The following is a 132,971-nucleotide window of genomic DNA, read 5'->3' as shown; positions in this document are numbered from 1 at the left end:
GTGTCATTTATGGAGACTGAGATATCGTTATCATTTTGTATTTTGGGGAGGGGATGGGACTGGCGACAGTAGATATTTACTTTGGCGCGAGAATTCTGTTTTTTCTGTCTCCACTTGTTTGAAAGTACTCGATTTGCGGCGAGCTTGGGTGGAATATTGCTACACGGCGCAAGCCGCATATCTCTGATTCATCTCAGAAGCCAATGCGTGAAATAAGCAACAATCTCAATTGATAAAAGTGTGCTGTGTTCATAAACACAAATCTGTTTAAACACACGTACATGCACTTCGTGATAAGATCCAATCAGGGCAAGATGTCTTTATCCTTGAGCAAATACATGACGTACAATGTTTATGCATACCTTGCGTTTATCAATTAGAAGGGGATATGAAAATTCAAAGATCAATATTCTGATATTACTGGTGCATCAGCAAATGGTCAGTGTAGTTTTGATGTTGCTGTGATGATTGATATTATACTAAAATACGTAGACTGCATCCCTCTCTCTTATCACTCCGTGGTTGTCCGTTTGATGTAACGCTAATTGCCGCACTATGTGACTACTTCGCAGAAATTCCAACTCGACTCTAACGCTCTGAAAGGTTAAACGAAATTGAACTATTGCACAAGAAGGATAACATCCTGCAATGGAAATGTCGATAGTTAAATGAACGTCATTAAGGTTAACTTTTTAGGACGAATCCTGCCGCAGTGTTGATGAGAATCCCGTGTAACTACGCGGAAAAAGTAAAAAGCCCCTCCCATGGCTGAGGCATGTATTTCGTTGGGTGGAATGGATCAGGCAATTGAAATTGAACCGTGGTTTGAACGGAAACATGTTTTCAATTTTAGGCTTATTTAGGCTCTTCTTTCTCGTGAAGACCACGCCTTTCCATTCTTACGTCATCTGTTAGCGGTAGCAGCGTGAAGATGAGAGACGCAGGTTCGCTTCCAAGTGTTCATAGGCTGACGTCACAAAAGCACGCTTTATGCCACCATCAATATCAGAAACACCAAAAGCAACACTGCATGTGTAAACACACCCCGGCACCTTTCATTAGACTTGTTTTTGACCTGGCGGTTGAGAGGCAGTTCAAAGAGCTTTGTTGTCAAGCTATTACTATCCCCTCGCTTGAACCTCCAATGAGTCGTCAATGAATAGCTGGCAATTCCCAGCCACAAGCCACGTATGAGAACTTGTAATATAATAATGCGGTAGGATCGTACAAAAAAAATGACGTGCGGAAACATGTGACGTTCTGTTTCAAGCTAGGCTGCAATGTAAAAATCTGAAAACGAGTCGCTCAGTGATTATAGAAACATGTAGTCTTAAGGAGAAGGGCAAAGGGTGCAATACATCTCTCTGAAAGAAGACACTTATTTTTTCTATTATGTCATGAATTGCGAGGATGTTATCAACGGTGATAAGCTTAATGGGTTTTCACTTAACTTCTCGGCAAACATTAAACTTGCAGCAGCCTGAAAGAATATTAAATATCAAGTTCCAAGAAGACACACTCTTCCTTTGATATCCTGCTAATCACTGCACCATTGCAGTAATTTCTTGCGACAACGTATCGTCATCATCCACTTGATGACTTAAACTGGTTTATCTCGTCTCGATGCAGAGGTTCATTGAGGTGCGTAATGGGCGAAGCTCTTCACGGCGCGCGCCTTACTCCATTCAGTAATAAAATCCAAGACCGAAATTCGCTTCTACCACGGTCATTGCTGAATTAACCCACGTCCCTATCAAGAAGAAAGCCGGCCGACTCGTTAATGCCCTTGTCACAAGCTATACGTCTTTCCTCCAGTCTGGCACTACGAGCACATTATGCCTCAAGGGACAATTTAGTCGGTAACCAAATTCATTTGACGGCTTACTTCAATACACCTATGGGAAAAAAATCCCAATATCTCCTCTTGTGGAACGTCACACACACTCTCCATGACACGGTGGCTATTTTATGAAAACTATTCGTGTCTTCCGAACACACACACTTTGAATGCCTTGGGCCGTTAGTCGTACACCCTACCTTTCTCTCACAGCTCTCTTCCATTCAGCAATATCAGCGACTGTGATAGGTCGGTACACTGATTACAGATGTCGGGGCGAGAAGAAGAAGAAAAAAAGCAGCAACAAGGTATGTAGTTTCCGGCGAGGCGCTAAAGGAATCGCGGCGCAGAGTTCGTCGGTCATTGGCTGGAGAGCAGATGCCCCCTTGCTGCTGACATTTGCCAGCTCAGGAATTATATATAAGAATAAAGAGAGCAGAGTTATTCACGTAATAGTCACACCAAGGGGACAGATACCAAAGCATCGTTGCGCCTCAGTGAATTTTACTGTCGATTCTTATGCAAGTTGATATTCCAACAAATACTGGCATAGAAAATATTATAATTTTTCAAAAGTGTCTGGTTAATTATCCACTTGTCAATTTAATTTCATAAAGAAAAAGTTTCATGAATAAGAGTCAGAAAGATAACTCTTTTTGAAATGAAAGCAAATTTATAGGTAATTCAAAAGGGAGAAAGAGAAGGGGGAGAAGAGTGATTTGACTAAGTCGAAATAATGTCTCAGATATTCTCTTATAACTCTTTAGACTTAACAATTAATGCAAATCCAACATCAAAATTTTTGAAATTTTAATTTTTCACAAACCTGTAGCCAAAAAATGTTCATGTATAAGCACACGTATATACAGTACATAAACACATTCTTGTATGTGTGTACAGTGTGGGATGAGATCATTATTCTGAAGTAGTCCTCATAACGCATTCTTGTGGTACTGTGTTTGGTGGTTATACTCGCTGTTGTCATTAATTTCGTGCATGACTTGGGCGTACAATCATCTCGTGTCAGGTTCAATTGAGTCTTTCTTTTTTCTTCCACGGAGAGTAACTTACTGCTACTCCCACATCAAGACGTGGTCGTATGACGTCAATTTTTACGTATATCTTCCAGCTCATGTGGTATAATGGTCCATCTTCATGGTAAATTAAACATCAGCCAACCCTATACGAAACATCACCATTAACGATACTGTTTGAAAGGCAGAAGATCGACGTTGAAACTTACCCAACAGCAATACCCAAAGGTAGTCAGGAATGCCATTAGCAGCCAGAGTAAGCAAATACGACCGGCAGTGATGAAACAATCACTATTTGTAATCCGATGCGCACTACCGGTAGTTTCATCTCGGGAACACATTTGCCCATCACATTGTACGTCTTACGTTACAATACCTCATAATAACCTTCGTGATTGTTTCTTTGCTAGCAATTATGATGATTGGTCTCCGTTATTTACAAGTCTGTTGCCTGTGATATTCCTTCTTCTCATCTCGTGGGTAATAGTTGTCCCAAGAGCTGAAAGTGCTGTACAATCGAAGCCCATGTTGTATTGTTCATTTTACACAGTTTTCACGCGGCCTGTTATTACCAAGCGAAATGGAACCGGCGAGAATGCCAAAGTTCCATGTAGAAAAAAAGCACATTGTAGGGAGAGGGGGGGGGGGTGGAGGGAGGGAGAGTGTTAGATGCAGAGAGAAGCGGAAGGAAGCGAGGAGAGAAAAAAGGAGGAAATTGAGAGTTAGACAGTGGGAGGCGTAGTGCATCTGTTGAGGGAATGGGAATAGACAGGTCTAGCATCGAACGATTTGGTAGAAGCACTCATTTCAAACAAACATCTCATGGCTAGGGATATGACCAGCCCTTTGGGAAATCATTGGCCACGCGTTTCACTTGTCCGCATGAAAGTTCACAATTTTCATGCCTTGCATGACGCCGTAGAGTTCATCACACTCTCCCTCAATAAACCAAACTCACTTTGTACTATATGTACAGATATAAGTTCTCTCGAAACTGCCATTTTCAAGTAGATAATATTCCTTACTATTTTCATGATATGTTTTTCTATTGAAGGAAGGCTATTACACTGTAAAAAATCGGTGTTAAATTTAACACCATGGGTGTTAAATCTAACACCGATCAAACTTCAATAGAGGACCACACCCACAGGTGTAGAAAATGTTAATTTGACACTGTGGCTGGTGATATTTTTGACACTGCGCTAGAGTTAATTCAATAATGACACCGCATGGTGTTGATTTGATATTGGTGGTGTTAATTTCAATGGTATAACACCCATCCAGCTTCAATAGGGGACCACACCAACTGGTGTTACTGTGGTGTAAATGTATTTACAGATTTTTTCAAAAATCAAGTACTTTATCGGAAATTCTTTATCGTCTTGTTGAAGTTCAAAATCAACAAGAAGTGCAATAACTAAGAAACTATTCAAAAAACAAGTTTAAATTTTTTTAAATGACACCGGGAGGTGTTAATCTAACACCATGAATGAGCACCGGAAATTTAACACCAGCTCGGTGTTTCATATTTAACACCGGACTTTTTGCAGTGTATGATACACTTATTGGAAATGACACGTCTGATTAAAAATACTGAAATGTAAAAGATAATGTTTGATGACTAAAGTTTATGTGAGGACAGTTCAACTGTCTCCTCATCAACGCGATAAATTTCTGTCACGTTTTGAGAGTCCAGCCAGTTGAATAAAAACTTTTATGTCTACCTCACAGCTGACCATTCACACAGAATTAAATGGAAAAAAAAAGAGCTTCATCGCAAATAATTTCTGCAGCATATTTAAAAACTTCTATGTGAGATACTTGTTACAGTATAGGTCTCCATCTACGAAAATGTATTCGTCATTTTCAAGTCTTATATAGCAGTGGAATGTTGAGCAGAATTTGACATTCGTTCTTGTCCCAATACTCACTCCAGCACAGACACACTGACAAGCGTGACACACACACACACACACACACACACACACACACACACACACACACATTTTTTGGGTTATTTTCTCAATATAATACATACACATACACGCACACACGCACATCCACACACACTCTTGTATATACAATTACATTGTATATACATGTATATTCAACAGCAAGAAAAAATGTTCCAAGGAATTTCCATACAAATCAACTTATGTACCTTAAATCGATTTTAAATGCAACATTTAGGGTACTTATGGGAATAACATGCGTTGTTGGAGGGTATGATTGGGCTCCATAGGATATTACGTGATCCTTAGGATGACATATTCCTTTATGTTCTATCCTAATGTGATAATGCATATAAAAAAAGGTAAGAATAGCCAGATCTATTTTTATAGTTGTTTTTTTTTTTTCAACCTGATTGCGATTTTTGGCGGAATCCATTTATTTATGACTGCTGAAAGGATTTGTTGAATTTCCTAAAGAAGAATCCAAATGTTTTGTTTTATCCCACACGAGTGTGTCGTAACTAATTGTGGTTGGTAATATTCAAGAATGCGATTTCTCCTTCTCTATAAACTGTATGACTGTATACACCTCATTAATATACTTCAACATCTCATCTATTTTTCTCACCATTCTCTGACGGCTCCACCTCATCCATTTCTTTAAACAGACATCAGCCACACTTCCACCTTACCAAACCCCTTTCCTTGTTTTCTTAATCTGTCTTGTTTAAATTGGTCAATATTCATACTTTCTGTTACTTTCTGATACTATCTGATAGACAAGACAACAAAAAGAAAAAGAAAGAAAGATGTTATGGGCGTAGTCCGTTGGTTATCATCTCGAGACTCGATAACAATGCGTATAATTGGTATTTATAACTCTGCCTGCTCAAACAAAATACATATATACACACAACATTAAACACACACACACACACACACATACACACACACACACACGTTGACAGAAAAGAGTGTAAAAATGTCAAGTCCTTTTTTGTCACGTTGCAGGAAAATGAGACTTAATTACGTAATAACCCTTCAGCATTAGAAAAAAACAAAACAGAAAATAGCTTTGGTTCTTCGAAACGAGGCAGAATTGAACTGAAGGAAACGATACAATAGACTAATGACTGAACGATGAAGAAAGGGAAAACGGAGATTTGTCGTGTGGGGAGTGAAATAACATCCTCTCGAAAAGGCTCACGTACTGAAGTAACCTTTCCGTAATTCGCAGTTTGTGGCTTTTCAGAGCCAATACTGGGTAAACTCTTCAAGACTTGATTAAAATAGTGATTTTGCAATGAGATGATAAATATTAATCTTTCCATATATAAACTAATCAGGAAACCGAGCAATCAATTTAGTCACGTCACGTGGACAGAAAGAGGAAGTAAGTTTGCAAAACAAGATAAAGAATCATTCTTTCCTTGAAAATATCTCGCAAGCGCAAATTAGTGTTACAATGTAGAGTATATATCGTCTGTTATGAGTAGTATCTCAGAGTCTGCAGTGCCATTTTCGAATGTCCTGCCATCAAAAGACACACTGATACGTGTATTTATTTGATCATCAGAGAGGAAGGAGCAAACAGTAGAGTTTTCGTGACTCACTACTTCCTCGGACACAATGCTTACTACAGTGGAAAGACAGGATGTAGATAATATGAATGGCTGCAGTGAAACAACCAAACGATTGGGAATATGAGTTAGGGGTGAACTGGTGACTTAACGACGTGTTGAAAAGCGCACATTATATACCATGACCCTATAGACTAAAGCACAAATGCGAATAAAGCAATGTCATTTCCCTTAATTACAACGATCTACAGGGTCACCTCAGTGGGAACACGCTTCTTTAAATGAAATGAAATGAAATGAAATGAAGTGAAATGAATTTAAATGTAATTTAATCATACCCCACATTGCAGACATTGTAAACAAACTACATATCGAGACATTCTTGCATAAAATAAACGCCTGAATAATGATTTAATGGTAATGATGGTGATGATAACAGTAGGAGTAGCAGTAGTAGTAATAGTAGTAGTAGTAATAATAATAATAATAATAACAATAACAATGATAATAGTTCATTTATAATGATTTATTAGTAATGACTATAATAATTGAGAATGGATGATTATTCCATCAATTGCTATGAAAATAATCATTTATGATAATTTGCAAATGATATTTGATTTGACAATTTATCTATAATTCAATTTTGACAATAATAATGACAATTATAATCCTGAATCTTCCCGATATGACACTGGGTCAGCATTTCATCATTTCTCTCACAAGACAGTATCTCTAGATGTAAGCATGGGAACGTCCATCTATGTTCAAAATATCCTCAACTACCAGTTTATCGATCCATCTATATAGTAACAGAATGACGATTGAACATTATAATTATATGTCTTTACACATATGCACACATACATACAAACATTCAGGCACACATACACACAACACACACACAAACATACACACTGCTTTCCTTTAGATGGCCGTGGTGACGCTGACATTCCAGCCGGTGAAAGACATGTAATTAGATCAGCCTGTCAAAACGTGCTATGTTCATATCTTATGAAGACGAGAGCAAAGGTGAAAATGTTCCCTAACCAGGAATAATGTAACATAGAAGGAGCTGCTCTACGGGGGCAGTCAGCAGGTGGTGGACCCCATGAGGGGGTGTTATCTCAACACTTAGCTCCATTGGAAAGCATCACTTTACGAACAAGGCAGGTGGACTTTAACAATGGAACCCACCCGTCGTAGTCAGATGTCCCTCGTGCGTTAATTTGTGACTAGGCCCCACGACTAGCCACGTCGAACCCAATAAACTGTTTCAACGTGCTGTACAGCGTGTGTACTCATACCAATGAACAGGGTGGAAGAATTAGGTTAGGGTGATATGCCAAAAAAAAGGTCTACATTGTAATCATGTTTTCTTTTAATACGAGATGAACATTGGGCAGCAATGTTAATTCCCAAGCTGTGTCATATACATTATCATGTTTGACAATATAAGATATCCAGTTTTCACTCAGTCTCTTCAAAACTTACGCACGCATACAAGCACACACACACACACACACACACACACACACAAACACACACACATACACACACACACACACACACACATGCATATATATCTATTCATTTATTTACTTATTCATTTATATATTGATAGACTATAAGGTCATCTTTTTATATATGTGGCTGGTAGAGATAGACATTAGTTTACCATTCACCCCTTCGCCTTACAGTATGATAGTGTCCTTATATGCCACCGATAACGTATTCCTGACACTTAACTGATACAATGTTTCCCGCTTGCATCAACGTTAAAGACACATAATGTTCAAAGAAGTGTTCTGGCTTCCAATTATCTCAACTTTCGTTCCCAGTGACAGATCTTCCCTTCTCCGTTGCAACTTTCAGGGATCGTTTGCTATAATAACTCAGCTTTACGCTACATTTCACACCCCGAGGCTCTAAAGTAACTGACCGCATGATGGCGTGTTTCAAAAAGATGCCAACCCCCGGTGTCTTTTGTTGTTTTCCCGCGGTAAATAAGCGAATGTTTGCATCGCGTTATCACTCGGTTAATTTTGACAGCTGTGATTCGTTGAATCTTGAGAACAAGTTATTATGGCTGTTTACCAAACAATAAAATTGTCTTCTTCTTTTTTTCTCGTCAAAGTATCATGAGATTTTACTCGGATGCAAGCTCTCAATGGGAAACATATTCATCTTGATTTGATGCACGATCCAATTTGTCTAAGCTCATCCATTGTACCAACAGCAGTATTTATGACAGAACTCTGCTCCGTTATGTAATACGTTGCTTACAACACATGATGTCCATGTTTCTTTCTTTTTTGTGGATGACAAAGCAAGAAAGGGGTTTTACGAACATATTCGACCTTGTTGTCATTGTTATTGTTATTGTTACTACTGCTGTTGCTGGTGTTTCTACACTACTACTACTACTACTGCTACTACTACTACTTCTACTACTATCACTACTACTACTACTACTACTACTACTACTACTACTACTACTACTACTACTACTGTACTACTATCACTACTACGAGTATTATTATATTAGCGTTATGAACCTATTTTGCTTGGAGCATCTAGTAATTTTGTCTGCAGAGAATAAGTTACACAGTACAATGTGCCCTATTTTACACCCTGTGCACTGTGAAGAAGCAAATTTGAAGATGTGTATCACGCCTAGAATATCATAAACTACATGTATTTACATATTGTGTCTAATCTTATCTATATGTTCATAGGACGGTTGCATTATTTTCGTCTTAGTTTTCGTCGAGGGAAGATACGCTCAATTAGAAATTCAGGCTACGTACGAGGATGTAGCGAGACGTTGGTAGCATATCAAATATACATGGCTATGAGGTTGAAGTACTCCACTCTAGTAGAGCTTTCCTTCACTGACACTGCGCCATCTAGCGGCAGAAACAAGTGCAGTGGCGTAGCATGAATGCCAACAGTTTATCATTGTTTTTCATACACAAAGCAAACGCAAATACTCACAGCTGTTGTTTGTACTTTAAGTCACATAATGATTTTGAAGTTTAGAGCAATTAACATTTCCTTTTGTGTGGCTTTTTTCTTAATACATTAGGCAAATTAGTCCAATCTTAAATGTAAAACTTACTCTAAGGGAGAGCTGGGAAAAAAAGATACAGGCATTGTGAAAGAACTGTAATCATTTTATGAAGGGCCATATGCCCTACTAGTACTCGCTGAGAGCGTTGGAATATACACCACAATTTTTGCAATAACAAACAGTATACAATGATTCATAATGTATTACTTACATTATAATGAAACTGAAAGAAATAAAATGGAATCCAGTCAACCCATATTCATCTGTTCAGGTTTTAAGAAAAGAAAGACCAATAATCTCTTGACCAGATCGGCGTTGCTTTTAGCTTCAACATGAACCGTCAGTAAGAGAGACTTCGGGTATCGTACTCTCTTACCTTCCTACCAAGAGATATCAGAAAATTATAATTTATATTTTTTGTCTTTCTTCGTACTTGTCCACCACTCCAATCGCTCGCCCAGTAGCTCAAGTTGGAATCGTTCAATTATCAATCACGCATGATGTCCCCTGAGATTATATTCAACACGCTAAAAGGAAATTCGATGAGATTGCACTTTCGACGTCTCTTATTTTCCCATGGTTCTCCATTTGCAGCAAGTTTTTATCTCCTTCTCATTTCCGTTTCTCTCCTCCCCCTTTCTTCGTATTGGTTTCTCTACATGTGGCCCTCCCCCAATCTACCCCTTACTCCATCGAGCTCCTTTGTAGAGAAGTCTCCTTCAAGGCAAAGTGCAGCTATAAGAGAATCCCTGCTAGCTGTCGGGGGAAGGGTCTCACAGCCTTCACCTAGTATCGATCTCCGCTAAACGCATACTCCTTGCCGCCGTGTCCCTTTTTATTCGCCGCCGCTGACCGCAAACAATCAATTGATTCGTTTTAAGAGCCTCTCATTTCAATCCGGTATCCATCTCTCTCCATCTCTGGTCGGTTATTCGGGTCATTTCTTCCTGACCTTGCCTAACAAAGCTGTATCGGTAAACTAGGACGCAGATTCATCGAGATGATATCAAAATAGTATCGTGAGCTCTTTATCTCGAGTAACGCAAGTTTTATAACCGGCTTAAATATGTTATGCAACATCAACAAATTGCAGAGATGCTTGGTTGAAAAAAAAAAAAAAAAAAAAAACATTATTCGGTACATGACATACTAACAAAATTAATACCGATTAGGAGAGAGACTATTCTAACAGTGGCATGGATCACAAAATCATCACAAACTAAAAAAAGCAATCCCTGGTTACTGACAGGTTTCTATTGCAACCGATTGACAAATTACTTTTTATCGACGTAAATAAACACCGATTACTCAATGTTTGAGTAATAGCCATAATAAAAATTCATGGGTGGATATACACGTCCGCATATGTATGCCCATATTTTTCTCATTCTTCATAGCTATTACTAAAACATTGTAATAATTGGTGTTTATTCACGTCGATGAAGGGTAATTTGTCAATCATTTGCAATAAAAACAACACAACGCAAGAATCATTAATTGAACTGACATGTTCATATTACGACCATGTTGACACGACTAGTATTCCTTCCTTCCATAAACCATAAAGGGGCGATAAGTTTACGGAGAGTGACAAGAATTAGTGAGGTGTACAGGTGTTATGTGACCTTCTATGTCCTCTAACGGAAATATATATATTTTTAAATCTCCTGTTAACTGCTCTTAAACAGGCATTATCACCACAGTGATGCTGTCATTACTGGTAGTTGTTATCTTCCCGATTCAAGAGCCTCTCTCACCCTCTAGACATTAATCCACGTCGGCCACCTGCCATGCCTGCCATTCGAACATTGTTGAGGCATTTGACTAACTTGATCGCAGGTCTCCGATATTTTTTTATCCATTTTATGTGCTAAATTCGAAGGTGAGAGAAAAAAAAAACAGGGAAAAAAGGATCGAGATTGAGGGAGGAAGAGGAACTTTTACAGAAGGAGAAATAGAGATGGGATAGATAGATAGATAGATAGATAGATAGATAAATAGATAAATAGATAGATAGATAGATAGATAAATAGATAGATAAGATAGATAGATAGAAAGATAGAAAGATAGATAGATAGATAGATAGATAGACAGATAGATAGATAGATAGATAGATAGATAGATAAATAGATAGATAAGATAGATAGATAGACATATAGATAGATAGATAGATAGATAGATAGATAGATAGATAAATAGATAGATAAGATAGATAGATAGACATATAGATAGATAGATAGATAATGAGATGAATATACAGATAGAGACATAAAGATAAAAAGCGAGAGATAATAGGAACACGGATGAATAGAGTATACAGAAGAATGAATTGATGGAGAAAAATAGAAATAGAGGAAGAGGGAGGGAGGGAGAGAGGGAGTTGCAGAGAGAGAGAGAGAGAGAGAGATGGAGAGAGTATCAAATAAAGTAGGTTGAGTTGTAGGTCTTTTCCTCTCTGTTTTGCTAACGTCTCAGTGGATGTTAACACATCGCAGCTGCGAACACTTGCAACGCGTTGACAGCGTGGTACAGCCAGGACTGTAGAATTGATGACGATTTCCCTCCAAGACGCCAGCATGGTAGAGGTGATGATGGCATAGGACTGGGAATCAATGATCCCTTATGCCTCATTTGACATCCTCTTTTATATTCACAAATTTTCCGATCATTTAAAGCACAGGGGATAAAGTGTAAGCATGTCTGAGTCAAAATTGTCACAAGATAAATGAAAGCATACCGTAATCATCTCTCGGAATGTTTTGCATTATTCACCCAAATATTCTCCCTCTCCACCCCCCTCTCTCTGCCATCAAAATTTCATCCCGCGATTGTCGCATGAGTTTATCAATGGTTACCGTATCACATGTTTGTTTTGCATGATTACAGTCTTTTCAATTGGGAAAGCCTTCAATCTATCAATCAGAAAATCTCCTGCTCATTTCTGCCTTCCAGCTGGAAACCTCATTATCTCATTTAATCATCGTCATTCAGCTCTTGTTATATATATATCCGAATCCAATGTGGTAACTCTGTTCAGAAATCTCTCTACAATACAATGATCTTCAGCAATCCAATGATTACCCTTCCCTGAATCTACCACCATATCCCATTACCTCAATCATCTAAATAAGAGAACACGTATTTGCGCTCCAAATGACAATGGGTAGTACCTTGATAACAAATTCTCAGGGAAACCATTGCAAATAGGTACAGCTGCAAATTGTGAGCATTCATCCCGAGCGATTGTGATATACATTGCAATGCTTGGAAATAATAATAATAAGAAGAAGGCATTTGAGAATTTCTGTCTTTATTGGTGTTGGGTGATGGTGGTGGTTTTGTTTTTACTTCAATATCAAGCTCAGAAACGAAACGGCTGTAGTGTTAAAACTAAAGGGAGACAAAGAAAAACGAGAAACGATTTATCACAATTTATGACGGCCAAGGATGAATCACGAGTTGAAATTTCATCTCGGGATCGAAAGCGTCGTTTTGAAATGGATACACAAAATGGTTTGGCAATTCCGGAAATGCCTACGCCGTCTATCAGAACTTTTCTTCTTCATCTCCTTTTCTTATATGTCTCTCTCTCTCTCTCCCCTTTCTAATTCTCTCCCTCTCTCTCTCCCTTTCTCTCTCTCTGCCTCTCTCCATTCTCTCTCTGTTTGTGTGAATATGTGAGTCCTGCTCTTAGTGTTTGTTTGTCTGTCTTTCTCTGTAATTATGTATGACTTTCTGTCTGTCCGTGTGTATGTGTGTGCCCATCTATCTCTTCCTCCATCTATCTCCATGCCGTAACCCGTGACTGCTCGCTGCATTATGTGATTGTCTCTAGGAAGCAGGGAGAGGAGCGGGGATGTCTTTATTGGTCGTTGGGCGATCGGTTTTCGTCTGATTTACGTGAGTTGAGGGGGCAGATCCTAATCTGTTTAACAAGGTGGAAGACGATGATGCCGACGTCTACGATGAGGAGTAAAGCCGCCGCGAGTGACGGGGCGACAAGACGAGAGGGATGCTAAAATTACAGCCAAGATAATTCTCTTGTACCGGTGTTCTGATTACTAGAGAGGGGTGGGGTGGGGTGTGGGGATCGGGGACAGGGGTCATTTGTCACTGAATTTTGATGCCACTGTTGTAAGGAGAATATATTATTCCCCTTCCAACACGTATAGGGGAGCGTTTTTATAGGTATTGCTATAAATCACTAATTTAATATTCTAATGAGTGACAGAGATGGATCTAGGGTAAAGTGTATGTTGCAACGGTGATGATATTCCCTTTATGAATTAATCATGTACATGTAAATATAACTAGCATCGACCCATTTCAAATAATGCTTTAAACTATGCTTCTCTATAAGTCTGCTGAATGTTTACGTCTTTAACTTCAAATTTAAAAAGTACAGTACTTGCTTCGTTTAGATTACATACCTCTATATCATCGGCATTTCTACCAGCTCCGCAATGCAGTGAATGAGACAAAGGTAATGACAGCGGAAACGAATATGCGACTCTTTATCAGGTCATCAGCGGTCACGAAACCGGCCGCGGCATTACAACAAATCAGAACTGATTAGGATCGATTCCTAAGGCCATCAAACATGACCACCAGTCTGCTCCACCTGTCGATGGACACCAGACGACTCTGTCCCACATCGATATGTTTGCTTGCATGACGGTGAAGATATCCTCGCCGTGTAGGAAGAACTTACCATTCACATCCACTTCTATATCAATCATATCTAAACAGAAATAAAAATACTGGGCACCTTGGAGTTTGTTAAGACAAACTATAATCATCTCGTATCGATTTGCTACTTCTCTGCAGACTTCAATGTCGGCGAATTAACAGCAGGTTATCTATATTTTCACTTTGTCTTAGAACGAAACGAATAGTTAATATATCCTATATCATGAGACAAAGGGAGAGAAGAAGGGGGAGGGGAAGCAAAAGAGTAAAGATGAATAAGATAACAATCAAACAGGCTCATTATCATTTCCCTGCCTTCACAACAATCAGACCAAACAATCTTTACATACTGATAGCGTTCTTCTGTAAATACCGCGCGGGAAAGCAAATTCTTCCTACATGAAATATGCTCACTGTTATGGCCAATAAGACTCTCCCACAAGATATAATCCTCAATATTTCATCCCGCGATGAGAAATATTGACAGTGCCCAAATCAATTGACTTGGCACACAGCGAATTGATTTCCGTTCAGTTTTCTTTCCACCATGACTTTTCCCCTGTTCCAGTTTTGATCTTTCCCTACTGGAAATTCCTCCGTTACCAATTCGCTGCCACCAATCTATTTCCCTATGACCCAGGCCTGATAACCAGTGAAAGTCACGCTCGGTGCTGTATGACCGTGGTGCTGATCTGCATCACGGCAATGAAACCAGAACCCTCCCCGGGCTGAGACGGGATGAAAACACTATTGATATTGGTCACGGATGAATTTGTATAATATGAGATCTGGGGAAATATAAACCGATGAATTATAATTTTAAGCAGGAACGAAAATGTGAAAATTCTCTGAAACAGGGGCAGGTATCTGGCTCTCACGTTTTAACAAGGTCGATTGGGATTGACGTAGACAATGCATTTTCCCATAACCCATGGCCCTTTGGAGAGAACTCTTACTCTTTCAGGAACGGACATCAAACCTTGCTCACTTGTGTTCTTTAAAAAAATAAGTATAAGGTAATATCATTTTGATTCCAAAATCATTTCAGCATTTGATATTTACTCCCTTTGCGCTGATATCGTTACAACCTATAGGGAGTTAAAGAAAGTCGAATAGCTGATCAATATGCCTATTGTTTGCTATCAATGTTTGTGGCTGATACACATAAGCCAATTCAATTCACATGGTATCATCACATTTAAATTCTTTTTGAAACCTGTAAGGTAGTCCAAACTTGGAATCAAGATAATCCAAAGCCTGATTCATCCAAAGTAAATTGCAATAAATGCAACAATTACTATTAAAACCGACTTCGGTCATTTCCTGACTCCGATCATCGTACAATTACTTCAGCTTTTAACAATTGAAAACCTCTTTATAAAATAGGCCCCTGATGCATTAAGTCCAACTGGATCCCTGAAGTGCACTGCTGGGCCTAGTCTCACTTTGATGTGTAGACTAAGAGACGTCTGACATCAGTTTTGTTAGTTGTTTTTTTTTTTTGAATCGATGTAGTTTGCAGACATTATTTTGATTGCAAGGACTGTCCCGTAGGAACCCTGCTTTATTGACTTACAACATAATTCACTCTCGACAACAAGCCCGTGACGAAATTGCAATACATTCTCGCCTTGCATAATTAGTTTACTGACATTAGCGCGGACAAGGATTTAACGTCTAATGCATCTCGTCAATGAAGTGGATTCATATCATTCTATGGACACAAGTTCATCGATAAACTGCAATCTATCAACACAGCAGTCACCACTAATTGCTTTCATCAGCAGTAAGAAGGACATGGAAAGCCTCGTTCGCAACCTGCCGGAATAGCGACCTTCTGTGATGTCCCTGGAAGAATAGTAATTAGTTATGAAATGTAATGCTCAGAGACGGCTATGTATAATGAATTACCCCTTACGTCACTGGGAAAACCTTTATCGCGTGTAACACTGATGTCAATAATATTAAATTTACAGTCATTTTGACAAATTTATTCAGATTTTTGTGAAATATTTATAATTCTGGATTGGAAAAAAGAGTTTGTTTGAGAATCAACCTGTTAGGAAAATTTCTTCCTAGGCAATACGGCTACACTTCGATACAGATCAATCAATGTGCACGAAAGAGATAATATAGAAATAGCGTGCCCAAGCCTTGAATTATTCAATAGAAAGACTTCAGGACGATATAATACTATTAAAACATTCCACTCTGCTCCTCGGACAAATTTCATACAAATTAAAGTGACTCGAAACCATTGCAATACTATGATATACCACGATCATAAGTTCTACCGCAAAATTTAAGGCACAAGTGATAAGTTATATCAGATGAATATTTCTCAGCAAATTTAGAGGAAATTTTCTTGATTTTATTCTCGACAAAACACCCCTCACTTGTGGATCGATACACAATGACATCAGTAACCCCACCTGAAAGCTTGACTATAGGAATAAATAGTTTGTTTTATTTTTCCATCTGACAAGATGGCTGAATAGCCCATAATTGTTCAGATGCACTTGTTGGTCATCCATAGCGTCCAGTTTTGTGTACTTGGCACCTGCTTGGGGCTGACCACTTTACCGGTTTATGCACCCTGCTCTTTTTGATAAATGAATGAAGAGGGACCATTTAGGTGGGTGGTTTGTCACTTTCTCACACAAGGGACCTCCATTTCCTATCAGAGAGACGCAGGGGAATAAACACAAAAGGAATAGATTGTAAAGACGACAAGGTAATTATGATGTTCTAATTGGCCGGTCCTCTTAGGCTGCACTCTTTCGCTTCAATGAAATTTTAAAATTTGTCTCCCCCCCCCTCTCTCCTGCATGAAGCAGTCTTTTACTAATTTACCGTCATAATAGTAGGCCCCACATGATATGAATGCGATGACAATGACTCAAGTGATTTGTGTGTGTGTGTGTGTGTGTGTGTGCGTGTGGGGTGTGTGTGTGTGTGTGTGTGTGTGTGTGTAAGGTGTTATAGTGTTGTATCAACTGAAATTCTGTCATACTGAAGGGTAGAAATTCTTATGAGCGCATTTGCGACTATGATATTACATCAATGTATTTGGTAATTAAAGCATTACTATAACGAGGAGGGGTATTAAAAGTGAACAACTTTCAGTACAGGGTTTGCTCTGGTGTCCTTGTGTTATGTCTGCCATCTTTCTATGCCGGACGATATCAACCTGATGACCTCTAAAGAGGAAACATCAAACTTGACAATGTGACGGACAGATCTTTGTATCTCGTCATGTTTCCGACCATCACTCATCTTTCAAAATGACATCACTGCTTCTCCCACCGACATCCTGTATCCAAACCGTTGTCATAACACTTCTCATGCAAATTACGTATCTCCGTGTCGTGTTTGGCCTCCGGTAGGAAACGGTTCACTGTACCTCACTCGCCTCCAGGGAAATCGAAATGATACAGGTAAAGGTCATGACGATAATGAAAGTATTGACGTGTATGAAAATTATAACAGCAGAATTGTGATTGTGACAATGATTATTTATTCACAAGGATAATATGAATATTCACAAACAAATGATGATTGTGACAACGATCATTATACCGCTACCACCATGTGTGACGAATTAAAAACAACGAATGACGCTGATTTAATTATGACTGAAATTAATACTGATAATCATAAATACAACACTAATGTTTATCAAAGCAAAAAGAAACAGAGAACGTAAATGCTAGCCAGACCAAAGAGATTATTTTTTATAAGCTTATCATGAGGACACCGTGTAATCAATTAGGACTGAATTTATTGCTGACTCCATCCGATTGGAGGATCCGCATAATCACCAGCATGCAAGCGAACCGGTGCAGTGCTTTCTTGCTGCCATACATGTTCCCGGGAGGTATTCTACGGCTCTATTGGTATAGAGTTGAGGGAACAGACGCCATGTCTGAACTCATGTGTACAGGTGCTTTAGAAGGTGATAAAATACGACCTCAATAGGGTAGACGATCAATACTTCCGTGAAGCGGAAACTGTCGCTAGATTACTTGGACTCTATTAGACGGAGATATTATTGTTGGCGCTGTACAAAGTTTCCCGCGCGATCGAACATCCAGAAATAACCAATGGCCCATACCCCTTTCAAAATAAAATGAGACATAACACTGTTTGCATAAAAGAACTGACTCGTAAGCACGAAGCAAACATGAAAATATAACTATCCAAATCAACTTTTTTTTTCAGTTATGATATTATGTTTCGCCTTGAAGTATAGATTTTTTTTTAATATGTAAGACGACTAATATTGAGCACATCTCCCCTTCTTCTGGTATGGGCGTGGACTATTGTGTCTCTTGACAAAACGTTGTATCAGCATATAGATAGCCTTTGCATATTAAGAATTCAAAATTAAGGGAGCTCGGAATAACTGAAAAAAATAATGCTTTTCATAAGCCGCAGTGGAGGAAACTCGTTTAAAGTAAACTTGGCCAACATTTTGGGAATGAAATAGTAATTCTTTGTCATGGAATAATTATGGGATGTCACGATCAACATCCGTATTCATGCATATTAGTCATCTCAGGGAACGGATTTAAAATTGCAATAACAATTTTCTCTTGAATGATTATGTTCTCTATATTAGACGCGCGATTACCCTTAGCGAGGATTGAAGAGGTGTCAGGGCTAAAATAAATTGCCATGTCGTAGACAGGAATTAAGATGCATCTTGTTGAAGGAAGATTTCCTGATTATGGTTAGTTGGACATATCTGTTCAAACACTACCAGAGCAGTGTTGTCAAGATTGGGAAACCATGAATGATGGAAGATAATCGATCTTTCCGTCTATCAATTTATACATTTTGGTACTCATCTTTTTTTTTTTTTGAGTAATAGTGATGGCATGACAAAATGTCACCTTCTGAAGAAAACTTCATTTTTGAAGAAAACAGCAGCGAGAAACAGACTGATCATATCGAATGTATGTGCATAAACAAACAGATTAGGATAGAAGGTAAACGCCTTTAGCTGTGGAATACTGTCTTATTTCACAGTACGATTTTTTTTTTTTTTAAATTCATGGTTTTGATAGAAACAGTGATGGAATGAAATTGATTACAGAATAAATTTCACTCACCACCTTACGACAACGCCACTGGCACATTCATATCTAACTTAGATCAACGATAATTTTCTCACGCAGAATATATAGAGTGACAAAGTCTAGTTTAAGTTTCTTCAAACAAGCATTTGGGGGGTAATTTCATACATTTTAATGTGTTGTTGTCCAACATTCAGAACAAGATTGTACCAAAAAAGATGAAGAATGATGATCCAATCTCGTTCGAATTGTTTGCCAAATGTTTATTTGCCTAAGACACTAAATTATTCATTCCATTGGTCACGGATCAGCGAAAAGATGATCAATAAATCGGTCTCGAGAGGAATGGTAGGTGTATGATGTGTAGGTCAAACGCACACAGAGCCTAAAACCAGAAGCAATCAATCACTGCACACATCATGGCGTCAGGTAATGGTATTATGGTCAAACCATTCCCTTGTTGACGGCGCCATAAGACGTGTTTTCAGTCATTCACATCTTCTTATGAAAAGATTGCTACACTAAATGAAACTGTTGATCGTTCGTTCGTTGAACCAGTCGAAGAAACACACATAGATTCATTTCCTTTTTCACCTGGACTCCTTAATAACCAATGACGCAATAAATTTTCAAGACTTATCACAAGACATTAGTAGCAATAGATCTTGTCTCGAGTAAATCCCGCCAAAATCCCCGTTCCAAATGATACAGATTGTATCCATTATCAGGGAGCATTTTAATATCACCGGTCTAGCGACGCTTTCAAATGGCAGTACGCTAGTCAATATCACACAACAGAACACAAATACGTCCACCACTTACCACCTCTCGTTCTGTCAATCGGGTGTCACTTGCTGCTGATCGCAACAGATATCCGAAAATTAAGGACAAATAAGGCTGCGAATGAGAGAAAAAAAATCGTGTAACAGCCACACTCAGAGGCGAATAGTAAGACTGATTACCGCCTGCCTTCTGCTTTAACGATGTGCGATGCAATAGGAGAATGAGGGAAAAGACCATTAACAAGCACTCTTTGCGCTCCAGCGCGGCCAAACCACGTGATCACCAACGAGAAGCGGTAGAACTTCTTAGAAAAAAAAAGAACCGTAGAGAGAGAGAGAGAGAGAGAGATGGGGAGAGAGAGGGAGGGAGAGTGGGAGAGAAATGGAGAGGGATAGAGAGGGCTAGGGTGGTACACACACAGTTTTCACATATATTCATACACATCACACATATACGAGACACATACACATATACACACACGTATTGATAGTAAGTTGTACTGTACCAAAACACGCTTTCAAAACCCAACGACCGAGTCGAAAATTCATTTTCTTTATGAGCAAACACTGCAGTTTTGGGGAGAAAAAAAACACAGCTTGCTTGGCTGATCAATATAATCAGTCATTTAGTCGACTAAGTAAGAGAAGGAAGAGATGTAATAAAGAGCGAGAAAATGGTAGGGAGAGAGAGAGAGAGAGAAGGCGGTTTGGTCACCACAAACTGATCCATGCATGACTAGGTATTTTATGCGGTCATATCAATATGATTTCTAGCACGCTAGTGATCTCACAGCGACTGTAATAATCATATGCGAAAAGGAAGACTGCACTTCATTTACAATAATGTTTAGTGACAGTTTGGAGACTTCGAGTAGTACTCCCACAATTTACAGTAATATACATTTTATGTTCTTACGCGCACACGCGTACACACACACACACATGTATATACATACACATACATATATATATATATATATATATATATATATATATATATATATATATATATATATACATACACACATATATAAATATATATATATACATTTTGAATATATATATATATATAAAGGAAAGTACCTTTAACTTCAAAGGAAAAAAAAGTTGTTCAGTCTTCCTGTTTTCCAGTCGGAGCTGTGCAGTCAAACGAGACACTCCGCAGAGCAAACATAATATTGTTTGGCTCTGGATCGATAGTCCTAAACAACCTAAAAAGGAGAGTATATTGAATGATATAACCTTGAAGGTCAAAACTTCAATTTCCTTTCACTCATAAAATTGAATGTCTGCGCAGAGTTGAGATAAAGTATAGCGCTTTGCGGTTTGCGTTGGGTATATATACGTGTGTATGTGTGTGTGTGTGTGTCTGTGTGTGTGTGTAATCTTGGGTGCAAACAGAATACTGCGAGGCTATATTACAAAGTTTTCGACTCGAACTGGGCCAACAATCCCAATCAGTCCTATAATCAATTTGAGAGACTTATTTGACATTTGGTGTCACAGGTAAAATGTCTGGAGGTGCGAGGATACCCGAGTGTCGGCAAGGATGACAACCAACTAGCCTAGATGTCGAAGTAGAAGATAATTATATGACGTGTGACTAAGTAAGTCCCGCAACGATTCATCGCTTCGATCGATTTCCTGCAACCGATCCCAAGACGGAAACATAACCTGACATCACATGCTTCACTAACGAAACGTCGACCTTGTAGCATACCAAGTGATTTACTGCCGCATGGTCTCATTTGGTTGTACTTATGATTTTGTTTACCTTAATATGCCTGACTATCTGCTTCCTCGAGCTTAAACTTAACCAAAAACGATAACTCTTACGCCAGTTCTATGTAATATTGAACCTTCCTCTAAACCCTCGATCCTAGCTTAGGAAGTTAGCTAGAATACTGAATTAAACGGGATGAAATATATCCGAATGACCTTCCATACATCGAATGATCAGCTGGACCGAATATCGTAATTTTGCAGGGCTTGGAAAGTCATGGAAACTCATTTCCAGGCTGTACCTGACTCATATCCAAAGAACATGAAACATCGAAGTCAAGTGCAATTCCTGATACATTCATAACTTTCATGTTTTTACGGAGCGTAATATCATGATCTACGCACACAATATATTCATCAAACACCAAGAAAAAAACAAAAACAAAACCTATTTCATAATGAGATGGTTGCGAACATGGAGGGATGTTGACAAAACAACGGGGCTTCCTGTCTGCCTAGTTTCCTATTATAGGTATACGTGTATAAGGAGACGGTCTGATCGCGTGGTATAAAAGAGGGGAGTTTCTAATTTTGTACGGAAGACTAATTAAACATAGATGTAACATACAGGACATTTGGATTATGTAAATGAGATTCATTCGCGAAAATTAATCATGTTACTCCCTGGCGGGTCAATGAACCACACACTAAACACGTTTATTGCGGCTCACTGTGTAGCAATGGCGGCCGTCCTTGATGGCATAAGCAAATCAATTAAGGAAGGTCCAGTTCTTTTGTCGGCAAGAACATTCATTCCGCGTTGTCAGCACGAACATGTTTAACTCTAAATATGAAAGCTGAAATGAAATTAAATCCAGTCCGTTAATTGTCATACAAAGATTTACAGCGAAAGTCCAGATGGATGTATCGGGTATTATATTACGACTCCTGTATAACATTGTAGTGATGCGTTCCTCTCATACGAGGTCACGGATGATCTCTTACTGACCTACTTTACGACAAAGGAGTAGATCAAACAAATTGTTATAAGCTACTGGAAAATCATTGCATCTTATTGACTTAAAAAGCTTCATGAAATGCCCTCCCCCGATAACATAATGACATGGCAACATTCAAATACCGAGTGGGCTTCAATCAAAGTAAAGACACTGGGTTCCTATGTCTACATTCTTCCCTCTAGCCGCTTTCATCACAATGTTCAATGTTTGTTCAATGTTCAATGTTTATGCAGCAGCAAGGATTGATGATGAGAACTTTCCAGGGAGTAGTTTTGTAGGTAACTTCAAGACGGGCAGTGTTAGTTCGAGGTTAACGTATAACCAAGTCAACAGCTCACCAATGTGCCCTTGGTATCGGAATGATACCAATGATTCTACTCATGTACAACGCCCCCTAGAACACTACAGCCAAGCCAAGGTGGGCTTCACCAGCAGTGGTTTGCATCTTCAGGTACATACAGATGCGCAAATGTAACGTCCGTGACCATCTTTAAACAAATTATGCATCACTTTGATATACTACACGGCACAGCATGCAGCTCCACCATAACAGACGCTTTGAAGAATATTGAATCTCGATGAATTTTAATCCAATCCTTTTTACTTTTGAGTATACATGTAAAAGCGAGACGCTCTTCATGCCACTTACCTTGCTGTGAGAGCTGTGATATTTGATTTGATTTGACCTGCTTTGACTATATGCACTGTAGCATATAGCGGTTTTACGACTCCCGACTCCCAATCAGAGAACTCGAGTTCGATTCCCGCCCAATGCCTACATCCTTGGACAAGATGTTTTTACCCATATGTCCCTTTCGAACCAAGTGTATAGGCCTAAATGGGTACCCGGCAACGCTATAGGGTAATAAAAATGACATGGCTCTCTGTTACAGTAGTGACACCACTGAAGAGGCTACCGTACGTAAAGAAGACCTAATTATCATTATTTCTATTATCATTATCATCATCTGAAACAACAAATAAACATCATGAACTCAGTAAAACTGGCGGATATTTTTCATGTCTTTAACGCTATGCTCCTAATTCAAAATTGATAATGAAATAAGATATAAAACAATGCGACTAAGTCTTCGACTAAACACAATGTTGGTAGAGTGTATATACGTGTATGATACACACACACACACACACACACACACACACGCACACACACACACACACACACACACACACACACACACACACACACACACATATATATATATATATATATATATATATATATATATATATATATATATATATATATATATATTATATCAACATAATTATCACGTCACGTTTTATTGACGGGAAAAAAAAACCACTGGATGAGTTTGGATCTTTTTTGAACACTGCTGAACACAGTAGTTATTACTGTGTTAAATATAAATGTTATTTTCTGTCAAAAGTTTCTGTAGTTTACAACATGTTATTGCGAATTGTCATAGCTTTTATAAATAAATTTTGATGGCGTAGATAAACAATCCAGCATGCCGACAAACATGTAGACCTACATATTTAGTCTGCACATCTCGAGCGAAAAGCAAAGAAGGTATGATTACCAGAGAAAAAGAAGCCTTTCACAACAATCAATCATGGCTCAAAGGACTACATTTCTATAGCAACGATGCCCCTTCATAAACCATGAAAGCCGAATTTAGTGATGCCAAGAGCTGCTTTTCCCGCCGCCGACTAAATCACATACCTTGGCAAGCACTAAAAAATGAGTTCTTGTTGGAGGGCTATTGATTGCACGCAGACATAAAAAGTACTCATATGAAATAAGACGCCCATGACGAACATCGGCTAGAATTGAACGAGCTTCCATATGGGACTGTATGAAAACAGCATTACGTGAAACAACTCTATACGCATTCATGGCTTTATGCATGTTTTCATCAACCATCAATAACAATCAGTAAGAAAATAGCGCATTACTCCTTGGTCGGCAAATTATACTGTGGACATCATTTCTCCTGGTTATACTACTGTATAACACTTGATTAAAAAAAAACCCATAAGAAACTCGCTGTAATAATATTAGTTTGTAAATGCGGTGGTATCATATCACTGGTAGTACTTTTCACTGTTTTCATATTGTTCCGCGTCACTTGTGTGGATTATGCAAGAATGCACTAAAAATAACTTCCGGTCAGTCGTAATCTTTGTGTTATGGGTAATACCTTCACAAATTCGAGGTTATTTAATTATCTCTAGTTTCAGGTGAACGACTTGCCAACTAGGAGGTTAGTGCACACTTGGCTATACATTGAAAGCAATGGGTGCAAGACTATCCTATCAACGAATGATATTTTTGCAACAACTAATATTTTTTAATGGTTACTATCATTAAACTATAACTTCTAATCAAAGGCATTTTCTAATCATTTACATATCAAATATTTATTATTAATTAAAACAGTTAAGAACCAATGATATGATGATTATCAAGAAAAGCTATCGCAGAATCAAAACAAAATATTTCTGTCCTTATTACGAGACTGGGAATTCAAGAACGGGATGTACGAAAAAAAAAAAAACACCCAGGGGAAAAAAAAAACCCGAAACAAAACACAACTAAGAACAAAAACGAACAAAGCAAACAAAAACTCACCACATCAGATACCGAGTATAAGTGCATCAGGTTACCGACAAGGAATCCTGAAAAAATATGCAGCTGCCGTTGCACTCGTGATTATGATACATTTTTGGAGAAAGAAACGCAAGATTACAAGAGAACTATAGGCAAACAGTGGTAGAATGCAAGGAAAATTGGACTAAGAGCTCTGCTCTGTCAATTGTCAGTCGAGAGATTCTCTGACACAGCCAAGAAAGTTTTATCAGGAAAAAAGAAGCATAGTTCTAAAAAGAAAAAGGAAGGGAGCCTGGAGAAAGATGAATGTCATTGAGAAAGAGAACTGTCAAAGAGAAACAGACGGACAGAAAGAAAACAACAACAAAGATAGATGGACAGATAGACAGACTGATGGACAAAATGAAGATGTAAAAAACGAGAAGAAAGTGACAGATATGAGCGAGATTCGGGGTATGACGTCAGTTTTTGCTCGAAGTAATGACGTCACATTCCGATAGCCTTTCTGGGGTAGTTTATTGCACTTTTGCCGCCAAGAGACTTGTTTATTCCGCTGCCACCAAGCCCACGCCATCTTAAAGGGAGAGCTCACACGACATTGCGGCTTATTCGTCTACCTCATACAGCAGATTTGCAGAAGATAGGTTTTTACATACCGAGTGTCAGCAATGTGCTATGACGTTTACATTAGTCACTTTGAGTGGTTCTGTCACTCTGTTTCGTATAAAAGATATAAAATGACCTTAGTCACCTTTACTACACTGTCCATTACTACCATATAACAATCCTTCCCTCTTCCTTTTTCTCCTGCTACTACACGTACTATACTGGTGTTCTTCTATACTCTTCTACTTCCATTACATTTCTATGATACCTGTTACGATTTGTCATTTCTGAATAACGAAGACCAAAGACCAAACAACAACTGCAAAAAGCATTGCTAAATCTACATTATATACCCTCTGTGTTGGCAGTGCTTCTATGCTTGCTGGGTTGGTTCTGCATTCGTTGCTTTTTCATTACCGTTCATTCCTGATACTCGTTATTTCTAATGAAAAAAAAAAAACCCCAAAAAACTCATTTTCATCATTCCCTGTGTTGTTTTTCTCTTTGTTCTCCTTATTTCTAATCTTGGTTTCTCTCTCCTCCAATCTGTTTCCTCTCTACATCTCCCTCTCTTAATCTACTTTTGTGATTAGTTGATTGTTTTCACTTTGTTTGCTTCAAAATAGTCTGATATGTGAGTTAAGGATAGAAACAACCAATATAAAAAATTTATTTAAAATGTGAACAAAAGCTATGATAAAATTGTTTCTAGACTAAACTGTCTACAGTTATGGTTTATTGAGAAAAATAGTCATCTCTTCTTATACTTCAGGCTTTACTGTATTTTTTTTTTTATATGGTAGGGTGTTTTGTGATACAACTGACCAACTCATATACATAAAATGTGATAACTTGAACATTTTTTAAATCACTGCTCCCAATGGTAAACAGTACCTTTTAACGGGGTCATCCCATTCGTGACTTGCATCCAGGAATTGTTTTTTTACGTATATTGATAGACGACTAAACTGCTCGGGCAAAATTAATACACACGAGACAAATCAACTGTGCAACATATCGCCTCATAATTTAATCAACATTATGGACAAAGACCACAATAAAATAAGCTTCATACAGCATTATCAACATACTGCTACCTGTACAGAAATACATCATATTTATTCATACAACACAGATACATGTACATGTATATACACACATGCAATAATTATGCATGATTGCTTAACATGAGAATGACAAGGTTATGTTTCTAAAACTAGTCAGGAAAGCGCTGACCACTATCTTCAACACATTTTGCATTAATTTCTAGGCAAAAGAAAATGTATTCTTTCAACATTCATTCGGAAAATTATAAGGATAAGAAATAATTACACAACATGTGAGATGCATTCTAATGAATAATGCCATTTTGATTTCTGTGATGACTTAAAGGAATGGCATAGTTTGATTGAGATGGGGAATTTGAGTTGAATCTTTTGAAGGATAATTACAAACCACTCCAAAGAGGAATTCAAAGTTTATTTGATAAAAATCAGTTTTTAATGGCCGAGATATCCAAAACCAAAGTAAAACAAAGTGGTCCTAATAAAAGGTGGGTCACACCTTTTATTAGGACCACTTTGATATCTCAGCCATTTCAAAACCAATTGTCATCAAATAAACTTTTAATAACTAATTGATTTATATGCACTCTCATATTCCTTAAGAGGTTTGTCATTATCTCACAAAAAAAGTTTGAAACCTGAAGCCCAATCTCAACCAAAACTATACCATCCCTTTAACAATACTGATTGATTATTACTTATTTGTGTGTTTTTGTCAGGGTTCAAAGGTATGACCAATAAATATACAATTGAACAATCCATTTCCTTGATTGCCTGGTAGTGGTGGTATGTAGGGTGGGGATGACAATGATGTGAAAGCACGGCATATCACACATTGATTGAAATCCACAAAACATGTATTCTGTGGACAAAACAAGTTTCATACTTACAAAACAAAACAAAAACAAACAAAGAAACAACACAAACACACACAAAAAACAAATAGATAAACTTATATTGCAATATCTTTTTCTACTCCATCTAAATTTTCTTTTCCATATGACTGGCATGCCAAAATGACTGAAATGATCTGATTATTGAAATGGAAAATTCAAAATGAATCTAATTTAAAGAGACCATCTAAGACAGAGAGAGAGAAGGGGGGGGGGGAGGGGGAGAGAAAGAAAGAGGGAGGGAGAGAGGGTAAGACAGAGAGACTCATATCTGGGCACAGCTTTGCTGATTATGATTCATGAGACCAGGTTTGTTGGTAAAATGTTAGAAGGGACAATCATGCAGCTTTTCTGATTGAAAACTGTGAAGGTAAGAACAGAGTCTACCCAGAAAGATGTCTCAAATGTGACACCAGCTTGTTCACACTTGTCAAGAGCAAAAGAAATAGAGAGAAATGGTCAGTGGTTCTTGTTTGCGACTGACTGACAAAATTTGACAAAATTTCATGAATTTGAATACGGTTCTTGTTTCTTTCATTGTGTTTTAACCACTGAAAGGACTTTTCATAATTATTCTTGCTCTGTTCACTTTAGTGCCAAAAGGTGATTATTTTCTTCAGTGTAGTGCTGAAAACATTCCTTTATTTTGCCCTGAAAACAGAAAATATTCTATGATATGGTTTCTGCTATTGAAACATTGGACTTCATGCAACATCCATATTTCTTTCGAAATCTCATTTTGTTCAGAATGCATAATGAATTATGTGTTCACTTCAGGCACTCTAACTCAGCTGTTCATGGTATGGTCTGTGATTTCAAAATTGAATTCACAAAAGAACCCCTTCATTATCATAGGATAAACATTAGAACTGAACATAGCACTGTATGAAACAACCACACAATATTTCAGTATGTATGTTAGTAGTGCTCAAAATTAGTTATTTGTTTCAGGTCAGGTAATTCAGCACATCATATCAGAACAATAAAATTGCAAATTTTCATACTTTTTTGGTACTTACATCTGCAGGGAAAGGTTTATAGACTAGCAAAATGACACAGTCCAGACATTTTTTTTTCTTATATAAAACAGTGGATAAAAAAAAAAATGTGTCGAAAACTAGCTTACTAAATAATGAAGGCTGCAGCATACTAGCACTTTCTGCCCATACAGGCAGAGTCCTAGAGGTATAAAGAAGGTTATTTAGGGCAGCATTACCCTTTTCACAGGTCTATCCAAATAGAGTTTGACACATAAAAAGCTGCATGATGTACAACCAGTGCATAAAACCTAGTGTAGCCATAGCCTATCTAACTGGGTAATCTCTACTCTGTTTGCAATATGAACAAATAATCAAGTATGAGAATGAAATGATAAAACTTTAATGAAGCTAATTTTGGCAAATAATGCAGATGCCCACTGACTCTCCCAGCCCCTGGGGGTGAGAAGCATTGTGTGAGGGTGAGGCATCCCACTGGGCAATAATCTAATAATGGTCCAATCTTTTCTGCATCAGCCTTGCTGCATTCATTACCACCATTACATCACCTCAATGATGAGACTGTGACCCTCTTAATCTACAGCTATGACCTTCTCTAATTCAATCATGGCTAGGACCATGCAAGTGCATGGCCATGCATATGCCAATTACCCTGGTAGATAGCCTTGTGGCTTGACATCTTCACCAACCAGTCGTCTATGGGCAAGGTATGCCACAGGTTAGTTTACCTGGTTATACCGTCTCCTGGGGGTCATTGACCAAAAACGGGTCTGGGAGGCTCTTGTAGATTTACTCACACCCCAAGAGTAAATGCAGGAAATTAGAAGAAAAGACCTTCAAAGGCCTTGCACTTTTTTTCTCACAGGACAAGACCATGCCAAGTCAAATCTCTCTCTAAAAAAAAAAAAAACCAACAACACATACATGAAATGACCACAAATCCTCCAAAGATATTCACACTTCTTTACTGCATATATGTCTTTAGTAGCCACCGGTCTGTAGTGGCCACTTCATTTGTGTCCATTGCTTCTCCACTACAGGTGGGTTTCACTGTTATGCACTACATCTATGGAATAATGCCTTAAAAGTCACTGAATAGACAGATGTTTTGACACTCCATATAGAAAATAGCATTTCTGATGTAATGATTCTAAATTGACAATACCAACCTCACATATCATCATGCTTGTTACCACACACCACTAGACATATTGGCACTTTTTGAATGTTTATCATCTTCACTAAATTTACATCAACTTGTTGCATATTGCTAGCTTTAGGATATCAAGAACATTTGGGAATTCGACATGATTTGACAACATCAGTGCACTGACTATCAGAATTGACCACAGTTGACAATCTTATGTACAATTAATTATTTTTTTTAATGCATTAAAAAAAAAAAGCTTGAATGTTGGTAAGTTATGCAATTTGGTCTTCAATGGACAACTCAGCGATTTAAATCAACTATCACATTGGTAGCTCATGAATCATAGCATCACATGTTATACATGTGTATACAGTCCATTACTAACAGATGGAGTTCCATTATAAAAAAAAAATAATAATAATTCTGACTGACTTTCAGTGATTGCTAGCTAGCACTTACAGACACATCACACTCAAGTTCACCTGTCTGAGGCAACTGAAAAAAACCCCCAAACTAATGGACATGTTGAAGACTCATCTTTTTCAGGCTTATTGATTTTATGGAATTTGTCATATAAAATATTATTCTTTCCATCTCTCTTTTATGATCTCCTTTTAAAACTGCTAAGAGGCTTTTGCAATTTGCAGTATAGAAAATATCATTACTATTAGTACATGATAAGCCTTCCTTAATTGGTCCCTTCTCTTGAATTTCTGATCAACACAGAGGCTTGATTTGCAAGGGTGTACATATAAAAATTCACCTTCATTTCATTTACATACATTATCATTCTTGTATGAACTCTGCAATAAAAAATGACTTTTACCTCTTAAATAATAACATCTGAATGATCTTCCCTAAAATTAATAATGATCAAAGTGTTTTGTATTATTCTGACTAATTGTCAAGAGTGGGTTTGCTGCAAATTACAATCGAAAGAATATTTGCTCGATTTGCTACACACTATTCTGAAGGTAATTTCACCCTTTGCACCACCAGGACAAGCAATTTTCACATCTTCTATAGACAAGAGGAAGCATGCATCTTAGACACTTGCAGTCGTGAAAATTGGTTCTACATATTCTACAACCATACCTTGCTGACTTGATAGCAAGAAAACTACAAAGCAGCTTGCAGCTCAAAGCAGCTTTAGTCTGTCTCTTTACTCAGCGAGATGGGATGTCAATACAGACAGCAATGCCTGCAGAATGTCCTTCAGATGTTACGGTTGATTTGGCTTTAGAGCACTTTGGAGGGAGGGATGGCTGGTCAGCTCAGATGGTCAGCTCAGATGGTCAGCTCAGTCCAGCTCGAGGTCACTGTCCTCTTCTACCTCCATGTTACCCATAATAACCTTTGCCTCCTCCTTGTTGGGCAGTAGTCCATGTCTATATGTTAGTAATAACACAATAAGACAAGTCCTCATTTCCATAACAGACAGACAGAGAGACACACACACATACACACATCCTCCTTGGTAATGGAAGTGACTTTCGATCAGAATTATGCAACATACATGTACACAATCACATAAATGCACAAACAGACATCAGCCCATTAGCATGTTGGAAGAAGAAGTCTGGAAAAGGAAGGTTACACTTAAATCCTTCCACCCTTGAATTTTGTTTGTACAGTCTGCTTGAAACTCTCTCCAGTTTATTGTGTGTGGTTCAAAAAGGGATACAGTTGAAGCAAGAAAAGAAAAAAAGGAAAAAGAAAATGCCAAAGATCCTACATTCATATCATGTCTGGCACGTAAGGCTGAAAACAAGCTTTTTATCCATTCTGTCTCATGTGACCAAGGTTCATATAAAATGGATACCTTGTTATTATGAGGTAATAACAATGTTAGAGGCCTCTGGGTATAGAGCGGTGTCTGATGCTGATAATTTAGCATCTCTACCCTGGTAATTAAACCTAGGGAGACAGACTCAACTCCCTTCAGATGAAGAAATTATCATTACAGTCCTGCCAGCATCACCATTATTATCACTATTACTTATCATTTCCATCATTACTTGTATTATTACTAGTTACATATCATTTAAACAATTCATTAATCCATCAGTATCAAAGTTGTTGTAGCTCTTGCAATTGCCATATATATATATAAAAAATGGAAACAATCTAAAGTGCAACATGATACCCACATTTAAGTTTCAACCTATGAGATGCATTCTTTTAACCCCTCATGTGCCCAGACACCTACAGTAGTTTAACTTGCAAAGCACTTGCATCAGTATTCAGTAAACCATCCAAACTTGACCTTAGTGTAAAGTTGGCAAACCCACTCATCAGGTGTAACAATGTACTTAAGTCCAAAAGGAAGATCACCATGACACAAGAGGGGTTAGGCGATGAGGTAATCTCCATTCATTGACAAATGTATATATTTTTTTTTCCGGATCGATGTGCTTAGAAACATCAGTATTGAGCGCTATATAAATGTTATTCATTATCATTATCATTATTATGACCAAATAAATAAATGAATAAATGAATGAACAAATAAATAAATAGATAAGTAAATAAATAAATAACGGTACATCAATATTTAAACAAAATAAGATATCAAAAAGTAAAATGATTTAATAATAATAATAATAATAACAATAATAGTAATAATAATAATAATAATAATAATAATAATAATAATAATAATAATAATAATAATAGTTTCCAGACATTTGTGCCAATTGGCAAAGAAAGCTTTCCAGCATGCCTGCAAATTGGCAACAAAACATAGTAAGGGTTGATGACTAGAAGCAATTGGTAAAGTAAGAGGGACCTGGAAGTCTACTATTGTATTCAGAGGCAATAAAAAGGACCTTTGAGAGCTAGTGTCTATGGAAACTAGAGACTCTTGCTTTATACACCATGTCCTTCAGCAGAGTAATCTGCATAAACTCTTTGTATAAATGTCGTAGGAAAAAAAGCTGTGAGGCCAATGAAATCATCAAGGGTACAATCATCAGATTCTCATACAGCACCTCAGGCAAATGACTGTTCACAGTGCCCAACGGGAATAAAAGCAATATGAAATATGATCATTTTCACAGAGCATTACATGGTTTAGAGCAACTCCTTCATGGAACTGTTCAGTTGCTTAGAATGCTAAACTAGATGCACATAAAAGAGATTGCCAAAACAATGCAATGTGACATGTGAGAATAGAAATGAAATTGCTATCCACAGAGACCATCACAAAAAGACTGAATTACATACAGACAAACTCTACTCACATCCACTCTTCCATGCTGTTTTATGCAGAATTCATGGATCAGATATAGAGTCCATTTCCAGCTAATCTCACATCCAAGCAAAATGTTGATGTTCCTTTTATTTTTAATGCTTAGAATATTCCTTACCACAATGCCACATGCAATATTCATATCTAATGGCCAAAGGAAGTTGATACCATGCCTTTGTTCAATCCATTAGATCCAAAAACATTTCTGTCAGTAAGTACACCTTTGAATCTTACATGGCTACAAAAAGAGGCAAACTAATTTTTTTTTTTTTTTTGGGGGGGGGGGAGCAAAGATTGTGAATTGCTGTTGAAGAACTAGGAAATGTCGTGAATGTATTTAACAAATTTTCAGTTTGAAAGAATTTATAATCATATTTCAGTAGGACTGAGGACTGAAAAGTAAACTTTGTACTTGTGATGATGAAAATACTTCAAACCTAGTATCCACACTCACTACAGAGAAGGACCAAGTCACAATGTGTTTTGACTTGGGTCATTAATTTCATCAGGATTAGATTCTTTTAGTAAGGGAACTCTACACTAGATGCTCTACAAAGAAGACGCAAGAAATATTAATGTATTTGGCGCATCCACAAATGACAGAAATTCAATCATAAATGTGCACAGCTACAATAAAATACAATACAATGATTACATTTGTACAGCGCTCTTATAAACTATTTAGCTGTTTCACAACTGGTGGTTTATCTCGCATCATCATCTATAGTGAAACTGCTATCTACATTCTATGTCTGACTTTTATATTATGGGTCGTAATAAGTACAGATATCACTAGTCCTCATTCTATCCCCCTCAAAGTTTTAGAATGTCTACAAATTCCTAGAAACCACTGCTCTGTCATTCACAACAAATGTACGAGAGAAACTGTCACTGATCACACATTACATATTCTTATTATAAACTAGCTCACTACAACATTTGTGATTTTGCAGATGACTTAAAAATGCATCTGATGCACTCTAGAAGGAAATCATCCATAAAGCATAAAAATGCACAAATAGCAATAAATTATACACGAAGGGTTGAAACTGCAATCTAAATATCGGCACTAAGGCTGAGTGATTCAATCTATAGGTGAATTGATGAAATCACAGAGAAAATCACCACAAAAATTCAGTTTTACTCTAAGATCAATGTAGATTTTTATATTCAAGTAGAAGCGGCAAAATTTTATGACTGTTATTTCCCTTTCTGTAAATCAACTGGAACTAATTTTGCCATGGCTTTTGTTCTCTTGCTTAAAGAGTTCTTGTCTATTGTTGCACAGAATCACACCCACAGCTACATGCATACACACAACAGAAAAGTGCATTTTTGTTTTCAAAAGAGCAGATTGTAAGCATGATGTTGTTTTACTGTAGAGGAAATCCCATATCCTAGCCAAACAGAAATGGTGCATATGTAAGTGCGCAAAAAAAAAAAAAAAAAGAAGAAGAAGAAGAAGAAAAAAAAAAGTGTGATTTCACAGAGTACGGGGATGAAAAGTCATGCAGCAAATGGACCTGGTCCATCAAAAAATGCTCCTACTCCTCAAACAAATTTGATTTGATTCATTTCCTGGTGAGTGTGCCTCACCAAAATAGATAAATGAATAAATAAATATAAAACTATAAATAGAATGTAAAGGTTGATATTCTTGTCCCTGCATCAATGCTCCAAACCTCTCACACCCCAACACACACACACACTCACTCACACACACTCTGCCTGAGGTAGATTTCATTCTACTTACAAATGCAGCTGAAAGATCATACCCTTTTGTCTTGATGTAGACTGAAAAAATTGTTTTGTTTTGTTTTGTTTTAAATCTAGAATGCATCAATTAGTGCATTCAACCATTCCTGTGCCTCAGTTTTCACTGGGCCAAATCTGTGGCCCTAAGAGACATTTGCACACATCACAAAAACTTAAACAAAGACTCTGAAAATTGCTTGCTACTTGGACAATGTAGCTGTGCCCAAGGCCAGCTAAGATGTTACTTAGTGTGACATTGCTGTCACAATTTGTAGCAAATAAAGTCATAACTAAATTTTGATTAAAATATGCAGGGATTTTTTTTTTTCATTCACGGTGGCCATTACGGTGGCACTTAAAATGCTTTTAATGATCACGATACTATGGGGCAGATGACTTTAAGTCCCTATTGAAGGACAAAGCACTCAGAAAAAGTCCCTCGACAAAGAGCTAAAAGACCTATATTAGTAGACTTGAACCAGGAACCTCAAGATTGAGGTGATTCAGTTACTGAGCTATAATGGCTTCTCAAGTTAGTCTGTGTTTGATTCAATCCATTCTTGTGATAATATACAGACCCCCCCCCCCCCCCAATCTCTTTGACTGAAAAACAGGGATGACTTGGCTATAAAAGAAGGTAAGAAAGAGGAGTTCCCATAGGAGTGTGTAGGAAAATTATCCAGAAAAATAGGAAACTTCTAATGGAACAAGAGCTGGGAATGGTCAAATTCAGATTCTTTCCTCCAAATTCAGAATGGTTGGGAGGTCTGGATATTTGACTCAAGAGAGAAGGGCTTTGTAAAGAAATGAAGTCTAGCATTAGTTTTATCACACTACCATATGTACCAAGCACGTTCACAATGATCTCAAGATCAATTTGTGTGTGTTAAAGGCAGACATCAAAGATATCTACTACTACTATTGGTCATCAACTTAATGAAGTGGGCCCACTGGCAATAAGTCAATGTGTTCTGGATGGCACAATATCATAAAGACTGATCCTGATTACTTGCACTTCATATTTGTTCTCATGTAGGATGATCTTCTCTACTTTGCCAGCTAAATACATGCAGATCTCATTCTACACATTGCTTGGCTCTCTAAACAAAACATTTAGAATCTGTGCCTGAAACTGAATTGAAGATCACATTAAACCATAGGAAAGATCTGATATTACATTTTGTTCTGAACATAAAATTATGCAATTCTATTTACTCTGTAACACATAAACTAAAAGAACAAAACAAATATAAAATGAGCCGAAAATATTAGATCACAACTTGGATAGAAAAACATGTGTGAAAATACTATTATGATAAATATCATAACACCTTGGGGATGGAAAACATGGCAGTTATTAATTGACGAAGTATAAAGGTCGTGAAATAATTTACCCTTTGAACCTTTACCTCACAAATGTTGAATGATACTTGCTTTGTCATGAAGGAGATTTGATGCTTTTCCATATATTTGTTCAGGATTGTCAAGTCTATACTCAGTCTTTAACACAATACACAGGGTAATAAGAAGGATGTCGTTCCATCGCAGAAACAGACAGGGCAATACAAACTAACACCATTCTGTCACTTTTGACATTAATTTGGCCTGTGCCCACGGCTAAAAATCCAGGTCATATTCATCCAGGCACTGCTACACACTTCCCCTCCACTCTCTCATCCGCTCCTTCTGGTATCATGCTGAGCAAAATTCAAATCATTCATTCTATAAATGTTGTAGACCCAGATAACTGGATGCTAACACACACCTGAACTGTGAAGTGGGATATAGAACTCACATGTGGGCAAAAAGAGGGCAGGAATTACTCAAAAATAGAAGCACTGTCTTTCTGACTGTCTGGATGAAGCATCACAATAATTGCTTTGAATATGAATTAAGTCAACCAACTGCAGCCTGAAACTGGTGTTGTTCTTACTTGACTAAAAAAAAAAACCCATAAAAAAATCCATAAAAACGATTGTGTCGTCCAAAAACAGTCACAGGTATGCTTCCTGTAGTTGACTATTGCTTCAGAATTTTGCAATGTCTGAATTTATGCATCTAAGATGCGTGCATGTAATTTATCATCTTTGAATACCAAAAGGAATGGTTATTTCCAAATCTAGGTGAACTGAATTTCTGTGTCATTATTCTACAAAGTTGTATAACAAGGCTAAATATTGATGGAAGGTAGTGAAACGGGAAATTGTGTGCTAAAAAATAGCATAAATCAACTCCCTAGAGTCTCTGAAATGTACACATGGATGGTGTTTATAGCTATCCGCACTAAAAAAAAAGGAGAGAGGAGTTGCTAAATAAACATGCACAAAATAGGCAGAGCTGATTGAAATCGATGTCCCTACTCCAAAGAGCATGTCAAACACGTTTTTGGAGGTGGATGTTTAATCTCAACATCTGTAGATATGTGGTGATGATACTAGCGTCATATGCATCATTCTAGCTTGGAGGATGACCTCCACTCATAGACATCCAGTGGAATGATAGAAGCACTGTACAGACATTTATTCCTATATGAAGTCACTGATGGAGCAAAATACATTCAATGATGCAAGAGAATATGTTACAACAGACCTAGATTTATAGATACGATACTAGAGATGGTAATCAGTGGTGAGAGTGTCAAAGACTATCTTAAACCATCGGACCTAAAATATAACCAGGATCCATCTTCAAAAAAAAAAAAAAAAAATCCCTATTACACAAGAAGTAAATTAGCATTTCAGGGTCATTGCATCTTTTTTATCCAAAGGTGACCAAAAACTTGAAAGTTGTTAAGTTTTCTAAATCAGAGTTTGAGAGGAACAAGCCTGAATTCTCTATCAAATTTATCTATCAGAACTTCTCTCTGTTCTAAATCTGATTCCGACTGGAAAATTTTGTTACACCATTAGAAATCTCTAAGTCCTTGTGCACACACACACACACAAAAGGGCCAGAATCATGTAGGTATGTGGATCAAGCATGAATATTATTCATTTTTTGCTTGTAAACGTTTAACATCTAATGGCATGTTCATGTACCTATCATTTTGTATGCATGACAAGTGGTTTTTTTTTTTTTTAGATTCCAATGAGTATCAAGAACAAGCAGAATTTTGCAGCAGTTTAGGCTGTTCACCAAATTGTAGATTTACAATTTATTTTTATAACAATGATATAATGGAAATGGAAGTAACAATGATATAATGGAAATGGAAGAAATTTCATTTTATATGGAAAAAGCAGTAAAGAAGACAACTTAGCATTTATTGTTTGAAAAACTAGATGACAAACCTATGATTGTGTTCTTTGACATCCTCCTATGATTTCTATGAAGAGAAAACTATGAAACTTGAAAAGCACTCACGAAGTACAGACCTCCACCAAGCAGCTCATTTCCACCCATACACACATGCTGAATATCGTCCAATATCCCAATATAAAATCATATTGTTTACATCATCATCTTAACAATTCCTGCTGTGCAGTGTCGCCTTGAGCAGACCACGCACTTTAGTGCACGTTTAAATACGCTCAGCTTGAACTCCCAACTTCACTGACCCTATCAGCAAAAAGATGAAAAATCCATAGGAATTCCCGGATCAACACCAAAATTTAATCATCTGTTCCTTGTGTCATCATCAACTTTTTCTGTAAGTTTCATCGAAATCCATTTGCAACTTTTTGTTTGCAAACAGACAAACAAACTGATGCCAGCAAAAACATAACCTTCTTCCTTAACAGAGGTAATAATTAATGCCATTTATGGAATTTTTTGAGTATATTTAAATTCCATGCACGACTTTTGTCTGGGCTTTTCGATGACAAGTGTACATGCCACATTCATTGCTCCTAAATCAGCGGGTCCACTCTTGAAAAATAGCGTAGCATCAGTTGCACACATGCACACATAGTCTGGTTAGATGACCTACAGTATATCATCATGCATGGGAGTGGTGACTGGGTGCATGCGGGACTAGCATTATGTTCCTATTGCTCTGTGTTACATCTATTGCATTGAGTGATGTATTGTTACAGAGTGTGAACCTTGCAAATTGCACAAAGTTGTTGTCCCTTCGTGGAGTTGGTAGGAATTTTTTAGATAAAAATAGTCACGATACATGTTTAAGACTGGTGTTCTCGTATCTGTCACAGAGCAAAAAGAGATCCTTGCCAGACAGTACCTTTTTAACTTTAGTCTGGCACACACATCCTATGTGGTTGAAAGGGCATTATGGGTAAATGATGACTTTATAGGCTACAACCAGTCAAAGTCTGCTAAAATTTGAGCTCAGTATGACAGGGGTACTCAGATTTCCTGTGTGAAAGTGTACATGGTGAAAATCCCATCAGGCCATTTGGGCTAGGCAGTCATATAAATGTGTAATAATGTCATAGATATAACATAAATGAGTTAGAAGAAACAACAGCAACAAAAGACATAAAAGGAAGAGGATAGTAATTAGGTGATAGATCAATAGAGAGAGAGAGAGAGAGAGATGGGTAGGTTGATAGATAGATGGACAGGTTGGAGAAAGATAGAAGGAGGGAGATAGAGAGAGATGGGCAGGAGATTAAAGTAACTCGACGGAGCCAGGTAATGTGTAATAAAGCACACCAAAGTGGGATAATGGGCCTCAAAACGAATAAAATCCACAGATTTGGTGTCATAGTCTGCCAAGCAAGACTCCTACAGCACTAGACTTTTTGAACAGGCTCCAACAGGCACGGAAGATGCTAAGCTGTTATTTTACATTTAGCATTTAATATCTACCAATCATAAAATCCTACAATGACACCTCTCAAAGTCTTCAGGACTATTTATCTCTGGCAATGATATCACCAGTACCTGTGCAATAGTTCCTTCTGATATAAAAGTTTATATCATACCATGATCTTGCCTCATTTAATGTATTGCATTACCATCTTGGGAAACTGTGCTAAATCTCTTTTGAACCATAATTATGTTTTACAAAAATGTGCAATAAGAATTATTACCCATTCGCAGCCCCAAACCCACACAGGGCCCTTGTTTAAAAAACTAAAATTATTATCAGTGTATGAAATTAACAAATTCATTATCTGCACATTTGCATATTCTTATATCAACAATATCTTGCCAAAATTTTTAGACAACTGCTCCATTGTAAACAATACTCGAGTTGTATACAGTACTCGTCAAAGTAATAAGTTATATCCCATTTTATAAATACAATGCTTCTAGACGTACTATAAGGTATGCTGGTCCTCTTTTGTGGAATAACTTACCAGACAACATTAAATGTACCATTAGTCTTTCATCCTTTAAAAGAAAGTATAAAGAATTTCTTTTGATTCAGTAATCTTGTTTGACACACGCATGAATGAGTTAGATATATTGCTTGCCTAATCACTTGTTTATCGTAATGTTTTTGTCATCTCTATAGTCCAATGTATTCTGTAATGTTTTATTATGTGATCGTTATTAACAATTGTACCATTTTTAATTGTCAGGGATCAGCCTTTGAAAGGCCATTATGGCCTATTGTTGATTCCCCCACGTGTTATATATTTATTGCATCTTGCATAATGGAAGTTGCGCTCATTGGAATGTTTGTATGTCTTTTATTTACCCTGTGGACTACCTGTGCTGATATGAACTAAGTTGATTTATCAGTCTTGTGATTAGTGAAGGGAGGGGGGGGGGGGAGGAAAGAGGGGGAATTTAAATTCTTTGCAGGGTTTCTGTCTTTGCCTGTAATCAACTTACTTTTTTTTTCTGTACAGCATTTTCTCTCAAAACTGTGCAAGTGAGTGATACAGTCATGTATGTCATATCTTACAATCTCATATACTCACGGCAGAAATAAACAGGAAAAGGAATATGATTACTATGGAGGACTTTCTGCCAGTTCATTTCTGTAAGGCTATCCTACACAAATAATCCAAAGATGTGTGTATTACCATGTCTTTGGTTATTTGATAGCCAATAGAAAAACTGCACTGGATTTGTTAAATTCTGGTGCAAACCCACACAAGTATACAAACTTGCCTTGCCCAACTACAACAAGCACCCCTTTATGGGGGGGGGGGGGGGAACAAAAATTCACTTAGAGTTTCCATGCCCATAACAGTGATTCTGCACTTATGTGCCTTTTTCAAATTAAAGTGCATGACACCAAATCTATCTGGAGTAATGGATAGCACATTACCATGAGTGGAAATAATTCATTAGCATTCTTTACTATCACGAAATTCAAGGACTACACCTAGTATGTCTCTGTAAATCCATTCAGCTGACTGTTGGAGATCACAGGGGAAAAAAAAAAGAGTAAAAGCATATGCATTATTTGAGAGGAGATAATAGCCAAGAGAGCGTAGCTGATGACAAGGTAATCAGAATATTTGGAGGTAACGCCGACACACAGGTCCTCCTCAATTCCACATCTAGCCTGCCATGTGGGCCCCAAGTCACACATTAGATTCATCTGTGTCTATTGGGATGGCGGATAGACTCCCCGTAGTGAGCCATTACTTGCAGACCAATCAACGTTTCTAATTTGATGTATACTTCACAGGCTTCCTTTCAACAGCTCCTATATCTTGGGGGAACTCAGCTGAGGTTAAAGGAAATTCAGAATTATTCTTGACCTCTTCCCTCCATTCTTCATGATGTCTCTGACTTTCCTTCATGGACATATTGGATAACATATGCTAAGCGCACTCATGTGGTAAAGTTGTTTGCTAGGAAAAATTGTTATGCTAAGCAAATTACATTTCTGTGTGTTCAATAAGATTGATTTTTTTTTTTTTTTTTTTTGTACAGCACTGCATAAGTCAACACCATCAAGATTTATAATCTTACACTGAAAATTATGAATACTAAGATCCATTTTTGTCCCTTCTTCTATCAAGTTTAGATTAGAGCATGGAGGAAAAATGCACAAATCTCAAAGTCACATTGAATCATCATAAAACACAGTGAAGTAGAAATGAATGCTTTGGTTTGTGAAGTCTCCTATGCTTGTGACACTCACAGTATTCCCTGCAGAGTAGTTAAGTTTCTGTCATTTTCAGAAAATCAGGAAGGAAAGAAAAATGTTGATGTCGTAAATCATGCTATGGTTGCATGACTCAGTGATCATTCTCAGCCTGTCCAATTCCTCAAAACCCCCCTCAAAAAAGAAAAGAAAATGCATTCTGTAAATGAGTTTATGAGATGAGCATTATACAGACGTGTACTTATATGCTCATCTTGGACTAGCTCTTTGGAAATCATCAATATTTCCATCAAATAAAAAGAGGATAAAAGGGGATGGTGTAAATTAACACTATCATTATTTTTTTTTCCTCAGGAAAGGTTACATGTATCATCATATGTGGAAAATTTTTACACAGATCACACGATTAGATTTATAGCACATTGCACAATTCCAACACTGTTGAATAATGAGGGAAAAAATATCCCTACATGCACATACTATTAGGAGTCATCACCCAAGATGATAAACAATTACACTTAATACCATTTTTGGCATGTCAGAAATTGTGAAAAATGTAGCATGATGTGAGCAAATTATTATCTATTAACCACAAGAGAATGATTAGAAATCATCATGAGAAATAAACTTCTGATGAGACACTATATCTTTCTATCTGAGCAAGAAGCCTTCTGCATGACAAGTAAGATAAAGGAAATGGAACTGTTTTCTGTCGTTCTCCATAAAATCAATTCCCATTGACTTTGTCTGCAAAATCAATATGTCAACACTGGTACACCTGCTACCACTGGCATATACATTTCACAGTCAGCTGAAAGTTAAGATATGTGGCATATTTCTTCCTGGGTCAGATGTGGATTTTTTTCCCCTGAAAGTATGTGATCAATGTACCTCACCACAGCCTGGAGGTGAATAAAAAACTTCTCTGCTTTGTTTCATCGGTGACACAACAATTGTTCATCTTATTTTCTCCAAGGACTTAGAGTTAGGGTTAGGATTTTAATACGGTCTTCAGTTGAGTTTGATGTGATGATTATGATAAGGGTTAGGGTTATGTGTGTGGATAGAATTTCTGTTTGGCTCAGTGTGCAGATATTTCATGGGAGCATTTGTCGCAGGAGAATAATGTCATAGAACTGTTTCATCAACCCAAACAGAGAGTATACTTGACAATAAGGCACCTGAAACTTTACTTTTGCATCATCAAAGGTTATCAGGGAGAAGTGAAGAACATCCTAAAACTGTGTGTCATTTCTCTGCATGACATTTCATACTGCCTTGTCTTTGTTCACATAGAGAGAAATAGAATAAGGAAACAGACAGACAGACAGACAAAGAGAGAGAAAACCCACTATATTATCTCTTATTACCTATCATCTAACATCTCCCCTGTCAGAGCAAAAAGAAATCTATTCTCATCTCATTAGGATGACATATTACAGTCAAAGAGCAGAGTTGTCAATGTGAAGTAGGGAATCAAAGCGAGCTGCAGCCATTAGGCAATCTAACGACAAGTAGGCGGTGAGAGTGGGTGGGGCCAGGATGGTGATTGACACACGAGGTACATTGTACTCACTCTTGTAAGAAGCACTCCACTTCTGTGGCGTAGAAGTCGTCACCAAATTGATCCGAGACGCGGACAAAGTTGCCAATCAGCTGTCCTCCTTTGTAGACTAGCAGTGCTGGTAGCCCCTTCTCAGTCTGTGGGAGGAATGAGATGTATCAAACAACTCAGTTAGGAGCAGGGCTTGCAATTTGTCAAACTCAACCCCCTCCCCTCCCCCATAGTTTGCTACTTTAACCAGAAGTAATAATATGCAACAAATCACTGCTGGTATTGACTCCACTGGACCAGAAATAATGAAATGAAAGGCAATAACAGTATCAATTAATTATCATGCCTTCAAAGGTGACTTTTAATAGCTATCAAAGAATTAATAAAGACTGTCAAGACAGAAAAAGATACATAAAAGAAATTTACCAGTGACAATCTACCATAAGGAACACCAAACACTAAGAATTAAGAATGTTTCATTATCATTAAATCATCTGAAATGGCATCTTTTTGGCACATCAAATTACTACTTTTGGAATAAGAGTATCACATTGTATGATACCAATACTAGTATATGATTTTCCAACACAAATTTGACATCTACTGTAGATTAAAACAAACATACATATTAATACATTTGACATTTTTTTTTCTTGCACAAGATAATCACATGACATGCGTCTGAGGCATTTCTCCATTTACTAACAATCAAAGACTATCATCTCATACAAACAATCCTATTCATTTCTGCTTACAAACAAAAACAACTAGAAATGTCACTATGGCGACTGTTACGACTCCACCATAATGCATGGTTCTCCCAATAGGTCTATATTACGTCTTAACAATGCATGAAAACAGTTTCACATAACTGGGAAAATATTAAAATGATATTTTTGTCACAAATGTAATGATTGTTCACTTTCCTTGAACCAGGATTAATTGGATGAATGGCTATGATATGACCCTAAGATTCCCAAGATAATCAATGCCAGTCAGTACATGCATATGTATCAAGTTCCATGAAGATACCTTGAACCATTTCCGAGACATGGAGAAAAAGAGTGAAATTTTAACACATTCACTTGACCTTTGACCTTATAGCTCTCTCTAGAGAGTCTTTATTGGGTACCTGGTAGTACATGTATACACTAAGTTTCAAGAAAATACCTTCAGGCATTGCATAGATATGGCAGAAATAGTGACATTTTGAGCATTTGACCTTGGCATTTGACCTTGAGCATGTGCACCCAAAAGTTGATAGGCATAACTTTGCCCACTCATACATATTATATGCCAAGTTTCATTAGGATACCATAAATGGTTTCTTAGTCCCTGTCCACAAAATTGATTATGGACGGACGGACGGAGGGGCAACCCGAGAACATAATGCCTCTGGCGACACTTCGTGGCGAAGGCATAAAAAACAAACCAATATCATCAATGCAATGAACGCAAAGCAATTGTGGTAACCCATTTCTGCTCTATCCTCCCTCTTTCTCCACCATCCTTCTCCCTCTTTCTGTTTATGTCTTTTTTCAGAGCTCTAACATTTTTGTGTGTGTGTGTATTGCAGAGGAAACATATGTGTACAATAGACATAATAGCATCACCAAGATGAATATTGTTGTTCACAATTCATGAATTAGAGAACAGGTACATCAGTACATTGAACCCCAAAACAGGCTACCTCACTTGCCAATTGAGTACACTGTGTATCAGACACATAAATACTGTACTGGTATTTGCATTTGAAGTTTTAGAATTGAATTGTAAAAATAAAGTCTGCTATAAACAGGAAACCTTGCAAGAAGGGAAATAGCTGTTGGTAATGAAAACCTGGTGCATTTTTCATAAGGTACCGATAATTACCACCATATAATTAGTATGTTTGGGTTTTTCAACAGACATAATGTCTGATGAGGTATGGATAATTAGCACCAGGTAATTAGCATCTTTACATTACTCAACTGATGTTATATCTGACTCATATGGTAGCATATCCATCAGATACCTATGTATGTGATAATTCATTATTTTTCTATTTGTTTGTCCATAACTGCCCTTTCCTTCCACCCTGCACATTCTATAGCTGGTTTGGCTCGACTGAGCTTCCATCGTGAAGAAAGCATGTACCCCTTATTTTAGAATCATGCAAATAATTATTCAATATCTTTTGTGCTATAAGAAAATCTTAATCCGTTGACGACGAGTCCCGAGTATACTCGGGCAAATGTCTATAAGGGAAATGTGTGTTGTGGCAAAATCAGCCCATCCTCAATGGGTTAACCCTACCATGAAGGCTTGATCCCACACTCTCCCTATAGGAGCCTCCTCCTCCTTCTCTTCCTCCAACAGCTCATCTTCTCTCTTCCTCCTTCTCACCTCCTCCTCCACTTCCTCCTCCTTCTCCTCCTTTTCCTCGATCTTCCTCCTCCTTTTCTTACCTCTCCTCTTTCTTTCCTTCTCCGCCTCCTTTTGATTCCCCTCTTTCTGTTTTGTAACCATTTCATTGTATTCAAATTGGTTTCATGAATAAATGTCCACAATTCAGCCTGCAGGCTGCCATGGATGTTCTTCAATAAAATACCTTCAATTCAAATTTCATTTTATAATTTAAATTCAAAGTCTCTTCCTTCTCCCCTCTTCCCCTTCCTCCCTTTCCTCCCCCCCCCCCCCTTTAGATGCAGACTCCTCCATCATACACCACTCATATCTACCCTCCATCCATTCACGCTCCATCTGAGATGAACCCCTATGCTGCATTACCCCGGGACACGATCTGCTTCTCCCACGGCTCCCGTCAAAACTTATTCTCCCCTAAGAAATAAAACTCGGCAGAAAGCAGTGAGATGTTTTTACTTGCTTCGCTCTTTTACAATATTAATCTTTGAACCTTCCTGGGGTTTCGTCCTTGGGCAATACGTGAAATTCAGCACTTTTTATATGACAGCGTGACCTTTCTCCTTCATACGTCTTAAAATAAGAAGCTGCAGGAGAATACTTTGAGTTTGAACCAAAGGGTGTCATGACAAGGCCTGGTGGATCTTTTTCCTTTGATCGATGGCTTTCATTGACATCAGACACTTTTGAACTGATTGGATGGAGTTTGTGCTGCAATCTTTATGTGAAATATGTGGTGCTGGGAGTGAGGGATATATAGACAGATATATCACAGGAAAGAGAATGTCAAGGCAATAATCATGAATGCATGAATGAGTCCCTTGATGGAATAGTCTAGGTATTAAATATTGAATACAGGCAACATTTGTACATAATGCATTGGATGATACAAACATTATGCATATATCCACCCACACCCTCAAAATAACATTATTGGTATGAGAACATTGCTGTTGTCTTTCTTCGTCTCAGATGTTGTTCATCTATGTCAAGGATGAAAATCTATTCTGTTAATAAAAACAATCAGGTTCATTTTTAGTGGGGACTGAAAATTTCATCCTCCAAGACAGAAAAAAAAATAGAGAGCAAGTTGTGAGACAAGGTTCTCAGAGTTCACAGTCCACTGTGATGGCAAACTATGGGGGCATCAGGCAGAGTGGTGCGGCAAAGTTCTGAGACTTTGTAGCAGAATGGATGGGAGCCCTTGAATACATTGGACATCACCACATACTGTTTGCAGTGTTCTCATTGCTAATGTGACACACACCATATTAAAGACTAACTCAACATGGCACAGGAGGAAATAGTGGTAGATCTCAGGCACAGACCAGCTCCTTTTTCCAGAAATCAAGCAAGAGTGAGGAATTGGCATTGTAACAGCTTTCTCTTGACAACAAAAATATTCAATATATTCCTGGCACATACTGTATATGCTGAATATTTGCGAGGTTGTTATTTTTGCGAATTTCGCGAAATTAAAGACACACAAAAATATTGACTCTGATCCAGATGTGGATGTGATGTATATGTGTACATTTCTCTGTTCTCATTTCGCGAAATTAAAGACACACAAAAATATTGACTCTGATCCAGATGTGGATGTGATGTATATGTGTACATTTCTCTGTTCAGTACAGGACTACACAAAGCGAATTTAACAACTCACGAAATCGTTGGGAATTCCAGATTCCCGAAAATTTAGACTCGCGAAATATATGGCGTATACAGTACTCAATGTAATGTGGCTTTAAAGTTTGAATTTCCAGCATTTCTCATAAGGTTTGTTTAGTTTAATCAGTAGGAAACCCAAAATTATACGAAACATCAAGGAGAGGCAGACATACTCCCAAATGGAAATTGCCGAGGAATACCATGTGTGGGTATGTTGAAATTTTGTACTGAAATAACTCAAGAAGACGTCCACACAAAAATACACCCACACAGCTGAATCAAAAGAAAGACATCCACACAGCTGGATATGTGTACATAATACCAATATTTAGAGAGTTTGCCTACATTACGGCCAATGAGATCTATAAATGTCACTCGACATCAAAGTAGCATACAGTCAAATATTGGATCAAACCACCTGGCAATCTGTGATGGAAAGTAGTAGGGATTTTCTCTCTCCTTTCTTTTGAATGCTTAACCCGTTGAGGACGAGTCCTGAGTAGACTTGAAAATGCATGTTGCAGCAAAATCAGTCCGTCCTCAACGGGTTAAAGGCATAAAAAGGGTTTAGATAACCACTGTACATACTAAAGCAAATTTTGTGTCTCCTTTACAAATAAGCAAGAGCAATGAACAGCCTCCCAACCTCCCCCTTCCCCCCCCCCAAAAAAAAAAAAAAAAACAACAACAACAAAAAACAACAACAAACAAACCAGCAACCAAATATTGAAAAAATAATAACATGGAGATAACACACATTATTATTATTATTGTATAAGATTACTGAAAAAAATATTATCATGTAAACCACTCCTACCTGTTTAACATTCCAGCTTTAATTATCCCTTTGTTTGAATGTATGTGACTGCTGGCAGTGCCTCCTAATTCTATTATAGAATTTGCTTGTCTACTGTACATAAACATGCACTGCATTGTTCAGAATATATAAATTATGCCACTATGTAGTTGACATCCTTATGAGTTATGATACTTGGGTTCAGACTCGTATGATATTGGTGCTATAAAACATATTTCACATCCTTATGACATATTTGATATCCTACTGATACAGGGGCTATAAAGCATATCAAGTATCATCAGGATACTGGAGCTTTAAGGTATATTTCACTACTGGCCGTGCAATAACAAAAAAAAAAAAGAAACCATTTATCATGTAAAAACTGAATAGTATGCTTTATGGATTGATTGTTGTGATTATCTCAACTGCATCAATATTTCATAAGTCACAATATGCATGCTTCCCATCACAAGACCCAAAGGATGTAGTAGAAATAAGGCTTTTGCAATAAAGGTGCCATATACTGGCCACATATAGATGATGTGAGTCATTATTCATTGTGGATCCATGTGGAAATAAATGTGATATGCAGGCTGTGTACACGATATATTACACTGTGGATGAAATGATACCTGGCAGACAATATCCATACAGCAATCAATTTATTGAAGTCTCTCTCCCCTCGGAATATTTGATCCTGACTAATAGGCACTGTCATAACATGCTCTCCCTACTCTTAAAGGGGACTTCCTTGTCAAGGGAAAGTGACTTTAAACATACAGAACGGTAGAGAGCAGTGGTATAGTGAAAATTTGATGGACACTGGAGTCATGATACTCAAAATATTATTTTTTTTTTTGTATATTCATGGAGTTGTATACCAATCTTGTTTGGTGGTAATAATGTATATTATCAAAGCTTTTCAGTTATCTTTCAGCAAGCTTTCCAAAATCTTCCAAGGTTGTTTTTCTTTTTCTATAAGTGGGCCTTCCCAATCTTCCAGTAAAACTTTGTCTGATGACAGTAATTTGCCATATGAATAGTATGTGGCTACTCTTTATTGTCTAACAATCCAACAAGTAGAACAATGATCACCATGTACAAAAATAATACATGAAAGTGTTTGTTGAAATTTTCAGTGTGTTCCCAAATTCATAATTTTCAATGTCATATTTAACAAAATAATTACACAATTCTGATAGACTCAATTTTTTTCAGAGGTCACTACACTTTGCTGCACTAAGACTGCCTATGTATGAGACTCACATATTTTTATACAGGTGAGGGGTACTACGCTCTGTGTGTGTGTGTGTGTGTGTGCATTTGTGTGTGTATTCTTTTACCCTTATTTTTAAGTTTGCCCTCAGCATTTATGCCTAGTATCCTTTATATGCCATACATTTCGAGAGGTTACTACTTTTGTGAAATTTCTCAAGTCTGGTGCTACCAGTGAATTTAACTACTTTGTAGGTAGCTGATCTCAACATGAATGTGCCATGCATACATACATGTACATTTCTCTGGTTATTACTTGTACTTCACAAGCGCAAATTTAACCACATGCAAAATTGTTGGGAAGTTCCGAATCAGTGAAAAATTACACTTCAAAAATTTATGCCATACAAACAGTACCTGATATGTGCAGAAAATTATAGGTATGAGGCCTTCTATACATAAACAGGTTCACTGTGGCATAACCTACAGCCTACTAAAACCTGGCTCTATGGGATATAAGAAACTTGGAATAAACAGTTTAATATGACAATTTGAGAACATTTACAGTTCATATCACTTACTGCAATGTGCTCGTGTGATGATCTTCGACTCAAAGACGCATAATACATGCATATTATAAAAAAAAAAAAAAAGAAAGAAGTGAATTCCATGGATGCATAGTAATAACAGACAGAAAGCTTGACTGGTTCATTGAATATGCTGCATTGTGCAATAAATTTGTTACATAAACCATCACATGAATTATTTGTAGATATTACCTTGCCTTAGGTAACATTGTTTTGGGTCATATCAATTTGGGTAACATTGTGTCCAATAACATTGTTATGGGTCACTCTGTTTTGGGTCACATTGTTTTAGGTCACATTGTTTTGGGAGACAAAGAATAAATAACCAGACAGAAAATAGCTTCAAGAAGTTCATCCTTGCTTTTGTATAGTCCAAACCCATCACATGCTGCTCTATCAATGTCTTCAAACTCTCACACTAGCCCAAGGCTCCAAGCTTAAAACAACCTGCACATGCAGATGGGTGAGATTAGGATGGACAATGAACACATGATGGGGTGAAATATCACTTTGTACATCCCTTCTCCACAATAAAGGAAGAAAAAATTATCTCTTATCCACTGAAGTTGAAGATAATACTTGACCAAATCTCCCATTTGTCATAATAAGAAATTCATGTATCCAGAGACAGGAGGATAGACGTCTACAAAGTGAACATTTGTGAGAGATGGACCGAGGCTAAAATATCAAGAAACATGTTTGTGTGCATTCTCTCTCTCTACCATTCTAATAACTTTGGTATTTCTTCTCATTCAGTTTGATTTATGATAATTACAGTAAAGACAGGGCTGCACACTAACCCATTTTTTCTGCCGGTCCGACATGTCTCTGTCGGACCGGTAGATGCCCCATTTTACCATTTTTTACCGGTCCGAACAGAAAACTTACCGGTCAACAACGGCAACATAAAAAAACATTAAATTACTTGCAAACTTATTTTCTTGTTTTTATGGACGTACCCCCCCCCCCCATGTACATTTTACTGATTAATGTCTTTTTAAACTTGAATTATTTATTGCACAAGAAATAAAAAAAAAATGAGAAAAAAAAAATAGAATGTTTGTTCGTGAATTACAGTGTAAAATGATAATGAAAAAAAAAATCAGATTGTATCATGCGTTTGTGACTTTTTCTAAACATCGGCGCACGAACTTGCTGCATAACCGTGATTTAATGAATTATTTTAGCTGTGATATTTTCTGATGCACGAGCTACAAGGGGTTCTTTATTTTTCTTTCGACACTCTCTTCGCATTTGTGCATGCGTTCTGAAAGGTACACGACATGCAGGGCCGAATTCGCAATCCTCTTTGCGCCCATTTCTACCTCAAATATCAGCGGGATTGTGACGATTTCATGAATTACTTCGGCTGTAACATTTTATGATGCACGCGCCAAAAGGGGTGAAAATGTGTCCTTTATTTTTTTGCCGATATAAACTCTTCGAATTTCGTAAGTGCGTTCTTAAAAGATGTACCACACGGCCGAATTCATGATACTTTTTGCGCCTATTTTTACCTCAAATATCAGCGGGATTGTGACGATTTCATGAATTACTTCGGCTGTATTCTTTTATGATTCATGCGCCAAAAGGGGTTGAAAATGTGTCCTTTATTTTTTCCCGATAAACTCTTCGAATTTCGTAAGTGCGTTCTTAAAAGATGTTCCACACCGCCGAATTCATGATACTTTTTGCGCCTATATTTCTACCTCAAATATCAGCGGGATTGTGACGATTTCATGAATTACTTCGGCTGTAATATTTTATGATTCACGCGCCAAAAGGGGTTGAAAATGTGTCCTTTTATTTTTTCCCGATAAACTCTTCGAATTTCGTAAATGCGTTCTTAAAAGATGTTCCACACCGCCGAATTCATGATACTTTTTGCGCCTATATTTCTACCTCAAATATCAGCGGGATTGTGACGATTTCATGAATTACTTCGCCTGTAATCTTTTATGATTCACGCGCCAAAAGGGGTTGAAAATGTGTCCTTTTATTTTTTTCCCGATAAACTCTTCGAATTTCGTAAGTGCGTTCTTAAAAGATGTTCCACACCGCCGAATTCATGATACTTTGTGCGCCTATATTTCTACCTCAAATATCAGCGGGATTGTGACGATTTCATGAATTACTTCGGCTGTAATCTTTTATGATTCACGCGCCAAAAGGGGTTGAAAATGTGTCCTTTTATTTTTTCCCGATAAACTCTTCGAATTTCGTAAGTGCGTTCTTAAAAGATGTTCCACACCGCCGAATTCATGATACTTTTTGCGCCTATTTCTACCTCAAACAAATTATCAGCGGAATTGTGGCAATTTCATGAATTACTTCGGGTGTAACTTTTTGTGATCTCATGCACGCACCAGCTAAAATGGTTGAAAATGCATTCTTTATTTTTCTCCCTACAATCTCTTACATAAAGATATACGACACGGCCGAATTCACGATCCTTTTTGCGCCTATTTCTACCTCAAAATATCAGCGGGATTGCGATGATTTCATGAATAACTTCGGTTGTATTCTTTCATGATGAACGCGCCAAAAGGGGTTGAAAATGTGTCCTTTATTTTTTCCCGATAAACTCTTCGAATTTCGTAAGTGCGTTCATAAAAGATGTATGTGTACCACACAGCCGAATTCATGATACTTTTTGCACCTATTTCTACCTCAAATATCAGCGGGATTGTGACGATTTCATAATTATTTCGGCTGTAATCTTTTATGATTCACGCGCCAAAAGGGGTTGAAAATATGTCCTTTTATCTTCTCCCGATAAACTCTTCGAATTCGTAAGTGCGTTCTTAAAAGATGTTCCACACCGCCGAATTCATGATACTTTTTGCGCCTATTTCTACCTCAAATATCAGCGGAATTGTGACGATTTCATGAATTACTTCGGGTGTAATCTTTTGTGATCCACGCACCAGCTAGAATGGTTGAAAATGCGTTCTTTATTTTTCTCCCCATAATCTCTTCGCGTTTCGTATACATAAAGGTATACGACACGGCCGAATTCACGATCCTTTTTGCGTCTATTTCTACCTCAGATATCAGCGGGATTGCGATGATTTCATGAATTACTTCGGCTGTAATCTTTTATGATGAACGCGCCAATATGGGTTGAAAATGTGTCCTTTATTTTTTTCTCTTCGCATTTCGTAAATGCGTTCTTAAAAGATATACGCCACGACCAAAAATCATAATTCTTTTTGCACCTATTGTCTCCTCAAACTTCAACGGGATTGCGATGATTTTATGAATTATTATTCGGCTATAATCTTTATGATGCACGCGCCAAAACGAGTTGAAAATGTGTCCTGTATTTTTCTCCCAATAATCTCTTCACATATCGTATACATGCGTTCTTAAAAGGTAGGCCTATACGACACGGCCGAATTCACGGTCCTTTTAGCGCCTATTTCTACATCAACCGAATATCAGCGGGATTGCGATATTTCATTAATTATTTCGGCTGTAATCTTTTGTGATACACGCGACAGAAGGGTTGAAAATAAGTTCTTTATTTTTCTCCCGATAATCTCTTCACATTTGTGAATGCGTTTTCAAAATTATACACTGCACGCAGGGCCGAATTCGAGATTCTTTTGCGCCTATTATTGTTTACTCAAATTTCAACGGGATTGCGATAATTTCATGAATTACTCTTTGGCTGTAATCTATATGATGCAAGCGCCAAAAGGGGTTGAAAATGTGTACATTATTTTTATCCCGCTAATCTCCTACCATTTAGTACATGCGTTGTTAAATTTAAGGTATACGACACGGCCGAATTCACGATCTATTTCTACCTCAAATATCAGCGGGATTGTGGCGAATTCATGAATTACTTCGGATGTAATCTTTTGTAATGCACGCACCAGAAGGGTAAAAATGTGTCCTTTATTTTTCTCCCGATAATCTCGTTGCATTTGTGCATGCGTTTTTGATAACCGACACGGCATGCAGGACTGGATTCAAGATCTTTTTTGCGCCTATTTATTTCCTCAAATTTCAACGGGTTTGCGTTGATTTCATGAATTGTTATTCGGCTGTAATCTTTTATGATGCACGCACCAAATTAATATGTCCTTATATTTTTTTCTCCTCTATAATCTCTTCGCATTTCGTACTTGTATGAGCTTTTGAAAGGTGTGCGACGCGGCCGAATTCATGATCCTTTTTGGGACGATTTCTACCTGAAATATGTAAGCGGGACTGCGATGATTTCATGATTTTTTTTCCTCCCTTGTATTATCTCTTTACATTTTTTTCAAGGGCCGATTTCGTGATCCTTTTCGCGCCTATCTTCATTATGAGACCATTCTGAACGAATGAAAATAATTATTCATTTACTGTATCGCTGAATATAGAATATATTTTTACTTTTTCTAAAAATCGGCACAAGTAAAATAGTTCTAACATGTCAACTGCCACACAGCTGCGAAGCCGGGATCGGATCGATCTTGCGTTAAAAAAAAAAAAAAAAAAAAAAAAAAATCATGAGTAAAATGACCCAGAAATGCGTGCGCTTCTATCAATGCTTCTTGTCTGGCATGACCGCCGATCGCAAGCAAACGAACAAACAAAATGGGATCGGGGAAACAATCCATGCATTTCAACAGTTACATTGTACCGTACATCCTTTGCATGTATTGCATAGCATGGCAGTGCGTGAGCAGCGCCAATGCGCAAGCAAGCGCGAATAACTGGTCGACTGCTAGTGCTCAAAACTAATATACAATTGTATGTTTACTTTACAAATTGCACCGGTAGACATATTCGAAAACTTGCGTAAAACGTGTTGAACAATGCGATATCTTGCATTCTGTTTCTCCCTGATCGGGGCTGATCTTTTTCTTTCTACTGACCCCGCCAATGCTTTTTTTTACTGGTCATGTCGGACCGGTAACTTGTGGATTTCCTGAAAAGTTACCGGTCCGACAGTGACTTTTGCCGGTCTTGACCGTCGGACCGGCGCCAGTGTGCAGCCCTGCTAAAGAGTCCATTGTCTGAGCACATTTATCATGTCACATGAAAACAGATTTTACAGAATAATCCTAATAGCTTTGGCAATGATACAATTGAATCCCCATTAAAAGCATGACACTGCTGTGATAAATGGAACCAGTCCAGTATTTGTACATGACACTGTAATTTACTATCACAGAATGTGGGTGCTTCTAATACATCTACACAAATTTCTGTCTGCAAATTTATTCATGAATTCTATCATCACATCACTTAGTAAATTCTAGCTCCACTTCAAGAGAAACAAAGCACTCATGATAGAAGAGTTAGATGTTATACCTAATAGGTAATGAACTCAAATCCTTTACAGACTTTGCTTTTACTTGGAAGTGTACTGGTACAATGGTTCAAGAGAGGCACAGATTCCCATGCTGCTCTGACAAAGACTTATTTTCACATGAAGGAGTCTGTGTGGTAAGAGGACTATCACAAGATGCAAGGATGCTATGTACAGTAAAGTTTAATGAGCAGTGCCCATTGACAAGGGATGGTCCAATTATAAGTGACAGTTCTATTAGAGTGCCACAGAGTAATGTATGTGTATGACTGCAGGCCACAACACTGACTTCATCAACTGCTTTTACCCTCCCTCCCCCCCCCCCTCCTCCATCCCCAAACCCTTCCTCCTCCCGCTCTACCCTTGTCATCTTCTGTCTCTCCTATTTCTCAACAATCTTACAAGTATCTGCACACCAAGTCACTCCTCTCTCCCTCGTTGTCTCATAATTCTAGTCCCTTGTGTGTTCTCTGCTCCATTTTGTTTGTCTGTACCAGACAGTATCTTGCTGTACCAGACAGTATCTTGCTGTTGCAGTCTGTCTGCCTGTCTTACTTCCTTCTCTCTTTTTCTCTCTCTCAAGTCTTTTGCCTATAAATCTGTTCAACTCCACATTTGCTCATAAATAAAATACTAATGCTATTGTTTCACCCAGTTTTGTATTGTGGTCTAGTGGATCCATGCTGCATTTTAAAGCTGAAGGCACATGGTTCCAGTCCTACCATGGTACAAATGTTTTTGAGTGAGACATGTTGAACTTACACATCATACTTTTACACTTTACCAAGGTGTATAAATAGGTACCCAATAACTTAAGTAAAAATTTATGGTGAGTGGATTAAGTACCAGTTCACCTAAACATGGGAGTCTGGTTTGAATGCTCCCAAGTGACTCAAGTGAGTCCACTCTATGTTCATGTTTAATCCATTGAGGACGGTTTGATTTTGCTACAACATGCATTTCCCATAGACACCTGCCCGAGTTTACTCGGGACTCCTCCTCAATGGGTTAATTCAAGTGACCAAAGAAATGATGAAGTGTTGTTTGAATGTGCGGGGTTTACATGATGATGTGTGTATGTGTGAAGTGTTCGTGGTGTTACCATGTGAGAGTCCAGTTTTATAAGTACTGCTTGAATTCTTTGTGGGTGACTCTAACAAGAGCTGATCAAGCTTGACCACAGTTCTTGGAACTGAGTAGCTGCTCAGGGGGTCAATGTTTTGAAACAGATTGACTGTCTATGGTCACTAAATCACAAAATTTATCATCATGAATCAGCCCGACATATATACTGCATGCACGGTATAACTTTTAACTTGCAATTTAGAAATGTTAATGTTCTTAACTAAGTGAAAAGAAACAGACCAAAAAAACAAACAAACAAACAAACAAACTAAAAATAACACTAGGGCTGTGTGTTCATCAACCAAGATGATAACAAAAAAATGGCAGAGTGAAATTGCAAGAAGTTAGTTTGAAAGATGGATGCTGGACCAGCTTACTTACAAACAACCTGCTGGCCTGGACCTCTGCTGCACTGGCCGAGCAGAACTTGACCAGAGGGTACTCTTGGGCCAGACAGTGTAGACAGCCATTCATAGCCTCACAGGCCTGTAGAGACTGGGGGAAGAACAAGACCACAAACAGTGGAGATTAGAGCAAAGAAATTATCAGTAAAGTACTGTAGTGGTAAAGACATGAGCATTCATACATGCATTCTGCTGACAAAGTACAATATTTTGAAACTGAAAAGGAAATCACATCCTGATATTATGCTGATCTCTACATAAAAACAGAAAAATCAGAATCTAGACTTTTACAATTCATCAACATATTTTTTTAAACATGTCTGATTTCATCCAAAATTTTCACTGAGTTAATATTCAATATTTCTGTTTCCATACAAAGCAACATAATATCAGGATGGAATTACCCTGGCAAAATTTGCATAATGTGAATTCTTCAAAGCTTTGTTTGTTTTCTGATGATCAATGTTTTTCTTATCTTCATGACCGTATTCGGGCAATTACCCCCAGAGGGCAATTACCCTCCGGCTAAATACTTGTTAGTGGTAAGGTTAGAGTAAAGATTACGGTTAGGGTTAGGTTTATGGTTAGGAGTTTGGGTCAGGGTTAAGATTAGGTTCAGGATTAGGATTAGGGCCAGGGGAAGGGTCCAGGGTAATCGCCCAGGGGGCAATTGCCCTAGACCCCTTCATGACAGGTAACCATATGTTGTACATTGTGCTCTAATTAAGGTTAAATGATACATAAAGAAAGTGAATATCATACAAGTGACACATTTTGAGAGATATGCAATGCTTTGGAAAAGGAACGAATGAAAATTCCAAGCCATCCCTATCAAATATTTGTAATTTCTTCGAGATGTCACAATTTTTGTTGTTGTATTTCACGAAGTGACACTGTGCATTGTGGCACAAGGAACCAGTGTCTGTAAAGGGTTGTATTCTACCTGCAGTGGCTCTCAACTATTTCCTGCCCTGACACACGGGAATAAGAACAGCAAACAGGAGCAAACAGGATGTGTGAAGTGGTGTGACACACCTGACCAAACGCGACAGTCTCAACCGATGAGTGGTGCTCATCATTCACACAGCAGCACATACCCCTTTCACACTGACTCAAACACTTGGCTACATCCCTAAATTCTTGGATGCCATTGGAGAGTAACTCTCCTCGTTATCACTGATTTCAATTTGCCTTGAAGATTGAAAGGCAATGAAACACAATGAAAAGACAATGTGAATTCAACACCATCAACTAGTTCTGTGCATGCGTTATCTCAAGAGCATCGGTAGTGCAAACATGATTAAGTAAGATGTATGTAGCATGTATTACGAATATCATGATTACTATTTTTATTTTCTTCAACAACCATAGTAAAATATCTTTGTTTGTTGAATCTTTTTTTTTTTGAATCGATGACTTGCATAAATGTTGTTCTTCAAACAACTGTTATTTGTGTGTTATCTCTTGTACGTAACACTGGTGGAAGGCACATTTCCAGATCCGTATTTGTGGACAATAAAACATTAAATTAAATTGAATTGAATAGAATTGAATTGAATTGAATTGAATTGAATTGAATTGAATTGAATTGAATTGAATTGAATTGAATTGAATTGAATTGAATTGAATTGAATTGAATTGAATTGAATTGAATTGAATTGAATTGAATTGAAGTGAATTAAATTGAATTGAATTCAGTTCACTTCAATTAATTTCAGTTCAATTCAATTCAATTCAATTACTAGATGCTTCCATACTGGTTTTGCAGTGCTCCTTCAATGCACTTTTTAAACTGGCATCTCTAATCATATGACATTGAACAATCAAATCAAATGTATTCCTTGAATTCAAGGGGTGAACTTTCGCTCAAATTTCAAATGGTGTTGAGTGTTTGAACAGGAGGTGAGCAAGAAAAACTTTATAGCACCAAGAAGTCAACGAATGTATGCACCCAGTCTGAACAGGGTAAAACTCCTGGATTTCTTGATGATGTATGATGGAGGGGAGAATGGGATGCTCCTCCTCCTCCTCCTCCTCCTCCTATCCCTCCCCCTCACTTCCCTACATCCAATCCATCACCGTGGATGTCAAACATACTTCTCCAGCTTTATCAATTTTGGAAACAAGAAACATAAAAAATCTCGCCTATGATGGTTGACAGTGGCAGTCAGGGCTACAAGGATCCATTATAGCATCAAGATCAATCCACAACCACCATCAAAAATAATATGAGATGATATTCATAATTAATGGTCTCTCACCTCTTTGCAAAAATGATGACTCACTATGCATACTGTATACATAGTGATGTCATTGTGTCTCTTACATCATGCCGAACAAGCATTTTTTTTCTCCTCTACTATTCATTTATCTCCTCTACTACTAGTATTCATTTATCTATTCTTTTTTCCCTGAGATACTTTGTTTCTATTACATATGAGGTAGAAGTTAAATTCTTAAATATCAAGCCCAATATCTAACAGAAACAGTAAAAAAGGTATGTTATGCTTGTATTGCTATGTAACTACAAGCTGCAGAATACATGATACAGTGCAAATATTTTTTTTTTCTTGTCTCAAAATAGCAATGAACAGTTCAACAAGACCCCTGCAAGCAATTAAAAAACTTCCATTAACTTGCAGTTAAATGGCCATTACTTTTGAGTGATGGGCTAGTGGTATAAAATATTTCAATTTATGAATTTGATATATCTCCATGTTTCAAATAACCATTTTTATGACTAGTTCTCCGAGGTATTCATGAACCTTGTTCCAACCAGACAGACAAATACTGCATCAGACTAATACTGTATATGAAATTTATACAGCGTGTCTTATTTTTGTGATTTGGGACCTCCCAACAATATCGCAAGCTGTTAAATTTGCAAATGTGTGTGGGGGGGGGGGGGCAGTAGTGGACAGACAAATGTACCTACATACACGAGATGCATTCATGTTATGATCAGAGTTAATATTTTCGTGTGATCTTAAATTTGTGAAAAGCACCTGATTCGAAAAATTTGTAAAAATAAACTCGGTGAAACATATGGTATATGCAGTAAGTATTATTACACCGGAGGGCCCTCTTTCCTAGGACAGAGATATGTTCCACAATGCAGCACTTCTTATTATTTGACTGAAAAGGTGCAAATGATGACAATGTTGCTTTTCTGCTTCTCATCAGATGAGTATGGACACAAATTACTAACTACTACACTGACTACTTCCTTTTTTGTCTTTCAAATGTCAAAGTTTAGAAATCTTACCAAATCTATTGATGAGTTTTCCCCCATGACCCCACCCCATCTCCTCTCAAGAGAAACCTCCTTCACCTGAAGTGCATGCTTCTCCCCCCTACACCTTGTTTGCAGTCCATTTGTTCCAACAAGTCTGAAATGCTGCATAGAATTACTGTCAGTTCTCCTGCAAATAACAATTGACCTTGATGAGGTCTGCTGAAAGCCTGTTTCATTTGGCATTCCCTCTTGAATAATGCCCACGGGACTGACATGTACAGCATCGGTTACTCTCAAGGGGAACTCCAAGGGTGGGTACATGGGACATCAGATCTTTGCTCTACAGTTTGGACGTGACCAAGTTAATCTAAAACTGTGTAGGCAGATGGGAGACAGACGGATAGAAAGATAGATAAATAGAAAAAAAAAAGAAGATAAATGAACAGATAGATTAATCAATCTGTAGAGGGATAAAAAAGAATAGATTGATTGATAGACTGATGGACAGAAAAATAGATATAAAACAGAAAGAAAGATTGCTATATGGATAACAAGATAGAAAGATCGATAGATACAAAGAAAGAAGACAGATGAATAGAAAGATAAACAGATTGGTACTGTAGGTTAAAGTGGATAGATAGTTCAAATGATGAATAGACAGATATGGAAGGACAAAAAGATATACAGAATAGATAAGTAAATGGAGAGAAGAAAATGTGTATTGGTCAGGCATGCAGTTAAAACACAATGCATCAAGATAAACTCCCAAGGATAGCTAAATGGACCTAGAAATTGCTTGATGGGTAAAATAATAGACTTATGAAGTAATTTTATGGACATATGAATATTGTAGATGTTTCAAAGAGAGAAAGCTGAATAGATACACAACAATATGGGTATATCTGTAGAGATGGAGAACTGAATTTGAATTAATTTGAATTTGAATTACTGAAACTGCACGGTCTGCACTGGTCTGCACTGTTCACACAGTGAACAGTTCCAGCTATTTATATTCATATTTCACTTCACATCTGTACATGTACTTAGCAATTAGCAAAATACAAAATATGATATGAAGTTGGTAATGACAAGAAAGTGTGTCAGCATAAAAAAAGACAATTCTCTATAACATGTGAAATATGAAGGAACCACAAAAGTAAGCAATTGAATATGAGTATATGAATAATAATGGCACATAGACAAAGATAGAGATGAAAAAAAGAATAAAAAGAGATTCAAGAGAAAAACGGATATGTAATGTGAAGCCCACACCAGAGTGAAAGACTGAATGTACATGTAGTGGTACGATGGCAGTTAGACAGTGAAAATTTTACCAAAATTGGACAAAATTTACAAATGACTAGAGAATCACTTTTAACCATTCACCAATACATCAAGGTGATGGCATCTAATACCCATCTTGGGCAATTACTTGATATGATACTCTATTTATTTTGCAGGATTTTTTATTTATTTATTTTTTTTTCGGGGGGGGGGGAGGGATTTCAAGAGTCGGGTGCTTTTCATGAATTTTACAAAATGGTGAAAATATTAACTCTGATACATGCATGAATGTGGTGTGGACATGCACAATGTACATTTATCCATAAATTAGTGTATTTCATGATTGCCAATTTATCCATCTGCAAAAGTGTTGGGAAGTCCTGATTCACTAAAAATAAGACTCGCTAAATATATGGCATATATATGGCATATATATGCATAGAATTCTATGTTTCCTTGATATAAAACTTACTAGATCTATAAAACTTTTTTTTTGGGTAGAGGTGCCATGATAATGACTACTTTGCCTTACAGTGTGCATGAGAAATGATGTTCATGAATTGAGTGTCTGTAGATTTCATAAATACAGTGCACTCCCGTTACAACGAACACGGTTATAACGAAATTTCGTTATAACGAAGTAAAACTTCTGGTCCCAAAATTATCGCCATTAATGTCTACGGTACGAAATTCGCTTATAACGAACACGGTTATAGCGAAATTTTCGTTATAACGAAGTCTTTTCCGAGCCCCACGGACAAAGAAAAACAAAAGAAATGTGCTCCGTTATAACGAAATGCGGATCGCTTTCGAAAATACGTACCGGAACAAGCATGGGCGAACACTTCACATCACGTTGTGTTCGCTCCGTGTGTCACGCAGTTTCCGTCAATTTTATGCTCTCTTTACTGTGATTATCCAAACGAAATTTAAAAGGTACAGTGTACCATCCCGTTTCACATAGCTGCACAGTGTAAAATGAGTATTCAACAAACAGAACATGATATATGCGTGGTTTCCTTGGTTTTGTTATATATTGTATTTGTTCGGTTATAACGAAATTTCGTTATAACGAAAGAAAACTGCCGGTCCCGAGCATTTCGTTATAACGGGAGTGCACTGTAAAATCTCCTGAAGGAAATTCATAAATGATATAAAAATAAAACAGTCATGTTTTTATACACAAACAAAATGCAGCAAAACATGAAGGTTACATCACAGTTGTGGCTTTGCAGGCTATTTTGACATATTCAGGTGACACTAGACTAATTGACACATTGACATTCAAATGACGAGTTGAGAGCTTATCAAGCGTGCCTCGCTATGTACAGCAAACAGAAGAGAAATTCCATGGATGTCATCAAGTTGAAATCTCTTTGATGTTTGCGACTGAGAGAGTCTTCCCTGCTATCTCTACTCCACACTGATATCACACATCCATCCGACAAATTGATATTGTCTGCTGCCCCCTAGAGACCAATCTTGTTTGCTGGGTGGGGTGCTTTCTGCATAAAAGTGTGTAAAGATATTTGGCAACAACCTACATAATTAGCTCATGGCAATTCCTGTATTTTGCCTCCAGCCATAGAGTTGACATCAATAATGGATAGAGGACACACGACAGCACTAGATTGTCCATTAAAAGGGAGATGTCTGAATTGTGAGCTATTTTCCTTTCCTGAAACTATCCTAGCAAACAAGAAAATCACTTTTTCAATAGTAACATACACTACACTTAGTTTATCTGAATGAAGTCTCTGGCTCATACTACTTGTTCTAACATTTTCAAAATGATGGTCTCTGATTGGCTGACTGATGAGGAAGGGAAAAAAAAAGTAAAAAAAAAAAAATTTGAATGATCACTATGTAATATCGTATGAAAACAATATTGATGTTATCAGACAGAGGTATTAAAAAGCACTTTATTGATGCCAAGAGAAGTTATGTAATAGTAATATTTTATTGATAAAATAGTTTGCTCTCACTCAGCTAAAACACACACAAAGCTTTGATGTAAACATGATTTCTTTGTGAAGACTTTTGTGTTTAGTCAATGGAAGACATGTGAGGTTTGCCTCATTTAATATGCTACTCCTGCTATCATTGCTTCTGGTAGTCATGAGAAACTTAAGAATTTTAGTACTATCTCATTTCAAGTTTGAATTTCACAGAAATCTCTACAATTCTATTTGTATGATGTTGCTGACTCAATTAAAACCAACTTGAACTTGCTATGGTTTGCACTTTAAGTCTACTGAATGGAAGATGAGCTTTATGTATACTTCTTCACTGTGTCTTTTCATGATTCCTCATCGAGTCACATCATCTAAATCTCTTCATCCATTCAAAATATGAGATGATTATAGTTGAACAGTGGTATGAACAACAGTAAATTTGTAGTCCTGTTTCACAAATTATCTCTTCAATTCCCTTTTCAATGAACATAGACTTCTGGGGTTGTGGGTTGTTGAATATCATCAAATGCATAATGAGAACTTGATGGTGGTCATTTGGAGAATGAATGCATTGGTGGAATTGAACAGTAGGGAATGAAATGACCCATGATGGATGTTTGAATACTTCATATCGACATCACATATCATTGGTATGCTACATGTTACCCATGGGGCAGCAAATTTCTAGGAGTCCAAGATACGTTTCAGTATCACAAATCTTCATGTTTGTAACAGCAACAGCAACAACTCAAAATGCAGTACCAGCCTAAGATACAAAAAGAACACAAACTAAGTAGACAACATGCATTATTGAATTAATGCAATGTTATTATTATTTCTGTTTTTGTATCGTAGAGGTAAACCATGTGACAATCAGTAAAATAGAAATTCTTGTTTGCAGGATCACTTGGGGAAATATACTAATGATACAAATGGGATGCGAATTACAAAAACAAATAAACTGGAAATTGAATCATGATGAGAATATATAAACCTTATGATATCAAACAAATTTACCAATTTGACAGAGAAGTGAAATGGGTTATTTTTTTAAAATAAAGAAGGTAATTAATCTGTAAAATGCTCCAAATCACCTAAAGGAATTCATGTCAACACAAAGCTTGATCTTCTAATACGGAGAAAGCATTAAGTTTTAAACTTCTTCCATGGTCATTAACTTGCAGTCCCCTTTCTTCATCTGAAAGGGAGGGGGTGGGGGGGGGGGGGGGAAAGGGACAAGTCCTCCCATATCTAAAGCTGATGATCCTTCCTCATCTGATGTGTGTTCTGTCATTGACTGTAATCTCCTAGATGTTTTCCCTGATACACATTTCTTATGTATGATGCATTATATACTCCCAGGCAATATAGGCAATGCATTATACTCTCAGCTGTTACTATCATATATAATTTTAAATCTGATTCCGGATTTGTTCTCATTCTTTACTCTACACTCTGTCATCTAAATGTATCTGCCTGTCAATAAAAGTGTTCCCTTGATGTATTGATGAAAACTGCAATTCAGAAGCAGCATTCAACATTGAATAACCTTGGCTGCAGTTGCCATGGTAACATCTCAGATTTCAATAGTCCTGGTGAAGAAACAAGAGTCTTGTTCTCAGCATTTACCTGTCCTTCTTGGTTGTTTTTTTTATACTATATTAAGCATGTATTGTGATATTATCTCATGTTCCCCATATTTGTTGGCCTGTGTGAAAACCCCCTCTGAATAACAACCTTACATGTAAATATGTAGAATGCATTGAAGTATGAGGGTGAAGAATGCATTGTGCCAAGTTGACTGTATGTGGATGAGTGGTTCTTCAGATGTTGCTGCTGACATTTTTAATCCTCACTAAAAGATACCTATCTTCCCTGTACCACACCAACACTCCTAAATGCCCTTTACAATACATACGTGTACATGTTTAACACCTGTTAGCAGGCATTAAAGCTTCCTTGCATTCTAAAGCTCTGATTAGGTCACTGCAAAATAATGGTATTGCATCACAACCATGACTCTGCATTCAACTCATCTCAACTGAAGAAAAAGAAAAGCAAACTTGTAATCACCAACTGTATCTACTCACATAAATTAATTCTACAAAAACATCTAAACATTTTTGCAGGTCTTGTTTTCTTGTTAAGGTTAGACAAAACTTAAAGATTCTAGAATGAATGCAAACACCAAATTAAATTTAGCATTTTATCTTGGTACTTCAACATAAAATCTGAATTTTCTTGGCAATGCTGCCAGCCACTTGTGGCTCTTTTGGACATGATGGGTCACATTTATTGATCAAAGAGAGCAAGACTGGTGAGGACAGACGATAATGATAATAGTACAATTAACTGTCATCATCCACAGCAGTACTTCATATCTGTACTCACAATGAAAACACAATAGTAATGAATGATTTGGCACATTAGCCATGTTCAGACGTATTTCTAGTCTGAGTAAAATTTTATGCCGCAGCAATTAGAATTCAAATTTATGTTTATCTTACCACGACCCTGTGTCCACAAGACGGTCGTGAGAAGAAACTCCGACCAATTTACCACGGCCTTCGTGGGGATCACCATGGAGGGTCGGTGTAACTTCCGGAAGTGGTAGCGCCGTGCACGTCGACCATACCATTGTTTTTTACCAGCGGCATTTATCTTCTCCATTCTTGTTGATGAAAATTTCTGAGCGCTAGCTTCTCCGTCGCGATCGACTAGGTTAGAATTGTACTGCACGAGCACGTGTACTCGCATTTGACTCCGAAAGTTTTACCTAGGTCGTATAAGGTTTGTAAGGTCATAGATATTCCGAGGGCTCGTCCGCACGGGCAATTTACTCCAACAGACTAGTCGTGGTAGCAAGATATTCCTGAAAAAACTCAGGAGTATCTTGGTCGGAAGAAGAGGTCGTGGTATGTTCCCCAGACCAGAGGAAGTTACCACGACCTTGTTCAGACGGGCACTACTCCAACCTTTCCTCCAACCTTCCTCCAACTAAGCTTCCTCCAACCCTTCCTCCGAAGTTACTACGACTAAAACTGCCTTTATCTGAATGCAGCTATTTACAGGTACACCTGTAGGCATATTCTCCGCATGGAACACTGCAAGTTTAACAGAAGTTACAAATTCTCTACAGCTGTATACTTGTTTGGCACCTTAGTTCTGAATCATAATATTTCTTGTGAGCAGGTGATGAGCAATGATGCCAGCTATGATAGCTTGGTGATGACATCAAATCCTGTTTTATTTTACATTTTGGTGAATTAGTGTTATTTCAGAAGTATTGCAGGAGTATTTCACAGCAAAATGGTAGGGTTGTTATGTGGGCAATGCACACATACTTTGAGAAGGAAATACTTTAATACATAGTAATAGCACAGTCTGTGCATCCCTCCCCCCCCCCAAAAAAAAAAAATCCTTTCTGCATTCTGCGACTCAAGCACACACTCAGTGCATATGCGTACACCTCAAATAAGCGCAGCAAAACTTCCTCTTTCGATGGCCTTATTTGTCAATAATAATCTTTAAAAAAAAAATCAGAACAGTTCCTGGATCCAGACAGTGGTCCAGATCACTACCAAAATTTAATCATCTGTTCCTTGTGTCAATATCAACTTTTCCTTTAAGTTTCATCCAAATCCATGCACAACTTTTTAGTTAATATTCTGCTAACAGACAAACAAATGCCGACAAAAACATAACCTCCTTGCCTGAGGTAATGAAGACACATCACACCATTTGAACTATAGCTGAACTCATGCATCTCATTCAAGTTATCACACTGATAAATAATTCTCCACAGACATGTGTGTTAAACATGAAAAAATTGCATTTAAATACAAGAAAGATTTAATGTCTTTCATGTTTCACATCAAGATAAACCACCTTGTTTCAATTCAGCCCTGAAATTCGAAAGGGAGGTTTTCAGCTCAAACTATGCTTAGCGATTGAGGACGGACTGATTTTGCTGTAACACACATTTCCCATAGACACCTGCCCGAGTATTCTCGGGACTCGTCTTCAATGGGTTAAAGAAAGACTAAGGTTTCTATACTCAAAAATTTTAAGTGCTATCTGCATCTATCGCAAAACAAATGTCCCTGAAATCTAAAGAAAATCATGTCTAGCTTCCAAATATGGTGTATTTTATTGAGGGATTCACATGTACCAAATACACTCATAATTAGTTCTTAAAAAGCTGGTATGGCTTAGTTTTTTTCTAGATTGAGTATAGTATCATTGGTACAACAAAGTGAAGGGCTCAAGCCAGTCCACTTTATTTGCAGGTGTGAGGCCACAATGACCCACACATCAAAATGAGCTGAGTAATGGTATGCTGCCCTCTGCAGCCTTTGATCATACAGGTATCAATTTAAAAAAAAAAAAAAAAAAAAAAACTCATTACCATGGCAGATCTATTTCAGAGCCTTCTTAATAGAGCTTTGTGTTAGCTTGTTTTTGTGCTAAATTCCAAGCTAAGATCTAAGAAATTGAAATAAAACACACCAATACTTTTCTTCTACTGTACATGCATTTTTTATGTATTTCCATGTCTGCATATAAAGTAACTGAGAACCTCACATAGAATTTTGGGTGCTAGAACCATGAACCTATGTAGGTCCATGCCAGAACCAACAATTTGCTGTTTGTTTGTTTGGGTGGGGTGTGGATAAGAGCATTTAATACACTGACAAATACAACACTGTAATCATCAGTGTGTTTGGTGCAGTTCAACTTAAAATTATGGAAAGCTTTCAGAAAGCATGCTGTATGCAAACATTTTGCAATTCTGTCAACATCATACCTTCACACCTCAACAACAATGTACTCTGTCACCAGTGAATTTGTAAGAAATATGTATTGTATATGAACTACAGTGGCATCAGCTCCCTGATATACTGTTTATTTTACAGAATAAAATTTGTAGCAAAAAAAGCTGCTGAAAACTGCTTATCCAATAAGGGCGAGCCAATGGAGTAAAATGGGAGTCAAAGGGGGCCTGAGCTTTCGATCCTAGCAGAATCTTCATCAGAAGCAAAATGACAAACAGGGAGGGAAAGCAATCACATATGAGGACTTCACACAACAAGAACAGTCAGGGACAGGCTGGGTACACAGAACAAAGAAAACAAAGGAGAGGGTGGAGGTCACGGGCAAGGAGCCCAACAGGTAAAGGGAGGGGGATTAGAGCAGGACGGCGGACAGACAAAAGGCAGAGGAGGGCGGACAGACAAAAGGCAGAGGAGGGTCAGTGATGATCCTGAGGACCATGGGGGCAACCATTGAAGGAAAAGGAAGTCCTTATATGTAATTGCTTTCCCTGCCTGTTTGTCATTTTGCCTCTGACGAATATTTTGCTACAATCGAAAGCTCAGGCCCCTTTTGACTCCAGAATAAAATTTGCACAGTAAAGGTCCTGCCTCACTAAAGGAGACATCACCGCGACTGATCAGTCGCCAAGACTTGTGAAACTTGAAAAACAAGATGGCTTGCACTGTCACCAAGAAGGTGACTCCATGTGACTTCAGAAACGTCTCTGAATAAGATGATGATTTCAGATTTATTCGTCCACAAGTCACAGAAATGTCACTGTGACATGTCTGAAACATCTTCTCAGTCGTGGAGATGTCTCTGCGATGTCTCCAGCTGGTCATCAGTGGGTCTCTGCAAAGTTGCAGAGATGTCTTGGAGACCTCGCAAAAAAATGAAATTAGTGTCCACAACTTGGCCGTGACTATGGAGACATCGCGGAGATGTCATGGAAACATCTCCACAACCAGCTGGAGACTGGAGAGAGTCTCTGAAAAAACTAAACACGTTCAATTCTCTCACAACTCCACAGAGACTTGGCTAAGTTCCAGGCAACCTCGCGGAGACCCGAGGCGCCACTAGGTCACCAACTAGCCTCCATGCCATTGAGATACCCAATTGAGGCACACAAGTAAAACTGTAGATCATTATTTATACAGTGAACTTGTTACCAACAGCAAGCAAATAAACATGAAAAGAGAACTTCGCTTACCATGTCCTCCAGATGGATAATGACTGTGACATCTTTCTTCTCCTTGTCTATTGCATCCACATAGCTGTCTTTGGTCAATCTTAACAGTTTTCCAAATGTCGGCCTGCAGAGGGCATTGACAAAAACAACTTTTGTCAAGTAATGACAGAGTAGTTGTCTGACTGGCAGTACAAAATTAACATAATATTCAATTACAATAAGATAATGATGTCAATGTAGGTTTAACTAAAACAATTTTACCACAGAGAATCTGATTCACCATGTGTAATTGCTCTTTAAGGTCTTTTTATTAAAGTGTTTGGTGAATAAAATCACCTTGATTAGTTCACATAATGTCTACAATAAAAAAGTCCATCTATCCAGCTGTCTATTTACTCATCTTTATACAGTGCGCATACCAATAAAAATGAGGAAAGGTTATCAAAGTGCAACAAATTCTCCATGTCTCTGATTTATTGTAGAATAGCAATTTTGTTCTCAATTGATGGATTTGTTGTGATTTAATGATTTCAAAACTGTGAAAAGTATGTTTTAAAGCATGAGATATGTATCACTCAAAGCTATTGAAATGCTTGCTAATACTTGACCCATTAAGAATCTTAATTAGCTGACAACAAACTGCATGATAAGCACTGAATGGACTTAAAACAACGTACCACTATACAATGATACTGATTCATTAACATTTATCAGATAAATACTTGAAAGGTAAATGAACAACATCAGGCAAATGATCTGGGGCACACACACACAAAAAAAAAAGAAAAAAAAAAAAGAATGGCACATATCCTTGATAAGAAATAGATTAGAAATATATCATATTTCTCCAGGTTACAATCAGTGATCTAAGGTGTTGGTGCTAATGAAACTACATGTATATCAGGCTAAGGGAGTTCTTACTTGCTCAGTGAGAATGCTTGTAAAGAGAGTCACAAACCGTGTGATATTATGGGCTTGAATTATCAAAGTACATGACCCATTAAACATTCTCATTAATTTGATGAGGGAAGTATTTTAGTCTGTACCAGTGAACTGTATTGATACTCCGCATCTCACACATGAAAGAACTTCAATACAAAAGGTTTAGATTAGCTATTGCAAATACTGACAGAAGTGTTTGTGTGTGTCACAGATCACTGTTTGCACAAACACTGCCAAAAATGACCTTTCAGAGCTTCATGGCAGAATATGCATCATCTCACATGAGACTAAAGACAATAATATACACAATCAATGACAAAATGTCTGCTACTTTTCCTGTATTTTTACCTATTTTCTTGAAGTTTCTGCATCATTTGTTTCATCCTCTCTTCTCTGTATCTCCTCATGAACTCATCGTCCAGCATGGACTCCAACTGAAGCTGTTCAAGCTCTTCCTCCTCCTTGGCCTTCTCATCATCCAGCTTCAGAAACGAAGAGAAAATGAAGGAATACATTGTAGGTGGATACATTGATTAAGGCCTTTGAAGGCCAACTCCTGGGTCCCAAAGGGGGCAACTTTCATCATTTGAGCAACTTTGTATCCCCTGCCCTCCAGAATGACTCTTGACCAGTTTGGTCACAAATTCTGATCTTGCATCTCAGAGGAGAGGATGAAAATTTTGATTCTGACCATTGTGCTTGGACACACCTAAACAAGCCACTCCCTTGGATGCCCAAGAAGACTACCATTGCAACTTTAGTGAACAACTGGTAGCAGCATGTATTTCCTTTACAGGTTTCTAAATTCAGCATTTCTTAGCTGGACTGTCCCTGGATCATGCAATTCTTGTGTACCCTTTGAATAATATTTCCTACCCCTTATTCTAATTTTGGCCAAGTTTGGTTGATAATTTGTCCTTAAAGTCTGGAGAAAAATGAAAAAAACAAGGAAAAGTAGAAATTACGCGATGCGTAATATATGTCCCCGCCGGAAGTAGCATTTTGTAGCCAATGTACAATACACGTCAAAAATCAAGGTCAAAGGTCAAAGAAGTCAAAGGTCAAAATTCTGTGTAGAAGTTTTGAAGCCCTCACCTAGTGCCATCACATGAAGCAAACGGAATCGAAATCGGGTTAGAAATGGCGAAGGAGTAGCATTTTGTAGCAAAATGTACAATTTAGGTCAAAAATCAAAGTCAAAGGTCAAAGAAGTCAAAGGTCAGAATTCTGTGTAGAAGTTTTGAAGCCCTCACCTAGTGCCATCACATAAAGCAAATGGAATTGAAATTGGGTTAGAAATGGCGAAGGAGTAGCATTTTGTAGCCAATGTACAATATAGGTAACAAGGAAAAGTAGAAATTACGCGGTGCGTAATATATGTCCCCGCCGGAAGTAGCATTTAGTAGCAAAATGTACAATATAGGTAAAAAGATCAAGGTCACAGGTCAAAGAAGTCAAAGGTCAAAATTCTGTGTAGAAGTTTTGAAGCCCTCACCTAGTGCCATCACATAAAGCAAACAGAATCGAAATCGGGTTAGAAATGGCAAAGGAGTAGCATTTTGTAGCCAATGTACAATATAGGTAAAAAATCAAGGTCAAAGGTCAAAGAAGTCAAAGGTCAGAATTCTGTGTAGAAGTTTTGAAGCCCTCAACTAGTGCCATCACATAAAGCAAACGGAATCGAAATTGGGTTAGAAATGGCGAAGGAGTAGCCTTTTGTAGCAAAATGTACAATTTAGGTCAAAAATCAAAGTCAAAGGTCAAAGAAGTCAAAGGTCAGAATTCTGTGTAGAAGTTTTGAAGCCCTCACCTAGTGCCATCACATAAAGCAAATGGAATTGAAATTGGGTTAGAAATGGCGAAGGAGTAGCATTTTGTAGCCAATGTACAATATAGGTAACAAGGAAAAGTAGAAATTACGCGGTGCGTAATATATGTCCCCGCCGGAAGTAGCATTTAGTAGCAAAATGTACAATATAGGTAAAAAGATCAAGGTCACAGGTCAAAGAAGTCAAAGGTCAAAATTCTGTGTAGAAGTTTTGAAGCCCTCACCTAGTGCCATCACATAAAGCAAACAGAATCGAAATCGGGTTAGAAATGGCAAAGGAGTAGCATTTTGTAGCCAATGTACAATATAGGTAAAAAATCAAGGTCAAAGGTCAAAGAAGTCAAAGGTCAGAATTCTGTGTAGAAGTTTTGAAGCCCTCAACTAGTGCCATCACATAAAGCAAACGGAATCGAAATTGGGTTAGAAATGGCGAAGGAGTAGCATTTGGTAGCAAAATGTACAATACAGGTCAAAAATCAAGGTCAGAGGTCAAAGAAGTCGAAGGTCAAAATTCTGTGTAGAAGTTTTGAAGCCCTCACCTAGTGCCATCACTTAAAGCAAACGGAATTGAAAGCGGGTTAGAAATGGCGAAGGAGTAGCATTTTGTAGCAAAATGTACAATATAGGTCAAAAATCAAGGTCAAAGGTCAAAGAAGTCAAAGGTCAAAATTCTGTGTAGAAGTTTTGAAGCCCTCACCTAGTGCCATCATATAAAGCAAACGGAATTGAAATCGGGTTAGAAATGGCGAAGGAGTAGCATTTTGTAGCCAATGTACAATATAGGTCAAAAATCAAGGTCAAAGGTCAAAGAAGTCAAAGGTCAAAATTCTGTGTAGAAGTTTCGAAGCCCTCACCTAGTGCCATTACATAAAGCAAACGGAATCAAAATCGGGTTAGAAATGGCGAAGGAGTAGCATTTTGAAGCAAAATGTACAATATACGAGGTCAAAGGTCAAGGTCAAAGGTCACAACTGAAATTCTGTGTAGAAGTTTCAAAGCTCCCATGTAGTGCTATCATATAAAGCAAACAGAATCAAAATTGGCTCATAAATGACAGAGAAGTAGCAAATTGAACATTTTGATCACACACGGACGCACAGACGGACAGACGGACGGACGGACGGACAGACGGACGGACACACAGACACACACACGTACGGAGCCCGTTTCATAGTCCCCTGCTTGAACTCGTTCGGCGGGGACAAAAAATCAAGGTCAAATGTCAAAGAAGTCAAAGGTCAAAATTCTGTGTAGAAGTTTTGAAGCCCTCACCTAGTGCCATCACATAAAGCAAACAGAATCGAAATCGGGTTAGAAATGGCGAAGGAGTAGCATTTTGTAGCAAAATGTACAATATAGGTCAAAGGTCAAGGTCAAAGGTCACAACTGAAATTCTGTGTAGAAATTTCAAATCTCCCATGTAGTGCTATCATATAAAGCAAACAGAATCAAAATTGGCTCATAAATGACAGAGAAATAGCAAATTGAACATTTTGATCACACACGGACACACACACAGACGGACGGACGGACACAAGGACACACACACGTACAGAGCCCGTTTCATAGTCCCCTGCTCGAACTCGTTCGGCGGGGACAAAAATGAAAAAAGGTTGATGGAAATAAGACCACAGACATAGGATGACGTACAATGAAAGACACATGACATATAGCAGGGCTCGACACCAACTATTTTCTCTGGTGGCCAGCTGGGTCACTAAAATCTTTCAATTTGAAATTTTGGTGGAAAAAAAAAAAAGATGAAGTGGCCCAAAGTAAAAGGAAATACAAAAATCCATTTTGAATTTTACCTGCCTAATTGGGCCACAAAGAGAAGGCCTTTTTGGAAAGTTAGTGGCCCGACAATAAATTTTTTTTGAGTGGCCCGGGCCATCAGGCCTCTGTTAATGTAGATTCACTTCATATTCTCAGCGGAGCAGCATCTCCCTGAATTCACGATAGCTTAGTCATGCATCTACTGCTTAGTGACACAAGCGTCACCAGAGTCTTGTTCAGTCATGGGTTGTTTTTCTTTGGTGAGCCATCCCTGTCAAACACAATTCTGACACACATGTTTACTACAAAACTCTTCAATCAATCAACTTCGGAGGTTCTGCTGTTTGTTTCTGATTCTACATAATTTTGCCAATGATGTTTATCATGGATGTCTAATGTCTTACATGTGATCTGCAAGTCATGGCTAATTTCTCGGCAAGGAGGCGTTTTTCTGCCTCCTGCTCAGCTCTCTTCTCAGTCTCCAACTGCTTGAATCTCCTCCAGTCTTCAATGACTCCTTTTGGTCCAGTCTATAAAGAGAAAATAGGAGGGGTGAGAGTTGAAAAGATATTTTGTGCAAAACATATGTTCATGTGAGTCAAATGATGTAAGGCTTTCTATATCACTAAATAAAACTGCACTCTAGGTGTCAAATAAGACCACAACAAATTATTGTTATACAGTAGATATCCAGAAAATAAGTGACTATGGTTAGAAAAAAGGAGAAATTATCAAATAATGAAAATAAAATGTTGCAGCAGCACATTGAACTAAATAAGAACCATTGGTTTCAGCTGTTAAAGTACTGAAAACACACATAGATATTTAATAGTGAAACAAGACTACATTCAGGTCTGTAACTACATTTTTTGTGTGTGTGGGGGGGGGGGGGGAGGATTTCAAATTGGAAACAGTGGACCTATCTTGGGGAGTGAAGTGACTGAGCTGGGGACATTGTAGGAGATTTTGCACATATATTTATAATTAAAATTTTATGATTTGGTGCACACTTAAGGTGGAATATCTGGAAAATTTTCAGTCAAAAAAAGTCAGATGATACATTGATTATTTACTGGTACACATGTATTCAAATTGCCCCCCCCCCCCAAAAAAAAAATAGATAAAAACAACAACAACAACAAAGTTTCTCATTTATAGCCAAGTTTACAGAAAAAGGGTTGGGGGATTGAACATTTCTGGGCCCATATTTGTAATGAACAAAATAAAGTCATTTATTCCTCTCTTTTTTTCTCCTTCACCTACCCAAAAGTAAAAAGTTCAGGAAACTTTCAGTCACATTCTCAATTACATGTATATGTTCACATGATTTACAAAAATGGTATTTTTGCTAATTGAGCCAATTTCTGTATGGGATATCCATGCTGTTTGCTCCTTAGAGATATTACTGCTGCAGAAGCTCTGTGGCAGTACTTACACGGGTTGCTCCATAAGCGCCAGAATTCAGCTCGCTCTCGGGTATGAACTGGTATGAGGACTGCTGCTCCTCCTCCCCTTTCATGCGCTCATCCCCACTGTAGTCATCATCAGCATCATCCCGTTCATCCTCGCTACTGCTGCAGTAGTAATGAGTCTTCTCTCCCAACAGCTTGTCATCAAGAGTAGCCATCGCAACGCTGGATGATGTTCTAGTATTTGGTAGTTCTCACAAGTAATGTGGGTATATTGTGCTAACAAATGCTATCCCTCGATGATAGCAAGGAGTCCTATAGTCGAAAAGATATGAAGATATTATATATAATAAATATAAATATTTCTTGACATGCACATAATATCTAAAATCTTTAGTACCAAGCAAACGAACAAAAGACATCAAAGACTAAAGAATGATTGTTGCAAAATATATCTTATACATATATTTTTTCTTCTCAATCACGCCCCGCAGGCAGGGAAGGGCATTAGAGCAACCATGTGGCGTACTGTAAGTGCTTTCACACACATTCACACACACGTGGCAGGGGCGGATCCAGGAATTCTGTAAAGGGGGGGGGGGGCGCAATTGATATTTCTGGTGTCACTTCCGGGTTTCATTTCATTTGTTTTCTTTTTATTTCCTTTGTTTTCTTTTTATTTCCTTTGTTTTTGACAAAAAATAAAGGGGGGGGGGGTGTGCGCCGGTTGCGCCCCCCTCTAGATCCGCCACTGCGTTGACACATAGACACACACTGCATCCCAATGTGAAATCACACACGTGCACACAGCACAGTACCAAACACATGCTGTAGAACCTGCGGTGCCTGATACTAGGTAACTGGTACTCGATTCCTCGAATTCGCACGCACTGCTAAATTAGGAAAAAAAAAAAAAAAAATTGCACCGATAGTGATAATATAGGGCCGTACAGTGCACAATTGCTGCATTAACAATAACATTAATGTTAGATGCCTTGGCTAGCAACGTTCACACAATTGAAGTGTAAATTAATTTTCCTATACATGCACCAGCAGCAGCAGCTAGCAGTACAGTAGGCCTACTAAAGTAGATTCTTACTAGACCTAGGGTCTACAGTACTCTACTCTGTCTCTAGACCTAATAAGTAGATTCTACCAAGGAGGTATGAGAGAACATACCTCCTTGATTCTACTACCTAGCAGCAATCTACAGTGATCTAGGTTCTAGATCCTATCTACATGTTCAGTTAGACCATCTACACATAAAGTACCTTATATGTGTCTCGTCACGTCATGTAACGTGTTAGGAGCCTAGCCTTAGACAGGTTGTACGTACGAGTACTAGTAGGGGCTACAACTGTAGCTACGACTTTACATGTCACTGTTGTTGTAACCGATGTGAAACTATTGTCATTGATCACATATATTCCTATACGTGGGACTGACTACATGCCGTGGCACGGAAATGAAGTAAAATGCCTGTTTAAAGCGAATAAAACAGCGTATTGCGCAGGGGAGAACAATCAAGCGTCTGCCACTTAGTGTTCCAGTGATTCTCCGTTCTCAAAAACTAACATAAGGCCCCTAAATACTTACGGGTATGATTGTATCTTCCCGCATGAACAGTACGTACTCTATCCTTTTCTGTTGTTGATGTTATTTGCGACGATTTCGTTTTTGCCTTTTCGTTCCGATGACCACTAGATGGCGCAGTTCCAGACTACGAGCAATGTTATGATTGATTCCTTCCCTGATTTCAGTCACAGATTGTTGGGGGGGGGGGGGGGGGGTTCACGAACTAACTTGGTAGGCTTTTATGCCACTATATAGTTTCCTTATTCAATTTCATTAGCCTAATCACCACCCACTTCAAATTATCTAATGTTATTCATTTTATCTTGTAGTTGTACTTGTATTATCATAATGTATGTATGAAAAAGTCTCCAAAATCTTCATTTTCATTAGAAAGTTGAGCAACATTAAAATTTTAAGTTAAGATTTTTTAATTTCAAGACTTAAATTTTCGTGAAACACCCCCAGGAGCTCTAAGTCTACATAGGTTCTGCGCTTTACATAAATGATGAAAAAAAAAAAAAGAACAGTCCATAATGGTTTTTATGGGGCCTATATAGCACTAACTTAGCTTTATAGACCCTATCTTTCTCGTTTCTAAAGGAGAACATGAAACATCCATTGTTTAGGGACTTATCAACTCCTCGCCCACCCCCTTCCCCCGCCATCCCCTTCAGGGGCCCGAGGGAATTGGGGAGGGGGAGAGGGGCGCTCATTTTTATTGCAGAGATCGATCCTATTGATTTGATTTGATTTATTCACAAAATGCATATATACATACATTATTCACAAATATGTACATACATTGTAGTTTGTACTATACACGAAATATGTTATTATACATTGTGTGTGGATCGTCATAAGCTATGAAAGGCTTGACTGGGACGTCCAGTATGGATAACGTACACATAATATTATGTACATAAACATCATTCAAAAATGTAATGCACGTTCAATCTATTCATAGATAGGGAAATGAGAGGAGAGAGAGAGAAAAAAAAAAGATAGAGAGGAAGAAATAAGAAGAGGGGTACTCTACATAAATGGTGGTTTAAGGTATACAAGATTGACAATTCTGTTAGCATAGAAAGCAAACTTTTAACTACAGTCATTTGGTATCTTTATATAGCACTAATTTAGCTCTTACTTATTGGGTTTTAAAGAAGATTAAACAAATCCATAGAATCATATCATAATGATGTAAGGATGCTAGCTGCGAGTTTGGTGAATAGGCCTAATTATTTTCTTAAAAACCCCACGACTGATGGATACTTATTATCCATCAGTTTGTATGGGGTTTTCAAGAAAGAAAACGGTATTAATAGTCGCAAAGGTTCAAATTTGATACAGATCGGAAGGCAAACGTATAGGCCTACAAGATTGGCACATTTACCGGCAGCGCCACAGTTCTCGTCAAAATTGAATGTTGAACACTTTGTACATCTCCTTGACCTGCGGAGAATACAACACTTATACAAATCATTTCCCGTTGGTGAATAATTTCCCGTCGAGACGATTGTGCATTTCCCAACGTTTGTACACACGTCGTACTAGGTTTTCAGGGGCGGATCCAGGAATTTCGCAAAGGGGGGGGGGGGGGGGGCGCAAAAAAATTGTGGCGCTACTTCCGGGTTTCGACTCACTTTTTTTTCTTTTGTTTTAAGAAACAATAGAAGGGGCGCGCCCCCGGTGCCCCCCCCCCCCCTCCGGATCCGCTAACTGTGGCCCGTTGCATAAAACTAGTGAATTCAATGGTAACTACCGTCAAAATTAGGCGTCACAGCCAATCAGCATCAAGGATTATAAGCTTTACCGCTAATTTGAAGACTTACCGCTAGAAAGGAGCGGTAAGTCCAGCGGTAAGGCCTAAGGGTTTTATGCAACAGGGCACAGGTTTGTGTAAAAGTGGAAATTTTCGCGGTGTTGACCCAGAAGCTAGCGCGAAAATACAAGCACGCGAATATTTTTGCGTGCCATATGTTCCAGTAACTGCTGTCTTGATTCCGCGAAGTTAAAAACACGCGAAACTCTGGCCAAGCGCGAAAAATTAGTCGCACGAAAATATTCACTTTTTCAAGTAGTGTACATGTACAGTGTACGTACATGTAAGGTAGATGGATGAGGGAGTCTCATCATGTGATCCACTAGTTCGGTGGTCTCCATAGAGCTGTATAGAGCTCTATGGTGGTCTCTCATCCCACCTCCCCTGCTAGCGAGCACGTGTTCCCGTGTTTCCAGTGTACATACAGTGTACAAAATGTACTGCTCTTACACATGTGACTACGTCAACTCTATACGTGTGTGGTACCAAAAAAAAAAAAAAAAAGAGGTTCTTTTATACGCGTACTATAACGTGGTGTGGCATCGGTATTGCGAAATAAATGTGACGGTGAATACGGCAGCCAGTTTGAAGATCTTGTGAAAACAGAGTAACGTTCATCCCTTCCTTCCGTAAGTGCAGATCTACTTTTTATCATGAATCCTTTGTTCTCGTTGATTTACATTGTTTTATGAGGAACAACGCTTCAACAATTATATTTACCAGCTGCAGCGCAGTGCGCACCTGCGTGTCGTGTAGCGTGTTGTGACGAGGTCCCATGTACTGGATTTTGTGTTAGTTTACACGCACGAAGCCCTCTTTCTCTCTCTGGTGTCTTCACGTGTAATATTAATTGTAGAGCCCTAGAGGTTATCCAATTATGATAACATTCAGAATGCAATCATCAAAGTTCAGATGACTGTGGTAACTATTGCTTGGTTGTGAGGTGTGGCTAGTAGTAGTTGTGTGTGGCCCGTAGTCTAAACTTTAATAAAAAACAATGCGCAATGCCATGATCCATGATGATTGAAATGTCAAAAATTGATGTCAAGGTCACAAATGTAGTAGTTAGTACCAATGAGCTTTAAACAAACTTGCTTCTTTTATCTTAAGAGTGCAGTGGACTCCCATGAAATGGAGTCCTTGGGACCGGCAGTTTTCTTACATTAATAATAGTATATCGAAATGTTGTTATAACCACACAAATAAACAATAAAAAAATCATAACGTTAGAGCCGATAATTTTGCGACCTGGATTTTTATTTGTTGTAACCGAAAAAATTCATTATAGCCATATTAGTTTAATATAGCAGGAGTGCACTGTACTAGATACACAGTCTACAATGTCAAAATGTTAACAATGAAATGTACAGCGGCGACTGGGCTGTGTATAGTTACTAGACTAGTAGATATTCGCGTAGCGTATTAACAGCGTCTGGTCGGGCTACTAGTCTAGTAAACTGTGTACAAGAGTGGTTCACCTGATTATTGCATTTAATTTCAAAAAGGGCATTTCATTTGTTCTCTCTCTAGAACAATGTCTATACGACTTTTGTTTTTTGTTCATTTTTGCAGGTTGCTTTAAACAGAGAAAAATGGCCAAGAGTTTACGCAGCAAAAGTAGACGAAAGCTACGTGCTGTCAAGCGAAAACGGAATGCTCCAAAGGAACTTGTCAGATTGAAGAAATGTCTCAAAATGGAAGGCTATGACAAGGAGGATCCCTCGAAGAGAAGATACAAATGTGAGTACACAATGTGTTTTGGAATTTAATTTACACTTACACATGGGGATGTACATTGTACAATAAGTCAGTTTAAGTGTGCATGAAAATGTTTAAATATGCATGAAAATCTTGCATACCGATATATAATGTAACAAAGTTGTGAAGCATTTGTTTCCTGCACAGAACTGAAAGACCCTTGGCTTTGGTAGAACATGCTTGTTCAAGTACAGTACAGTCAACCTTGCCTAAGTCAAATCTATTTGGACTGAAGAAATACACAGTAGCTTCGACTTTAGAGAAAGTGCAACTTACGTGTATGAGGGATTAAAATCGATGCAATATAAAAAGAAGAGAAAATGAAAAGACCTTCAGCTTGGGTGATTATTCAACTTACACTGTTTGCGAGGTGGACTTATGCAAGGTTGACTGTAGATCTACAGTATATGTTTGTGGTGAGGTAGGGTCAAAACATGTTACTGATGAAGTGTACAAAAATTCAGTAGGAAACCTATTGGTATAAATGCCATGCACATGTGCAGTATGTACATACACATAAGAATTTTAGATCAAAATTTGTTTATAAATACAGTATGTTCATATACAAGTCAATGCTGTGTTATGTTTCTTTTCATCTTTCATACTCTGTGCTTTTTGCTGTGTAAAGAAATTGGGAAGAGGATGCCTGTGGAGTTGTGTAATGTTCCCAGACACACCAGTAGTGAAATACATTTAATTTTATGGTTGTGCAATCATAAAATACTTTGTATACTTTCCACTGAAGAATCCTTAATGATCTACTGTTTAACCTCTCCAACCTTTATTTGAAATGGTACAAGTTGTACATGTATATTATGCCATAATGCTATCAAAAAAGCAGTTATGCTGAAAGTTTGTTTCAAAGGCTTAGTGTGTGCATTGTTTGTGACATGAAAATGCATGTTTTGGTTTATTTCACAGTTGACGACATCAGGGAATTGATAAACAAGCCTGATGTGAACCAAGCCACGGGCAAAGACTATGATGTCAGGTTCATACCAGGCTCTGACTTACTGATGGAGACAGAGAGCAAGAAGAAGAGGAGGAAGAATGAGGAGGAGGAAGAGAGTGATGAGGAAGAAGGCAAGGAGACAAAAATGGAAGATGATGCTCCAGAAGGTAATTGTCATATAATTCATACATAGTTTCAATGGAGTTGCACCATTATGAAGTAATCATGTATTCATGCTTTCAATAAAAAGTACATTCCTTGAATACAAAACATCAATCACAGTACAATTGTGCAGTGCATTCCCTCTATAACAAATTTCTCTTTTACTGAATCAAATTAAAATTCAGGTTTTAAAATTGTTATTAATACAAAGTACATCTTTATACACTTTACTGTTCAGCTGTAACAAAATATTAATATGTGGAAAGAAAAGTACCATTCCTGAGGACTTCGTTATAATGTGAGTCACCTGTACATACATGTATCTGCCATTTATTTCAGGGTTGTTTTTTCCTTTGCAAGTTGTGAGTAACTGACATTTAAAAGATTAGTTATTTTAAAAAAAAGAAAAAGAATTGCCTCCCACGACAGAAATGTACATGTAATACAATAATTGTATGTAGTACATTAAGTCCTACTTGTAGGTGGGAAATCACTCACTTTTCTCTTGAAAATGGAAAATACCACATGTACCAGTACTACTCATTCCTGATTGTGAATTCAATAACTTATTGATTTGCCTTATATGTATATATATATATATATATATATATATATATATATATACATATATATATATATATATATTTTTTTTTTTTTTTTTTTTTTTTTGCCAAGTACAAGTATGCCTGCAGAATATGTAGTGGGTATACATGTATTTTTCTACCTTTTCATTCTGTAGTATCTCTTATCAAAATTGCAGTTTGTTGTGGCTTCAATTTATATGTATGCCTGTCTTCACATGACACATCTCGCATCTGTTGTGTACATACATTGTACGTAACTGAATTTTTGCTTCATGAATTATCCAAGTTTTGAGTCTGACATTGCTGATATTTTGATGACATTTATCTTGTGCATTACACACTGTACTCTATTGGACTTGATCTCTACTCTTGTATTGTGTTAATGACAATTCTCACTCATGCTCATATGAAATCATGAAGCATACAGAAGTATCTGATCCACCCGTACACATTGTCTGCTGGAACATTGTCCTCACCCTTCTGGTCTGACCTTCTTTACCTCTGTCTGTGTCCAGACATGGCTGTAGATCTCAAGTGGAATGCTAAGAAGCTACAGAATGAGCACGGAAACTATCCCATCTGGATGAACCACCGGCAAATCAAAAAGGTTCAGAGCAAGAAGTCCAAAGGCAAAGTTCTTCCAAAGGGCAAAAAGAAATTAGCGTGGTGAGGGAACATCCTGACAGTGACTACATTTGGGACATTTACAACCAGTCTGCACCATCTGTATGAAGTGAGGCATCTGCATACCTCGAATGCAAGCATTATTCGAAAGTTAAGTGTAGCAGGAATTAAGTGATGTTGCTGCGAGGATTCGCTCATGCATTCTCCTCATCAGATTGGAGATGAAGGACCCCGTGACTCTTGTGCCCTCAGCAAGAAAACTGTTCATGCCAAGTTGTGGAATGTAATGACACAGAAGTATATTCTAAGCAGTTATTTCAGTGACCTATTATCACAAGTAAGGCCACTTTCACTGCAAGTTGTTCTATCTACAATATCACTCTGCAATAGGTCTACACAAATTAGATATGTCGGTTTCAGTGTCTGTAGTGACTCAGTCTTAATCCAATATTGTCTACATCTTGAATGTAATTAGCTCACTGAAACACAGTAGTTTTTTTTTTTCTTTCTTTTTTAAACCAGAAATGTTTGCATGCATTCTAATTTCTGTGGTACATGTATTAAAATGCATGTATGTGAAATTCCTTGTCTACACACGATGCATTGAATGCCATTGGCAATTTGCGAAAATTTCATGCCACAAAACAGGTTGTGGGCTCCAATACATGAACATTTTATGCTGCAAAAATATTGTGCTTTACAATATTATATGTTTGAGGTGCTACAACCTCATGTTGTTGACAAGTGTGTACAGCTAAATCTTGGGGGAAAAAAAGAAAAACAATGGCTTACAGTCTTCAACTCCATAAACACATGAAAATTTGAGATTTTCCTGATAGCTGTGTCAGAAAGGAAGGAGGAACATGCATCTCCTGTTACACCTGTACAATGAAGTCCTCGAACCAGCAGCCTTCTTTCATGATATCAAAATTTCATTAATCCAAACAAAGTGCATAAAGATAACTAGCTGATATTTATAATTTGGGGGCCTGAATTTTGCTTTGTTGTATCCAAAATTTGATTATAACTGTGCTCGTTATAACAGGAGTGCACTGTAACTGAATCAAAATAAGTGATAATTTTAGCTAAATGACTTGGCAACCGGAAGAAGTAACTTATTCCTTTTAGGTATGATATCTCACTGTCAAACGCTCGCCTTCATGAAACAAGCAAGAATGGGTTCAGTTTGCTGCAAGTATAGTGTACTGAGTGTAGGGCCATGGAACCTGCTGGAAGGGAGTAGAGGGGTGGAAAGCAGAGATTGGGCAAGTGAGCAAGGATGACTTTTTGAAGTGAGATGTGAAGTGGAGATGAGATGAGATGCAGGAGCCTGTCATATTCCTTTAGGCAGGAAACATCAGTGACATAGAAGTACAACCCTGTACTCTTGTTGGACATGTTCTCTCTCTCTCTACAGATGAACATCCTGCTGTTCAGGCAGAGCATAATTTGATGTGTAATGTACAAACTGTCTGAAGTTTTTTTTCCCCTCTTATCCCTGTCAAGGAGAAAACGTTAATGATATATTTGTTGCCCACTTTATTATAGTTCTTTACATTGCATCTCATCTCACATGTTCATATATTTGTATTTCCTTGAATATTACCGAGGTAATATCAGTGCTACATTGTAATTCCCTGCTTTTACAGTGACAGTAATGTTCTTTTGAGACTTTAATAATGTTGTCAAACCCGAAAATACATATACAATGTACAGTCATTATGAAGTGTTTTTTTTTTTTTTTTTTGTGTTGGTGTTATTGGTGTTTGAGGTCTGCATAGATTTATCTTTATTTGTGTTGAGCAAAATATACCCTCAGACAGTTGACTTGATATCGTATGTGCATTTTTCCCCCTTTTTAAGCAGGTCTTTTTTTTTTCCAGCTAGTCCGATTCTCAAATCATACATGTATGACCTGACATGACATCCCTGCTCGCGATGTAGCAATTTTGATCATCAGTCAAGCGGTTGCATCAGGACCATCCCCAACCATTACTTATGCAGACCTTATGATACATGTATCATGAAATATACACTGACCCATATATCCATTCAAACCAATGTAGATATTTGAATCTTTTTGCCATGCATACTCCTATGTTTGTAGGTTTGTGTATGTGTATAGTGTGTATTTGTGAGTGTGGATCTTTGAGCTTGTTATTACTCTACAGTATACTGTACAAGGTACATAATCATGTAGAATATAGTAGAAGCGAACACACCATATTTTTGCTCTGTGCACGGACATCCTGCTCAGGCTCATTCATAACCTTTCCAGCACTATCCATGAAGTTCATGTGACAGTGCTGCACAAATTAATAAGACAAAAGGCAACCAAAAGCAAAAACTAGACCAGTGGTGAACCCAGGTCCAGCAAATGTTGGCATTAACCCTATTTTAACTGGGGGGGGGGGGGGGGTCATATTGACCCCCCCTTGACATTTCACACCACGATTCCGCAACGCGCAAAGATTTTGCCGCGTCGTTTCATAACTTTTTCCATTGAAGTCTCCCGCATATTTTGATACCAAATTTGCGATGTCTGGGTAAACCGTTCTGAAGTTACGCAATGTTTTGCATAGAAAATAATATGCATGTCAACCCGAAAACAGCTCAAATTCATGATTTCGTGTGCAAATCCAATGCAAATTGTGTTTTATTGTTTAATTGATATAAATTAGATTATTTCAACTTTTGATAAGCTTGAAAAAGTGCCTGAAACAAATTTTGGCATAAAAACAATAGAAAACAAAAGGTCGAAAAAACAATAAAATACATAAGAAGTTAAAACAATAAAAAACAAAAGAAACTGATTTTGATTGCACTATTTTTTTACAAGAAAATTGTTTGATGTGTCTTGAGGAACTCTTGACACAAACATTTAGCAATCATTCATTCTTTTTGATGGAGTTATAGGTGAAAATATGATTTCATGCGTAAATTTGCATAATTAATTTATTAAAAAATATAAAATCAACATTTTTCTATTGTATGACCATGTAATCTTGTAGTTGGCATCCGGCTCCATATGTTCAGGCAAAATTTTGCCGCGATCGGCGGCCGAGATCTGAAGAGGGGGGGGGGGGGGGCCCCCCCCATTAATTATATAATTCTAAAATACATTCTTTGGTTTTCATATCATGTAATTTGGCATATCAAATATCCTTGGCTAATTCTTATGTCGTGCTTCTCATGAACGAGAAGTAATAACATGCACACACGTACGTATACATTGTACATACAAACACAAATGGATCCAACACAAATACATGTACGTATACCAATTGGACAATAGATTGGATAATACTGTATATCATCTCATTGTACACCTTCATCTGTTGTCTTTAAAATTTGAAATCAGTTGCGATATTCATGATAATACAAGTAATTTCATCCTTTCATATTATCAATTTTTCTTCTCGTTGACATGAGCTTTTCGTAGCCAGGCATACTGCCTCTATCCTTGTCATGTTTATTCAAAGATAGAGCATGAGCCGAGTGTTGCTCTCTTAGTTACCGATGTGAACGCGGGGATAGAAAGCGCGAGTATAGTGTTTAGAAGCTATTGTATTTTTTGTCCTGTCTCATATAAATTAGGCTTACCATAATCATTAACTTCTTTTGCCGTACTTTTTGAACAGTAATGAATTGATACCTTTGGCATACTCAAGTCTGCTCAGAGAATACCTAGCCAGGTGTAGATAATAATTTTAGTGAAAAACTGAGCAAAGAAAATGGGATTCCATCGAGATTCGAACCCGAGGCCTCCGGATTGCTAGACAGGTGCACTAACGACTGAGCTAGTCCTGAAGTTCAAATTGGTCCCATCGTCGCGGGGACACCACCAAAGATTTTTTTTTTTTTTGCTTTTTTTTTTGTTCCCCCCCCCCCCCACTGACCGTTCACATTGCTTTCTTGACTGTCCCAGAGCACACAATATTATTGGTACATAGATCATAAATAAATGATGATGTCCTATGAAGTACATGTAATAAGCAAGATGCAATCAGGTACACTGTAATGCTAGAGAGGAAGATCCACACGTTCTTTGTTATTTGAACAGGAAGTTATACATCCGTAGAAATGTGACAAAAATAAGTTTGAGAGAAAGAAAAACATCTGTGTTTGATGTGGCACCTCATACAGGAAATCTGAATTCCATAATGATACAGCGTATGTTAGATCAGACATTATCAGCACATGGAAGACTACACAGTCTGAAAATTCTCTGTAAGGAAGTGGGTTACGTTACACATTGTATCATACATTATTTCCAGTAAAACGTGTACTGTATACATTTACATGATGTATACGTGTATACTTTAATCTATTTGACAAATAAAATATTGGTCATGGAAAGTCGATGTTTCCAAAGATACGCTTGGTAGGACCCTGCAGTTCACCAAAGTCACACTATTAAAGTGTCCATTGTTTAGCAAGAGATGACAATATTCCCAGCATTAACGACTATACTGCAATACTGTATGTACACAAACCAGGGCCCCATTTCATAAAAAGTTGATATGAAAGCAACTCTTGCTGATGGAATGGCAATTGTCATAGTAACAAGAATCCAGCTTCCTGATGATTGGCTGTTGCTATTGGAAGTTGCCATTCCAGCAAGAGTTGCCATCCTAACATCTTTTATGAAATGGGGCCCAGGTCGTCAGGTGTTTTCATATCCGGGTACTTCAGAGGTTTGCGGATATGAGTGCGGAGTTGGGGAAACGCGCCAAACTGCAAGGCGCGATGTCGTGAGTGGGCGTCTCCCCCATCACCATTTGGCAGAGTATCTTGCCCACCACGGGGGCCAGCTTGAAGCCGTGACCTGACGAGTGAAAAATTGGCAAACATTTGCAAATAGATACCAGAGCAGGCCTATGAAGTGAATGGTCATGGATTCAGAATGCTGAACTTTTCTTCCCCTTAGATACTTAACACGAGTTCAGTTATAAAATGCAAATTTGGTGAAGGAGCGTCAGTTTATATTTATTGATCGATATAAAAAGATATGAACAGTCCACAGGATTTTCTTCATGTCATATAAATTATGCACACAGTGGCCTGCTGTAAACGGTATACAAACCTAATACCATCAAACTACGCTAAAGTTAAGTGAAATCTAAAAGGCAATAAATATCCTCGTAAGAATTGTTGTTTTCTTTTTTATAAATTAACTGTTGCACAGGCATACAAATCATGCAAAGTTCTGTCTCTCTTTTTTTTTTTTTCTTTTTTTTTTTTTTTTTTGGGGGGGGGGGGTCGTTTTTACTGTAGGACTTTTCAAACTGTTTACAGTTGCAAGTTGCATTCATAGGTCTATGCTCTGTTCAAACTCGAAGGTGTGTCTGCACATGTGTTGATAAAAACTCATTACAGTTCGACCTCTCCTATCCGGCCTCTCTTTATCCGTATCTCTCTGTTATCCGGATGCGATCTCGCCGTGTTTTTTTTTTTCCAACTTATTAAAATTATGGGTATACCATGTACACGTATTCAAACAAAAGATCACAGGGCAAGAAAAAAAAAATCACAGTGAAGGCCAGATACATGAACACATGAAGTGATGAAAACGTCATATTCCTCATAGCGAAAATTTACATTTTCTGCCACTAAAAAGTTTTGCATGGTTGGATAACTTTAGAATAATGGTCACTCAGATATAATTATTAGGATTTAAGACTTGGGCATAATGGCGTTTCAACGAACGACAAACAAAGAAAAAAAAAAAAGACACCGAAAATGTCAAGATTATCATGGTAAGTTGTTAGGCGATGACATCAACTATTTCCATTTCACATTAATTGTTCAAGAACTATTTTCGTGAAAACAAGGAAAACTTCACAATTTCATAAGTTTCCTATATTTATCTGATTTTGATTAAATATTCACCTGTGCGTGTGTTGTCCTTTTCAGACAAACTTTTGACTTGTAGGGAGTTCCCTTATAATTACGACATGTGAGATCTAGCTGAACCCCCCCCCCCCTTCCCCTCTCCATTTGCAGGTGAACCATGCACTCACCTGAAAAGCCGCAGCCAATGACAATATTCGGATGTCTGGGGTGTCTGTCTAGTATAAGCTCATTGTCCGGAGTTGTCTATAGCGGAAGACGCAAAGATCAACAATAGCATCAATCATTAAGAACACAAGGCACAAATCGGATAGGCCTATATACTATCGCACAGCAACACATTACTTTTGGCGGACAAATTACCATCTTATGTTTAGCTTAATGTAAGTGTAAGTGAACTGAGGCGAAATCTGTAGATTTGCTAAAAAGGATAATTACATATGTAAAAGGTGACAGACGTTATGAAATCGGGAAATTTCGCTAATCTTAACAAAACCGTTATTGTACAATCAAAATGAATATGCAAATGAGCAATATGCAATTTATGTCACCTTGCGACCTGCCATGTGATTTGTTCTTTGTTAAAACGCAATTATTGTGCCCCAGTGTCAAATCCTGATATATCTGTCTGATCATTGTTCGGAAGTCATTCAGCCAGAAATAATAATGTTTTACACTTTCATTGCAGAAAATCGAATTTATGGCATTTTTTTCCATACCACCGATCACCAATGAAAAATTGTGAGGTGATGACATCATCAGCTCACTTATTTGCATATTCATTTCCACTCTTGAAGAACCGTTTGGTAAAAAGCAGCGAAACTTAACAATTTCATAACTTCGTTTAGTTTTATCCAAATTCGATCAAATTTTCATTGTCGTGTTTACAAGATTTTACAGATTGTACAGATTTTTCAGTTTACTTTTTAACTGGTCCAAATTGCCCTTTAAACAGGAGATAAAAAGATGAGATGAAAGGAAGGGGGAGGGAGAGAAAGGGGAACTTAACTGTCTTGACTGTGCATGAAGAGACATGTGATCTGAGACCTAAAAGTCAACGAAGGAGAGAACTCACGGTATACATGCAGGTTTCCACGATGGAAGGTCTGCTGTGGAGCCCGGGGAAATGCTCCGTCACGTACTTGCTAACCATTTCGATGTCCCACTGGTGATCACCCACAATGGTATCTCTCTCGTCGGGGTCAACGGGTCGAATCCCCCCATGGTAATTTATCTGCGGAGCAGCGAAAAAAAAACCCACCAAAACACAAAGCCAGTGTCGACGAGTATGCTCTCGAGATGCGTTTCTATTCTCGTCTATCAATACCGTTCAGACTCAGAGTATACATACGTAGATTTGCTGGTTGTGTGAATCATGTTACCTTTCTGAGCAAGAATCGTGGATTCACCAAATTAAATGGTTTCTTTTTAAAATATCAAACGATTAGCATTTCAGAAGTATTGTAGCATACGCTGTAATTTCCTATATTGCCTGTAGTACAATTAGAATCAAATGAATTACGATAGTTCTATAACTCGAATAATAAACCACAAAAAGTAATGTGACAAAGTACTGTTATAATTATTTCAGAGATTATGAGAGAAAAAGGCCTATCACAGTACCCCCCTCCCCAAGGATACAAACACTTATTGTGTGTCTTGGAATACAGGTTATGATGCCAATTTAAAGATTACACACACACAAAAAGAAAAAGGTTAATCTAAAGAGAAGATAGGGCTTTACGATACCTTCAACATCCCGGGGTACTCGAGGATTGGCAGACCGTATATATGTCGTTTGCCAATGCTTAGGTCCACAAAAACAGGGAAGTTTGAGTAAGAACCAGGAACCTTTTCGCGCCAGAACATTACATTAATTCGCCACGTCTGTATGTAAGAAGTGATCGAGGAGAAAATTAAGAATGGAACATTCAAGATGACGTACACTGGGATAGTGACAAGTGAATCACACAAACCTGAGAAGTTGCTGAAGAAATAAATTATTTAGAGGCTTGCGTACAACTGAAAACGTCAAAGGGCGTGCGAATTTCAACCCTTTCGACGAAAAATTGACAGGGAACCAATTTTTGTAACAGACATTGATTCCTCATTGTGAAACAAAGCTTCGATTATCAAAACAAATCCAACGAGTTGACATTGAAATGCATTGCATTATATAGGTACATTAGACAGCATTACAAAGCATTATGTATTTGATAATTCATTTTTTAACGCATTAAGATTATAAGATTATTATACACTGTACAGCCTGTGCAACTTCCACTTGGGTCACAATGATGGAACATTTTCATGTCAATTGGTGGAATGGGATATAACGTTCCAATGACAACATCGTCGACATTTATATCCGAGACATTGATGTGGCACTTCGAATTACTGAAGATATAAGTTTTGGAATATAAGTTTTAGCCGAGATTTGTCTCAGAGTTACTGTCCCATAACTGAAATACGATCAACATGAGGAGTGGGGGTAATCTCATAAGACCGTCACCCATGAGTCATACGACCCACGAATACCATTAAAAAAAAAAGATCTATGAGTCATACAGCCCATGAGCTCGACACTTACAGGCAAATAAGGCCCATGAGTCCGACACTAAGCAAAAAGGCTCACGAGGCCGACCGCGACTTCGACATTACAATGGGGCTTCATGTGTCGGTTTCTTGGGCCTATTTTCTTAGTGACGAACTCGTGGGCATTGTTTGCCTATTGTCGAACTCATGGGCTGTATGATTTATGGGCTGCATGTACGACTCGTGGGTGTTAAGACTCGTAACGTGCACGCGAAGAGTAGAGGTGTCTTGAAATTAATTTTGCTGGTCAGCGTAAAGATGTCCACTCACTTTCAATGGAGGTTCAAGGCCCAGGGGTTTGAGAAGCTTGCCCGCCCACGGCCCCGGAGTCAATACCACGTGCTTGGCAGTGTACTCACTCAACGCTGTTCTCACAATGACAGTGTCACCCGGTATTATATGTTCTACCTTCTCCGAATCTCGTAAAACACCTCCATGCCGTACAAAGATGTCCTGGGAATGAAATGAGAAATCTGCCTTTACAACTCTCAAAATTCTTATCAACGCATTTTGTTTTACTGAATTTTCAATCTAAATAATGCAATGCAATCATTTTTGGTCACGAACCTAAAGCGCAAACATTCATATCCGTGAAACGTAAACTAAATGCGATGTAAAATCGTGTTATGGCAACGTCGGCAGTAATTCTTGAATGTCTGATGAAAGAATGGTCAGTGCTGAACTTTTCTTTGAAATTGACGAAATTTGCAATTTGAAATTGAAGAAGACGAACCTGGAAGCACTGGAGAGCCTTGTTAGCACGGAGTATACCAGCCTCAACGTCAATAAAGGTCAGAGTGTCATCTTTGTGTCGGAAACCAGGGTACCTTCGTTGCCTCTCCGCATGGCCAATCTCCTCCACGGGTTTTCCCGCGTTTTTTGTTTCCTCCAGTCTACGATCGTAAATCTCTCGTTCTGGACCAGAGAGCACCAACATCCCCGTCTTTCTACAAGTTCAAACGCCACAGTATACATCACACAGCGAATACAAAGACATCTATATATGGAACAACGGTATCGAAGATTTGAATTCAACGGTGAACAAGGCATAACTAGAATTAAGAGAGAACAAATCACTTATGTTTTTAGTAGTGTCAGTCTTTGCGTTGAGAAAGAATTGCCGATGAGTTAGCAAAGTATAGGCGAACGTTTTCCTCTCCGATCTCTTTGGTTTCATGCTTCATAAATTTGGGTACATTAATGTATGATAAAACTCTTTTTTTTTTCTTCACTGAAGCGCAGAGTAAGTGGGCTGTTCATGTATACTAGTCTTGGTTCAGGACTGAAAATTCGTACAGCAATGAAGAGTTTGTAAACGCATCTTATTATCATTACCTGTGGTGTAACATTGTGTATTACAACTGTCATCAATTATACTGGTAAGGACCCGTGGCCATGAACTCTGAAAACAATTTTGAACGTTTGCCGGGACATTAGGAATCTAGTCTTCTAGTCATGTAATTTGGGTCAGAATAATACATGAATTAATAGTGTACCTGCCTCTAATCTACCTGCAGTGTCAGATGACTAAAGGATTCAAGGGCTGTGGGTAGAGAGGTGAATGACACGTACCGATACAGAGGTGTCTTCGATTCCTTCTCGAGGAGAGCCCAGAGAGGAAAGGCTTCCTTCATCATCTTCTGGTAGTGAGGTTCTGCGTAGGCATACCTTGTGACGCGGGCAAAGCCGTGAGAGCTTCCCCGCGTGTGCGGTAAAGGAAACTAAAGAGAGAGAGAGAGAGTATAGGCATGGAGAAATTCACAAGAGAGGGAGGAAAAAGAATCAAAAGGTAATATCATTGTTGTTGATATATTATGATAATGAAACGAACAAATAATGACAAGAATAAAAGGGACTGAAAATGGGAAAGGAGGGAAGGTAAGTGCAGAGAATGAGGAGAGGAAAGAGGAGGAGATCGTCTCTCGAGAGACGCACCGGGAGAAAGGAGGCCATTACACATGAGAAATGGGCGAAAAAGAAAAGATGGCAAGCAAACGAGATGGAGAGCATTGTTTCACAGGAAGCGGAACAAACAGTATACAGAATATAAGATGCATTCATTATTGTTCATGTTGCACTATTATGTTATTTATGCCCAATCATTTTTATCAGGGGCGTTTATTAAATTTCTTATGCATATTAAACAATCTACATTGTAAATGTGGAGAAGAAAAGTTACATTAACAAATATTGTTATCCTTATATTTTTTCTAGTTTCAAGCGAAAATTGAGCCCTGACATCAGAAAATATTTATAATATATACTTGCATCAATATATTAGATTAGTGATATTATATCATGATTATAATCTAATATATTATTATTGATGCACGTTTATTTTGATATTCTTGTGTGAGAGAAACAAATTTACGTCACCCAGTCAAAAATGTGGAGCCTACCTGATCAAGCAAGAGTGTTCGCAGTCCCTTCTTCGCACAATGGTATGCCACTGCTGATCCTTCAATGCCAGCTCCTACGATTATGACGTCAAACATCCTAGCATATTATCTTGGCGCCGAACATGAACTGAAGAATCCGCTGGTGAGCTTAGTGCGAAACGTCTTGCTTTCTACAGTCTCGCTGCCCCAAGTGCTGCAGCTACATGAAGTTATAGTGCAGCAGAGGACAACAGGTGTACATCGAAGGTTACGCACCTACAAGTACATGTACAGGAGTCCACTTCGTCACAATTTCGTCGTCTACTGTCATTTCAAACGGATAGGCCTATCAGAGATGGAGTCGGAGTCAGTAGCAAGAAGAGTGAAAACTCCTAGCAAGATAGGGTCATATCGACAGTGTGAGGTACCAGAAATAAAGACGGAGGCTCAAAAGCTAGGCCTACGGCTCGCTCTGATCAGCTCGCGATTTTTAGTGCTGGCTATAAGCAGCTTGACAGGATAAAGAGGCCTACTCGCAGACCTGCAGACCGTGTTCAGTCACTCAGATGCCGGCGCATATATTTACAATTGTATATTTTTGTGACTTTTGTCCGTTTTTCCAAGACAATCTGTCCAGCAGCAACAGTAAGCGTACAACCCGTTTGGCCTAGCGCGCTGAACTGCATGAGCGAAATACACGTACTGTATTGACATGGCCGAGGGTAAAAAGAAACCGGTTGTGAATTAGCGTGTATGTGGGTACTGTTACATGTGAGAGAGAACCCTGGCGCTCGTTATGATCTTTGATCACCCGAACCTCTCGTGAATAAACAATGCTCAAGCCCGTATTCAAACGATGCCTTTTGACTCCGTATCTATTACGTAATTCTGCCCAGTCAGTCAATTGGTCCATGCACTGGATTATGGTGACCCAAATCTATTCACAAGCAATATGAGTAATGTGATCGTCTTTTTTTTTTTTAACTCTTTGAAGGAACATACACTATTTAGACTACTGGTAATGGGCCTCATGTTCAAGAAAGCATGTTCCATGCATTGTTCACCAGGTAATTGTCACAATGTTGTGTTCATAGTCCCAAAAGAGTATAAATCATTAGTCGACCTGTATTACGTAATAAACTGCCCTCGCGGTTACACACAATAGAAGGTCATGAGCTTTCTGGTGCAATCAACTTACGGTGAAACCCCCTCGAGCTAAATAAACTTACAGGCTCCTACAACAGCATTGGATTTCGCCATCCTGGCATTTAATCATACAGCTTGTGCCTTCAATTTAGCACATAAATTTGTTACATACACACTGTATTATTATATTTTTGGTAACTTTCTCATGTTTCCATCTTCTACTTATTAATGACATGTATCATACTTTTCGGTGCAACGGGATTATTCATTTCATTCTTTTAATCCTAGAGCTAGTTTGGGACTGATTTCAATAAAAAACAAAATTACGATGCATGCCAGAAGCAAAATTAGAAACTGATATTAAGCTATACAACGCAAATTATAATGATTGAAACCTATTATTTCATCGCTTTAATAGGAAGAAAATAAACAGTATGTTAGTATTTCATCCACTCCACTGTGAAAAAAAAAGGCCGTCAACCACCCTTTCCACCTCCCTACTTCGTCAAACCCTTGCCTTCACATTATGCGTTACAAAGTTTTGCTTTCACGCCGACGTTTGGTAAAAGTAGGTCCATGGTAAAAGCATGGAGCTACAAGTACATGTACGTCCATATGGTAAAAGCATGGAGGTACAAGTACATGTATATGTCCATATGTTAAAAGTGTAGAGCTACAAGTAGGACCATGGTAAAAGCATGGAGCTACAAGTAGGTCAATGGTAAAAGCATGGACCTATCATCCCCGCCGCCACCTGATTATGTGCATCTTGATGAGTATAATATTATTCAGATGTTTGGACAATGTCGATTATGTAATCGTGCATCGCCACTGACAAAAGAACTGTTTCCCTCATTTCGGTCTTATTTTTTTTTTTTTACATATATAGCTGAAGTGTCATTTCAGACTCAACTGCCTTTGAATAAACACCTAGTATGATGGGCAGCAGCAAACCTCTAAACATTTACATTTTTGTGTCGCAAAAATAATAATAATTAATACAACTGAAGTGGACACTACCGGACACGCATAATGTAACAAGATATACAGTGTATACACGTCGTCGACCGTTACTGTCAGTATTTATACAGTGTATGTTACTCTGAAACGTGGGAAAATGGGGAAAATACATTGTAAAGTACAATGTACGTGTATTTCGCAAATGAAATTGCTTGAGCGATGCACAACTTCACATGCATTTTCTTGATTAAAGAGTTATTATCTTTCTGCGTATGCAGTTTTTAGATTTCTTTAAGCGCCGTCTTCATGTTATCCAGGCTGTCTGTCGACGGTGATGATGAGATCGAAGCAGGAAAGCATAAAATGCTGTTGTGACACTCTTGACAGAAACAAGTGCATGAATAAATAACGAGCGATAAATGTCTACATACGTTTATTGGGTCCATGGTAAAAGTAGCCTCTTGTCGACAACCCTGGCGCTACTGAAGTCTTTAGAGTCGATAGATATCAATGTAGACTCTATATACGGACTCTAAAATTGCCAGGGCCATCGACAAGATGCTATGCCAAAGGGACTCTGCGCAGTATCTCCCCCCCCCCCCCCATTCTTCCGAGAGTTCAGTGGTGGTTAAACATTCAATAGATTAAAAACCTAAAAAGACGGGGGGGGGGGGGTTCTAAAAGGGCCCCATCCTCGAAATTAAAGGACAAGTTCACCTTCACAGACATGTGGATTGAGTGTATGCAGCAATATTGGTAGAGAGCTAAGGCTCTCGTACCTCCTTGGTAGAACACATCAGTGAGAGTTTGAGGAAAATCGGACAATCCGTTCAAAAGTTACGAATTTTCAAAGTTTCTGCTCAGTCACTGCTGGATGAGAAGACTACTACAGCTCGTAATGTCACATGGTGTACAACGATATAAAGAAAGTATAAAGAAAACTCAACATAAGTTTTCACTTTTCTCGATAAGAAAATAACACTTGACTTGCCTCTTTCAGAAGGCAGGAGGAATAATACATCAGTGACAAGTCGAGGAAATGAGCACTTTTTTCAAAAATAAAATTTTGTGATTTTTTTTATAATTATTTTCCTTACATTGTTCTACGCATGTGACATCATACACTGAAGCAGTCTTCTCATCCAGCAGTGACGGTGCAGACACTTTAAATATTCATAACTTTTGAACGGATTGTCCGATTTTCCATAAACTTTCACTGATCAATGCGTTCTACTAATATTGCTGCATTATATGAAGGTGGACTTGTCCTTTAAAGGGGAAATCCAGTTCAAATATAAGTTAGTCTGATAAAAAAAGATTAAAATATTACTCGTGAGTTCAACGGTGAAATTTTGATCGAAATCGGGTGAAAAATACGGAAGTTACGACATTTTGAAGTTTCGCTAATTTTTCAGGAAACTGTTCTTGAATGGTCAATATGAATACAAGTATGCAAATGGAAAAGTGAGCATGTCATACCCACACAACTTGCCATATAGTTTGTACGTAACATTTTGAAATTTCCAGATTTTCATTCAAACGCAACTATGCCCGAGGCTCAAATCCTGATATATCTAACTGATCACTATTCTGAAGTTATTCAACCATGTTTTAGACTTCAATAACAAAAACATTGAATTTTCGTCATTTTTTGGTACACGATCAATGGAAAATTGTGAGGGTATGACATGGTCAGCTCACTCATTTGCATATTCATATCCACTGTACAAGAACTGTTTTGCAGAAAATCAATACGCAAAACTTCAAAATTTCATAACGTCATTAATTTTCATCCGATTTCAGTCAAATTTTTACAGAGTTCGTAAGATTTTACTCTTTTCTTTTTTTTTCTATCAGACTAATTTATTTTTGGACTGGATTTCCCCTTTAACTGCGATTACTTTATAACGCATAAAGAATTCGCGCTGTCACTTCATGACTTTCTTTGTAGTTTTAGCACAACTCTTGATTCCAATTTTGCATGCCCCGCGTAGATGATTTCATAGATACGTCACGTATACATGGCATGTCAAGTAAAATTCGATATTTGTATTCGTTTGTGTGTAAAGTCAATGGGACTACCATGTATATCACAGATAGGCCTACATAATATTTTGAAACTATAACCGCATTGGATTCTTTTAGTTGATGTCAAGTGTGAATACAAATAACTCTAGATATTAAAACAATTGAATACATTTCATTAAAAACAAAAATACATAAGGAAATAGTAAACGACAGAAATGCATCCATATATTCTTAATTATGCTTTGTTTAGATTTGTAGTAGAGCTTGTTTATCTTTTTTTTTTTCATTCAAATTTGCTTTGGATAATTTCACGAGATCTGCGATAAAAAGTGCCAAAACATTACATTTGCCTACATAGCGTGTATGCATATTCATTTTAATCTGTTTTTATTCATTTTTAAACTATTGTCTATCTGTGACATCATGAATCCTTGAAGACTTCTTATCAATGGCGGTACTGAAACCTCACAAAAACCACAGCTTATTGAAAGGATTTCCTATTTTCCTCAAACTGCGATGTGTCCGCATGTGATATGTTTTCAAAAATAACAAATCACAATGAACAAGGATGATGACATAGCAGCTTCACCATGAAAATGCATGAGTGGGGGCTCAAGGAAGCAGAACAAAAGAAGAAAGTATGCATAAATTCTACACAGGTTGCCTTGTTAAGCAAGTGGTATTGTAATGGAATTACATTGCTACATTTCTGAAATATGTGAGCCTCCCACTAATGCTTTCTTGATGGTGAGCCCCCACTCGTGTATTCTTATGGTGAAGCTGCTATGTCATCGTCCTTGTTCAGTGTGATTTGTTTTGGGTTTTTCAGAGTATTGTGTTTCTGCTCAAAGACCACAATTAAATTCCACAAAGTTAAACATGGAGCAGTCGATTTATGTACTAAGTGACGTGAAATTATGAAAATCGCCTATACTTCCCCTTTAAGGTCGTTCAAAATTAAGCCACAAAGAGAACACAGAAAGACTGCAGCGTACTATGAACTATTAACACTAGATGCAGTATATTTCAAACTTCTCAACAATATACAATAGATAATCCTCACCATAGAGTAGTAATGTCATGACACACATAAACACGTACAATGTACAAAACTCTGTCACCTTTTCTGTTGTAAGTTGCATAAAAGTTGAGACCGACAGGATGACCAATTCGGCCTACAAAGACATACTGATCCTGTACCACTTAGTATTGTGAACATGGTGAAAAATAAGAACTGGCCACTAATTAATTCATTACCACACCTTTCATTCTCAATCTACACTAATCTCTTGCCAGACAATGTCCCCAGCAAATGACTTTATCTGAGTAGTATACAAGTAGTCTGCACTGAACCTGTCGCAAATCAACCATCTCTTCATAACTGTTTGCAGTACAACTACACCTAAAAAGCATCATGCATGCACGAGTCAAACTGGGAGTTTCCCTTAGTGATTTGAGAAAGGTTGTTGTTGTGAATTTCCCAACTGGCAAAAAAAAAAAAGTAAAAATGAAAGATCGAGGAGACATGATTACAAGGTCTGTGGTCCAATAAGTGTTTGGATACATTCAAAACTTGATCACAGCTTTCGAGAAATTATTAGCATAATATATTTCAGCTTAACATTTAGTTGTAGTTTTTGGTGTTTGTTCATTTGCCTTAATTTCCATTGGGGAAAAAGGCTTGATTGAATACATGTTATTCTCCAGCTGATGTGTCTGCATACAAATGTTGAATCAAGCTCTGACAGTAGGTCTAGCATTTAGCTGATAGATTACACACACATTGCTTTTATCAAATGTATACATCATTGAAAATCTACATGTGGAAGTGAGCACTTTGCCGCTTCTTGTAACTGAAGCACTTGTTTACAAAACAATTTGATAAAATACATTACAAGTTTAATGTCCCGTCTATGTAGACTTCCATCCCATGTGCACTCCAAACGTACAATGTATTATGTTTCTTACAAAAAGACATCCTTGACAAAAAAAGAAAAAAAATAATGAAATCAGTCAATCCAAAATTTTGTTGGCATTTTAAAAGATGTACACTGTCAGTTGATGTCACTTTAATCCCAAGACTTTGGTAGCGCACTAGCGGAAATACTTGGAATTGATGTTCACACGAAACAAGTGTGATACATGTACAGTGTACAGGTAAGTTTCTAGAACTTGGCACAGAGAGGAATTCACAACTTGTCCATAATGAGCTCCCTCGTGGAGACACTATGAGCTCCTTTGTGGAGACATCATGGTATATTTAATATTTTTGTTAATATCTCTAAGAATTTTTATGTTTGTTTTATGTTAGTATTGTCAGGGCAAATTATATGTTGCATAGGGCCCCAATTTTTTTCTCTCTCTCTTCTTTCTTTAAAACACAACTATACAACAATGTGTGGGACCAGAGACTCGACACAGGAAAAGTATCCTTCAATGAGAAAGAAAATTAACTATGAAAAAAATATGACTTTGGTTCTTTTGAGGTGCCTTTTGGACACCAGTTCTTAAGAGTTTCTGACCAAAGCGTCAACCTTCTTGTTTGTTTGTTTTTTAAATTAGTTCCGAAACATTTTTTTTTCTCCATTCATTTGCTTCAATTAAACAAACAAATAAAAATCAATACATCATAGGGTAGTAGCATACTTTCAACAAGATTTACTCATCTAGTTACATCAAGTTGGTGCGCATTTTTTTTTTAAGATACAGTGAAATGTCATTATAAGAGATAAGATACATGATAACAAAAACCTGCTTAAAACAAGGTGATTTGCAGACCTCAAGCCTCTTTATATCTTTGTTTTTGCACCCTGAAATACGTTGGAGTGAGAAACCCGATACAAGGTAACTGTCATGGTTTTTAGGTTCTTGTTATAACCACGTTCCCCTGCGATAGCTCATCAGTGTCCATATCATGTCTATACATTTTCATATCTCTTCACCACATTAGAGGAATATTGTTGGTATCATACCCCTTAATCTCTGGCTTATCAACACATCCTTTAGAACCACAGGGGAATGACTGCATGCACAGTACATATTCTTGTGATCTTCAACTTCTTTCAATGTGGTTAACACGTCATCCTCGCACTCTACACGTCAAAGAGGCAAAACTGACTGTACATTCAGAAAGGGAAGCCTTAAGGGGTAACAGAATCGAGAACATGTTAATATTTAAATAAAGAGCAAATTAAAATGTTATCTTGGTTATCACACATGCATGAATAGCAGACTTCTCTTTCAAAACAAAAACACTAGCTTTGATTAATACCATCAAAAACAAGGTTACTCCTCTCCCTTTGGGGGAAAAACAGATTGAGAGAGAGAGAGAGAGAGAGAGCAAAAACTACTGAAATTCATGCATTGCAAAAATAAAAACAAATCACACAAAAGCAGTAAGTACAGCTTTTGTGAAAATACATAAGTCGTACATTACTCACTACAAGACATACATTGTAAATGAGACTGGAATAAATTTACGGTATGCCTTAACTTTCATTTGCTGTGGCTACAATGTATAACCTTCCATAGACACCCAGCTATAAGGGATCAAAGAAAAAAATATGCATCAAAGTGTATCTTTAAAGGCTGTTTTTAAGGCAGTACTTAAGATGTAAATCTCTTCGGTTTAGCACATTAGGTCATACTGTGTATTCATTATGTTAACTTCATGCTGTGTAAAGTGTCCTATGCAAATGACGAATACTAGTAGTACATGTACACGGAACATTTAATACACATTTAATGAAGACTCCTGGAACACATTAGCAAAGTAAACACCAAGAAAGCAAATGCCAAAGGTTTATCAATGCTACTACAAATAGCCTTCAAATGATATGTTCATTCTCCTGAAAGTCTCTAAAAGATACCTTTTACACTACATGTATTTATACAAATCATTTTTACGTTTAGAGCTACCTAAACACATGGAAGCACAGTGATAAGTCACCTGAGTTACCTTTCAAAATGCAAATCAAAGCTGTTCACATATTGCAGAGAAGTGCAAGGTGTCACAAAGAAACATCCAATCAAATCAGAGCTTTCACAAAGAAACATCCAGTCAAATCAGAGCTTTCACAAAGAAACAGCCAATCAAATGAGAGCTTTGACAAAGTCATAATTTAAATTTAATGCTATACAACTTGAAACATGCTTTTCTTGTGTATCACCATGTGCAGCAACATGTTTGAACAATAAATCTGAAAACTACATGTATTGGGATGCCATCTTACATGACGAGAGTGTAACAGACTAACACAGTGAGCTTAGTGACCAAAATATCATCTGTTCATTTCTATCAATGGTGGGGAAATATCGATTAATAAGTGATACGTAAATACACAATAGGCGGTTTCAAGTTGGGTGAAAGTGCTGGTGTCAGTGTTATCTCAACACTAGCACCAACATCAATCACGCACTTGAAATCAGTCCGTGCCAGCAAGCTGACATCAAAATTATGACATACATGTACATGCAGTGCTGGTGGATGGTAGGGCCCGTTGCTGAATGCTGTCTGCTGAACCAAGCTCAATTATTTTTGTTGGCAATTAACATTCTTCTTCCTTCTTGGCTAACACAAGCCCCGAGGGACTATCAAATTTTCCACTTCCAATTCGATGTTGGTGTCACCACTGCTGTAAGTGCGAGACCCACATTCACATCCATGAATGCACGTCATCCCCACTCTTATCTGTTGTTTGGGAGATAACACCAGCGCCAGCACTAGCTCCGAACTTGAAATCACCCAATGCATTTATATCTACAGCTGAAAGTTTACAGTGCTGAATGTAACAGACATTAGGCCAGTTGCAATGAAAAAATACAACAGTGAATCTAAAACACATATGACTTTTCGAAAAACCTGCCTCAAAAAATATGTTCTTTGCCCCCAAAATCTTATACTATAACCAAGTCCTTTATTACATGTAGTTTGTCTTGAAAATGTGAAGCACCTCTTCAACCTCTCTCGTCACTGATGAAGTACAAGTATATACTTGACTTTACATAAAAATTGTTTCATAGAAAAACAATGCAGTCAGATTTTCATACAAGAGAAATTCACAAGTACCTCAGTGAACTCCCTCGGGAAAATCAATAGAAAGGAACAGCAGATATGTAGTTATCTATCACACCATGAGAGAAACTCCTTATGTCATTTATGCCATCATATCATAACAGAAACTCATGATGTCCTCATTCCACATCCACATGTCGACATCTTGCTCTAAAATCCAGCTAATTTTCATTCCCAGCTAATCTTCATTCCGTTAGGCTATTTGAAGTGAAGTCATCACAAATGAATTACAGAGTACAATACATACATACGTGCAAACCTCACAGATTCTGGGTAACCTGAAGACACAGATGTGTCGACAACGACAAACACATTACATAGAAATCATGACACTGCCCAACTTATTCTTTCAATTTCCTGCATGCTGTCCTGGCTATAGCAAGAAAGAAAAAAACTAGAAATGTCGCTACGGCGACTGGCGTATGCCTCCGCCATAATGCATGGTTCTCCTAATAGGTCTATAGTACAATGTCCTGACAATGTGTGATGACAGTTTCACACAATTGGCAAAATGTCAAAATGACAGGTTTGCCACAAATGTGCTGAATGTTCACTTTCCTAGAACTAGGTTCAATTGGATGAATGATTAAAACGTCAGAGTGCAGGTATTTGGGGGAACTGATGATTTTCACTTGACTTTTGACCCTTTTACAAGTTTATGCATTGAGTAATTTTCAAGGTATTGAGAAAAAGTATAATTTCAGTATCAAATGGTAAAATAGTATTATCGAAACCTGGCCTTTGACCTTTGACCCCACAGTTCCAAAGAGAATCATTGTTAGGTAGAACATGCATAAATATGTAAGTTTCATGATAATACCTTGAGTTACTTTTGAGATATGGAAGAAGAAGTGCAATTTAGCATTTTCACTTGACCTTTGAGCTTTTGACCTTTGGGCAAGAAACTTCCCCAAAAATATATATTGGGTAATATATGCCATACTTCAAGTTTAAAAAAAAAAAAAAACCTTCAGGCATATTGCATTTTAAGGAAAGTAGTGATATTTTGAGGAGTTGACCTTGACCATTGACCCCCCTGACCTTTGACCCATGACCCCCAACTTCCCTAGATAATCACTGCCCATCGGTACAAGCATATATACTAAGTTCCATGAAGATACCTTGAACCATTTGCGAGATATGGAGAAAAACATGAAATTTCAATTTTTTTTTTCCACAAAATAACCTGTGACCTTTGACCTTTGACCCTGTGACAATAAAATCCACACAAAGTATTATCCCCCAAGGATATACCCTCATACCAAGTTTGATGTAAAACCACCACACGGTTCTTGAGATATCGACAAAAACAAAACGGGACGGACGGACGTACGGACGGACGGACGACCCGAAAACATAATGCCTCCGGCCACTTCGTTGCGGAGGCATAAAAATCATAAATCTGATTCGTCCTAGGTACATATAAAGCTGTACAGAATTCCGGCTTGTTCTGGATTATAAACTCATTTACTCCACAGGAACTACACCCACATTGTGTAGATCTTAGATAGATTCATGTGACTCTGCTATCCGACATGCAACTCATCCACACTTCCAAATCACGGCATTTACACATGTAGTACAATACATTTCAATTTCTTATGGAATGCATGCTCCTTAGTAGTTCATCTGGTAGTCTGGTGTGTGAAGTGTATACCAAAGTATGCAGCATTTAGGACAGCCTGTAGTCAGTGAGACACATTGCTTTCTGCATATTACCACTCAATTCCTTTATCATTGGAAGAAAAAAAAAAAAACACCACAAAACGGGAAAAGAGAAAGGAATGAAAAATACTGGCAAGCACAACTGTGACCAATGCATAATCCCATAAGGGGAATATGATATCATTAACCCAAGCAATGTTACATGACTACTGCTACAATTACACCACAGTGTAAGATGGCATAGAATTCCAGACTACCTACAGTCAAGCAGTGGAGCTAGTCAAACAGAAATCCTCGGCAATTTTCTGATCCACAGCGACATTCCACCTGAGCCAACTCATTAGCACCAGCCTCGTTGACTGAACCTGGATAAGAAAAGTAGAAAACAAGCCAAACCTGAATTAGTTTTGTTTTTTAGTAAATGGTCTGCAATTTTGTCAATTCTGTAGCTGATCCATACAGCTCATCCTGTTATTTGTAAAAGGTAAACAAAGATGGCCAGAGTGGACTCGAGTGTTTTATGAATGCGAATATCCATATCATATGCAAACATCTACATCATTATGCGGATTGGTTGAAATCTAAATGCTGAAGTTTACAATGGAAAAAAAAAGAAAGACTTACAGGCTTTTCGGAAGAAAAGGCTTAGAACACGTTGTTTCAATGGTTACATTTCCCCTTTAACCCGCTGGAGACGAGTCCCAAGTATACTTAGGCAGTTGTCTATGGGAAATGCGTGTTACAGCGAAATCAGCCTGTCCTCAATGGGTTAAAGACCAACATTTTAGAAGCATTGCTTTATCTCGAGTCCCTCCATTCTTTATTGGCAGAATAAGATTAATCTGACACTCTGAAATATAGTTCGTACAAAATTTGATTCACGAAAGTAAGATGGTGTTGTCTGCTAAACACTTCATTCAAGAGCTTTGATCTTTCTTTTATTGTTCTTTCCAAGAATGAATTCACACTTTATAACAAATTCATAACCACTAACTGCACATGCCACATAGCTTTATACAACACCTAAAAAAAAGTGCCTATCTGATTGATCAATTGCCCATCACATGACATTCAGTTAAAAGTACCATTGCACACTGTGGCTGTCAGTCATGCCATTTTTTTTTTTTAAATAGCAAGAATGGATAGCGCATGGCTGATGTCACTAATTCCCATTAACTGCCGTGTTAAACTGACGATTGACTTGAAGTTTTTGTTCCACTACACGGCTCTGATGTCACAATAAACAAACATTTGGCGCACACTAAATGATTACACAGGCGCTTCAAAAGCGGGTACTTTTGTCACTCATTTTTGTAAACAACTTCAACTGATCGGTTTCACATACATACATGGGTAATTCCGTGAAGTTAGGGCACAAAATGTTACATTTTAGCATAACTCAATACTAATTATGCTATACATATATTGTTTATAGGCTTTACATTTGTATTGAGACCATACATTTTCCTGGAAATTTTGTGCCATTCAGACTCAATTTTGATGAAGTTATTAAAACAATATATGTAACAGTGTCCTGTAGCATCATGACGTGTCCATGTAGCATCGTGATACTTCAAATCTGGTCCTAAAAGACAAATTAATGCAATTAGCTTGACCAAAATTTGATATAATATGCATAATTACTAGATTAGTCAGATAGCTGAATATCCTAACTCTCCTTTCCACAGTTGTACTTTTACAAGAAAATTACACAACGTGTCACTATGCTACGCGGTGTCCACCAAATGTAACAAAAAAGGACACCGCATAGGATCATGATACATTTTGTAATTTTCTTTAAAAACTAAAGCTGTGTACAGGAAATTTGAGATATTTAGCTATCTCATTCATATCTCGTAAATGCATATTGCATCAAATTTTGGTCAACCTAATTGCCATAATTTGTCTCTCAGGACCAAATTTTAAAATATCACGATGCTACAGGAAAATGTTACATATTGTTTAATAACTTCATCAAAATTGAGTCTGAATGGCACAAAATTTCCAGGAAAATGTGTGGCCTCAATGCAAATGGGTAATTCCGTGAAGTTGGGGCACAAAGTGTTACATTTTAGCATAACTCAATACTAATTATACTATACATATATTCTTTATAGGCTTTACATTTGTATTGAGACCATACATTTTCCTGGAAATTTTGTGCCATTCAGACTCACTTTTGATGAAGCTATTTAAAAAAAAATGTAACGGTGTCCTGTAGCATCGTGACGTGTCCATGTAGCATCGTGATAGTTAAAATCTGGTCCTAAAAGACAAATTAATGCAATTAGCTTGACCAAAATTTGATATAATATGCGTAATTACTAGATTAGTCAGATAGCGAAATATCTTAACTCTGTTTTCCACAGTTTTACTTTTACAAGAAAATTACACAATGTGTCACTATGCTACACGGTGTCCACCAAATGTAACAAAAAAGACACCGCGTAGCGTCGTGATACATTTTGTAATTTTCTTTTAAAATTAAAACTGTGTACAGGAAATTTGAGATATTTAGCTATCTGACTAATCTAGTAAATATGCATATTGCATCAAATTTTGGTCAAGCTAATTGCCATAATTTGTCTCTTAGGACCAAATGTTAAAATTTCACGATGCTACATGGACACATCACGATGCTACAGGACACCGTTACATATTGTTTAATAACTTCATCAAAATTGAGTCTGAATGGCACAAAATTTCCAGGAAAATGTGTGGCCTCAATGCAAATGTAAAGCTTACAAACAATAAATGTATAGCATAATTAATATTGAGTTATGCTGAAATGTATTTCTCAAATATCACGATGCTACATGGACACTGCCCCAACTTCATGGAATTACCCAAATGTAAAGCCTATAAACAATAAATGTATAGCATAATTAATATTGAGTTATGCTGAAATGTACTTTTTTAAATATCACGATGCTACATGGACACTGCCCCAACTTCATGGAATTACCCACATACACTGTACATACAAGGCTGACTGTGACTGTGCAGCTTCTCATTCACCCTTCACAGAAAATGGTTGCCATTTCTGTGCTAAATTAACAAATCTGTGAGGACCACATCTGTCGACGTCCAAGGTGTTGTATAAAACAAATAGTGTATGGTCTTTATTCGAGCAATGGAACAAGATTTCGCACAAGGTGAAAGACAGAGGCACTGTATTCAACAAGGCGAAGTACGAAATCTTGTACCATCACACTTGTGACCATTCACTATTTGAAGTTGGGTGCTTTCTTTGCATTCAACAACATACAAAAACTTTAACTCTGATCCCGATATGAATAGGATTGCAAATACATGTATATACATGTAACACTTATGCAATGCATTTTTTTCCTTTTCTTTTTTAGGGGGGGGGGGGTAGGGGGAGGGTAGTGAAAGGAAGGACAGAAAATGTAAAAACAAGAAAGCATGTCTAACAATCTAAGTGTGATAAGGAATGAAATGTAGCAGTTAGTGTCTCCACCTTAACCTACCTGTCATCTGGTAGTCAAAGGTGAGCTCCTCCCCTGCCTTGATGTCACGACAGGCAAATAACGCTATGCGAGGTAGCCTTGGGTCCAGACAGTTCACCCATACACCATACACTACCAGATTGGGGTCACACTGGCATTTTGACAGGAGAAAAACAAACATATAATCAATCACTCGGATGTCTCCACAGACATCCCCTTCTATTCTGACTACCCTCTTAAAATACTATTTACATTGCATGTAAACATGCAGCAAACAAGACCAAAACAGTTTAAGACTCATGAGTGCCAGACAAGTTAATTAATATACTTTTTTTTCCTCCTTTGGAGGAGGGAAGGGGGGGGGGGTAATGAAATTTAACATAGCTGTATAGAAATCATATTCAATTAGTGAATACATTATGTTGTCATCATTATTAGTCACTGAGTGCAGTTTCTGACAGAGCTGTCACTATCCTTACTTTCAGTAATGATACAGGTGACATTGTACTGCAATGCACTCCTGTTATAACAAACATGGTTATAACAAAATTCTGTTACAATGAAGCAAAAATACAGGTCCAAAATTATCATCCACACATCTTTACATACTGATATTTGTGCAACTACTATAATGAAATTTCAATAAAAAGAAAGAAAACCGTCGGTCTCATGGATTTCATTTTAACAGGAGTTGCCTGTCAAAAAGTATTCAATCATCAAATATGTAATGGTACATGTAGTATTGACTCAGTACCATTGAGTTAGTAATGAATACTGTACAAAATGTATGTCTCCCATTGAGCTCTCTCCCAAATAGTAAGAGAAATATTACATAGCTTATTATGTTGCTTTGTTGTGAGTACAGTGTAATTCTCTTTCCTTTTGGCAAAATGCCAACTGAAAAATCACTCAAGTTGCCTGTCATCACTCAACAGTACAGTGGAAGTTTCATTTAAATTGGACATACATTGTGTCATAAAATTTGACATGTTTCAAGGAACACAGCATGATCAGTAGATACTACAATGGACTCCCTTTATAACGAAGTCCTTGGTCCCGGCAGTTTTCTTTCGTTATATTTAAATTTTGTTATAATGAACAAATAAACAATAAAAAAACATAGAGCGGATAATGTTGTGGTCTCAATTTGTAATTTGTTGTAACCGAGAATTTCATTATAACCGTGTTCGTTATAATGGGAATGCACTGTACACGCGTGACCACCTGGCACAAAACCCGCAAAAAAACAAAAAACAAAACAAAAACAAAAACACAGGCCAAAATGAATTTTCACTTTTCTACAGTTTGAAAGAGTAATCTCTAAGCTTGAAAATCATATACACTCGTATAACTTGTTCGCATTGGACATCCAAACCCATTCAAAAAGTGATTGAAATAAGAGAGAGAGAGAGAGAGAGAGAGAGAGAGTCAGGAGGTGCAGTTTTATAAAAAATGGTGAAAAGAGAATTTGAATATTAGGGTCACTCTAGTGTGCTGTGCAGAAGTATCACAGAAAGCCACAGTCACAGCAAAGCCTGTCAAAAAAAAAAACTACGGTAAAGAAAAACTTTGAATATCATAATTTCTGTTTTGTTACAAGCAGCCAAATTTTGACAGCAGATAAAATAGAGACTACTATCCCATGTACAAGTAACATACACTTTAGAAATTTGAATCTGTCAACCTACATCACTATTTTGGTCCATTGCAGATAATCTTAATACATGTACAGGTGTATGCAACTTTTGGGGGGTTTTGAGCAGGGCAGTCACAAATACATACAAACTGGATGAGGTGATGTCATAAGCTCACAACTCTTTCCTTGGCTTGTACAAAAACTAAAAATGTCATACAAATTGTAGAATAATCTTTATTTTTCATTACCGTACTTAAGCTCTTCCCTATCATACAAATCATTTCTAGATTACATGTACAACTTGACTCTACAATTTGATGCAAATGATATCATATTTTTCACATGAATTTGAGTCAAAAGACATGAATTTAGTGAGGATATGTCTGCAAGTGAATAGAGACTTGTGGTCTGAGCAACAAAGTAAAGTTCAGGCCCGCACATTATGAGCTCTATATACGTTACAGTGCACTCCCGTTATAACGAACACAGTTATAACATAATTCCGGTTACAACGAAATAAAATCCAGGCCGCAAAATCATAGGCTTTTTGTTTTTTATTGTTTATTTGTTCGGTTATAACAAAATTTCGGTATAATGAAAGAAAACTGCCTGTCCCAAGGACTTTGTTATAATGGGAGTTCACTGTATTGTTCATTGGTTCGGTTATAATGAAATTTCTGTACGACAGAAAACTGCCAATCCCGAGGATTCGTTAAAATGGGAGTCAACTGTATCTTGAAAGCATGAGATGCTTAAAAACCTGGTGGTCCAAGGACTCCCGTCTCACTTACAGAATGGTTGACAAAATGAGATATGTTGCCATAGTAACCAGCATCCACAGTGAAAGGGCAATCATCATCATTGTAGTCCAGATCAAATAGGTAGGTGCGCCCATTGGCATCGTAGATCTTGCCCCTGTGTTCCGCTTCCTCACTGGTGATAACCTGCTCCGAAGATGAATCAAAAGATAAATGCGTACTAGTATATTGTTAGGCCCTTAGTTACCCTTAATTTTGCAAGAGGCTTTAAGATTAGGAAATGATGACAATATTAGTGTGTCAATTTCACTTTACAGGGGAAGTTCCACAAGACCTATACATAGATTTTTTGAATGCAGGATTAGTGAAAGGCGGAAGAAACTTACGTACATTTGTAGTTCAATTCAAAAGTAATTTTAAAATTTTTGAAGTTTTGATTAATATCATGGGCCATCCTCTTGGGATGGGAAAATTTGTGATGTGAAAATAGTACAAGAGATATAAAAAAAAAAAAACATGTAAAGAATTTCAAAAAATCTATCTTTTTTCAACACATTAAAAGAGCAATTGGCCTAGCTCCTTCAGAACACAACATTCAAGAATAACATATGCCCAAATATGTACACATGTGTGATGGAATAGTTATCTACAGTAGCTTGATACATGAAAGATAGAAAAGAAAGATACAAATTACCTCTCCTACATATTCCATGACAAAGGACTTCTTCTTGATGTTGACCAGTGTCCGCACGCCCCATCCACGCCCGTTGCTGGTCCTAAAGATGGCTAAACTGTACCTGCGGCCAAGCTGGACAACTCTGTTTGGACACTGGATTCCACACTTACACCTCTTATTGCACTCATAGATTGGAGTCCCTGGTTTCACCTTGACAAGCTTGTGCTGGTTGTAGGCAAATTTGACACCACCGTTCTGGGGACAGCAACCTAACTCTGACTCTGAAGAGCAATTTGTGCATTCACATCCAACAAGTGGGTCACTGGGTATTTCCACTCCTACTCCTGGTATGTAGTCACTGATGTACACAAAGTCATTTGGTGGACCTTCAAGATCAACCTCATTCACAACCACAATGGGAGCTTCGTTCTGGCACTTGGCATTCAGTTCATGCTCCCAATTTTTGAGTTCTTTCTTGACCAATGACTTCAGCACATCTGTGAGTGCTTTTGACTCGGATTCTTTCCACTTGTCAGATCTTTTTTTCTGAGAAAGCTGCAATGGATAGGATAAAAAAGAAGAAACTGAAAGAAATGTTGATAAAAACCAATACATGAGATATACTAGTGAATAATATGGTACTTTTTCTTAAAATCATCTGAAGTGGCATCAGATCCTGATTTTTCTATAGATGAAAGGATCAGTTATTCATGTCAAACTACCAAGATTTATAGCCTACAGTGAGTAATTAAAATAAAACAGTTTTATATTTTCTCAACATGAATCAGTGTGAAAAGCCAATCATATTCTTCCTCTCTCTGCTGAAACTATCTTGACATGAAGCAAAAATATTGTTGTAGTGATAGTCTAGGTTGTAGCTGACCCTTTTCATTTTGAACTAGGAAATTCCTAGCCAAATCATGTTTCTTAATCACATTTTGTCAAGACATGTAGAGCTGGTGCCTTTTATAAAGACAGAGTACTGCATGATGTGTTTTTAAAACAACTTTGGTAGTTGTTGACAATTAGTCCAAATATGAGAAGTATTGTCAAAGCATGAAATTGCTTTTATGCAGACCAGGGCCCCGTTGCTAGAAACTTTGCGTTTAAACGCAACTTGCAACTGATTGTCACTGGCCAATCAAAATCATTGTTGCATGCATGTCTTCTTGATAGGGCAGACCCTGAGCCAATCAGAATGGTTGTTTCAAAATTAGCAATTATTTGCAATTGATTGCAACTTTCTTGCAACGGGGCCCAGATCTGTGTTTGCTTCCCTAAACTAATCTGAAATCTATCAACATCATTTAGAATTTAATGATGTGAAAGAATAATACAGTTTTGTTTGCTCTAGGTCAGATGCCATGGAACTACTTTTTTAAATGAATTTTCTACTAAGACTATTCTATTTTTTCTCTTGATATACAAAAAAAAAAACATTTTGCATCTGTCTGATTGATCATCAACATCAAAGTTTTGGGTAAAGGCTAAAATGTTATCACAGCTTTGCAATGCAATCTAAATTCAAGATCAGCCCCTGACTAATCGCAATCATACTTGAAGTCCATGATGAAATCATTATCAGTGTAGCACACTTGAATCATCTAGAATGGGATCAAGCATCAAAGCATGAAATTACTGAAATAGTGCATGAGATAATTAAATCAAACCTTTTTCAAACTTTTCTCCAGTTGCTTCTTTTGTTTGAAAATTTCTGCACGAGTTACTTGAGCCTTGCACAAACTTTTGTGATATCGTTTCATAAGTCGCTTGCTGTTGCGGAGATTCTTCTTTGGCTCCCATGTGTTTTCACTGCTAGGGTACCCAGCCCACTTCACAAGGTACCATTCCACATTCTGCAAAACAAAAACAAAAACAAAAACAACGGGGGGGGGGGGGGGGGGGGAAGGGGGAGTCAGACCCTTTTCATTGAAGTAGATATACACAAAATACACCTTACCATTGACAAACAGAATTCTCTCTTTATTCTGTGCATTTTTGAGTACAAAAGTTAATCATTGATGTGACAGGTTGTGCCAGGAGTGCATGGTATGGGTTACAATGATTAGAGGAGACAGGGACTTACTCATTATCTGCATAGACTGTATAATACTGTGGATAGCACAAAGAAGTCTGGGTGACAAAATATCATATATGGCCTTTGCTTGAAGGGGAAATCCAAATATAAGTTAGTCTGATATGAAAGAGTAAAATATTATGAGTTCAACAGTAAAATTTTGACTGAAATTGGGTGAAAAATAAGGAAGTTATGACATTTTGAAGTTTCCCTTATTTTTCAAGAAACAGTTCTTGAACGGTCATGCAAATGGCAAAGTGAGCATGTCATCCCCTCACAACTTGCCATACAGTTTGTACAACAATTTTGAAATTTCCATTTTTTCATTCAGAGGCAATTATGCCTGAGGGTGAGGCTCAAATCCTGGTATATTTAACTGATCACTATTCTAAAGTTATTCAACCTGGAATAACATCATGTTTCAGACCTCAATAATAGAAACATTGAATTTTCGTCATTCTTTGTACACCATCAATGGAAAATTGTGAGGTTAAGACAGGGTTAGCTCACTCATTTGCATATTCATATTCACTGTACAAGAACTGTTTTGCAGAAATTAGCAAACTTCAAAATGTGCTTGTTATAACTTCCTTATCTTTCATCCGATTTCAGCGTCAAATTTTTACCAATGAACTCATATTTTACTCTTTTCTATCAGACTAACTTATATTTGGACTGGATTTCCCCTATAATTCTCTCTGATGTTACTCAAGGGACAGATTCTGAGTCAGAGTTATTTAAATTTCACAACTAGACAAATGATAAAATACATAATTGTTAGCTCATGTGTTTCAATTTACTGACTTTCACTTACATACTGACTGAAATGTGTCTATACTCTCCAGCACTCGTATTATGCTTGTTGGTATGGAAATGAATAAAACACGTAACCCAAGTACAGTTGTACAGTCGAGAAATATACGAGTACATGTTACATGATAGTAGGTAGTCTCTCTAGATAATGAATGTAGAATGCATATCTACTTACATTAACATCTTTGAAGTAATCAACAAATTCTTCTACTTCAAACTCTTCTCCAGAAGAGCTAGATGACTCTGTAACAAAAAATATAAGATCATGTAAAAAGTCTCCATGTCACAAAAACAAAAGCCTTTGTCTGCAAGTGATGTCTGTTTGAATTATTTCAAATTAAATAAAATATGAATTATGATTTGTTGAAAATACTACATATTTCTGTGCCAACATAGCTGTCAAATAAGCCATGAATGCTTGTGAGGTGTCAGACAGAATGTCTGTTCAGAGTTTAATTTTTTTTTTTTTTTTTTTCAATTTGACGGAACTCTCCTCCAAGACAGACGGAAGCCTCTCATACATGTAGATACAGCCGTGGGGGATGCTGTGTACCACTGTCCCTACATAGACGTAACTTAGGGTGAGGTACTGCACCTCGCCCTTCTTTATTACATCTAATTCACAATACTCATACTAAGTTAAGAGTGTCTATCCATCCACTGCACTATGAGGTTATTTGCAGATGACTGCATGGTTTATGAAATAATCAAGTTGGAAGCAGATGCCCACACCATACTGAAAAAAATTAATGCCCTAAAGTGTTGGGAGACTGACTACAAGTAGCTAATGCTGTTTTACCCAAACAAGTACAGTGTACCAAGTGCTCAACCTCAACAACAAAAGGAAACCATTTCTTAGTTCATATAGGCTTACAGCATCCATGGACAGCCACTGGCAAACACCAACACAGCCAGGTACCTTGGTGTTCACATTCAGAATAACCTTTAGAGCCATTACGTCAACCAAAGTCATCAAGAAGGCCAACTCCACCTGTGCCTTTCTCCAAAGAAACATCCACGCATGTCCAAGAAAGATCAAAGTGCGGTGCTACATGACCCTCCTGAGACCAATCATGAAGTACATGTAAGCCAGCATAAATTGGGATCCTTTTTACACCTAGGCTAACATCAACAGGTTGGAGATGATACAACACCATTGTGCCTGCTTTTTATCAGCAATCAAGCAGCATCACTGATATGCTTCATAACTGAGCTAGCCCTCATTCCAGGATGAACCGTGTAGCTCAAGTGAAAGTTTACAAGATGTGTTGTATCATGAACTCTCATGTAGATATCCCATCCAACATAATTTTATCTCCATATCCCAGGATTCGCAGAGGCCACTCCCATGATCCGGGATGCTGAACATTCCACATGCACTTACCCTCATCTATCAGAGAAGTTTTATTCCGGACACAACACGTCTATGGAACAGCCTACCAGACCAGACCATCAATTGCACCTCTCCTCTATTAAAATGTTCAAGGAAAAGGCGAAACATCTTCAGCTCCACTAACGACTACACGTAGAGGGCAGGTGCACACATGTTCTACTTCTTTAGCACTGTAGTGTAGACTCCCCTGCAAATGTTTTCCATTTGTTTGTTTTTTTCTTTTTAATAATACACTGTGCAGTGTAGGTGCCTACATGCATACCTGCACCTCGCACCACACGGGGCAACCGGCAGGGTCCCTGCACCACACCAGTACATATGCTGATACACCACAAAGGTGGCATGTGCTTTATCTTAAGAAGTTAAGATTCATTAATCATAAGATTAAGAAGAAGAAGATCGAAGGGCCCGATCGAAGCTGAAGAAGGGCCAAGGGGTGTGCACACATGCTTCTGTGATATGAATGATATCGATTATAGTAGATACACTGACAGAGATAGGGGTCTAGAATAGGGAGCTCTACAGTTATCACGGTTATTAGTGTATAGAGTTGAGTGATCCCTCCTGGGCTGAGATCCCCCTCCCTATCCCTGGCCTGCCTGAGCTGCGCCTGCGCCTGTCATGCAATGGCCTGCCTGCCTGCTGCGCCTGCCTGGCTGGCTGGTACTGGTTGGCGCTATAGACGATGGTTGGCTGGCTGTTCCGACTGACACTTTGACCGAAAAATCGGTCTGTATTTTGTCGTCGGGGATCTGTTTGAATTCCGCGGAGATTACGTCTGGCTTCACGGGATCCCGGAGAGCCATTAATTTGACTAAAAAAAAAAATAAACAAAAATCCTCTTCCGGACTGAACAGACAAAATTTTCTGTCAACTGGCCAATGTTAGGCCTGACTTTTCTACTACTAGCGTGAAACGTACTGTAAGGGTACCGGTTTTCGACACTTTAGCACATTTCCTTGTTTACCATCAATACTGCACCGTTCTACCTCGGAATTTCGATATGAAGTTGAGCTACAAAGGCCAATAATAATATGCCTTAAACGAATTCCCATTTGAATGCACTCGCGTTCAATTTTTAAGCGATTTCCGTCACGTCGTCGCTGGCATCAGATTTCGACACCCAGCATCATTTTTTCGACACAATCACAGCGCGCATCACACAGAAATCACATGGCGCGTACAGTACGCATACACTGCATTGTGGACGCAAACTAGCAGTCATACTGGCGCAAGAACTTGTTGTTTCCTCTATAACGTGTCTTGATATGGGAATGTCGAAATCTGGTGCCACATTCTCAAAGCCAACTCTTTCTACAAGTTTGCTCATTTAGGCCTAGGCCACGAATTCAGCCATGAAATTACTAAAGACGATTATGAAATCAAAGGGATTCAAACATCAAGATTTGGCAAACAAACTGATACTAAAGCAAGATAGCCGGGACGGGTGAATTTAATTTTACGGCGATGTATACAAAATGCGTCATATTGTTTTGAACCCCTAAAATGGCTGACAATGGTGACATTAATATTTCTGCTGACACTGCGTCACTGTGTTGCTTCAGTTTTCTCCTCAATTCTACCGTCGGATTATGATGACAAGTGACAAACGGTGTTTATATAAGACTAGAAATGTGATTGATAACTTGGTTGGTTGCTGAAGTCAGACGTTTGTATTGAGTACAAAATTTAATAAGAATTATCTGCTGGGTGTCGAAATCTGGGTCCTGTCGAAAACTGGTGCACTAACGTTAAACGCCTATAAAATGCACCAGTGTTCCCTGTGCTGTGCCTCTGTACGTGTATAATGACATAGGCCTACAAGACATGACGTGAATTGCATCCAACTCCAGTTGATCTGTGCACATCGCACTCCTCCCTACTGTAAATCAATTGCACAAACACTAAAATGAACGAATGCTAAATAAATTCATTAACAATAACAATACCGCTTCAATTTCAATATCTGACAGAAAGACACTAAAGCAAACAACCAATATCGACCTTTTTGTAACACACTTACTCGATGTCGGTGAGCCACAGTCTGCCATTTTGGATTTGCCTCCTCTTTTCTGATTGGCTGGTTATGGACGGTGGTGGCGGGCGCGCTCGCTCTTACACGTACCAATGAGTATGTGCATGCTAGCTCTCTGATCCACGCTTTCCCCGTTGCTCAAGGCCGCATCGTCCGAACCTGTCAACCGCGAACACATACGACCCTGCTGCTTGAACGACTTCTTACTTTTGTGGCGACTTCTCAGGGGTGTATCCAGGATTTTTTCTGGGGGGGTCGTAATCAAAATTTTTGGACCTTTACCTTTGCGAGGGAGCGGAGCGACCGAGCGGGGGGAGGGTGTGGGAGGGGGGTGTCCCCCCTCCCATGGTAGGGAGTTTTTGAATTTTATATCTTAAAATGGGGCCATTTGGTGCATACAAAAGTGACTTTTTCGGCATGGCAGTGCGGCTTAGAAATAAGGTAAATCATGGCATATTAAAACTAAGTTATGAAATTTACGAGGTTTTTGACAATTTGCTGGAACACCGGTCACTTTTTTCCCTGTTGTAGGCCTATATAGAGTAAAAAGCCCTCAAACAACAAAAATGTCTTTTACAAAAAGTGGACCTTTTGAAAATTTTTTTTTTGGGGGGGGGGGTCGTACGACCCTCCCGACCCCCCCTTGCATACACCCATGCTTCTCTACATAGTTACTCAAACGTTTTGTTGATTTTTTTTTTTTCATCAGCTGTGGTGTTTTTATCACAGACAAGAAAGGTTATGATCGAAGCTGCAGTTACAAGCAAGACCAAGAAGTCTGTATGGATGAGGTGCGGTAGATGATCGCGATGGCCATTACTGTATTTTCAAATACTGTAGCTGTATGTCGAAATAACTTTATCTCTATAAGTACTCAGTTTAGGTGTTAATACATTGTACCTTGTTTTCTCTCGAAACATTATTTATTTGAAACAAAGTACTAATGATAATTTTTTTAATATGTCATTTGTTGGAAATACTTGGAGCATATTATGATTAAATGCTCAATGAGATTGGATTACTAAAGTTGGAATGACCATGGAGTTGCTTTCTTCCTGAATGGTTTCATAAGTCATCCCGGTGGTATCGGCCCTCACTGCCCTCACTCACTCACTCAATCAAGCAATCAATCAACCAACCAATCAATCAATCAATCAATCAATCAATCAATCAATCAATCAATCAATCAATCAATCAATCAATCAATCAACTTAATCAATCAATCAATCAATCAATCAATCAATCAATCAATCAATCAATCAATCAATCAATCAATCAATCAATCAATCAATCAATCAATCAATCAGTCAATCAATCAATCATATCTAACAGCAGAATCAGTCCAAAGGTCTTTGATGTTTTGTGCTGTATAGAAGACTCTTGGTGGTTGCTTCCCATTCAGGCTTTCATGAAAAAAACAAACAAAAACAATATGTATCAGTTGTGTAGTTGTATTCGGTCGAATACATGAAATAAGAACTGGATTATTTCATTTTTCAATTTTAGTAATCGTGATGGCCGTCACTACAAACAAAATAGGGTAGTAATGATAATGTGTGTGTCGGTTGTGTGTTTGTGTGTATGTGTGTGTGTGTATGTTCGTGTCGCCAATTTTGCAGATGAACGACCATAATAATAAAATGATGATAATAATATCAATAATAATAATAATGATGATAATAATAATAATAGCAATAATGATAATAATAATAATAATAATAATGATGATGATGATGATGATTATTATTATTATCATTATTATTATTATTATTATTATTATTATTATTATTATTATTATTATTATTATTATTATTATTATTATTATTATTATTATTATTATCATTATTATCATTATAACAATAAGGTCTTCTTTATCCTGAGTAGCCTTTTCAGTGTTGTCAATGTTCTACCAGAGGCCCTGCCATCATTAAATCCCTGGTTCGAGAGAGACGTTATGGGTATGACTATAAAAACATCTTGTCCAAGGACGTAAGCACTGAGCGGGAATCGAACTCGGGTCCTCACGACTGGGAGTTGGGAGTCTTATCCATAATGCCACAGCGCCCCCACTCTTGAGAAGGTCGCGAATGATGCATTGCTGGAGTACTCCCTCTCATACATTGTAGTACGAAAACATTCACAAAGTAAAGAAAGTCTCAAAAAAAGCTTTTAATTGCCATCGCTAAACATTCTGAAGTTTGAGCGTATAATATGCTTGATGTATAATTAGACATCAGTTTTGCACTTTTCTAATCTTAACATTTTCATCCGTAATCAAACCAATCGACAGGTGAGAACACATTCTAATGCTTTAAATAGAAACTGGCTATACGTGACAAAGTCGGGTGATATTTGTTATTTCGAAGGTTCACTACAACAAGTTACAGGACACACACACACACACATACACACACACACACGCACACACACACATTCAAGCAGAAAGGCTGATCATGCTAAATCTGAAGCTGAATTTATGATTAGCCGAAATAGAGAATTCCATTTACATTCCATTCTATTCCATTCATTTATTTTCATTCTCAACAAAGTATATAAGTGAATATAAGTATATATATATATATATATATATATATATATATATATATATATATATATATTGATATTATCACTCATTTAGAAAGCGCAATACAGACAAACATTGAGGAAAACTTGAGAGAAAGATATTATACACTCTTTAACAAAGGATATCTTGGTCAAGTTATGAAATGCCCGAATGCATGGAAAACGTGTATAATATACATATTCGGAAAAAGCTTTGATGCAAAGAGAATACAAAGAAAATGAAAAATGGAATCCCCTATAAGAAAGTTCCACAAGTCTCGTCCTGACAGAGATTTCCCGAATGCACACGTGACTTTTATAGCCATGATGACAATGACATATGGTAATATTCGAAACTGCTATCGCATAGGCCTATAGTCCCATTCCGTGTAAAAGTTACTGATGTATGATTCAACATGACATGTGACTTAAATTTTTTTTTCATGTATTAGTACTGAATACTTTGTTTCCAGATGCAAGAAATATCAAATGATCTCAGTGCTTAACTTTTGTTTCGCCATCTGCATTTCACAAATCACTTTTATGTCCTCGGATAGGACATAAAATGGAGGTCCCGTGTATGAGAGAGTAACAACTCATGCACGTAAAAGATCCCTCTTCATTCATTCATCGCAAAGAGCAGGGTGTTTAACCCGGTGAAGCGGTCCCACCTCACATCCAACTGGACCCCATGGAAGACCAGCTTAACGTAGCTGAATATGGGCTATCTAGCCATCTTGTCAGATGGAAATAATAATAATAAAAAAAAAAACTTCTGCTTAATTGACGTCTTAAAATTTGGAAAAGAATGTGAAAATCTAGACTTTAAATTCGCCAAAAAAAGAGAAGAGTAAAAATCCTTGTAGATAATTGTACCTAACTAGTACTCAAGGTGTGTGTGTGTGTGTGTGTGTGTGTGTGTGTGTGTGTGTGTACATGAATGAAATCAAACAAAGAGCAGTGGGAGAAAATATAAAGGAGCAAGAGGAAATATACTGCATGCGTTCTATACAAATGGCATTTCGTGTATTTATACCATTGTCAGCTATTCAACATTTTCATTATTCCTGTTCGAGCGAAATGTAATTTCGCCACAAATGAATGACAGAGATTCTTACCAAGTCTCACGAATGAGATCGCCCGGAAGATTGAAGTTTCTCGCCCAAGTCTCAGTCGTATGTCTGACGTCACCGTTGCCTAGGAACAGACTGTTGAGAAGAGAATTCCCAGTTCGGAGTCGTTCGATCAGAACTGTTTTTCATACAGCCGACGAGGTGTCTGAATAACAAACTTTCATTATTAACGACAGTCTCACCAGGATTGTAGAGGGCAACAGTGTGGTGCGACAAGCCTTTCGGTCCTTCTAAATATTCTATGATTTCTGTTTAGTTGACAGCTTAATAACAAAGTCATTATGGTACTCTGAACTCCATGCTCTGGAGTATTCTCACACGACATGTCATACTTTGTCTCACTCGGCTATCTTGCTGACGAGTCTCAGACTGTTTGAAGTTATCCGAGGTCGCATCAACCAGGAAATCTCGGCCAGTGATTTCAAACCAGTAGTTCGATCTTTATGTATCTTGTATGTCCTGATTAGACGTGCTCAGGACAATGAACAACATAGATTGAAACTGAATTACCACAAAAACACAATGCGCTCCTATAAATTACCTATCAATACAAGTTTGTGATGTTTGTGTAAAAGTAGATATTGTACTGAAAGAATCAACGCAAGTCACTCTTTATTTCTTCTCTTATACTATAATATTATCTTTCTCGTCTCTTCTCCCATGCATATGTATATTATCTGAAACTGAGAATATAATATCTCAGGAAAATGTCATATGATTATGTCCTCATGTAATCCACATATCATGACTTTCTCCTTCCTCTCGAAAACACAAACACAAACACAAACACCTAAATACTCACACCTATAAACACACAGAGGACAAACTGATACGATCCAGTGTAAGAGCCATTCGTAATACCAAGATAAACACTGTATGCACGATTTCTGTATGAATTCGTCGTGTAACACTTGAGGAGAATTATAGATAATTTAAAAAAAAAAAAAACTTATTTGCGAATTCAGACAAAGACAAAGATGAATACACTCCAATGAGATAGAGGATGCACACATTTAAGTTGTATGAAGTACGTTTGCAGTAACGCTGTTAGATGATCCAGCAGACGGTAAAATTTCACGCGGAGAGAGAATGATATCACTAATCACTCATGCTATTTTTGTGCCACTCTGACTTTCATCCATGGCTGAAGTTATCAAGAGACCTTCTTCAACTGTTGTTTCAAAGCTAAGAGAGAACGTTACCTATAATGACCGACATTGGATCGATTTCATAATTCACTCGATACCCCACACTTCACGACAACATCGACAAAACTTGGGATATTTCATAACAGGTGCTCGAGCGGTCAAGCACGAACTGTCTCGCTGCGAGAGCGCCTGAACGACTGCGACATCCTAGGTACTGGACAAGGGCGATCAACTATCTCACATATCGTAGAGCTTGTACTCCTCTCACCGCTGTGAAGTGCGGAAGTGACAGGGACGTCAATGGGTCGCTCGATCTCTAGGATGATGCTGAATGAAGTGGGGAAAATGGAAGTATAATGTATAGCAACTCTATATCTTAAAGAGGAACACACACACACACGTATTTTGTAGTATACATGTGAATATGCATGAATATATGATACATATATGTATTCTGATATCTATATACATACAGTATATAAAATTATGCATCAAAAATAGAACGAAACTCAAGCTCAAGTTGTCAATACCAACAGTTTATTTTTGACACAAATTTTTCGGACTTTGTCCTTCATCAATAACACTTGCAATCTTATCATACATGCAGATATATATATATATATATATATATATATATATATATATATATATATATATATATAAAACACAGTCACATACAATCATGTTTAAAACCAAGCTCATTGTGGCGGATATATTTACAAGGGCCGTGGAACGCTTTTTAGTGTGTGTGTGGGTGGGGGGGGGGGGGATTGTCGTGCTCGTGCTTGGTTAGGTCAAGAGTATGCAGCCCTCCCTTAAATTCCCCAACCCCCCCCCCCCCCAGATTTAATGCAGTACAATGAACACTTGAATATATTCATGATAAAGTATAATAAAAGCAGCCCAGAAGATTAAAAGCACGAAACAGTTTGGAGCATAATATTATCACTATAGGTTTTTCTACTGATTAATCAAAGTAATGGAACAGCCCTCAATAAAACCCTTGATGGAAGCTGGTGTACATTTACTTATTCAACCATGTACAGATTTAAATTTCAGATCATCTGCCTGATGTGTTGTAAGAGAAATCCCAACGGGCACATCTCGGACTGCATGACTCCATTATGTTTGCTCTGAAATAATCAGGATTGAAATTGAATGGGGGAATATCATGCAAGAAGTCCAGAACACGACGGAGAACAGTACTATTTTCTTGTTCATTTGAATGTGAGCTGTTCTTTGAAGGACGACTCATATCATGAAAATGTTTCTCGTATCTTGGGATGTGACCAAACTTAAGGTAAGGCTACACAATCAATGTGAACAGATCTAAAATGTTTTAAAATGTTAGAAATTGTAAAAAAAAAAATAATAATAAACAAAATATTTAGGCAGGATGCATTTAGTTTCGCGCAAACCAATTACAATCTATCTTAGACAATTTGGTTGTGAACATGAATTCATCTCTACAGCAAACAAATTCATAAAACGATACTTCCGTATTGATATTTGTTAATATTTTGTGCTGCCACACTACTATCCGACACATCAGTCTGTTATTCCCAGTCCAATGAACCACGAATTATATTTAAATCTGATCAAGTCATGCAGCTTCAAATGAGTAGAGACTGACCGGTCCTCCCCATATCATTACACACGGAGCGATGAAAAGAGGGTATGCTGACGAATGGTCCACTGTTGCTAGGTTACGCATCTTGCCTTGGGCGGAAAGAAACAGTAAATGCAAGGAAATTCCTGAAATCAAGGTGACGAATACGATCCATTCATACCTCTCTATCATAGAATTGAGATGTAACAGAAATACCTTTTTACATCTGCGACACGTCGGGTAAAATCCAATGTCTAGCATTCAAAAGCATCAAGAGGAAAATGGAAGAAAGAGAATTGAAAACAAAGCCCTTGACACAGCCGAAGAGAACCTACTCCGATCGAAGTGGGAACACTTCACTCCTGAATCTCTTGCTTTCATGCAAGAGCACTCAGGATTAACTAGGTCTTCATCATTGACACTCAATCATTGATACCTGCGGAAGTTGGGCGCTTCGGGAAGAAAGTTTTGGACGGTCACAGGCCTGGTATCCCAGTGGACTCCTTGGACGACTGTAAGCTTAAAACTGTAATTGTGTATGCACGGTGTACTATGTTTTGCGGTAACTACTTAATGTTTACATTCATGTACACACTCATTTTACACGCTAACAAGGACGCACTCGTACATTTTAACAACTCGAAAACACGTCATACTGTAACTTTCTGCACTGCATCTAATGCGCGTCATCTGCACGACCATGTCACATACCCTTTGAAAAAAGAAAGGAACGGGCGTCGAAACACAAAGAAATCGATTTAGGGAAATGGCATTCGGTTGCTTTCAGAAAGACTCATGTTTCTTTGGGCACCTACTGTATAACGGTGAAATACGAGCTGTTTTGGTGCTATTCGGTTCGATAGTAACTATCAGCATTCCCTACCCATCTTAACTATCAACAATGGCGTCTAAGTACGACGTGGTTGCAGCCATTTTAACACGAGATTTTTTTTTTTTTTTTGGATATAGAATCACCATTTCTTGATTATACATCATAGCCGCACATGATAACACACACTCATAAGTGTTTAAAAAAATGTTATTTAGAAATGGTTATGATGCATGTATACTGCTGTTCCCTTCAATAGCGCCATCAATCGAAGACTGTATGGGCACTTTGCCTTGCACGCAACTAGACGAAGAATCGTGTGTTTTGATTTGATTTGATATCTGCATTCCTTTTCGTACAAAAATATAACAGAAAGCTAATTGAACAAAGTTATTTAGTAATATTTGAACAATGAATTAACTGGATACAGGTTGATGGTTTACATAAAATCCAACGCTGCTTTTCTTTAATAATACAAAATGTTTACGAGAAAATAAGATCTCACGATAACCTGCTGTTCAAAAGACAAATTAAACAAATCTCAGAGTAATAGGAATGCAGGAGACCATTATCGTATAATAAGTACATAATGCTTGACGAGGATAATGGGCTCACCATATACACGTAGTATTATACAATCAAAGAATACAATTGACAGACTACAGAGTGGTATGCATTTCAGCATCTTTTCACGCTTACAGTCAAACTGGAAAGACATTTCATGGATATTTTCTTCTTTTCTCTTCACTGTGAATTTCCAATTTATCTCTCATTACAAGAAAGTAGAAATATCAATAAAAACAGGATTAAAAATAGTTCGGAGCAGACGACAGGGAAAAACGGGAGGCAAAGCAAGTATGATGTTTACCTTAGTTAACAAGTAATAATTTGTTATTGTTATTTTCATTTGTGCTTCATTCGGTCGAGTTATAATGGTTTCTTGTATTTGTAAACCGTTCATCTCACTCATTATAAATATAAAGTTGAAATGAATCACATATTTATATAGTGTATGGAGGGATACAAAAATATCGCATTTCATAAAATCAATTATCATTTGACGGAGAATTGATATAGACTTTGACACCTCCAATTATAAAATAATTCTAAAAATGAGAGGGTAGACGGTCTGTTGAAGAAGTTTTTACTTCTGTCAATGTTTGGCGGTGTTAAGGAATGTTTGTGCGCCTACAGGCACATCAGGCTCATGAGACAGAATGAAGAGTAGTGATTCAGGACTGAGTGATGCTTCTACTGAAGAGGAACAAAATTCGGCAGATTGAGAGTGGTCCCTCATGAGGAAAGTCTGAGCAGACGAACGAAAAAAAAAAATAGGGGGAAGAAAAAGGATGGAGTGAGCTCGAGGAGGGGTAGACGAAAATAGACTGGGACAGACTGAGGATGGACTGACGAAAACAGAAAACGCGAGCTTGAGATTTGAAATCCGGTGGCTTCCCAAAGGGTGGTGGCGTGGGGATGCATGACCAGGCCACAAATAGCTTTGAAAGCATCTGCCCCTTCCCCTCTTTAACTCTGTGCTCTTACATGTATGCCTCTTTTTATCTTTATCTCTGTCTCTCGGTACCTGTTTGTGTCTGTCTGTCTGTCTGTCTCGATCTCTACCTTACTTAACATGAGAAAGACATTTATACTGTATAAGTGTGAATTACAAAAATCAGTAAGATACAATATTGAACGCTTCATGAAAGTAGTGATTGTTATAACGAGAAACTACTATGCCCAAGATCATACTCTTTGGCTTAAAGCACACATTTTTTTTTAATCATCCTTTATTGCACTTTCGTTCAATGATATAGATCACATTTACAAAGAAACAAATATACATCTATCATTCATTGATTGATACATCAATTCGTGGATGCAAAGAGAAATCTATCAAAGATCCAAACAAAGAAAGAATCATACAAAGACCTGCAAGCACGTATATCAATGAACCAATGTGATCAAGTAAGATTGATCAAAAACAACTCTTCTTTAGTATACAAGATGCATAACTGCGAGGGAAACAAAAAAAAAATGTGCAATGTTGATCGATTTTCAATGCATTCTATAGTGGACGAAGACTGTCTTCAAACGAAGATAAATCAGACTGCCAGGCCTAAAAGGTATAGCACTTAACCGACATGTGAGAATATTTGTGACTGTTAAAAACAAACAAACGAACAAACAGAGAAGCAGAAAACTTGTGTTGACTTCTTTCTGTATTTCACACCCCCTCTTTCGTTTTACCATCCTTTTCCTTTAGTTTCTCGTTGCTACCGTCTTTTTTCTTTGTTATTCATGGATTGATATTCTTCTGTTGATAATATTATGACATTCCTCAAGTATTGATGAATGAATATGGGAAATGTATAATGTTTAATCCCCATGACAATTGGCTATACTTACGTAAGAATAGTCTGATTTGGGGAATATAATATCTTATTGCTGATTTGCTTCTAATTTTTGATTGTTAGTTTGATCTAAAGTGAAATTTGTTGACTTTCACGTTTGTTTTGTTTTTGAGGGTGTCATAGAATTGATTCAAAGCAAAGGAGAGGAAGAAGAAGGTAAAAGAAGAAAATAAAGGGGAGTTAAACATTGACAAGAAAAAGAAAACAAGGGAAGAGAGGAGGGGGGGGGAGATGAGAGGGGGGGGGGGGGGAGAGATGAGAGGGTAGGTTAAATAGGATCTCCCTGTACTCCGGTGCATGACTGCTGCCTATTCACGGCTGTGTGCGGCTTCTTCTCTTCATTGACTACATCTCGAAACCTTATCAGACCAGTTCCTTGAGGACCTCGTTTCAACGAGTGTGACGCACATGCAAAACTCTTTCCACTCTACAATCCAGTCGGCATATTAAAGGCCTCTTGCTGACCGAACACACAGACTTGACTCTACATCACCAGCTCGGCATATTTCTCTCATTGATCGCAATTTCTTTGCGTTTTCATGTCATGAATTATTCTTAGAGATATCTCGAGTTCTTTCTGCTTATGCGCAACCACACAAAAACAAACAGACCAATACCACTATTTGCATCAAAATTGATAAAAAAAGTTATTACCCTTATTTTTTGTAATACCTTTCATACCTCTTTCCATCACTACTGTCATTCTTATTCGAGACTTATTCACATGTTTGCTTTCAAAATTAGATAGAAACTGTTTCAGAGCAGATAATTCATTGCACGTTTCGGTGGTTGTTAGAAAGCAAGAGACAACGAAAATAACATAGGTAAATAGACCACGCATACAGTATACTTTAAACGTGTAGAGTAAAACAGACCTTCTGCATTTAAACAAAAGGTATGCCAGTGTAAAATTTAGTTCAATACAATCTGCACCTTTGTGCAGCTGCAACCTTTATAAGCGTGTAAAGGAATCTTGACATGATTAGTCCTAATAATTTTCTTTTTTCCCTATCCACATTGGTCTCTGTCATGTGGAGACAAAGGGAAGTAAGACACTATTTGGCGTACATAAGATAGATTCTTTACCAGGGTAGCCTCTTCAGTGTTGCCACTGCTTTACCAGAGAGCCCTGTTATTATTATTACCCTAGCATTGCCAGGTACCCATTTATACACCTGGGTCGAGAGGGACATGGTGAGTAAAAACATCTTGTCCAAGAATAAGCATTGGGTTGGATTCGAACTCGGGCCCTCCGACTTGGGAGTCAGGAGTCTTATCCACTATGCCACAGATAATTCAAATATCGAGAGAAAAACGAATAGTAAAAATTAACAACTTTGTGAATAATACATGACACTTTATTTCGGCTACATCTATGATTTTCACGTGCAACGTTCTTGAAAACAAATATCAGGTTAGAAGCAAAGCATAAACAATGTTAAGCATATTGTGAAGACATGCTGTCATGTCATCGTCCATGATAAAAAGGTTGCTATGGCAATAACACTAAACTACCTACTCTCCCCATCTTCCTTCCCCTATTCTTTATCACTGATACAGTGGACTCCCATTCTAACGAAGTTTGTTATAACGGGAGTGCACTGTACCATTTTGACTGCGTCTACTACCTCACGGTCTAGTGGATGTTGGTCTAATCGATCTGCACTGCGCTTTCGAAGAATTCCAAGTCTAAAGTCCTGTCAGCACGCCAGGGCTCCATAGGCCTATAAGTATCCTTAACCATTGCATTTTGCACGCCGTTCCTCTCTACCAAGGTGTATTCAGTATAGAAAGCTGCTACACATTTGGAATAGTGTGACAATATGGCTGGGATGCTCCCTAGGGAGTGTATTGAGTGCAGTAAAAGGTACGAGTTTCATTCCTGATATGACAGGGGTGTTTTAAAGCACTTTTAACACTACGTGGATGATAGGCGCTATAAACAATAAACACACCTATAGAAAAGAAACCTGATGACGTTGATTTGCTTACTATGTGATTCAAGTCGTAAGAGAAATCAGGTAATTTTTGATCATGTCCAATAGATACTACCAGAAACCAATGAAGCGACCTGTGTTTTCGTCCTTTGCATCACCCTCTTCTGGGGATAATAGCAGAGATATTGTTGCCTTGACATTGAGCCATGTCCGTAACACTATCCTACATCATGTAGTCACTATGGACTTGGGTTTAGCATGGTTGGCGCTCTTTTACGAGGAGACGACAAGCACGTCCTGGTGATACCCGAAGGGAACTCCGCGTGGCGTCGGCCTGAGTCGGCATACTATGTGGCCTCTAGTATAGTCAAGATTGATGGTACAGCTATCAACGGGTGCACCTGGGTGGAACATCGTGCAGTATTGATAAGAAGCTTCTGCCAGCGAAAGCTGCGATGGAAACTTTTTAAGGATGCTCAACTTGAAAATTCTTATGGCCACATTGGAAGATTAAATGCACACCTGACACCACGTAACACTCATCCGTGCCAATATTAAATAACTGGAAAGAAATTATTCATAATCATACTGAGTATTGACTAACAAACAGCTCATCGAGTTTAATATCTCGTTTTGACGAAAACTGAGATGAAGATTAAACAAAGCCTTAAGATCCCCTTTAAGTAATTGCATATCTAAGAGTAGCGTTAGGTAGATTATCATTAATAGTGAAAGTTTTAACGCGATTGTCCACTGGAAAGGAGACGGTAAAATTACGTCTACCCTAACGATAGGTAGCGTGATACGTTATAGGACTCTCGTGAGGGAAACTTATTAAAAAACGTACTACTAGAAGACGAAGATTAATTTCTTGTGTCCTACATGATACAATATTATAATATGATAGCTTTTATTATTTGATAACTTTTATATGAAACTCAAATCTAAGTAATCCATTATGATCTCCCCCTTAAAAGAAACAATAAGGAAATAATAGATACATCACAAAATTAAAATCCTACAAAATTGATGCCCTCTTCGAAATTTCTAGCAATTCATGTATGATTATAGCCATTGAAAATGGTGAGGACACCGATAAAAAAGGTCGAAACTTGCACGAATGGTTGATACTAACGAACACAAACTGATGATTACATGGTAGTTTGTATTTGCGACTCTGTCAACAAAACAGATAGCATTACAAAGCAAACCTGAAGAGATGCCGTCATGGAAGTTTTGGTTAGAAGTTCACCAAGGTAATCAGGTGCACGTCTATGCGGTAATATAAAGCGTGAGACAACCGGACATAAGCTGTTGTGCTCGAAACGGCAACCCGAAAGTTGATACCATCAGCAGGCTGACTGTGGGACTCAATATGTAATGCAGAAATATGTGAAACGACCCGGCGAGCATCGAGCGGTCTCGAGAGCGCTTTGAAGAGCGCGGTAGCAGTCATCATTAGCATCGTGCAGCTTTCAGGGTTTTTCCCTCGTGGCGGCGCCATACACGTCTTCCGCGCCTCGGCATTTTGGCGGGTTAATAAAAACAAGAGAAACGCGGAGGTCGTCTGCTGAGTTAATTTGCCGAGTTGTGGTATGTCCCAGAGCCGTAAATACTTCATCATGTTCATATAGTATGTTTTATCCCCAAACAAGTCTCAAGTCCAAATCACGAAGTGCATGTTGTAAACTGAACATGAAATATGGCTGTTTTCATGGAGGAAAAAGGTTACACATGAACGCATTAACATTATTATCTGGTAGAATTAAAAAAAAAAATCAATATTCGTTAATAAAATTTGTTTACAGGACGGATATGCCTACTTGGCCGTAAGTCACCATTGCCAGATGTATACTGCTGACATGAAATAAAACAATTACCAACGATTTTTTGTTGTGTTATGAACACAATAATGTTGGGTGCCAAGTCATCGATTACTCAGTTGTTCTATATCGTGATTCCTGATTTAGAACTAGCAGACCATCTTAGCAATCTTGCTCAAATTCCTACAAGTTCCCCAAACACGTAGCTAGCATTAGATTGCCATGTAAAAGATTTAATACCAACTGATAACGTAGTTGTTTCTTTTTAAACTATACCGTAAATGACATATTTCTGCGAAAAACATCTTGATATTTACTTCAATGATTCCTTTCAGAGGTGTTTAATGTATACGTACTCCTTAAAATATCGCTCCTTACGGCAACGGCTGTTTTGATGTATTGTTGTATGTCTGTCTTTTAAGAGCTGTCATCAATGGATGCAGAGAGCCCTTATTTCGAGCCCCATCTCGAACGCCCACCCATGTTTTCGTAATGGGAACTGCTATACCCTCGAAGCAAAGTAAACCACGAACATTGATTAATGCTAATTAGATTTATCACCATGAATATGTGTAGTGTTTTGATTCCAAGTGCAGCATTAGAGCTAGTGTCTGCCAATGGAACTACAAACGTAGCTCTATGGTCTCTCTTTGCAAGCTGTTTAATCTTCACATCGTATAAATGACGTTTTGCATTGCACTAACTTTTCATGTCTTTTCTTAAACTTTAACTTGGTTTTCATTGACATTGATAAAATAGATCCTTGACGTTACCACTCTCTTTAGATCGCATTTAAAGGGCATTGCTTTTTTTTTCATTTCGATGAAGCTGATGATGATGTGTTATATCAGAATGAATTTCTACTCAGATATGAAATACATCTGCCAGGTATGGTACAAGACTACAAAATTATACATTTTTGATATGTAGAGCTTCATCCTTTAAAGTTGTTGTTTTTTTTTTCAAAAAGAAAATAGCTGCTTTTCATCACATTACTTAAATAGGTCGATAGCCCCTCTTCTTTAGCATCAACTGGTTCACCTGAACAACCCCCAATAAAACCACACACACACACACACACACACACACAAGAGCACATTTAGAAACATATACACATACACGCAGATAAATAGAGAGAGAGAGGGGGGGGGGGGAGGAGGGAAGGGAAGGGAAGGGAGGAAATAAGAGATGTTTCCATGCCTTCGCCAACTCTTGTGTTAGAGGTAAATTCATCGACTGAAGATGTACTCTGTAGATACAGGTTGATGCTAGATATTCCAGAGATTCCTTTTCCCAACACAGGAAATTCTTTTATCCTTGCAATTCGTTAATCAGAAAAAAAAAAAATGGTTCGTTTATCCGAATATTTGTTGCATTAAGCCTAAGGTAAACAATTCAAAAAAGTTCTTTAAACCGACGTTTGGTCATTTTGAGGATTCGTTTTTCCAAATATGACATGTATGAAACAGGGTTTAAGTATACCGAATGTAGATTTATGTTAATGAAAAATAGGCTGTGACCCAGTGGCCCAGGGCCACTAAAAATATGTCGGGCCACCAAAATTCAAAAAAGGTTATCTTTTGGAGGTCCGATCGTGCAAATAACATTCAAAATGAATTCTCATGTTTTTTTATGTCGGTCCATCTAAATTCAAAAATTATTAATTTTTGTGGCCTGAACAAGGCACCAGAGAAAATATTAATGTCGAGCCCAGAAATAGATTTAGTCAGTTCGAAAGTAAAATGAGGTTCCTTAATCCGAAAATGAGAAAAGGGTGGTAAATCAGAAAAGGAAATAGGGGTATGTTAATCCTAAATTTCATTAATCCGTAATTGAAATAAAGTTCGTTGTCAAAGTGATATAACTATTTTCGTTGGGGTCTGTTGTTGCAATGTTTATAATCAGGAATATCTTTTGATTTGCTTTTGCTG

The 132,971-nt window shown here is 37.7% G+C and overlaps 4 protein-coding genes across 4 annotated transcripts; 1 reads left to right on the top strand and 3 right to left on the bottom strand.

Moving 5' to 3' along the window:
- Positions 1–31,231: 31,231 nt before the first annotated feature.
- On the bottom strand, positions 31,232–75,863 carry LOC140238608 (phosducin-like protein). Its single transcript, XM_072318512.1, has 7 exons — positions 75,581–75,863; positions 74,550–74,675; positions 70,890–71,023; positions 69,621–69,723; positions 57,099–57,212; positions 43,631–43,755; positions 31,232–31,461 (listed from the first exon to the last, which is right to left on the bottom strand). Exons 1-7 carry the CDS (start codon positions 75,770–75,772, stop codon positions 31,374–31,376), a joined length of 882 nt encoding a protein of 293 aa, XP_072174613.1. The 5' UTR covers positions 75,773–75,863; the 3' UTR covers positions 31,232–31,373.
- Positions 75,864–79,469: 3,606 nt separating this feature from the next.
- On the top strand, positions 79,470–85,407 carry LOC140238597 (protein LLP homolog). The gene is made up of 4 exons (XM_072318501.1): positions 79,470–79,577; positions 80,521–80,688; positions 81,628–81,825; positions 82,920–85,407. Exons 2-4 carry the CDS (start codon positions 80,541–80,543, stop codon positions 83,072–83,074), a joined length of 501 nt encoding a protein of 166 aa, XP_072174602.1. The 5' UTR covers positions 79,470–79,577; positions 80,521–80,540; the 3' UTR covers positions 83,075–85,407.
- Positions 85,408–86,943: 1,536 nt separating this feature from the next.
- Positions 86,944–93,971, bottom strand: LOC140246343 (peroxisomal sarcosine oxidase-like). Its single transcript, XM_072325815.1, has 8 exons — positions 93,876–93,971; positions 93,049–93,197; positions 92,210–92,423; positions 91,747–91,929; positions 90,631–90,768; positions 89,957–90,115; positions 89,052–89,127; positions 86,944–87,856 (listed from the first exon to the last, which is right to left on the bottom strand). Exons 1-8 carry the CDS (start codon positions 93,969–93,971, stop codon positions 87,720–87,722), a joined length of 1,152 nt encoding a protein of 383 aa, XP_072181916.1. The 3' UTR covers positions 86,944–87,719.
- Positions 93,972–104,035: 10,064 nt separating this feature from the next.
- On the bottom strand, positions 104,036–117,643 carry LOC140246122 (histone-lysine N-methyltransferase SUV39H1-like). Its single transcript, XM_072325560.1, has 7 exons — positions 117,574–117,643; positions 114,333–114,400; positions 112,938–113,123; positions 111,286–111,822; positions 110,625–110,777; positions 108,219–108,348; positions 104,036–105,092 (listed from the first exon to the last, which is right to left on the bottom strand). The coding sequence occupies exons 1-7, from the start codon at positions 117,599–117,601 to the stop codon at positions 105,004–105,006; spliced, it is 1,191 nt and encodes a 396-aa protein (XP_072181661.1). The 5' UTR covers positions 117,602–117,643; the 3' UTR covers positions 104,036–105,003.
- Positions 117,644–132,971: the final 15,328 nt, after the last annotated feature.

Source organism: Diadema setosum, chromosome 2 (genome assembly GCF_964275005.1).
Source record: "Diadema setosum chromosome 2, eeDiaSeto1, whole genome shotgun sequence".
Lineage (NCBI taxonomy): Eukaryota > Metazoa > Echinodermata > Echinoidea > Diadematoida > Diadematidae > Diadema > Diadema setosum.
Note: the sequence above shows the minus strand (reverse complement) of the source record. Positions and strands in the feature narration are given on the sequence as shown.

What these genes read in the sequence shown, in the direction of transcription:
- LOC140238608 (XM_072318512.1), bottom strand. Translation starts at nt 75,772, where the DNA reads ATGGCTACTCTTGATGACAAGCTGTTGGGAGAGAAGACTCATTACTAC. An exon ending in CCATGACTTGCAGATCACAT is followed by an intron (nt 71,024 to 74,549) that starts GTAAGACATTAG and finishes TCGTTTCTGAAG; the next exon opens with CTGGATGATGAGAAGGCCAA. An exon ending in TCCAGGCCAGCAGGTTGTTT is followed by an intron (nt 43,756 to 57,098) that starts GTAAGTAAGCTG and finishes TTCCTCCCACAG; the next exon opens with ACTGAGAAGGGGCTACCAGC.
- LOC140238597 (XM_072318501.1), top strand. Translation starts at nt 80,541, where the DNA reads ATGGCCAAGAGTTTACGCAGCAAAAGTAGACGAAAGCTACGTGCTGTC. An exon ending in CTCGAAGAGAAGATACAAAT is followed by an intron (nt 80,689 to 81,627) that starts GTGAGTACACAA and finishes TTTATTTCACAG; the next exon opens with TTGACGACATCAGGGAATTG. An exon ending in GGAAGATGATGCTCCAGAAG is followed by an intron (nt 81,826 to 82,919) that starts GTAATTGTCATA and finishes GTCTGTGTCCAG; the next exon opens with ACATGGCTGTAGATCTCAAG.
- LOC140246343 (XM_072325815.1), bottom strand. Translation starts at nt 93,971, where the DNA reads ATGTTTGACGTCATAATCGTAGGAGCTGGCATTGAAGGATCAGCAGTG. An exon ending in GAACACTCTTGCTTGATCAG is followed by an intron (nt 93,198 to 93,875) that starts GTAGGCTCCACA and finishes CTCTCTCTTTAG; the next exon opens with TTTCCTTTACCGCACACGCG. An exon ending in GCCTTGAACCTCCATTGAAA is followed by an intron (nt 90,769 to 91,746) that starts GTGAGTGGACAT and finishes TCTTACATACAG; the next exon opens with ACGTGGCGAATTAATGTAAT.
- LOC140246122 (XM_072325560.1), bottom strand. Translation starts at nt 117,601, where the DNA reads ATGGCAGACTGTGGCTCACCGACATCGA. An exon ending in TGGAGAAAAGTTTGAAAAAG is followed by an intron (nt 111,823 to 112,937) that starts GTTTGATTTAAT and finishes TATCCATTGCAG; the next exon opens with CTTTCTCAGAAAAAAAGATC. An exon ending in TCATGGAATATGTAGGAGAG is followed by an intron (nt 110,778 to 111,285) that starts GTAATTTGTATC and finishes TCTTCGGAGCAG; the next exon opens with GTTATCACCAGTGAGGAAGC.